General features: G+C 37.2%; 2 protein-coding genes across 3 annotated transcripts in view; both read right to left on the reverse strand.

Moving 5' to 3' along the window:
- Positions 1–565: 565 nt before the first annotated feature.
- SLC13A1 (solute carrier family 13 member 1) lies at positions 566–89,194 on the reverse strand. 2 transcript variants are annotated; one of them, XM_087723675.1, is made up of 16 exons: positions 89,027–89,194; positions 51,343–51,467; positions 45,108–45,236; positions 43,683–43,819; positions 31,877–32,064; positions 31,728–31,779; positions 31,585–31,633; positions 28,873–29,036; positions 20,230–20,349; positions 19,046–19,144; positions 18,294–18,395; positions 12,548–12,651; positions 11,638–11,747; positions 8,838–8,999; positions 7,045–7,182; positions 566–2,355 (listed from the first exon to the last, which is right to left on the reverse strand). In XM_087723675.1, exons 2-16 carry the CDS (start codon positions 51,439–51,441, stop codon positions 2,212–2,214), a joined length of 1,797 nt encoding a protein of 598 aa, XP_087579801.1. In that variant the 5' UTR covers positions 51,442–51,467; positions 89,027–89,194; the 3' UTR covers positions 566–2,211. The 2 variants fall into 2 exon arrangements, with proteins under 2 accessions (XP_087579801.1, XP_087579802.1); XM_087723676.1 differs by having other exon boundaries at positions 568–2,355; positions 28,873–29,033.
- Positions 89,195–98,663: 9,469 nt separating this feature from the next.
- The window catches only part of LOC106548981 (V-type proton ATPase subunit S1), a 60,799-nt gene continuing 47,586 nt past the window's right edge, over positions 98,664–111,876 (reverse strand). The window contains exons 7-10 of the mRNA XM_087723677.1: positions 111,102–111,346; positions 108,954–109,016; positions 104,970–105,219; positions 98,664–100,240 (exon numbers count right to left, since the gene is read on the reverse strand). Coding sequence (XP_087579803.1) covers positions 100,031–100,240; positions 104,970–105,219; positions 108,954–109,016; positions 111,102–111,346 — 768 coding nt within the window. The 3' untranslated portion in view covers positions 98,664–100,030. The remainder of the gene's footprint in view (positions 100,241–104,969; positions 105,220–108,953; positions 109,017–111,101; positions 111,347–111,876) is intronic.

A 111,876-nucleotide genomic window follows, 5' to 3' on the forward strand; every position in this document is an offset into this window, starting at 1 on the left:
TCTTCTTTGTGCCACTCCCTGAGATATTGGAACACTGCTATCATGTCTTCCCTAGTCCTTCTTTTTATTAAACTAGACATACCCAGTTCCTGCAACCATTCTTCATATGTTTTAGCCTCCAATCCCCTAATCATCTTTGTTGCTGTTCTCTGCACTCTTTCTAGAGTCTCAACATCTTTTTTACATCATGGCGACCAAAACTGGATGTAGTATTCTAAGTGTGGTCTTACCAAGCCATTATAAAATATTAACACTTCACATGATCTTGATTTGTTTATGCAGCCTAGCATTGTGTTGGCTTTTTTGGCAGCTGCATACACTGCTGGCCCATATTTAAGTGATTGTCCACTAGGACTCCAAGATCCCTCTCACAGTTACTACTATTGTGGAAGGTGCCACCTATACTATACCTGTGCATTTTGTTCTACACTAATAACTTTATATTTTAAAAGCAGTTACACTATTTATGTTTGTAACACAAATAAATTTGTATTATATGACACTCTTGTGAAGTAATTTCACAGACTATTTTATTTACAGCATTTAATATTGGTGATACATAAATATTCAACATTACATTTAGTTTAAAAGAAAGATATTTTAGTACAAAAGAGCAAAATAAATATATTAAAAAAACGTTATTCCATCTTCTTTTAAAGGAATGTTTAGCTTGCACCCAGACTAAGAAATGGATGAATGCAATATAATTTTCTTTAACAGTTATAAAGATACAATTTGACATTATCATGTTTTTATAAAATTTTTTAAAAAACTACCATTAATTTTGGTAGTAGTCATACATAATAGCAATAGCAATAGCAGTTAGACTTATATACCGCTTCATAAGGCTTTCAGCCCTCTCTAAGCGGTTTACAGAGTCAGCATATCGCCCCCAACAACAATCTGGGTCCTCATTTTACCCACCTCGGAAGGATGGAAGGCTGAGTCAACCCTGAGCCTGGTGGGATTTGAACAGCCGAACTGCAGAACTGCAGTCAGCTGAAGTAGCCTGCAGTGCTGCATTTAACCACTGCGCCACCTCGGCTCTAAGTAGATTTTTAACCAAAATTACAATCAGAGGGCAAGAAATTATTATAATTCTTCCAAGATTATTTGTTTTCATTAAAATGGAACACAGTACATTTGGAAAGTAAGGCAATAAGAATTATTATGACTGGCTAGTAATTGGGTGGAAAATTCACCAGAGACCCCAGAGCTCTAGGCTGGTAAAAAAAAACAAAAAACCCGAAGTTTCTGGAAGAAACACTTGTAATGGCAAACATTTTTTGTGCTATTCTCAAGACAACTGCAGGGACATGTCCATGTAATCATGAGACATCACAATTGACTGAGAATGAGTTTTATTAATGAAAAAGGTGCTTAAATTTTTTAGTTCAAAAAATAAAGCACTAAGAATTGGCTGAGATGTAATTGATTATATCAAATCTATATGATATAGTAAAATTTTCCAATCTTAATTGAAGTATGGAGTTTCATCCTCAGAATAAAGGTTTTTTTTTGATATATCAAATAATGAATATAATGTGGAACAGTTTGAATCTGTCAATACCCTACTATAGCTGTCATGTTACAATCATAGCATGATAGGTGGAATTTCTAAAGCTTTCATTATTTGCTTGGGAATTTTTTCTCCCTTTTAGCCAATAAATGTCGGGGAGGAAAGCTCATGGGGAGTATTAGTTGATAGTATGTCATGTATCATATGAATACATAAAGGGTCAGCATCTTGGAAGACGATGGGACTAGGAGACTTATGGACTAATAAATTAAAAACATTGGGTCCCTAGTATCTAATGTATCTGTTTCTCATACATTAATCTGTCTGTCCATGTACTGTATAGTTCTTCTAGCATTATTATAGCAATCATACTATTTTCTTTTGTGACCCCAAAACAGGAACAAATAATTATTCATGATGAATATGCATAATGTACAAATGCCATTTTCTAACTCTGGCGAACAAAGTCTTAACAGGAAGAATTGACTGATCATTTGTACAGGCTTACTTTCTCTTGCATTATTCAGGTTGTAACATTCTTGTTTTGTGGATTTTCAGCCACCTGGACTAGTACTTAGGACATGCAACTATGAAGGGCAACTTATCCTAGACCGTAGCTGTACTGTGCCATACAGATCTATCAACTAGCACCATCGTTCGGAGAAAAAAAGGAAGCAACCTGCTCTCGTCCATTAATGTACACTGATATTAGTAGCAGAAGGAAAGGGTGCCCAAGCTGGATATGTTTGGAGGTTGAACATCGGCTGTGCCCATGTCATAATGGCAAGCATCACAACAGCAACTCCAATGATGTTTATACCCAGTCCAGCTTTTACCTAAAGAAGGAATATATGTATATAAATATATATTAAGCAAATCAAAAGTTAACAGAAAGACCAACTTTTCTAGAACAAACTTGCAAAAATTAAGAGAAGTGATATAATAATGATTAAAAACTATTATGTATGCATGGATAGCACTAAATTTTGAATCAGAATAGTCAACTGAACAATGTTCATTATTTCCTCCATCAAATTTCTGAACACTTGTTTTCTCATTTTTAGTTTTCATTGCTGGAAGGTGTGATGTGGATCACCAGATGAAAACTGATGTGGTATATTTTAATACTAAAGTAGTTAGGCTCTTCTGACCAGGGAAGTTTCTTGCTGGTACCTTGATAATACTGCATTTCAGACCTTTGAATAAATACCACTGGGCTTTCTGTAGAGGCAGGATATGGGGAGAATGAATGGAGTACTATGGATTTCGCAATGTATACTGTGTGATTGTATAGAAACAAATGATTGTAACAAACTATCACAAGGTTCCAACACACTGAACCTCTCCAGAAAAATCCCTTGGTTTGTCTTTTCAAATATTGTTGAAAAATTCCTTTTAATCCATATAATCTGATTGAAAGTATCAGTCTAAACAACCATAATCATTTCAGTTTTTTCTCTAAACTACACTATTAAGAGCCTTTATTAGGACTTATCTAGTGGCGATTCAGGCAGCAAAATGTACGCATTTTTCTGCTCTTATTGCGTCCGCGGAATCTCACCCAGCCGCCCTGTTTAGGGTGACCCGCTCCCTCCTGAAAGGTGAAGAGGTGGGGGAACCCCTGCAGGGAAGAGCTGAGGAGTTCGTTCAGTTTCTGTCAGATAAAATCACTCAGATTCGGACAGACCTGGACTCCGCTTGGGCAGTACCAGCCAAGATGCCGAGGGCTAGTCTTAATCGGATTTTCTGGGATGAGTTTGAATTTGTCACCCCTGAGGAAGTGGACAAGGCCATGGGAGCGATGAGTGCCTCCACCTGTTTACTGGACCCGTGCCCCTCCTGGCTTGTTTCGACCAGCAGAGAGGTGACATGAGGCTGGCTCCAGATGATTACTAACACATCTTTGCAGGAGGGGTCTTTCCTGCAACCATTAAAGGAAGCGGTGGTAAGACCCCCTCCTCAAGAAGCCTTCCCTGGACCTAGCTATTTTGAAAAACTATCGTCCTGTCTCCAACCTTCCTTTTTTAGGGAAGGTGGTGGAGAAGGTGGTGGCACTTCAACTCCGATGGACCTTGAATGAAACGGATTATCTAGACTCCTTTCAGTCCAGTTTCAGGCCTGGGTACAGCACCGAAACCGCTTTGGTCGCCCTGACCGATGATCTCTGGTGGGCCAGGGATAGAGGATATTCCTCTATCCTGGTGCTTCTTGACCTCTCAGCAGCCTTCGATACCATCGACCATGGTATCCTTCTGCGATGCCTAGGGGAGGTGGGACTGAGAGGCACCGTTTTAGGGTGATTCTCCTCTTACCTCTCTGACAGGTCGCAGTCAGTGTTGGTCAGGGGCAAAGGTCGACCCCTAGGCCCCTCAAATGTGGTGTGCCACAGGGTTCGGTATTGTTCCCCTTCCTATTTAAGTTCTACATGAAGCTGCTGGGTGAGATCATGTGACAGCACGGGGTAAAGTACCACCAATATGCGGACGATACTCAATTGTATCTGTCTGCCCCGTGCCAGCTCAGTGTAGCGGCGGACATGATGTGCTAATGCCTGGAGGCTGTTAGGATCTGGATGGGGGTGAACAAACTTGTGCTCAATCCCAATAAGACTGAGTGTCTTTGGATGCTGCCCCTGAAGGACTGCTTGGACAGTCCATCCTTAACCCTGGGGGGTGAAAATTTATGCCCCTCAGAGAGGGCTCGCAATTTGGGAGTCTCCTGGATTTGCAGCTGAAACTGGAACATCATCTATTGGCTGTGACCAGGGGGGCCTTTGCCCAAGTTCGTCTGGTGCACATGCCCTATTTGGATCGGGAGGCACTTCAAATGGTCACTCACACCCTTGTCACCTCGAGGCTGGATTATTGCAATGCGCTCTACATGGGGCTACCCTTGAAAAGCGTTCGGAGACTGCAGTTAGTTCAGAATGTAGCCATGCGAGTGATATTGGGTGCACCAAGGTACACCCACGTTACACCTGTCCTCCGCGAGATGCACTGGCTACCAATTGGTCTCCGGACACAATTCAAGGTGTTGGTTATCACCTTTAAAGCCCTACATGACTTAGGGCCAGAATACCTTCAAGACCGCCTGCTGCCACATACCTCCCAGAGGCCAGTAAGATCCCACAGATTGGGCCTCCTTCAGATGCTGTCAGCCAGACAGTGTCGGCTGGCGGGCCCTCAGAGGAGAGCCTTCTCTGTGGCTGCTCCGACTCTCTGGAATCAGCTACCCCCGGAGATCCGGACCATACCCACTCTCATGGCCTTCAGGAAAGCTGTAAAAACTTGGCTGTTCTGGCAGGCCTGGGGCTGTTGACCTCATTGTTGAGGTCCAGCCCCGATTAGAATGAATGTATGAGGTGTTATTGTTTTTCAACTGTTTCTTTTGTTGTGTTTCGTTATGTGTTTTTTCTTTTTATTTTTGTAAGCTGCCCGGAGTCCTTCGGGATTGGGCGGCATATAAATGTGTCAAATAAATAAATAAATAAATAAATAAATAAATAAATAAATAAATAAATAAATAAATAAATAAATAAATAAATAAATAAATAGATAGATAAATAAATAGTTCTAGAACAGGGGTATCAATTTCACCGAGGGCCGCATCAGGGCTGTGGTTGACCTCGGGGCCAGCCAGGCATGGCTTACTGGGTGGGTGTGGCTGAATGCATGGATGTGGCCAACTGGGTGGGCATGGCCAGCCTGACACACTCCCCAAGCTGCTGCATGTTTCCTCTTCGCATTGGGTAAACCAGGCCAAAGCTACACTGGCCTGATATTTCTTCCTCACATTGGGCAGATCAGGCCGAAGCTATGTTGGCCTGATCTTTCCTTTTTGCACTGGGTAGACTGAGCCAAAGCCACACTGGCCCAATCTTTCCTCTCCACATTGGGTAGACCAGGATGGTCCCTTGGGCCGGATCCAACCACATCACAGGCCGGATCTAGCCCGCAGACCTTGAGTTTGATACCTAGAACATTAAATTTTCTCAAATAATATCTCTAGATGGTTGTCTGCGGGGAGCCCCCTGCGCGTTGCAGAGGGGGGCCCAGCCTTCGCCCACATGACAAAGCATTCCCTGTCACTAAGGGCAAATGGGAATACCCCCAACAAGCAAAGGACGTGCCGGCAAACCGCCCGCCTGCACCCAAGTCAGCCTGCCTCGGTCCCGGCATGGGCTTTCTGGTCTCTGGCAAGACCAGATTCTTTCCTGCCCTGCTGCATCGTCTCTCCACACCCAGAAGTGGCTGGGTCAACAGTTCCGCCACCCAACTCTTCAAGCCTAGCAAGAAAGCCATAAACTGTTATAATGTGCTACTAAAGAGAAGCTGAACCCTGAACTATGTTTGAGCAGCCTGCCTCCTATTATAAAAGTTCTGTTAGGTGCTTCATGGCACCTATGACCATCTAAGGATGGTGATAATGATGATTTGTTGCACTCCAAAAAACTGGGCAGATTGAGGATCAAATATAAAACTTAAAACAATTAAAACCATACCACACAGAATAACAGGAAAAAAAGAACCAAGGCATCAAACACATCCGACAGGGTCTCCACTAGCACATTGAGCTCAGGTCTAGGACCAAAGCAAGAATCAAAGAGCCCTTGAACCCCTAAGACCAGGAGTCCCCAAACTTGCCAACTTTAAGACTTATAGACTTCAACTCCCAGCCAGGCTGGAGAATTCTGGGAGTTGAAGTCTACAAGTCTTAAAGTTGCCAAGTTTGAAAACCTCTGCCTAAGACAATGGGTGTCATATGTACTTCTGGAGATTGGTGTTCCAGAAGGTAGTGGCAGCAAAACAGAAGGCACACTTCTTTGGTCCCTTAAGATGACAGCATTTAATTGAGGGCACTGGAGCACAACCACTCTTGCCTGAATATACTGGGCAGGCAGAAATGATCAGAGTAGGTGGTCCCACAGATAATATATGAAGGGCTTTCTAGGTGACAACTTGAATTGCAGCTGGAAGCCAACTGATAGCCAGTTCAGTTCACTTGCTAGTGATATCACACAGGAGTAATAAGAACTGCCGGTTATGGCACAGACCAATTCATTTTTGGCCAACTATAGCTGGATGATCTTCGAGGGCAGTTTAACTAGCAGTACATTGCAGTAATTCACCAGTCAACTGCATCAAAAGCTGCTAACAGATGACATAGCACAAGGATGATGCACCATTACATCCAATTTCTGTCAAATCAGTGATAAATGAAAATTTGACCAAAACTGTCCAGATAATCTATGTCTTCCAAGATCTTCTGTAGCTGCCATCTAACCACCTTTTCCACAACCTTCTCCACAATATTGGAATATTGGAAACTGGATGATAATTGTGAAGGATTGAAGGGGGGGGTGGACAGACAGCGATGGCCTCTTGAGAATTAAAGCTTCTTTGATGGCACCACCATCAATACATATAATAGATGTCATTATACTTTCTGATGTATTCTCAATATTATTAACAACAATAACATTAGAAAATAGTTCACAAATTATTCTTTTCTTACTGTTAACTTACCATATCAATAACTTTCAGGTGACCATAAGAAAATACAATGGCATTGGGTGGGTTTGCTACTGGTAGCAAAAATGCAAATGATGTACAGAGGGTTGATGGTATCAAGATATAAAGTGGGTTAACATGGATGGCTTCAGCCTATTAGACAAGAGAAATTCAGGCTTATTAGTTAATATTTGCTCACTTGAAGGACAAATTTGAACTGAAATTAGAATCTTCTAACTGTATTGAACGACAATTCCTATCATCTCCAAAATGAGCCTGATAATGAGGATGATGGAAACTGTAATCCAGCACATCTGGGAAGCACAAATTGCAAGAAAGATTAAAATCCAAGGAATAATATTATTACCTGTACTGTAATTGTTAAAATGAAAATTTAAATGATACATACCACTTAAAATAAAACATTTACCCAACCTTTATAATCATTATTGCTTATATTATTCATATTAATCTTCCATATGGAGAATTACTACTTGGAATGTAAAATCTATAAATGATCTCATAACTTCTTACTTTTTTCTGTGCTTTGTATAATATTACTCAACCTAAAAGGGAGTCTTATAGGTTTCTAGCTATGAAGATTGGTAATTCTCTACTACTCCAGCTGAAGACTCCTTAATCAAAACATCCATGATAGGCCTATAATTTTGTGATATGTATTAACTATTTGCATAATATAGAATGAATAGAATAGAATAACAGAGTTGGAAGGGAGCTTGGAGGTCTTCTAGTCCAACCCCCTGCTTAGGCAGAAAACCCTACACCACTTCAGACAAATGGTTATCCAGTATCTTCTTAAAAACTTCCAGTGTTGGAGCATTTACAACTAATTTCTCCTTAATTATAAGTTGCTTCTCTCCTTGATTATTTTTCACCTATTGCTTCTTGTCCCACCCTCAGGTGCTTTGGAGAATAGCTTGACTCCCTCTTCTTTGTGGCAGCCCCTGAGATATTGGAACACTGCTATCATGTCTCCCCTAGTCCTTCTTTTCATTAAACTAGACATACCCAGTTCCTACAACCATTCTTTATATGTTTTGGCCTCCAGTCCCCTAATCATCTTTGTTGCTATTTGCACTCTTTCTAGAGTCTCAGATGTGCTCTAGAATGCTTCCTTATTCTTATATAAGTACGTTCTTTATTACAAATGTGAAGTAATTTAATAATAACTATAATCATAACAGAGTTTACAGTAAACTCTGGTTGCTCTTAGTTGACCTGAAAATCTAAGCACAGTCAGAGCTACTTAATAATTGGATGCATAATAACATGAAAATCTCAAGGCTACTGACTGTCACAGGAATTAGAATGCTTTATATATTATGACAAAACTATATAAGCTACTAAGGACAGAAGTATCTCTATATGTAGAATATTGTACACCACCCAGAGTGAGTGAGTTGAGCAGCCATATAAATTTGTTTAATAAACAAATATAATGAATAATGCAAAAACTCTTTTAAGATGTGATCTTAATGCATGTCGGTAAATACCATAGAAGCAAAAACTTCAAGCTTCAATTATGCCTTTGCTTAAGAGTCAAATAAACGTTGATTATTTTTCTTTTCAAACTTGTTATAGCTCACAAAACTAATAAAGAAAAATCCTATTATGAATTTTTCACAATACTTTACTATTGTAGTCTTGAATTAAATAATCTTAAATAACTAACCATTCTCTGCCATTAATTCATATTGCAAAGCTCCTATTTTAATTCTAACCTTTTAATGATCTTTAACTGCTATGAGTGTAGATCAGCTGTTTCAAACCTAAATCAGATTACTTACCAGAGGGGCTAAGATAGGCAAAAATATAGTGATTGTAGCAGGATTGCTGGCTACTTCAGTTATTGTTGTCACAATCAATGATGAAATGAGAATTATTGACCATATGGGTAGTGATCCTAACGGGGTTAATTTGCTTCCAATCCAGGCTGAGAGTTTTGACTCCTGGGAAAAACAATAATTGCTTAGTTATCCATAAATGTAATTAAACAATCTGTGTGAATGTAATTTTAACCAAATGGCTTCTTAATCCGAAAGATCAATGTGGAAATGGAAAGAAACAAGACACCCATCCCTACAATATGACGTACTTTTCCTTTTAGCAAAATATATTCATAGCACATAGAATGCTCAGCTCGAGTGAGTGGATATATTTTAGCCACATAAGTAGTGTGTAACATTTTATATAGATAACCGCAGCTGCTTAGATGACAGATATGATAAATTGCATCCATATCTGCCTTCCTTCAGAGATCATTGATGTGTGTAGATGACCCTTAAATATGTTGATGAGTATGAAAATGTTCAGGTGAATATTTGCTTGAGCCACATTTTACAAATAGTAAAATAATAATTGGAAGATTATAGAACAATCCTAATAATATACTTCTATGAATGGGAAAATGTTCAAGATAAGTATGTTTTGGATCATCTCTTAGATTCAAGCAGCTTTGATTTAAGTCCCCTATTTTTTAACCTCAGTCTTGTGTAGTGGAAAGAATGAAAATGAAGCCACATGAAGAATAAAACTGTCTGTATGTTCCAGCATTAATACATACTTAGAATAAATCTAGTTTAACAAATAGTTTTCCAACAATTGCACATAGCTTAAACCTCTAAAATCCTGATGCTTCCCCCCGCCCCACATATAATTCTTACTTTACTCAAAAAGTGAACTCTACCCACCTGGAGGAAGCCTAAAAGGCCATTAACTTGGTTTAAACAAGGTTCAAATTGCCCCTATTAAAAATCAAATTTCCCCCATTAAAAATCAAATTGCCCCCCTGTGGGGCATGGGCCCCACGTTGGAAACCACTGATCTAAATGTTAAAGCATTTCTTTTCTATTGTGGTAGTGTGAACCAGCATTCTCCCTTGAGATTTGAATGGCGCTCTATTTTGATTTTTAAATAAATAAATAATGTAATCAGGACATTGAATTGACAAGGAATTATTTTAATTTTATCAATAGTATCAGAACCTGCTTATCATTCGATTTGGATATAGTTCCAACACAGCCTGCTGAGATCACAATTTTGGTGTATTAGAACAGATGTTAACAACCAATGATAACAGCCTCATGATGTTAAAGAACCTATATAAGCTGTGGTGTGTTTTATTTTTGTATTTATATTGGCACCTAAACCAAGCTCTACAAATTCAAGATACCACACCACAATCAAATTTGTCTTAATTTGAGTTCTACTCAAACTATCATCATGTAACTTTCCATTAGAAAGCTAAATGCATAACAGACACCGACATCATTTCTAAAATGGTGAAACTAAGAAAATGAAGAAGCTTTTCTGCCATATAAATGTAGTATTTAGTAAAAACAATTGTTTGGTGCATTTTTCAAATGTAGTCAGTATATTGTATAGACATATTTTTGACTCTTTCACAGCAGCAGAAAAACTTGGGATAGATCTGTTACATTAAAGAACAGTGACTTTCTGACTATATTAGTATATAGATATATAGTATACCTTCTGCCAACCCAGCAGTTTGAAAGCATGCAAAAATGCAAGTAGAAAAATAGAAACAATCAGCCAATTTTGTTACTACTGGTTCGGGCATGCTCCCATGTGCAGATGTGTCTGGCTGAGTGGGCAGAGCCTCCCACCATCACTACTACCAGTTCACCTGATCCGGGCTGAATCAGCAGCAACCCAAGTCTTTCCATCTTTGGTGGGAAGGTAACAGTGCTCTGTGAGCCTTCAGCATTTAGTCATGCCGGCCACATGACCACTGAGGTGTCTTTGGACAGCACTGGCTCTTCGGCTTTGAAACAGAGATGAGCACCACCCCCTAGAGTAGGGAACGACTAGCCCATATGTGCAAGGGGAACCTTTACCTATACTTTATATAGTATACAGTTAGTATACTATATAAGTGACCATCTGATTTTGTGACCATTTGCAGTTATGATGGTAATGAAAGCGTAAGTCTGTGACCAATTCTTGCAATTACAATCTTTGCATGATTGCAGAGCAAATCTGAAGTAAGATTGTAAGCACAGTAATTGTTTTATTTAGCAACTTCTTTGCTTAATGATCAAGTTGCCTATCTCAGTTATGGTCACTAAACAAGGTCTAGCCTTTATATAAGGAAAAATATGCTCATTTGTGGCACCTCGCTGAAGATTTTACCTACATTGATTGCAGAAACACATTGAGCAACCAAATAAATTCCAACATTGTATTTTATGAATCTGAGGGACTGCACAACATACCCAGACTTTTAATGACTGGAATTGGAAAATCCTGAAATATATTGCCAATAGAATATTCTTATGGGAGACTAGAGGTCAAAGCACAGGCCACAAGATATATATTAAGCATAAGGAACAGATTGCCTTTTTGAGGAAAAGCCTTGTGCATATTTTACTTTAGACAACAGGTGCTTCTTGCTGATTTCAATAAATTTGGTGTGCCTAAATGCAAACAATTTCAGGAATAATGTTTTGCCATTAGATAAGTGACCCCACTAAACAAAATCACTGAAAGATCACTGCCATTCTTTGCACTTCTCTTGTAACTATCTTATATCTTATAAACTGATGAAATGGTAAAAACCTGCATTACCTCACAGCCATCAGCCAGCGCAAACCCACCGCCAACAAGGATGGCAATTTCCCAGGGCATGCATGCTTGAAAATCTTTCCAAGTTATCAGTGGACTGTAGTCAAAAACAACTGAAAAGACAGAAAGGTTTTTTTTTAAAAAAAATATTAGTAACTATAGAAAAACTCACTGCAGGCATCCTTTTATTACTTTTCCATTTGATTCTAAACATAATTTCATCCAGATACATCTTGAAGGGGTTGGTAGGATGGTGATGAAGAATAGTCAAGGCAATGGCTTCAGTGGAGTATTTTCAACCACCATTTTAATTTTTTTAAACATACCCTCATGTACTTCTCTTCCCCCATTGGAGATGATAACAACATATCATGTGGTGTTAACACACCACGGCAAATGTCTACAATCTATATCTCCACCCAGGCTCTTGGCTCAGTTAGAACAAGAGAATATATTGAGTAAACTTCAAATATCTGCATTTGCACTACAAAATGATACATAATTGTCTACAAAGCCCAATGGGGTGGTGCATACCACCTCATACCTTTAGGTATATCTTTAGGACAGAGGTTAATGTATAAATGACACACAAGGATCCTACAGTAGATAGATGATGTATGTCATAGAAATTTGGGTAGTGAGTTTCTTTATTTCGGAGATGTGTTTTCTTCTGATCCACTGAATTTTCACTTTCTTGGAAGCGGAGATCTTGTTAGAAATAAATCTCACAGTTGATTTGCAGTATGCCTATTCAAACAGCTGTAGGTCAGATGAATTTCAGAAGAATCCAGTATATATGTACTGTATGTATGTATGCGTGTATGTATGTATGTATACATGCATGCAAGCATGCATAGGGTTGCATAATTTTCTAAATTAAACAATTGCAGCAAAAATGGGAAATATACTCAACTGTTTTCTCCATTTGAAGTTCTAGACAATCTTTTTGCAGGAATAATGAAGAAGAGGAGCCCAATTAGTAAAGCCACTGTTGAATCTGTAGCAAAGCCTGGATATCTAAGGAAAGAGATATTTACTTGAAAAATAAATATTACAAGTCTAGGAAAAGAATTTGGTGATTATCTTTCAGCAATAATATGCATCAACTCAATTAGGCTTATTTATACTTCAGAATACTTTCAGAAAGTATTTATTTGAAGGTATTGTGTACCATATTGGGTTAATCATCAAATATACTGTCTGGATTGTTTTTTCTCTGAAGAAACAGTGCAGCAGCCTAAAGGAAATCAGATGTAATTTTATAAATTTCAATCTTTTAAGTAAAGCATTTGTACAGTTCATCTTTTGACTTGCCTGAAAATATATATGCCATTTCCACCTACTGGAAATGTCAACAAATTCTGTTAATGTTTGTTAGAAAAATTACAGATGCTTACATGCAGTATGTGAATATATGTAGAAAAATATTACATTGGGAAGAAAAACTGATTGTTTCATAAAATAACTTGTCAAATATCTGAAGTGTGATCTCTGCCTCTTTTTATGGATGGGCAAATCTGACAATATGATTTTCTTGTAGCTGCTTACTTTAACTTAGAAATTTAGTTCATCTTATTTTAATTTTTTTCCCCAAAAAAAGTTTTTACTAAAATTTGATAAACATTTCAGCATATGAATCAAAATTCACTCTTACTTCTTCTAAATGTTTCTAGTACTCGGTGTTTGCAAACAAATTTCTCTTAAATGCCATATCTTCCCAAATATGGTTCTAAATTTATTTATTTTTCTTTAAACCTCAGATCAAAAACATTGTAAACAGATGGTTAAAAATTATGTTCAGCTTACAACGATAGGTAAAAAATGGTAATTTAACTTAAAGTTGACATATTTGCTAAAAGAAACCCAAAGTAAAAAATAGTCTTTATTTACAGCATGTTTCTTTTGTGGTAAGGACAGACTCCTGGATTTTCTTAAACTATAGTTATCATATGATGCTAGGGGCTTAAATCAGCTTTATCACTGGGCATATATTTTGACTTCAATTTGTTTATCAAATGCTGGTAATATTTGTTTTAAAAATATTCATTATTGGCATAAACCACACAACTCCAAATTCAAATCCATTATTGGCACAATCCTCACAATCCATAATAAAATCCACAATTGCATTCCTCTGCTCTGCTCTGCTCTGCTCTGCTCTGCTCTGCTCTGCTCTGCTCTGCTCTGCTCTGCTCTGCTCTGCTCTACTCTACTCTACTCTACTCTACTCTACTCTACTCTACTCTACTCTACCCTTTTGTATATTGATTGGGGCATAAGTCTATTTTTAGCCATAGTTCTTTTTGTTTGTTTGTTTGTTTCATGCATTATAGACAGTTGACTAAGGTTCTAACCCTTTTTTTTTTGATTCATTTATTTATACAATGTATAGGCTTCCTGACTCCCAATGATTTTGAGCAGCTTACAATTAAAAGTTAAAAATAAGTACAACATGCACAAAAAAGAATCACAGATGGTCCCCAAAACAACAATATCCAACAGGAATTCCACCAACAGGCTCAATCTTCATTCTGCTCCAGTAGATCTTTACTATCTACCTGAACCATCCAGCAGTCCAGAGGCAAGCACTGTGAGTCTGTGACAGAAAAGGCATACTTCCTGGGCCCAGAAAACAACATTACTTAAATAGTGAGACCTGTAGCATCCTCACTCAGCCCAACCAAACCAAATGGGTAGAAAAAAATGGAGACAGACAGTCCCTCAAATAAACAGGTCCTATTCCATGAAGACCTTTACAGGTGATAAATGACACTTGTATTGCAGAAGACAATTGGTAACCAAACTACTTAACAGAAGAGTGAGGCGACATATCTAAACATGACTAACACTGCCCATATGACCATCCTTATAGACACGACAAACTTTGTTTTATACCTCACCCTAGTTCCCTGTTTGAAAATAGTAGATAAAGCTGGTGCTGTTGTTACAGTCTTAGACAATTTAGCTATTAATAGCAATAACAATAGCATTTAGACTTATATACTGCTTTACAGTGCTTTATAGCCTTCTCTAAGCAGTTTACAGCATCAGCATATTGTCCCCAACAATTTGGGTCCCCATTTTACCCACCGCGGAAAGATGGAAGGTTGAGTCAACCTTGAGCCTGATGAGATTTGAACTGCCAAATTGCAGGCAGCAGGCAGGCAGCAGAAGTAGCCTGCAGTACTGCACTCTAACCACTGAGCCATCTCAGCTCTTACTTTAGATCAACTTTACTAATCAAGTTTTCAAAATACAGTACTTGTATCACTGCAGATTGAATTTTGATTGCCTAAAATAAAAAAGGGTTATACATAGCTAAAATATTTCTTGATATTCCAATAGACCTTAATATGTTAGCAATATCTAAAACTCCTGTACTATTGCCATGTTATATAGAATTTGGATAATTCAAAACTCACCACATTTTAAATGTTTTATATTAATTTGTGCAAATAATTATTTTGTATAGTGAGTGGAGGCACCTTATATTCGTGAATCAATGACAAAGGGACTTAAATTATACACATATTTCCTATGATCTTAAAATAAGATTACTTTAACAAAAACCCCTTGTTCTTGGTTACTGGACTCCCCTGAGAACACTTTAAAAAGGCTAGCCTAATTTAATTAATTTAGAAGTGCAAGGACACGCCTATATGATTGTTAAAATGGGGACACCAGAGAATTTTGAGAAAGTGAATATATTTTAAAGTTATAAATAAAAAATATAGATCTATCGATATATGAACTATATATTTCTTAAGGTTAGGGAGAAATAATCTTTCTGCTCAATAGATAAAGATAAAGCTAGCAAAGATGTATAATTTGTTTTCTTTCAGTGGGTGTTTTTCATAATGAAAAGATGGAGAAATATTTCGTGTGATTTGTTTACAAAATTATCTGAATGTTATGTAATAGATTATGGTTTGCTTTACTCCTTCCTTCTATATTTGTTTTTTTTAATTATCTTTCTGTCATATTTTTTAATTAGAAAAGCAGTGGGTTTTTAAAAAAAACATTCAGCATTATATCTTCATCTGTCATAAACTGTTAAAACGCATGCAAAAGAATTGTTGTTATTTAGTAAAGCTTTTTAAAAAGGTATTGTAAAAATGGTATTGTCAGTAACTATAAAAAAGCTTGATAGCTTCTGGCAAACATCCCAGAAAAATCATCCCTGACAAAAGAAAATCTGTAGGATTATATGGTCCTACTTTGAGTTGACTCTGAATGCATCCTCTGGATTGAAAAGTTTCACTTTTTTTTTCCTTTGCCAAGTTCTATCTACAAAAGGATTCTTCACAACTAACTAATCAGAGAAAGAAAAAAAATGCCAATTCTTCTTGTCAACAAGAAACAAAGCCACCAAACTCACAGCAGGCACTGAAGATTAAGAAAGTAACTAAGTAGTTTGAGATGTAGCAGCAACAGATTACAGATTACCAGAGTAATCTGTAATTACCCCCCCCCCCGGCCGAAGCAGGAGATTCTACACCATTTCTGACCAATGGCAGTCCAATCTCTTCTTGAAAGCCTCCAGTGATGAAGCTCCAACAACAATGTTTCTACTTCATTGAATTCTTCTGAATTCTCTGTCATATCTGACAGGGATAAAAAAAATCTCATGTAGAAACTTTTAAAATGATAGTTGTAACATTCTCCAGACCTTGACAACTCTCTTAGTAGCCCTATTTTAGCATTACCAGAGCTCTTTAGGAATAAAAACTGCCCAGTTTTCCTTTAAGTATTGTGGCATAAAATATGTAAAACATATTCATGGATAATGAGATATTCTGCAGTGTCTATAAAGAAAAACTAATGATAAACCTCACATGAACTACTCTGTATGGGGTTCTTATAATCGTACATGTTGCCATGGAAATTTCATGGAACTAAATGTAAATAATATTTGAAAATAAAATCTACAAAGATGATTTTATACTCACACATACATACAAAACTTCATATTTAGAAGCATATATAAATCAGCCAAACACCTGAATGGATTCTGAGTATTCACCTGAAATTTCATGCCAGAAGCAGAATATAATGGATATTCAAAATAGTTAAAAAGAAATCATAATTGTGGTGCAAATCTAACAGAGAAAAATAAAACTATAAGAAGGTATGATTATATTCCAGGTAAAGAAATGACTCTACATCATGTTTATCTAACACCTCCAGTGTTTTTTAAAAATAAAATATAGTGATTCTTCAAGTTGATCTAAGCAAACTGGATATCCTACTGTAGATGTAAGACTAAATGGATGAAAACGGACTAAATAGAGACAGTCCCCTAAAGTGTCAGTTATCCAGATGCCTACAATATTTTAGCATATATATAACTGCCAATGACTACTTCAGCTTCAACCAAAATAATACATGAGCAAACAACAGATACAAACTCAAGGTAAACTGTTACAAACTCAATTGCAGAAAATATGACCTCAGCAACAGAGTGGTCAATGCCTGGAATGTTCTACCTGACTCCATTGTTACATCGCCAAGCCCCTAAAACTTTAACCTTAAAATGTCTACCGTGGACCTCACCCTTAAGAGGTCTGTAAAGGGGCATGCATAAGCGCACCAGTGGCTTACCGTCCCTTTCCTACTGTCTCCATTTATTCATACCCATTTGCTGTGTTCATATCAGGGGTGGGTTCCTTCCAGTTCTAACCACTTCTATAGAAGAGGTTTCACAAATCTACTGTGCTGTTTAGAACCGGTTCCAGCTCCTCCCCTGCCCGTCCACACCACACTTGCCCCGCCTGCCGCTCACTGATTGGCTGACTCACCAATCACCCTGCCCGCCTCTAAGACTCCTATCTAAACCTTAAAGTCTTAAAGCTGTCAAGTTTGAACATCTCTGGGTTTTTTTTTCTAAAGGGTTAGGGGTGCAAGGGTCTCGTAACGTGACAGCTTTAAGACTTGCGTGCTTCAAATGCCAGAGTTTCTAAGCCAACATTTTGGTTGCTAAGCAAGAGTGTTGTTAAGTGAGTTTCACCACATTTTACAAGTTGGCCATGCCCACCCAGTCACATGACTGCTAAGCCACTCCCACTCCATCACATGGCTGGCAAGCCACTCCCACAAAGCAGGCCACACCTACAGAAGAGGTTCTAAAAAAATTTGAAACCCACCACTGGTTCATATTTATCTTTATACTTATATCTGTTAGTTTCTTTTACATGTTTGAACAAACAAAGAAACAAACAAACAAACAAACAAACAAACAAACAAACTAACTAACTAACTAACTAACTAACTAAATAAATAAATAAATAAATAAATAAATAAATAAATAAATAAATAAATAAATAAATAAATAAATAAATAAAACTTGATTCATTCAATAATTTTTGGTAGTGGAATAAAAAATAATTTTGCTCCTCCTGGTTCTAGTCTAACACTTAACCACCACATTTCACTTGCTCTCATCTTTGCATATTTTTTTTAGAAAGGTCCATAACATGCACAACTTCTATGAAGCTGGTGGCATTCTGAACACCAGAGGGAAATGTATCTTTTGTTTAAAAGGCACTGATCCTTCTTCTGCACATTCTAATAGATATTTAAAGATTGAATATTTGGTACTATCCAGATTTATCATCATATAAAAATATAGAACTCTCTAAAAATTGTGCTTGTTGACTTACGTTGGAAATAAAGAAGACCAGCCAGGGATGAATCCAGGATCTCTAGTAAACCATAACAGGGCCATCAGAATGAACAGAACTAAGGTGACAATTTCAGGGTAGCTGCAACAAAAACACCATGTATTAACCATCACCCTTTGAACTGATTTGTTTTGATGGTATTGTAATATTTATTTGATGGCATTTGTAATATTTCTTCTGTAGATTAGCCAAATGCATTCTTGGGGCTCACTGGTGGCCAGCAGAGCTGGCAGCAATTCGTTGACAGTGAGGAGGTTGGGGAGGAACATGGGCCAGTCCTGGAGTCGGGAAGGATCTGATGAGGGCTGTGTGTGTCAGAGGCAGAGAGGGGGCCAGGGCCGTATCCTAGTTATCAGCTGCCTTTAGAGTCAGACAGTGAGGCAGATGAATAACTGGAGTGTGTTCCCAGTGTGCACATGCACAGAGTTATCAGATGAAGGGAACAGCTAAAGACAAGGGGTTGACTTGGGAGTAAGGGTACAGGTGGACGATGAATGGCCCCTCCCAGAGGAAATAAAAGAGGAGCAAAGGGGGAGTGGAGTTTGCAGGAGACAATTAGTTCGCTAAATTGGTTCGTGACTTTCCGAGACTCCTTGCCAAGTTCTGAAGATATCAGCGTGGCAGCTCTCCAACCAGATAAGGTCTGTGACCGTAAATTAAATAAAAGAGGTTTATCGGGATGAGGACTCAGCTTCGTGCTGCTGGGAAGCCTAGGTCAGAACATGTATTACCTTATTGGTCCAAGTTTCTTATATTCTTCTTTTATTACTTGTGCTGAAGCTTCTTCTCTAGATGTCTTTGCCTTGCCACACTGGAACATTTCTTTCAAGCTGAAATGAAAAATGAATTGATATAACCTGTTATAATGCCTGTTCACCAGAAGATAGGTTCCACTTCTGATGACTGAACTAAATAACTTCTTGAAAGATCTCATGGGCAGTCCAACATACTGTGCTGCGTGAGATCCAAAGCAAGAAAATGCCACAACTTCATGTACAAAAACTAACCTGCCTGGGAGAGCAATCTTACTTCATCGTGAATAATGGACCGATGCCCTCTATCCTAGCTAAGCAGCAAGGCAGTTATTAAATCACTGGGCAGGATGGTTTCCATTTATAATATTTAGCTCCAATAGGTAAAAGTAAACATTCCCCTTGCACATATATGCTAGTTGATCCCGACTCTAGGGTTGGTACTCATCTCTGTTTCTAAGCCGAGGAGCCAGTGCTGTCCGACGATGTCTCCGTGGTCATGTGGCCAGCCTGACTAAATGCCAAAGGTGCATGGAGTTCTGTTACCTTCCCACCAAAGGTGGTCCCTATTTTTCTATTTGCATTTTTACATGCTTTTGAACTGCTCGGTTGGAAGAAGCTAGGACAAGTAACGGGAGCTCATTCCATTATGCGGTGCTAGGGATTCAAACCGCCGAACTGCTGACCTTTCTGATCAACAAGCTCAGCATCTTAGCCACTGAGCCACCACATCCTTTACTTAGCTCCAATACTTTACTACTATTCCTTGTTTGGTGTAGTATGCTCCCTGAATCAGATGTCAGTCTTCCTAATGGTAGGGCTCGTACTGATTTCTTCACTCTGCTTTGCATTATAATTTTCCATTTGCATATCAAGATAATATAATCCACATTATTTTTTTTCTTGAACCCTCAAGCTATTTCCCTTCACTGAAGCATAATATATCCTCTACATTCAGAATCATAACTAAGCAAAAAGATACATAAGAAACATACATATTTTCCTTTTCTATGCCTTCGTTTTTCTTCCTCCTCTATTGTTCTCTTATATTTATTTTGTACATATGCTCCTTGGGGTTAAGGATTTTTTATTTCTACTCGTTGTAAACACATCCTTACTTGAGATGATAATACTTTGGCCTCTTCTCCCATAAGAGTACTTACTTGAAACCCAGAAAAAGCCACAGAAGCCAAACCCAGGAGAGTATTAAAATAATAACAGTGATTGGGATGCAAAGAAGAAACCAGGATCCAAAATTAATGCATTGGCAACCAGGATATCGTCTGAAAAAATAAAAATGAAATTTGAGTTGGCTTTGAATATGAATAGAAAGATGTTTCTTAAACAAAGATCCACAATGGCTACACAGATGATAAACCTTAAGAGAAAATCTATCCAACTTTCATCTTAATGGATGACTACCCTCCAGGAAGTAAAAATTGAATATTCACTATCAGCAATTTAGAGTTTTGCACCAATTGGCCCATGGTGGAAGGATTTTAGAATGCCCCAGTCATTGAAGTAGAGATGAGTTCTTTTTAAATTGTCTTCTATCAGTTAATTAAAATTCTTCTAGACAACACCATGAAGATGGTGTTTTATCTGTTATCAACATGCTTTATAGTGGATATGATATTCTAATTTTTTTTACAGTAATCATTGTTAGTTGTGTTGATTAATGTATATGAGAGGAGAAATAGAAGAAAAGGCCTTTCAATAGCAATCCATTATCTTCAGGCCTGGCAGTTCCAAATATTGAATTACATGGATCTTTGATAAGTAAGCATAATTGTAGTCAGAGCTTTAACATCTTATTCATGGTTAAGTCTCATATGATTTTCTCAGCACAGTAATTAATACCCCCTGACCTGCAACAATCAGTAGCTTAACAAATGCAGATATATATTTGTTTCATCATCAGAAAAGCTTTGGATGATTTTTATTAAACTCTTTTTGGAACAAAAGATTCAGTCCAGATTTGACAGCTGTAAATTTACAGCTGTAAATTAAGAAAGGTAATACCTTTTTATTGTATTAACTGTTCTATCTAAACTACAGGTAGTCTTTGACTTAAAACAGTTCATTTAGTGACTACTCAAAGTCACAATGGCACTGAAAATATTCACTTATGACAGTTTTCACACAACTGTTGCAGCATCCCCATGGTCACATGATCACAATTCAGATGCAATTATTTTTACTACTGCATACGCGCGCGTCCCTGAGCAAATCAGCAGTAGCAGAAGGTGGAATCCACCCCTGAAACAAAGCCAATGGGAAAGCCAGATTCACTTAACTATATTACTAACTTGATAAGTGCAGTTATTCACTTAATAATTGTGACAAGAAAACTCATAAAATGGGACAAAATTCACTTAACAAATGTTTAACTTAGCAACAGAAATGTTGGGTTCAGTTGTGGTCCTATATTAAGGACTAATTGTATGTTGTTTCCTTGAGACCGTTAAACCAATTAATTTTATCTGATATGGCAAAACACTCTGGCCAGCTAAGGTGAACTGGATGGAGTATCGTTTCAGGAAATGAGATGATAAATTCAGTTGCAATAGAAAAGATCAAATGCATACTAGATGAGAACCAGGGTGATAGAGTGTTTAAAGGTGCTAGACTTGAAGTGGGGAATCTGGAATTCTATCTTCCCTTGGGCTTAAAGTCATCCTGATGCCATTGACTCAGTCAATCTCTCTCAACCTTAAATTAGAAACTTGAAAAATCTTCCAGAAGAAGATTGATTTTCTTGAAGTATTTTGTCAACAATCTTCCAAACGATTTTGACAAAATACTTCAAGAAAATTGCGTGGTCCTATCCATTTTGTAACCAGGAAGCAACACTGGCCATATCAAGATAGATAGATAGATAGATAGATAGATAGATAGATAGATAGATAGATAGATAGATAGATAGATAGATAGATAGATAGATAGATAGATGATGTAGATAGGTATAGGTATAGGTATAGGTATAGGTATAGGTATAGGTATAGGTATAGGTATAGGTATAGGTATAGGTATAGGTACAGATAGATAGATAGATAGATAGATAGATAGATAGATAGAGAGAGAGAGAGAGAGAGAGAGAGAGAGAGAGAGAGAGAGAGAGAGAGAGAGAGAGAGATGATAGATATAGATATAGATACAGATACAGATACAGATGTATATGTATATGTGTGTGTGTGTGTGTGTGTGTGTGTGTATGTATGTATTCATTCAACTTTTGGTTCTAATTACAGGGGCGGGGGGACTCTGAACATCTCTTATTAACTTAGACTGATGGCATTACTCTTTATCAGGAGATTTTCATGCCTTCAGAAGCCTCGGATGCTTTTGGGGAGTTGGAGTATGGCTGTTTGTAGGTATGATGTAATTACCATGTAATCATTCTGATTGGACGTTAAAGTTTTCAGCATAGAACAATGCTTTTCTCTTTTAATAACAATGCATCAAACAACATTGTTCCAAAGTTCCAGAAGCAAACTATTTATCTATTCATTGCTTCAGACCAAACCACCTTCATTTCCCAAGATTATCTGATGAAAACCCAGTTCTCACTAGAAATAAATATTTAGTTTTAATTTTTCTTCTCAAATGATAACAACCAATCATTTATGATCTTCAAGAAGGATCATCTGGATAGATTTTTAGTTTACACTATCTATGGTTAGACAAAAAGTGAACTTTATTTTCTGAAATGATGAAGGTACTCTGAAAGACTTCCAGATAGCATTTGACATATGTTCTGAAATGTGTCTTCATGTCGCAGTCATCACTTACAGAAACTTCTAAAATCCTGCAAGCTGCAACCATTGCTGTGTCAATTTAACAATCTTGCACACAGGATTTCTATTCTCTCAAAGGTGGCCGAATGGTGCTAGAAGATGCTAAAATGACTAATGAGAAAATAGCTCCTAGACTAGAGAGATTTCAGGGCCACATATTGTTGCAAAACCTTAAAGTTCCCAAAACATTGTTTTAAAAACCCCATTCTTCTGTGAGTTAATAATTCTGTGAGAATTATTCTACATGGAGAAAAATGACATTATTAGATTAGCCAAAGTTAAGTATCACTGTGAGCCAGGAATTATGGTATGTTCAACTGGATTATGAATAATTAGCATGGAAGCAGTCCATTCATTCTTACTTGACTTCACAAGAATTAGTAAACAAAGAAGAGTTTGTTTGTAAATGTGGCATTAGGAGTAAATCCACCCACACAAAATAATATTTGTGAAGGCAATTACGTTCTCTGGTTTAAGATGGCTTGTTATCTTGGATTATGGGAAGCATTTCACTATGATGATGACTTAAAAGTGCAATATAACTGCTGAGAGTCATCTGACTGTGGTAGGATAAAAATTAATTAAACCAACAAACCATAAATACTTAGCAGAAGATTTAACAGAATAACAGAGTTGGAATGACCTTGGAGGTCTTCTAGTCTAACTCCCTGCTAAAGCAGGAGACCCTACACCATTCCAGAAAACAAAATGAAATTCAACATAGAGAAAAGTAAAGACTTACGCTTAGGCAAGAAAAACCAAAAGTGCACATATAGACTGGGTGAAACCAGGCTCAATAGTAGTAACTGTGAGAGTGGTCTCGGAGTCTTAGTGGACAACTAGTTAAATATGAGCAAGAGTGTGCAGTGGCATCCAAAAAAGCCAACGTAATCCTAAATTGCATTAACAGAGGGATACAATCAAGATTAAGTGAGGTACTAATACTACTCTTATAAAGCATTGGTAAGACCACACCTAGAATCATGCATCCAGTTTTGGCCACCACACTATAAAAAAGATGTTGTGACTCTAGAAAAAGTGCAGAAAAGAGCAACCAGGGGACTGGAGACTAAAACATATGAAGAATGGTTACAGAAACTGGCATGGTTAGTCTAGTGAAGAGAAGTACCAGGGGTGACATGATAGCTGACACAGAGAGGAAGAGGTAAAGCTATTTTCCAAGGCATGGAAAGGCCAGACCCAGAATAATGGATGGAAACTGATCAAGGAGAAATTCAACCTAGAAATATGGAAAAATTTTATGACAGTGAGAATAATCAACCAATGGAACATCTTGCCTTCGGAGGTTGTGGGAGCTTCATCACTGGTGGCTTTCAAGAAGAGATTGAACTGCTATTTGTCAGAAATGATGTAGAGTCTCCTGCCTAGGCAGGAGGTTGGACTAGATGACCTACAAAATCCCTAGATTAACTCTGCTAATCTAATCTAATCTAAACTGGCTGTCCAGTCTCTTCTTAAAAGCCACTAGTGATGGACCACAACTTCTGAAGGCAAGCCATTCCAAACATCCTCTTTTGTCTCACCTGATAGCAAGGGATATGTGCACATATAGTTTATTACACCAGGATTGTAGCATGAAATTATATGGAAATATGGCTAGTCTGAACCGAATATGCCTCTGAAAATATATATTCTTAAAATGTAAGAAACAGGCCTAAATAGAAAAGGACCAAGCTCAGCTGCCCAACCAAAGCAAAGCCTTCCAATGGATTAGGTAAAGGTAAAGGTTCCCCTCGCACATATGTGCTAGTCGTTCCCAACTCTAGGGGGTGGTGCCTCATTTCCATTTCTAAGCCGAAGAGCCAGCACTGTCTGATGACAATACCGTGGTCATGTGGCCGGCATAACTAAACACCAAAGGTGCATGGAACACTGTTACCTTCCCACCAAGGTGGTCCCTATTTTTCTACTTGCATTTTTATGTTGGCAGAAGCTGGGATAAGTAACGGGAGCTCACTCGGTTATGCAACACTAGGGACTTTCTGATCGACAAGCTCATCATCTTAGCCACTGAGCCACTGCGTCCCCATCCAATGTGGGATGGTTATGCAATCCATCCAATGGATTACATAACCGTTATTACCTACTTAAACAAACTACTTGCTCAGCCAATTTTCACTAATAAATTCCCAGGCTAAAAAAGAGCCTATCTTTGCCCTTAGGGACTTGGACTATTACAGACAGTGATATGAAAGAGAGTTGGAGTCTTGCTTTGAACAACTCCCTCCCTTCTTGACTTTCTTTCATGGCTATTGTCATGCACTGTCATTTTCATTAAGGAAGAGCTATTGATGTATAACTGCAATGACAAAATTGCTCTATCAGGACTAGCCTAGATACAAGACGATCTCTCTGCAACCGGGTTTTTATTATCTTAAGAATGTTCTTAGGAGTTTAGGTTATTTAAGCTTCAAGAGAAGGACATCTTTCTTTCCCCCCCCCCATCTCTCTGCAACCCCCACTCCAATAAGAACAGCAAAACTATATCATACCTAAGTGGAGCTCAGAAGACCAGCTGTATGCTGGAGAGTTATAAGGCCTGAGGATATTAATGCAGTTTAGTAATGATATTTCTTTATCCTGGGCATTCATTTTCCCTCTGCTGTGCAGCTGCTCAATTCATTACCTTTCTACATTCCTTCTTTGCTCACCTGCTTCCAATTCCACAGCTCTCCCATCTTCTGCCTTTGCCCTGAATTAATTTTCCTTAGAACTACCTGTTTACTCAAGCTATTTATTAGAGCCTGCTCTATAGGGTCTGTGCTTTGTTGCAACCCCAAGAATGTGCATGCCATCTTAAATTATGAGTTGAGAAAGCAGTAGCTGTTTCCATTCATTTTTCTGCCCTTCCCTGCCTCCAACAAGGCAAATCTGGATTCCTAATTATTATAGACTGAAAGAGAAAAGAACAGGCAAAAGGAATAAATGAAAAGGAAGGGATTTATTCATTAGTTCCTTGTAACCCTCCCCATTTTTTGAACTTGCTTTTTAAAGCAAGAGTTAGAAGACCACGACATTTGGGGAAACCAGGCCAGAAAAAGCACCCAGTTATTTAATAGCTTTTTATGAACCAATTAATATGATCAAGCATATTTCTCTAATTGGAAACATCTAATGGAACTTTGCTTTTATATGTGATAATGGCAGTGAGAATTTTATATGCTCTAAGGTGGAAGACTTACAAAAACCTACAAGAAAGGATAAGTGGTAATGTTGGTGATCGGTGGAGATGGTGAAATTGGCAGCCTTGAGGAAAGAAAAATACTGGCAAATGTAATTTATATTTGGAAACCATTATTGGACCTTTTGTAAGACACAGAAAGAAGTGGAAAGCTGATTTTGAAACTTGATGCTTAGTATTATATGGGCTTATCAAAATAAGGTAGACAAATGTTAACAAAGTTTAATAAATGTTAAACTGCACCAAAGAAAGTCAGAAGTTTTTTTTTTAATTTTTCTTATTTTTCCCCTCCTTTTTCCTTTTTTGTACTTTTATTCTTTTCTGAGCTGAATGTCTATGGAGATTCTCAGTCATCCAGGTCATGGTTGTCCCAAAGGTGCTTTTTCAAAAGGCAACTGGACTGGTTTTTCACTAGGGAAGACATTTCCCTTCTCATCCAAGAAGCTTCATTGGTTTCAGCAGGATGGCTGGGGCAATGGATGGATTAGCACTCTTTCTAACAATCTGACGACTGCAGAAGGAATATAAATCCTTCCATTCCCCAGTATTCAGTCAGAGTTGAAGATGCTTCTTGGATGAGAAGTGAAACATTTTCAAGAAGAAAAAAATGAAGAACATCCTGTTGCCTTTTGAAAAAGCATCTTTGGGACAATCTTCTCTGAGCCCTCTTCCTTTTCTATTTTTGTTTATCTTTTAACATTGCATTTTTTGAAAATTTGTCTAATGGTCTGTCTCCAATGAAAACAGTAGCATTTTTAACTGCTATAACAATTATCCTAGAACCCCCACAAAGCCAATGTCATAATGCTATATCATATATTAATAAATTTTTGCAGCCTGGTTTACATATGCAACCCAAATTCTATTTTTTGGGGGGGAATTAATATGAGTGGAGTATGCACATAGCATTCCCATTGATCAGGACAAACTCACACAAGGAATTAGAGGGGATACGGATTTTGCTATGGTCCCTTGCTTTGTATTCAACAAGATTTTAAAATGTTTGTGTCTTGGCTTTAGTTGATCACATGTAAGCTTTTCTTTTATTGCTTTGAAGTTCATATATTCTTCTGTGTAAAATTTGGTTTGCAGTGATGCAACTTTGAATGAATTACAAGTGGCAGATAGACAATATTCCTAGCAACTGGAAATCATTTTAGCAGATTAGAAATCCTTGGGATGTAGAGTGAAAGTGGCAGAATGTTCATGATTGTTATCCATATCAAGGAAAAATATTGCAGTTTATGTTCTGTGTGTGTATTCAAATTTTTCACCCCAAAGCTTTACCTATGAATAACATTTCATGAGGCCAAAATCATTTAGGAAATATTTTTGAAACAGCTCCAGCATTTTCAAGGGTATGAATAAAAATAGGGGGGAGGAGGGAAGGAATGGAGTAGCCAATTTGACAAATAATTATTTCAACCAAGATTACAGATTTATTATTCTGTCATTCTGAACTGTGTTTCTGTCATTTTGAACACCTTTACATTTATTATCCTGTGTTTTTATGAATGTCATAAAGTCTTCTATGGGTGCTAGTCCTGCTGATAATATTTTATCTCCTATTTGTATAGAATGTAATCTAAGCAGTTAAACATTAAAAGAACTGGGAGAAAATTATAAAGATGTGATCTTAATATAAAATGAAGTTGAGCATTCCTTCCCACAGATAGCATAAGAAGTATAGAAATTATGCCTTGAGTACTTAGAAACACATAAATAATGACTGTGGTTCATACAAACAGTAATTAATTTTACCATAATTAGACTAAAAAAAATGTGATATGATACAGAACGGTAATCTACAAGAGCAGGGTGAAGCCAATTACTTAAATGGATAATTATTCTGTTGGGAATGTATATGATCTTACATGCAGGTATTTTGAGTTAGTTAACTGTTGTGGCCCAGAAGGAGCCATTGGAGCTGCCACCAGACTCCGACAGCGAGGGTCCTATGAGTCGGCTCTGGAGGAGGTGGAGGACCCTGGGCAGGGTTCCGACTCTGAGCAGGGCACAGAGAGGCTGGTTGGCTACCAAGAGGTGCCTGAGCCTTGGACCAGTGGGGAGGAGACAAGGGAGAGTGATCCGGACGCCAGCAGTGAGTTGTTCCTGGATGCCCGGCATCGAAGAGCTAATAGCATCAGGAACAGTTGCACAGTTACAGGAGGTAATTGCACTCAGCTGGTGATCATTAGGCTCCTCTCCAGACTATAAACGGACTGCTTGTGCACATGCCCCTTTTGCAGAAGTCAACATAGGAATTAATGTTGGAGAACATTATTGTGAGCTTGGCAGGCTGGATTGCTGCCATGGTTTATCTGTGCTGGATTGCTGCCCAAGCTTGTCTGTGCCAGTTTGCTGCCAAGGACCTGTCTGTCTGTTGGCTCGGAGTGTGTTAATTAAATGCCGTAACCTATCTTGGGACAAGGGGGGTCAGAACAGTTAACTATGATGTGGTAAGCACTTGGTATGACTAGAGATGCAAAGAGCAAGAAGGATTAAGGAAGGGCATTTTCCAATAAAAAACAGCTTTGGACAAGTGAAGAGCTCCAATTTTGAATACAGGGCCCAGGCCTTTTGTCTGGTTAGCAGGGATACAAAGTGAAGAAAATACTTCTGCTGACTTCTTCCTTATAAAACAGGACTTTTATAATGTAGGATCTCTCATTATCATGGACATCCAAATGGAGAAAGGTTAAATTACTGGAAAGCACTGCACTGACACAAATTAACTTAAATGGATAGAAGAGTAGAATTTAAATTATTAAAATTTAGGAACAAAACATTCTAATTAATTTTCTTACGTATTGAATTGTTCTGCAAATATTAAATTGGTTGATGTCCCAGTGATGGTAGTCAGTCCTCCAATAGTAGACGAATAGGCAACACACAAGCACATGATTTTACATATCATATGGTCTTTTTTGTTCCGGTATCGTCTTTCAGACTGGCTCAGTTCTGAATTCTGCTTATGTAGAAATCAAATAAATACAATCAACAATTTTCATATTAGCCTATTAAAACCAGCCTTCCTTAGTTAAATCTTTTTTCTGAAAATTCTTCAGAGTTTAGGAAGCTCCAGAATAAATTAACTCTTCCACTTTCCCTAATTCTTTTTTCAATAAGCGGGGTGGGGGGAGAGATAGCTGAGGAATATGCAGAAATCAAGTCCTATCCCTAAGTTTCTAGTTTTCCTTTTGATTACATTTAAACTCTTCATTGTCAATATAAACTCTGAAGATGGTAAATTAGCCAAGAATAAGTAAAAAGTCTTTTATATAGTAGCTTTCACTACAAGCTCATAGGTTTCATTTTCAAATAATAAATCAATAATTCACAATTTTCCCAGTAATTCAAATCTCAATATATTAACTGCTAGATGAAATGGCCGAACTAGAGTGGAAATGCCTCTCTATTTCCTTTGAATGTCATAAAAGATTCATTTTAATAGTAAAGTATTGCCACATATCTACTATCTCCACGCTGAGTGATTAAATTATTTCTAAATTTTTAAAGAAAAAAAAGACAAACAAGTTAAAGCTTGGATGGTGTGTAGGGAAAATTTGTGGCATATCTGCCACTAATCAGTACATATGTCAAAATAGAAACTTTGACTAGAAATAGGATAAATAGAAATTTTAAAGAATTAGACATGGAAATTAGGATACAGTAAATTGCATACTCATCTCACATCCAAACCTTGAATTATACCGTATCTGCCCCTGCTACTGGTTTTGTTTGTATTTATTATTTCTATGATTTGAATGAGCTGATTAGCTCATTGTCTTCATATAAGGATTCATAAATCATGATTTTACAGGTGTTTGAAGTAAATTTTGATGTTATTTCTTGCAAGAATAATAGGTGTTGAGCAAGGATTAAATTAATTAGAATTAGATCAAAGTGAATTGGAATTAGACAACAGAGTGAAATCATGGTATAATAGCAGAACATGAATAGCAGGTATGATGCTACTGGAGGAGGCTGAAATAGGAACTGGAAAAGCCAATTAATAGCTGAAATCCAGAAGTGAAGAGGCGGACGTCAAAAACAACAAAAAATAGAGCAAGTGATTGCATTTCAGGTGTGTTGAACTATATACTATATCAGTTCCAACATGTCTTGCTATTCTACCTGATGTATAGAGGCTGTGAAAATTGTTAAGAACAATAGTTCAATGTGGTGTTTGTGGAGGGCAACATGTTGCATTACCTGCCAGTCTATCTCTGGCTCCTATTCAAGGTGTCGGTTATTAGCTTCAAAGTCTTCTATGGCATGGGTCCAGAGTCAAGGAGTGGGCTTCAAAAATTTTAGCAACTGGTTTTCTACCCGGTTGCTGGGTGGGTGTGGCTATGGTGAGTGTGGCCTAGTCAGCCTCCTGCACCATGGCAGGAGATGCATTTTCACCCTTCCAGGGGTCCAGAGGCTTTTCTCGAGACTCTGGGAGGGCGAAAATGGCTTCCCTGGCCTCTGGAGGCTATAGACATTTCCGGCCGTCTGAAAGTTCCAAGAGGCCCATTTTTTGCCCTCCCTGAGCTTCTACATGGGCCCTGTAGTTGCGTAGCATCCTAAATGGGCTATGTGGAGACTCCTGGGAGGGGAGGGGTGGTGTGGTGTGGGAGGGGTAGGGAAGGGCCAGCCAGGGGTGGGATTTGTAGGTTTGTTGAACTGGACAGATCCTTAGCTAGAGGATCGCACAAACCCATGTGAACCTGCAGCAGCCCACCCCTGGCTCCAGAGTAGCTGAGGAGTTCTCTTTCCCCAATGGGATTAGCCCAACCCACTCATGTTGGTACAAGAGGCCCAATACAGACTCCATCAGCCAAGGAATTGCATCTAGCAGAGTTCAGGAGAAGAGCCTCTTGTACCCTTTGGAACATCATGCTGCAGAAGGTGAGAGCTGCCCCCACTCATCTGGCCTTCAGGATATGTCTTAAAACATGGTTATGCCAATAAGCATTTAGTCCTGAAGGAAAAGCTGGAGTGGCTGATGCAGTAACAAAGAACGCTCCACCCCTTCTATGCTCCAGACCGATAGTTTTTTAGGTTGCCATAATCTTTTGAAAATTTCTTTTGAAATTTTAATCTTTTTATATTTCTAATTGTTTTAACATTTAGGGGTTTTATGTTGTAAATCACTCAGAAACATCAGAAACAGTGAGATGAGCAGCAAATACTGTAATAATGTTGGGAATACTGATATATAGAATGGCAATAACTTAATTAGGAATAAAAAAAATGTCCCAACTCTCTGAGGAAGCTAAAATTTTAAACATGACTTTGAGATATTCTCCTTTGTCTTAATATGCAAATTAATGTGGAATTGGAACACCAAACCACCTGCATGTTTTACCTTATCTGGAAAGTCAGGGTAACATTGTAGATGTCATAATGCTTCATATTAATAATTATATAATATTATTCAATTGACTTTATAACTGAAACCATAACATGTTAATCTGACTGTAATAGCTATTCTAATCTTTAAAACAAGTGGGATAAATTATTTTAAGTACCTTTTCATTTTCAATGTCACACACAGCTTGAGCAGTTCCATTGCTGTATCTGGAAAGAAATGTTTGCAGTAATAATTATTTTAGTGCTAATAAAAAAAGGTAAATCATATAAATGTTTTGCTCTTTCTCTCTATATATATTACCCTTCAACTTTAGTGGATTTCCAATCAGGTGTTTCACACTCACTAATGTTTTCTATGAAAACAAAAACAAAAAGTTCAAATGAAGGGGTTGTTTTTTGCTCAGGCAATCTTTCTCCAAATGAGCTTAAAAATGGGTTGAAATTACTTACCGTCAAGTTCCAAGGCAGGATTACTGGTTCCATTTGCATATGTCATATCCATTGCATCTACTTCGGCTTCTGCATTAATGATTTGCTGAGCCACTGCTTCTACAATTGGCATCACCATAGCAGCAGTAGAAGTGTTGCTAAGCCACATCGATAGAAATGCACAGCTGACCATAAAACCAAGGGTGAGCCTGAAATAATAGTGAAAAGTCCATCTATGTCTCCTATTAACACTCAACTTAATATGAAGGAATTATAATATTAGAAATTTGAGTTAGCACCTCTTGACCTTCTACTAAAGTTTCTAATTCTTTTCTCTATGTAGCTGTAGTATGAACAAATTAACTTAGCACTTTGGCCATTCAAGCAGAATTGGACTCTAAGAAGATAACAGTAGAATGTCATCTCTAATTCATCTATCTCACTTTTGTTTACACTAACTGCCAGTGATTCTTTGATGGTTGAAGCAAAGATTTTCCCAAGTATGACTGGATTTTCAGCAGACCAAAACATGGACTTGCAGACAATGTGTTGATACAAGCTGCAGCTCTTCCTTTACCCATACAGTTTAGTATATGAACCTCTAGATGATGTACAGAAGTGTCCATAAGACTATGGGTCTGTCTCAGAGCAGCACTGTTGCAATGCAATCATCCCATCTCTTTTTATATATGCATCATTGAGAAAGGCAAAATATTGCCATGATGTAACAATTCTCCTTTCTTCATTTTGATGAAAACATCAGATCCTATGTATGCCTCTAACAATAAGAAAATATGTACAAATTGAATCCTGAAGATGAAACTCAAATACTATGGCCACCTAATGAGAAGGAAGGACTCACTGGAGAAGAGCCTAATGCTGGGAAAGATTGAGGGCAAAAGAAGAAGGGGACGACAGATAATGAGGTGGCTGGATGGAGTCACTGAAGCAGTAGGCCTGAGCTTAAATGGACTCCAGAGGATGGTAGAGGACAGGAAGGCCTGGAGAAATGTTGTCCATGGGGTCACAAAGGGGTCGTGATGGGTCGGACATGACTTCGCAACTAACAACAACAAAAAATTGAATTGTCAAAATATTCAGTTTTCAAACTTGGATGTTTTTTTCCTCAAGTGTTCTACACAAGAAATTTTCACACAATGGAATCAATTATTATTATTTTTATATCATGCATATATAATATGTGCATTTCAATTGACTATACTTTCAAAGATATCAACATTAAAACAACCTAGAACCAATTTGTATCTGTAACAGAACTTGTTGATCTCAGTGAAATCATTTAACCATGGGGGAGAAATCAAGCAAGCATGATGAAATGCCATCACTTTCTGGGGGGAAAAGAAGATGAAAAAAGTACTACAAAAATACTGTCCAATAAATTCAAGTCATGTGACTTTTTCAAGTTATGCAAGTTTTCTCAGAGAAAAATAACCAAAGCAACTTTGAATAATATTTGCCAAATTTGAATGAACAGATGCATCTAATGCATTGAACTGAATCAAGGTGACTCTGAATCCATTTGAAGATTCATTGAGTTTTTCCACACCTAATAGCTGAATAGATTTGATTCAGCTGACAGTTCGTGAATGTACAATGTTCTAAATTTATACCATAATGTAAAAGATACCACTAGTCAGTGGTGGGTTGCAGGGGTGCGTCAGGTACAGTCCTCTGGAGGGCCCACCCGCCCGCGCTCCTTACTGGTGCTTTATGCTGTTGGTGCTTCCAAGCATGCGCATGGTGCATATGGCACCTGTGCAATGCTCCGTGGAGCAGCTGGAGCATCATGGAGGCTTGCAGAAGCATCATTTGATGCTAGATTGCATGTGCGCATTGCGTGCATATGCACATGCGCCACACGCGTGCATGTGGGAATCCGGAACTCACCACTGCCACTAGTCTACATTCTGGTAAAGGCAAGATTTACAAATAATAGATTCACTAAATGGGATTCTAACTTTAAATAGTTTTGTTATAAAAATGTATTTGAAACCTGAAAGGTGCACAACTGATTTCGGTAATTATTTTTAACACACTAGAGTTGCATCATCAAAGTTTATGATATTTGATATGCACAAATGGGTGAAGAAGCATGAAATACCCTACATTACTGGAACTTTCCATATTTCAAATTAATTAATTAATTTCAAGGTCCCTAGATTTTTTCCTATTAGGCCATTTCTTAACAATTTTTTTTCTGGTGCATCAAAACAGACAGACTTGTAAAAAGGTCTCACTTTTCTATCTGGAAACAAGGCAGGAGTAGAAATCAAATCTTGGAGTTAGCAACACAAGGAAACAACAGCCAATCACCATCACACCAATCAACCAATAGGAAGGCACCACATAAATATGATGCATAGAATAGCCCAAAGCACACATTCTAGTAGAGAGAAGTTCCCTGATGAGGGGCTCCAGAATGAGTCCGAAAGAAACTAAATCTCTGGTCCCAGTGACTGATCAAGACTGGATCTTTCAGCATTATCCTGGGACATTTATATTTGTCTTCATTTGTGAAAAATCAAATTCATTCCACGTGTACAATTGGGAATTGCTTCATTGTAATGTGATGGTTGTGATGTATGTTTGTACTTATTTTGCTTTTAGAATCTTGCTTTGTATTTTATCTTATTTCAAAAAGGGGGATGGAGGATGGGACAAAAACATTGAATGATCAGTTCAACCACATGATCAAAATCTTGTGTATGTAAAAGGGGAGTAGCATTTATAACATGACTCCTTGACTTTTTTTTAAACACACACATATAGACATGCAGGAGATGATCCCATTTATTTGGTGAAGTTCCCTTGGTACCTAATTGCTATGGTTTCTGTTAGTGTCTTGCACCCCAGTCCAACTAATTCTTTTCTATAAAGATTTTCCAAAGATTTTCTTCTAGTTAGATTGCCTCCAATAAGCTTTTACTGCCAACTCCTGAAGTTTCTTTTCCAACTGAGAAATTACATCCTTGGAACACCTGCTCAGTTACTCACACAGCACAGTTGCTGACAGTACTGTATTTTCATTTGATATAGGAAGCAGAGTCTAGCATAAGAATTTTCAGCAATGTGCCAACATGGAAATGCATCAAATCATACTCTACATGGAAGAGCAGCCACTGACTTGCCATTTCATTGGGATAACCTTGAACAATTTTGTACCATTGCTCCCATGATACAATGCAAATGAAAGGCAATTCTGGGACAAATTCCATTTGTGATATTGCCTCCTTTTTAATGCAATTAATTATTGCCATGTATGAATACTCCTTGTTTTAATTTATGCCAAGCAGCACTAGCCTAAGTAATTGTTAAAGATTGTACAGATCTTTAAAGATGAATATTCAATCATTGTAATGAGTAATGCAGAAAAGGTAGGCTTATTTAAACTTGTGAAAAAAATTTTTAACAGTTTTTCCTAATGTAAATCATAATGTGTTTGGAAAATGCTTGCATGACTCCATGTTACTAAAACAAGAAGAAAGAAATCCCAATACTGTTAGCAGCCAGGATGTAATCAAAGTCTTGCTATAGTAAGATAAAACAAATTTCTCCCCAAATCTTTTTCTAACAATGCAGCAGTAGCAACTTTTGTCATTGTTGTTGTTTTTGTTCCAGCAGCGCTATCTCAAATGATCTCAAATCATGCATTAAGAACAGCCAGATCATCCTAGGCAATTAATTTCACAAAGTTGAATCCACTCAGGCTGCAGGTATTGTGAAGTCAACTGAACCAGTGCCTTTTTACCAAAGTACTTCTGACATTTATTGATCCTCTTCCCCAACCTCTTTACAGCTGATGGTTACACTGGGGTATTCTATTAATAAGGGAAACCTAATGAAAGCCTTTATACCATAGGTTTTGCAACCTCTTCAAAGAGTATATAACTTTCTGAAGACGTCATGGGGTGTGAGAGGATAACAATCAGTATCACCATGAGTTATTAAAAGTAACTAAAGCTAATAGGCTTTTCTTCCTTTTCTTCCAGTTCCCTGGGTGAAAGACTTGGGTAGTGTACATGGTCAATAACCCGCAATAATTCTAACTAAAGAATAAAACACATTGTATAAGCATAAGGCAAAAGAGATTGGATTACCACATTAAATTAATAATGCACGTTTAAAGCAAGGAGGGAAGGAACCAAAAATGTCCTAATGGTGAGAACAATGAAATAGTGGAATGGCTTGCCTTCAGAAGTTGTGTGTGTTCCATCTCTGGAGGCTTTTAAGAAAAAACTGGACAGCCACTTGCCTGAAATGGGTCTCCTACTCAAGCACTGGGTTGGATTAGAAGACCTCTAAGGTCCCTTCCAACTCAGTTATTCTATGTTATTATTATTAAAATATTTTGTCCCAGTCCTTTTACATCATAGCCCCTGAAATACTGTTCAAAGGTGTGTTTGGATCTCATACATACAAAGATTGGGCACTTCTTACATAAATAGGAAATTTGCCACACAGAACATTTTACAGTTTGAGATTAACATACACACTTCTCTAATATGTTAATGTACTAACTTAAACCTGGCCAATTTTTATTTCAAGCATGCAAAACAAAAATAATCCTAAACAAGTAGGGTAAATTAATTATTGGGTTATCTTATTAATAATAATTATTTATAAATTATAAAATGTATAAATTACATTAAAATTAATTTTTGGAAATTGCCTTCAGGGTCACCCCCCCCCCCTATTTTTGACCATTTAGCCTATATCCTATATTTTAAACTACTAATTATTAGTTGAGGAGCTTTTGATTAAAACAAATTGCTGTTGTATACCGTTAGGTTAAAAAAAAAGTATAATATAAAGTCAATTATATTTTAATATCTGTTTTAAACAACTTTAAATAGTGGTGTGTAGGGTTTTTTGCTTTATGAAACAACAGAGCTATGTCACACATTTTAAACCACCAATTGTTTGAGTAGAGGTTCTCAGTTACTGTTAAATTACTGTTAACATTTTGTTAGGTGACTAAGTGTCTTTTCAGCATTTCTGTGACAACCACCAAATATTTCTTAGAAACTTTGCAGGAAGCCTATAACTACTATCAGCTGCTATCCACTGATTCATACCAAAGCTCAGCATTTTATGATTTTGTGAAAATTCCAGTAGTAAAAATGTACAGTATTTGCTTTCTGGGAGCTGCAGCTGGCTTTCTGGTTGATACAGGTGCCATTCCTCTGCTGGCTGATAAAATAATAGATCTCTTTGTTCTTCCATTGTGTGGGCATCAACAGTTATTGGGCCATGCTTAAATTCTGGATAATATCAGTTTATTATGCCTGCTATTTAAAAAATTGGGTTATAACTGCTTTTGCAAAAGATTGTGGATGAATTATGCATGTAATTATAAAAATGCAAATGAACGTTCTGTCTTTTCCCAATCCTTGCTTTTGATCTCTCCTTGATCTAGATCCAGTTAAATCAATATAATGAATCTTATTTTAATTATTCTATTCAATTTTGATGCCGCCCAACTCCAACTGTCGCTGAGTGGCTCACTACAATAAAATAATAACACAGCCAGAAAATTAACCATAAAGAGTATAAAAATTGCTACAAGATAATCAGAAGATGGCAATCCAACAATGAAGCAGACAACACAGAGAGGTCCAATCCACTCTAATCCACGAGTAGGGTAAATATTATCAACATCAAATGTGGAACTGTACGGATCTCTTGGGGGAATCTCATTGGAGAAGGCAGGTGCCACTACTAGAGTGCTTCCTAAATTGCAAAAATTAATCCCACTTTGCTGGATTGTACTAGATGGGCAGAAAGCATAGAAGGTTTGATATATAGATACTGTATATAAATATATTAAATATATCATTACTCTGGATTATATGCATCTGCGAATTGTTTTGTTACTCAAAAGGCCAATAACTTTTTCAGAGGGCAGGAATGGATGATGTGGCATCTTCCTCCTATCACAAATGTGAAATGTGCAATTTTCTGATGCAATTTTGACACATTCTTTTTCTCCTTATGTCCTCCAGAGTTCTTCTGTTCATTTTTATTTATTGCCTACTTCAGAGAGGCAGTAAAAGTGAATCAAGAATTTGCTTACCAGTAGTGCTATAACCATACAAAAGTTACATAGTTTACTTTACAAATACCGGTAGTAGCTTGTTAGGGAGTATGATACTCACTGGTTAAAGACACTGAGCTTGTCACCTGGAACACTGACAGCCTGGGTTCAAGACCTGAATGCCAAGCAAAGGGATGAGCATCCATTATTTGCCCCCAGCTCTGCCTGTTTGAAAGCATGCAAATACAAGTAGATAAATAAGAAAGCACTTCGGTGGGAAGGTAACATTGTACTGTGCCATGGTTTGGCATATAGTCATCCTGGCCACATAACCTCTGAAGTGTCTTCAGGCAATGCTGGCTCCCTTGGCTAAAAAAACAGAGATCACAGGACAGGCGAAACCTTTACTTTTATCCTTAGTAGGTTGTTAGATTTCGGCTTTCGAATATAATAAACTACTAAAGAAAAAAGTAAAGGTTCCAGGAGTCACTGAAGGAGTAAGTGTGAGCTTAAATGGACTCCGGAGGATGGTAGAGGACCTGGAGGCCTGGAGGAACTTTGTCCATGGGGTCATGACACATGGACATGACTTCACAGTTAATAACAACAACAGTTGTTAGATTGAAATCTGGTAAAAACATGTAGTATGTGTGTGTGTGTGTTTTTTTAATTAGTATTTCTTTTTCCTGGGGGATCTACTTTTCCTCTGGGCTTTTCCACTCAAAAAGAGAGAAGAAAATTGGGAAAGGACAATCAGCATAGAGAATGACTGTATGGATTAGAGCAACTAGTAGTCCCTGTTTTACAACAGTTTGTTTAGTGACCATTCAAAATTACACCAGCACTGAAAAAAGTGACTTATGACCATTTTTCACACTTATGATTGTTGCAGTATCCACATGGTCAGATGATCAAAATTCAGACACTTGGCAACTGATTCATATTTGTGATGGATGCAGTGTCCCATGTTCATATGATCAACTTTTGCAACCTTTGCAACAAGCAAAGTCAACGGGGAAGCCAGATTTCACTTAACAACCGTGTTACCAATTTAACAGCGGCAGTGATTCACTTAATAACTGTGGCAAGTAATGACATAGAATGAGGAAAAATTCACTTAACAACTGTCTCACTTAGGAACAAACTTTGGGTTCAATAGTGGCTGGAAGTCAAGGACCACCTGTATTTCATTGGATGTTTTAATGAGCCCGTATAGCAAGGATAGAGAGAGCAACCCCCAACTCCTTAAGAAGTCCCTACAACACAACTGGAAAGTGAAGGTAGAGTTTTTCTTTCGATTTCAAAATAGGAAATAAATGGTATTTTCAATTTTGCTCATGACAAGCAAGTCAACAATTTTAAAATAGAAGCACCCCGAATGTCCTCCAAGCCCACATGCTTCTATATCCTCACCAACTCTGTGGCTCTCTCATTAGTCTGTTAACACCAAAGTGTGCACATTCCTTGACACCCCCACCCCCAAGGTCACTGATTTCTGCTATACTACAAGTAATTCTCTAATCATAAATCCCTAATAAGCAGCTGGCTTTCTTTGTAACATCTCAGTTCACCAAGTATCTAAATCATTTTTTGTTATCAATCCATGCACACATACACATGAGCACATACATCAGTTCACAAATGCACTTCACTGAATATCTGACTGATTACTGGCAGAACAAAGAGCAATAGAACACAATTTCTTGAAAATGGTACATGTTGTTAGTTTTCCCCTCTAAATTGTAAAGTCTGTGTAGTAAGGCTGGCCACCAGGGAACAAAACACACGCATGATCTCCCTTTACAAATGTGTAGAGGTGCTGAATTGGAGAGAATCTGGGGTAGCCGGATAGTTTTAGCAATTAGATGGACCAGGAGCTGAGAGTGGGGAAAAAGTGTTAGAAATATAATTTCAAACCTTTTAGTATTCCTTATGAAATGAGGCAGCAATATTTTTGCATTTGTGAAACTGTGTGTGTATATATATACATACACATACACACACACACACATGCTGCAATTGCTTTTGACAGCTTCAATAGCATTCAAGATGAATATGTCTGACACTCCTATATGCTATTTACAATGCCTTACTCTTCCAAATATGAAAATCTGACATTTTTGCTATTAAAATCACATTATTTAAACAATTCAGGTACATATTGGGTCCCTAGTAGTGTACAACATTGGCAGTATCCATAGTTTTACTTTATGAGTGTTTCAACAAATATTCTGCTTATAACAAGGTCTATCCAGCAGATTTAAATAAACTGCTTAAATGTTTTATTGCTATCAAGTGAAGGTCAATTCCATTAATTGACCTTCACTTGATAGCAGACTTTTTAAGAAACTAAAAAAATGAATAATGAAGGTATAAGCAATATAACTTCCAAAATAACTTCATTATAGCAAAACCAACATTGTAATCTAATAAAAGCCCTATTATTCAAATTATCTAATCAGTGATGTTCACTACATTTTAAAATCCAATTCTTCCATAAATACTTTCTGTCACTTTCTTCATTTCTACTATATATGAACATTGATTCTGTCATTCACAAACTATATTGAACAGAGTATGCTTTTAGTGTCTAACCTATATGCATTCATTAATAAATTTCTAAAGTATTTTTTTTTAAACTTTTGTTAAAGTTGATAATAGGGCCCAGATTGTTGGGGCAATATGCTGATTCTGTAAACCACTTAGAGAGGGCTGTAAAAGCACTATGAAGGGGCATATAAGTCTAAGTGCTATTGCTATTGCTATTCAATAATATTAAAGAATACCACTAAAGGCAATAATACTCCATTAAAACACCCATTGTGAAAACGCAACAGCAATCTGCTGCCAAAAGTTTTGAGTTCATGACAAATTTACAACCAATGACAATGTTACTGTATAATTAAAAAAAACTCTGCCTAACCTAGCAAACTAATTTTATTTAATTGAGTTAAATTAAATACTATCTGAAGGCAAACCTATATTCTATTTCTCTTACAGAAAAGTGTGTAAAATGTTCTTTGATCAAAATGCTGACTTGATAATATATAATGCATGCAAGCAGAGATGGGTTGCTCTCGGTTCGGCCCGGATTGGCCGAACTGGTAGTAGCGGTGACAGGAGGCTCCGCCCACCTGCCCAGATGCTTATGGTCAGAAGCTTCTGCACATGCACAGAAGCTTCACATGTGAATGAGAGCGAGCTCAGGAGCATGCCCGAAATGGTAGTAAAAAATTGGCAACCCATCTCTGCACGCAAGCATGAAGGTATTGAGACTGATTGTTGCAGGACTGAACAAATTCAAAGGCATGAGTCAATTATGATGAATATGTCTTTCCAGTGGAAGGAATTTCAAATATGTTTAATTCCAAAAACCATATTATAAGCATCAGAAAGATCAATTTATTTAGTTTCCCTCTGGGAAAAGTCATTACAGATGATAAGGAAAGATGCATGGGGCAGCTGTAGCTTATTAACTTTCCCCCCCTTTCCTTGGTATAACTTCCCAGACCAAACTAAATCAAAAAGTATAATAAATTTAAACTTTGTGACTTGTTCACTCACTTGTAAGATTGGAGAAGTGTGAGACTTTAGATGCAGCACTAAATCGTCATTACTTTGGAGTTTTATTTTGTGTGTGTGTATGTATGTATGTATGTATGTATGTATGTATGTATGTGTGTATATATATATATATATATATATATATATATATATATATATATATATATATATATATATATATATATATATATATATATATATATATATATATATAGGTATTTAATAGTATGAAGACAGCCAGATTACAAAGGTAATTCTAAGTAAATATATTATTTATTTTTCTATTGTCTATCTGAACTTTTTACTAATTTGAAATCACAAAATCATGAGGCTTAGGTTGCAATTCTAGACATTGGAGCAACCAAGCAAGTTTATATGTGTGTAATAAAAATATTGCTTACTCTCAATTATTCTTGTTTGAAATATACTTTGCATATTTCACATTGCATACTCACATTACTGCAAAGAGAAATAAGACATCATTCTACATGTGACATGACACTTGGGTCTCAGGAAACTGATTACAGTATTATAGTCTAAATGTGTAATTTACATAACTAAGTACTGAAACTACTGAAACGTATCCCCATGTGAATATCTATAGAACTGTAGCTTAAATTTCTCTGAGAAGATAAGTATAAAAGTTGAACTTTTAGTTTATTTCAGTGTTTCTCAACCGTAGCCACTTTAAGAGGGATGGCCATCAACTCCAGTTTTACTACCAGTTTTATCAAGTACTTGGGAGACAAGGAATTGGCAGCACAAGGAAATGGCAGCCAGCAATTTAATAGCCAGCCATCAACAACTCCATCAATGACTAAAAAGCCACACACCAGGCACCATATAACTACAACACACAAAATAACCCAAAGCACACACTCTGCTAGAGAGAAATTCCCTGAGAATGGGATCCAACACAAATCCAAAAGCTCAGGGGACAAACCTCTGGTCTTGGTGACCAACCCAGATTGGATTTTGCTACTGTACATTATCCTGGGCTAAATTTATCCGCCTTCACCCCTGAATATCCCCACCTCCCAACTTAACATGACAGTTGAGAAACATTAGTCTGTTCTATATTGGCATAAGATTTCCTAGTGACCTCTCATACAAATACTATTCAAGGCTAACCCTACTTAACTTTTTAGATCACCCAAAATGGCTACATATGGCCATTTTGGTGTCCAGCAGGAATGCCTATGTGTGCAAAATATCAAGATGGCTGCTATGACTGCAATTGAAGGTCCACCTCTCTTTTTTGCAGGTATTGCTGGTAGGTTTGCTGGTAGGAATGCATCAGCATATCTACTGTCTCTTACTGTGGCTTCCTGTTCACCCACATTGAACATCAGGAGGGGAAACGCTCCTGCTTTAGCTAACATTGCTAATTTGCAATCAAAGAGGTAAGTGACAGCTTACTGTTTCCCCATCGCAGCAGCCACTGGCAATTCAGACTCAGGGAGCCTGCTGTGCTTACAAACTCCTTTTTTGACTTGCTGATGGGATTGACAAGAGACAGTAGGGGCCATCTGACTCCTTGAGAGCAATAAAAAAGAGCACAGCATGGGTTTAATTTCTTCTTTGTAAGAACAGTCGGCAAATTGGGGAAAAGGCAGAATATTCCTCTGAGTCTGAAATTGCTGCTGGAACTACCTAAACTATAAATTGAATAATAGTGATGCAGTGTATGAAAGATCTCGTGGGTTGCCTAATCTCAGCCATTAAGGAGGATGAGTCAGAGTTGTTCACTAGTTCATCTGCTATTTCGTTCCAAGCCATCCACCATTATCGTCAATAACAGAAGCATTTCATGTGCAACTTGTCTTCTCGCCCCAATGATACATATAATTAAATTTCAGCAAAAGGCTGGCCGTAGCAAATCTCTTTAGCAGCCAAATAGAGCAGTAATCCTGGTCTGTAAACAGGCAATGCCTTGCAGCTCAACTTGCCCTGTTGTTTCTTATCCTCTTTGTAACAGTGGAACTGTACTAAAGCAGCACCTGTTGAATTTCTTTCCAGTGTGTGGTTGCTAATGGACAACAAAATATCAAGAAAAGAGGAGGCAACTGTGCTTGCAAAGCAGAGTCATTTCTGAGCCAAATTGAATTTCAATGGTGCCTTCATACATACAGACACAAACAAACACACACACACACACACACACACACACACACACACACACACACACACAGAGTGGGTGCTACATACCATGCAGGGTTAACACCCACCAGCATCACCATTTTCAGGGCAATTCTCTTGTGCAAATTCCATTTTTCAATTGATGTTGCCAGGCAAATTATACCAGTCAAGAGCAGATGAAAATCTTTAAAATAAGCAGATGCCACCTAAAAATCAAAATGACTCTTATTAGCTAAGTGCATGGTTTTAAACTTTTGTATTCAAAACACAAAACACATTGGCTCATCTGGAATAAAGGGAGAGTTTTTAAAACAAAAAAAATGAAGGAGTTTTGGGGGTGAAATGATGCAGGCTAGTGGCTGCAGTGCCCCTCATCTGAGAGAAATATGAGATAAATAAAATAAACGAAGCTAATAAGAATTAGGCAACTGTAGGATAAATTTAGATTATGAGTGTAGGAAGTCATTTTCATTCACTCCTTAGTATCTTAGTTGTCTAAGTGATATCAGTGTCATTCTGTGGCTCATTTCATGAAAAGTGATTTCGTTTTTAGTATCAAAAGCAAGCAAGTGTCATCATAGTGCAGCCTGCTCAGTCATCTTTCTGTGTTCCTGCAGTTTTCCTGGCAATTTTTTTGGAATTGGTTTATCACTGCTTTGAGAGAGAGTAACTGGCTCAAGGTCACCCAGCAGCTTCATGCCTAAAGTGGGATTAGAACTCACCGTTTCCTGGGTTTTAGCCTGGTATTATTAATCAGTGTACCAGACTGGTTTTGTTTTTAAATTTCTGCATCACAATTGTCTCTAATGCAGAAATAAATGCAAGTCAGGATGGTTTCAAGATGTGTTCTAAGTGAACTCAGGGCTTTTTAGTAGGATTATTTCATTGGTTCCATAAATAGCAACCAAATGGAAGCAAAGAATCAGACTTGTGTATCTTTTCTGGCCTAGTGGTGATCTGGATTTTGGCAGTTTAGATCCCATAGCCCTCTTTTTAGCATTTGGCACATTATAAACCAACATCTGATCAAAATAGTACATCGGGGTGAAATGCTACCGGTTCAAGCTGGTTCACTCAAATCGGTAGAAAAAATGTTCACCAGAACTGGTGGTAAAAAAAATGCTTTACAAAGTTAAAAAAAAAAATTCCAAGGATCAGCTGTGCAACAATCAGCTGTGCCACGTGATTGTCGCAATTTTTAAAAACTTTTTAAAGCATTTTTAACTACTGATTCAGGAAAACCAGTAGTAAAAAATGCTAAAAAGTAATTTTTTTTTACTTTAAAAACTAAAAAACCAAAGTTTTTTTACTTTAAAAAGTAAAAAAAAGTTTGGCGCACATGTGCACAAAGTGTGCAAAGTGTGCAAAGCGCACAAGCCACCTGGGAGCACATTTCAGAGCATTTTACCCCTGGAGCATTGTAATCTTTGAAATATAAATTGACTGACTGGTGGAGTAACAGTAGAGAAAAAGAAACAAACAGAAGAGATATACCTTTTTTGAAGGCAATATTCCAAACAGTGGAAACATTAAAGCAGGAATTAATGCAGAAACAGCCAGAGGCAAAGCTTCTGTAAGCCAGAAGACACCAACCACAAACAATGTGTAGGCACATTCTGCTTCCTAGAAAAAATAATTTAAAACAATTTAGATTTACGTTAAACAATAATTGTAGTCAAATGACAAAATCCAAAGAACCAAAGAGAAAATACAATTCCAAATACATAGTTGTACACCAAAGTTTAGACACCTTGTCAAACTGAAAGGTTTCAGTAAACAGAAGCTGACCCAACCTCTACTTACAAAAGTTAACCATCACAACCTTCTGCCAATTCGAATCTATGTTGAACTTTTGCATTATTTTACTGAAAGGGAATAACATTTATTTGGACTAAAATCAAGTGATTTCATGGCAACATTCTATTTTGCTAACTGAAATGCACTTATCTGAGCAATTAGTTGGATAACCATATAGAAGTGATTTAAAAAAAAATATTGTGCTAATGGCAGTTTTCAGTCTGCAGGCCAACTATCCTTGTTTTGGTTTCAGTTATATAAGATTTGTATTCTGAGGATGTGCCTCCATGGAGTTCTTTCTTTTGCTTAAGCTTTGTCCTCAAAACAAACAAGAAAAAACGAATGCCCTAGGACACAAGCCTTTTTGAATTCATTCTCCTATACTTCTGCTGAAGCCTGCATCTTTGGGCTGAGATCTACCATATATGATTGGTGATCCAGATATGAATAAAACAGTCTCCTAAATGGGATTGAGAATATGTTTCTTCGTGTTTGTTCAGTTCACCCTTCTAAAAGCTTCTGGGAGGAAATATATAGGACAGTCTCCATGGAGCTATGCAGAGGTGGTATTCAGCCAGTTCTGACAGGTTCTAGAGAACCGGTAGCAGAAATTTTGAGTAGTTCAGAGAACCGGCAAATAGGCTGGCCCCACCCCCGCCACCTCCCAGCTGATCTTTTTCTGTTGCCCAGGTTAGTGGGGTGGGGAGGGAATGGAGATTTTTCAGTATCCTTCCCCTGCCATGCCCACCAAGTTATGCCCACAAAGCCACGTCCACAGAACCGGTGAATCCTACCACTGGAGCTATGTGATATACTGTATGTCTCACGGGGGCCCTAAGATCCATTCTTAATGATGGAACATTTTTGACTGCCTTTCCACATCCTTAGCGCTCAGTAACAGATTGTGTTCCAGAGTGGTAATTAAAAACAGGAAACCACTACTTGTTACCAGCTTTCAGTAAAAATTGTAAAGAAATCTTCAAGAAACCAAAGACAAAATCTATACATATTAAAGCTTCTGCGGCCAGTTTTTTTTTCCTCCCCATCACATGAAGGATGCCTTAAACTATCCTTCTGCACATACGCTAGAGAAGAAAGATTAGCCGGAAAGATTAGTCATTTAAATAACAGATTGAGCATAGTTTCTTCTCTCTGCCTGAAACTAAATTATCCATCTCTTAGGCACAGCTACATTTCAGTAAGATGGTAAACAAGAGAAATTTATTCATCTCTATTTTATTGCATGCAATTTGTTGAAAAGGCAGTAATAAAATCTCATTTTTCTAACACTTTCATTTTCACAGAGTAATATTCTAAAAAGAAAATACAACCATAAATATAACCATTATGGACCTAGAGTGTGCAGTGGGAGGTTACCTGTCTTTTGTGCCTAGTCATACATATTTACCACATATTTCCCAAACAATGATTTATTTTTTAAGATGCCATCCAAAATTTTACTGCATAACTACTGACGATTTAGAATCACTAAGAATCAGAACTCTGGTATCTACCATTAACATACTTAAACATTATCAACATTTCTTTTTCCTGCCTGGAATTTTTCAGCTCACACCTGGCAAATTTATGAAAACTAATTTAATTTTGCATGTTTGAATTAATATATAAACATAGCTATTTTTGAATTTTGCATGGCATAAGCATTTAGAATGCTAACTTACCTACGTGAAAAAATTGCTCACAAAAACATAAATTTGTAAAAATAATGTAAAAATTCTCATATTGGTCAAAGATATTTGAAAATATTATGTTAGACAGATAATACGTATATACACAAACAAAGCTACTTAAAGTAATAGGCATCAAAATACATGAATAGTTTTACTGCGAACTTTAAAAAAAATTCAAGGGAAATAATCTGAACTTGATAGAATTATACAAGCTGAAAAACTAAGACTGATAACTCCTAGGTCACAGCTCAATATGTTGTAAGATTCTTTACTGCTATCTGTACAATTCATAGTATTATTACACATTTCCCATGTTTCCTAACTTAAAATACCCAAAGTGTGTCCTTCCAACTATATTATGGCTATATAAATGATACCAGCATCCATAAATATACAACGAGACTCTGCTTCACACACATCAGTTCCATATATCAACATAAATTTCTCTGACAGATATGTTGCTCTATATATCCATCACATCCATCTATATGGGTATTCCTTGACTTATAATGACTCCATTTAGGGACTATTTGAAGTTAGAACAACACTGAAGAAAGTGAATTATGACTGTTTCTCACACTTATGACCATTACAGCTGAGCCAAGGTGGCGCAGTGGTTAAATGCAGCACTGCAGGCTACTGCTAGATCAGCAGTTCAGCGGTTCAAATCCCACCGGCTCAGGGTTGACTCAGCCTTCCATCCGTCCGAGGTGGGTAAAATGAGGACCCAGATTGTTGGGGGCAATATGCTGACTCTCTGTAAACCGCTTAGAGAGGGCTGAAAGCCCTATGAAGCGGTATATAAGTCTACTGTTATTGCTATTGCTATTGCTATCCCTAGGGTAATGTGGTCAAAATTTAGCAACTGTTTCATATTTAGGATGGTTTCTGGGATCATGTGATCACCTTTTGCAACCTTCTGACAAGAACTAAATGGGAGGCAACTAGACTTCCTTGTTTCTTTCTTTGAAGACATTTCACTTCTCATCTAAGAAGCTTCTTTAGCTCTGACAGGATAGTGAGGGAATGGAAGGATTTATATTCCTTGCCAACAGTTTTTCCACTTTTCCGCTCTGTGCACAGTCACTCATGCCCTTATCCTTTCTTGCCTGGACTACTGGAACGCTCTTTACATGGGGCTGCCCTTGAAGAGCACCCGGAGGCTCCAGCTGGTCCAGAATGCAGCCACGCGTGTTATCATGGGGGTACCTAGGTGATCCCATGTTACACCCCTTTTAGGCACTGGTTGCCGGTTGTCTTCCTGGTGCGATTCAAGGTACTAATTATGACCTTTAAAGCGCTCCATGGCTTAGACCCAGGGTACCTGCGAGACCATCTACTGCCATCAGTAGCCTCCCACAGTTCTGTGCGATCCCACAGAGTTGGCCTCCTCAGGGTGCCATTGGCCAAACAGTGTCGGCTAGCGACCCCCCAGGGGAAGAGCCTTCTCTGTGGGAGCGCCTTTCCTCTGGAATGAGCTGCCCCCGGAGCTTCGCATAATCTGCGATCTCCGGTCCTTGTGACATGCCCTAAAAAGTTGGCTTTTCCAGAAAGCCAGCCTGGCCTGAACAAAATAAAATAAATGATTGCTTTAATTGTTAATTTTAATCTAATTGTTAAAATGTTATTGTTAATATTAATTGGGTATGTTTTTGGATACTCTATCTAATTTCCTTTTTAACTTTTGTAATATGTGTTTTTTTTAAATGTTGTACGCTGCCTTGAGTCCATTGGGAGAAGGGCAGCATATAACTCCAACAAACAAACAAACAAACAACAAAAAACACTTTTGGGACAATCATGACCTGAAGGAATGAGAATCTCTACAGACTCAAAGGGGAACCCAGATTCACTTAACAAGCAGGTTACTAATTTAACAGTTGCAGTTATTTACTTAACAACTGTGGCAGGAAAGATTGTAAAATGGCACAAAACTCATTTGACAACTGTCTCACTTGTGGACTCAATTGTGGTTTGTAAGTCAAGGACTACCTGTATATCCAAACAGATATATCTACCGTATATGCCTAAAGGATTGTGTATTGGATGGTATATATTGATGCATGGCAAACTTATAATATAAAAGATGCTAGAGAAGAAAAACTTTGCATGAATGTGATAGATTCACCTTTCAATCTTCAGAGTCTATTTTTATTTGTTCTCAAAATAACTTCTCTGAAAATGCTGTTATGACTAATTATGATGGGGAGAAAATCTGCATTAAGGGAGATTTAAGTACTCCTTTAATACTTAAAGGAACTGTGGAGTACTGTGAAAATATATAGACATAAAATGTTGGGGGAAAGTGGATAGCTAATAAAACTGCCACAGTCAACTGACCAGGATGACAGTTGACAGCTTCTCAAAAATCAAATTTAGTTGTAGATTTTCATGGAGTCAAAAATGTACTCATTAACATTTTTAATGTCTGACCAGTGCCTTGATTACATTGCCAGATAAAAATCCACCCTTGTCCAGTGAACAAGCTGCTGATATCTGCTAGTTTAATCTTCTGCCATCAGAAGGTGTTAAATAGAAAATGTTGCATTCATATGCAATCTCTGTACTGTTTTCCTAATGCCTATGCTGCATTATTGGCAACTGCATCCTCTATTGGTACCATGGTCTTCATGTATCAGTCACAGATGCACATTAAACTTACCATAGAAGAGATTTATCAATTAATGTTGAAAGCATTTAATGCATTAAAAAAAAAAATCAATACCTGCTGAATTCCACCTCCCAGCAACCTCCATACAATGGCCCATAGAAGTGGCACTTTGTTTTGAAATCAAACTAAGTGGAAGGCAATTTAAGATATCAAAAAGAGGGAAAGGCTGATGAGTAAACACTCCAGAGAAGAGGCATGTAGGAGAAGCATGAAGAAAATTTTAGTTTAGCTTAGTTTATTGTCATTGCACATCGTACAATGAAATTAAATGCCATCCTCTGTGTATATTATAACTATAAAAATAAAAACACAAACACACATCCTTCACATGCTATATAATTGAAATTGAAAACTCAATATTGCATTAATATTGTACTATACCATAAAATTTAATATAGTTACTGCTCTGGATAGAAGCTGTTTTTCAGCCTATTTGTCCTTGTTTTTTATTATTCTGTACCGTCTGCCAGATGGTAATAGTTCAAAAAAAGGGTGCCAGGATGAGATGTATCTTTAAGAATGTTTTGAACTTTCTTAAGGCAGCGGGAGCTATAAAGCTCTTCCAAAGAGGGAAGAGGGCAACCAATGATTCTCTGGGCAATGACATTAACCCTCTGGAGCACTGTTTCAAAGGAAAATAAAACATAGTCCAAGAAAGAACGCTTGAAGTTTGCATATACCCCCAAGGAAGGTCATTTTGGGCTTACCTGATACTTTTTATGAGTACAAATATTACAAACTAGAATGTAACAAATTCAGATTAATGAAAATGTCTTCTTTGGGGGGAAAAGGGTTCGAATGGCATTTCTCTGTCATACTTTAAAAATCTGCCATGTCTGAATGTGGAAACTAGGAATCAGGGTAGGGGATATATGATAGCAATTGTAAAAATGCTTTTTATCTTTTTATCTATTTCATTCTATTAAGACAGCCTTACTGAATTTTATATTTTCAAAATGAGGGATCCGTTCTGTAAGTTTTTCCCCCCAGTCCTGTTGCCTTAACCGTAATTTGAAAATTCCATAGTAATTTCTATCTACAACTAAGCATACTTTAGGTTTGTGACAAGGCTCAGACAGTAAGTCAAGATTTACTTTAACCATGCTTTACTAATTAAACCACAATTGAGTAGGTTTCTACAAAAACCTGCCATAAGCCAAGATTTACAAATCATATCGGCTTGAAATGCCAACATACTAAAACATAAAGATATATGTAATAGACAGTCTCTAGGATTTTTGTGGGGAGCTGAGATTTCAAAAGAGATGAACTATTTTGACCGATGACTTTTCAGTTTATACATCAAAATCACATTAAGAATTTTTTTTTTAAAAAAAGAGCCTTGATCATTTTCAAGTCCCATACATTATAATGTTGTATGGAATTTCACTCTGAGATCAATAGAGCATAAAATATCGGAAGTCAGTGATATGGCCAGGTGAAATAATTCAACTTCAATATACAGCCCAGCTTTTCCCAATCAATGCATCTCACTATGCGGGCCATGCCAGGTGCAGTCAAGCATATCTAAACAGCTCCAAGCTGAAAAAGCCCTGCCTTTCTCACTTACTTTTGTTCCGATGATGAGAGGCAGTGGAAGCAGTAGAAGGGGAGTAAAAACTATGAGAAAGAACCGACGATAGACCAAAAGTTCTCTGATCGTCTTCATTCTCCTGAGTTGGCGACTTAGCTTTTCTGTAGAAAAATAATAAAAAAAGAAAATTGATTGACCTTTAAATAGATGTATCTGATTAATATTTCTCTAAACTGTCACCTTTAGTCATTGCAACAGAGCTTTGGCCCAGCCAAGTTAAAAAACAAATCTTGTTCTTTATTGTTACAGTGTTTACATTAACATGTGAGATAAGAAGTGCATTCTCCAGGGAAGAGTCTGCCTTTGTTCTTTCTCTTTTAAGATAAAAATGTTCCTTGCTGTACTGTACTATTGTAATCGGGACTTTCTCTGAGAAGCTCCTTCACTCAAAACTTTAACCAACTTTGAAGAGTGATTGTTCTGAAGCAGATCTCACTGTCGACCTCACCCTATTCTTAAGAGGTCTGTAAGGGGCGTGCATAAACGCACCAATGTGCCTTGAGTCCCTGCCCTTACGTTTCTTTTTATTCGTATCCATTTCATGTATCCAAAATCATGTTTATACATACATATGTTGTCTAATACATGCTTGAAGAAATAAATAAATAAATAAAATAAAAATATAAGGTTTTACTTGCAACCCTTTAAACCTACAGTACTTTGGTTAGCCTCATAAACTGAGATTAAAACAGTGATAAACATAAAAATAAATGCTTAGAACAATTGTTTCATATTTATGGATTGGTGGTGCCAGATATCTATTGATACTACATGAACTGAGAGACAATTTAAGTATGTGCAGTGGTGGGATCCTACCGGTTTAACAATGGGTTTGGTGATTGCGCGCTTTCCAGCTGATCATCGGAACTACTGGTTCGCCTCAACTGGTCTGAACCAGTAAAATCCCACCCCTGAGTATATGGTTTTTGGATGAGAGGTAAGTTCTTACCAGTTCGGACAGGTTCAGCTGAGTAGGTAGTAACTGGGCTGGCCACGCCCCCAAACTGGTTCTATCAGCGGCACCATAGGTGCCACCATCTTGTTTTTTGCTTCTGTGCATGCACAGAAGCCATTTTTTTACTACTGTGCATGTGCATATAGTGCGCATCAAGCGTGTGCATGCACAGAGCATGTCCCTAAGCAAACCGACAGTAACAGAAGCCAGAACCCTGGTTCTATAGCAACTTATGGAATTTGTAAGGGCGAGGGGAAGGGTTTAGACGAAGAGTGTGGCCAAATTACCTAAAGCCAACTTTCTAAATGCTTTGCAAGGCCAGTAGGCCAGATGTCACTTGTGAATTATGTAGAGCAAATGTAGAGACGTTATTCTCCACAGACCTTTGAAGCATATATTCAGCTGTACGGAAACAAATTATGATGATTTATAGGATCTAAGTGGATTCTATTCACTGAACCATATTTGTACTTAGTAAATCTCAGTTGCCTGATTCACCAAAGCAATAAAGTGGGGAGGAATGCCATTTTTTTTGTAGTTGACACTTTAAAAATATAGCAGGATGTTTTTGGGGGTTAACCATGACAAAGTGACATCATGAAATCACTATAATAATTGAGCCAGAATTTTGGTCTTTACATTTTTTCTTGAGGGTGGGGTGGGAGTGCTTGATGGTAAATGTGTAGTAAAATTAAACCTAATTGAGGCTTGATGCACTTATTTTACAATTTTAATTTTTAAAAATCTAGATGACTTTTAAATGTAGGTTACTTTTCTGTATTGCTGCTACAATCATGTACTTATCTGAACTTTTATATGCCAGATCTAATGGTCCTATCCTTTACAAAAATAACAAAAAAAGAAACCACCCCACACCTGTCCTACAGGAAATGTATATATTTGTTTGATTTCTCAACTACTCTTCCAGGGGAATCCAGAACAATTTGCAGGAAAATATTTTTTAAAAGCTTTAAGGAAAATCATTGCAATAAAAAGTTTTTTTAAAAAAAACAATACATGCAGAAAATATGTCAAAGTAATTTGTTAAAAAATAGGAACACAAAATATTGTAATAGATAAATCATCTTCTGGCTCCCTGAAATGTTTATGTGAACAGAACAAAACAAACAGAACAGAACAAAACAAATCAAAACAAAGCAAAAAAGAAAAAATGACAGAGTTGGAAGGGACCTGGAAATCTTCTAGTCCAATCCCTTGCTCAAGCAAAAGATCCTATACCATTTCAGATAAATGTGTGTCCAATCTCTTGTTAAAAACCTCCAATGATGGAGGCATGCCGTTCTACTGATTGATTGTTCGGTCAGGAAATTTATCCTTATTTTTAGTTTGTTTCTCTCCTTGAGCTGTTCCCATCCATTTCTTCTTATCCTGCATTCAGGTGCTTTGGAGAATAGGTTGACACTTTGTGCCAGTCCCTCAAATATTGGATCATTGCTATCATGAACTACAGGGTAGCATGTGGGCCTACCACCACAATAGTGGGGTTTACCCCTTAAAGGTAAAGGTTCCCTCGCATATATGTACTAGTTGTTCCCAACTCTAGGGGGTGGTGTTCATCTCTGTTTCAAAGCTGAAGAGCCAGCATTGTCTGAAGATGCCTCCATGGTTATGTGACTGGCATGACTAAATGCCAATGGTGCATGAAACATTGTTACCTTCCCACCAAAGGTGATTCCTATTTTTCTACTTGCATTTTTACATGCTTTCGAACTGCCAGGTTGGCAGAAGCTGGGACAAGTAATAGTAGTTCACTCCATAATGCTGCACTAGAGATTTGAACCACTGAACTGCCGAGCTTTCTGATAAACAAGCTCAGCATCTTAGCCACTGAACCACCGCGTCCCAATACCCCTTAGGTAAAGCCAAAAATAAACAAATAGCATTATAGATCAGTCACTGTGCACATTTACTACAATGCTGTCACCTATCTTTTGGATGAATCTTTCAGGATCATGTTAGTTCATGATATAAAATATCCGAGAATATAGAATGATGCGAGATGATGGATGGTAGATAAGTGATGTTACTTAATTATGAAACCTTTGTTTAGCAAAGTAAGAAAATATCAACTAGGCTTGTCTAATGCTCAGAAAGTACAGATTGGGTCACTCCCCATTGTACAGGGTTAATAATGATTGTTACATAGGAAGGAGGAATGTAAGATTTATTGTCAGGTTTCACGTATTAAGAAATATGTTATTTCTTTTATCTAGAGCATATTAAATAAGCCATCATGTCTGTTTCACACCTGGAGATAAGCCTAAATTATGTTTTATGTACCCAAATTGCATGTGCTTGCTTGTTTGTATATATTTGCATTGCTCTGAAATTAAAATGACTTCCACAATCAAAGCAACTCAGTGCAATATGTGAAGGAGCAGATAAGAGCATGTAAGATTCTTCTTGTTCAAAAATATTCAGTAGCCACCAAGTTGAATTGAAAATGTAATATACACAGCCAATCTGTTTTTTTGCCTGAAGAATGTGGCATGCTTTGAAATATTTTCATAGTTCTACTTGTAAATGATCAAGGTTTTAGTTACAGAACAAGATATTTGATAGGGCTATTAAATTCAAATTAAATCTCAAATAGAAAGCAAGCACTATTGTGCTAGGATAGATCGGATGTGGTAGCAGACAGTTGGTTTAACTTTTACGAGTATTGATTTCCAGGATTACAAAAACATGATCACTATAAGTATAATTATAAATGTTATTTTATGGTTGTCTTCTTTCTATAATCTATCTACCCTGTCTACTCATCAAAATATTTAAAAGCTCTTAATGCCAAATCTTTCCTTCTTTTTGCATATACAATAATTTTGCTGTAGTTATCATGTACAAAGTTCCATCATTCTTTTCCAACTTTGCCATTGAATTCCAAAACAAAAACCTCAATTGTATATTAATCTTTGAAATCCCTAAATCAATATAAGTATTTGAATCCAAAATTTTATATTTTTATTTACACATGCAACACACATGATAAAGTCCCTGCTTGTTTTTCACATTTGAAACAGAAATTTAAAGTGCCTTTATGCATGCTAGTCAATTTCTTTGATGACATACATAACGATTCTCTTTAAGATGGTAATATAATGTGAATTTTAATATTTCATCCGTATATTTTCTTTTTCATATGTATATTATAACAAAAAATTAGCGCCCTTGTTCTTTTGTTTCAAATTTCAATAAAAGTTTATACATCGTATTGTCTGAAACTAAAATTCTAGGCAAGATATTCATTTTTACCACAAAAATTCTCCTCAGCAATGACAATTATAATTTCCCCTATCTTGATGCATCTTTTTATATTTCATTCCATCTCAATATAGTTATTGAGCCCCCCAGAGCTAACCTATTGGAGACATTGGCAGCATATACATTTGATTAATTATTCTGAAATAACATGCAGTACAATTCATATGTATTACAGTGATATCCAGATATTTCACTTTTTTGAAATTTTAAAACCAATTGTATTCATCAATTCTGTTTGATCTGTTATTTTCACATTTTTCCTCAATAGCTTCCTCTTCTGTTTACTCATCCTGATACCTGCTAATGCACCAAATTCTTCTAATTGGCTCATTAATATTTTAATTCCCTTTACAAAATTTTCTAGATCCAATAACAAGCCATTTGTAAAAGCCTTTAACTAACAAGATTCTTCTTTTACTCTTTACACTCACAATCCTCTCATCTTGACTTATATCTCTAGTACTTCAAGGACCAAAATAAATAAGAGAATAGTGTAGACATCCCTGTTTTTTTCCTTCTTGTATTATAAGGTTTTGTTAAATCTCCATTAACAATTAGTTGTGTTTTCTGTAAATCGATCTCACACATTTTATATTCAGGTAGTCCTCAACTGACAACGGTTCATTTCGTGACGGTTTGAAGTTACAATGGCACTGAAAAAGTGACTTACGACCATTTTTCACACTTACGACCATTGTAGCATCCTCCTGTTCATGTGATTGAAATTCAGATGCTTGTCAACTGACTCATATTTATGACAATTGCCATGTCCCAAGGTCATGTGATTACCTTTTGTGGCCTTGTGACAAGCAATGTAAACAGGGAAGCCAGATTCACTTAGCAACTGTGTTACTAACTTAACAATTGTGTTGCTTCTCTCAGCAACCGTGGCAAGAAAGTTTGTAAAAACTACTTAACAACTGTTTCACTTAACAACATAAAATTTGGGTTCAACTGTGATCACAAGTCAAGTATTAGCCATAGTCCTCTCCAAAATTTGTATCTTTCAAATGAGCAAAGAAGCTCAATTCAAATTACCAAAGGCCTTCTCTGCATCTAAGAAGATCAAAATCAATGTAGCTTGTTTTTCATTATGTTTTTCCAAATATTCAAAAATATTTCTAACATTGTCCTTTATCTTTTAGGTAAAAACCCATGCTCATCCTCATGAATAAATTCTTGCAAAATTATATCCAGTCTATCAACTAAATTGATTCAGAAATTCGATTTTGCATCAATATCCTGGGGTATGTATATTTGCCTTCATTCATGAATGAGAACAACTCAATGGTCACTAATCAGTAATGATATAGGCCTATAGTTTCTTCTATAAGTGAAATCTTACCCCTTTTGGGGTACAAATGCTTGGTATCTTTTGGGTACAAATGTTTGGCAACTCTCTAGCATCATATCTGTGCTACTGAAAAATCATTCAGATTATGCAATTTAGCGTAACTTGTCAGCATTTCTTGAGTGGAACTCTTTATCAGCTAAGTTCTAAAACACCGACAGTATGGTGTTCATTTTTTCTACCAGGCCAATAAAACCATCTAGTTGTTCAATATAATGATAATTTTCAACATATGTAATTTCCCTCCAACTGGTACTCTCCAGAATTATTGAACTTCAATTGATAATCTCTAATCTATGTTGAAATAGTATGAGAACAGTAATGTTCTGCAAGGTAAGGCTTGGGGCTATGAAAATTGGGCTCACATCCCATTTGTTTTTTTAACTTTTTTTGAGGCCTCATGGGGATGCTCTTGCCTTGATTGCAAATTATTACCCATCCATACCTCAAAAAAATACTTCTATTTGGGAGGCTAAGAGAATTTATACTATATTCTAGGTAGGATTCACAGATTTTTTAAAAATACAAAATAATTCAGTATTGGTCCATTCATTTAAAGCTTATTTACTTCTGGCTTTAATTCAAGTTAATTCAGCAGTGTGCACAATTCAATGTCAGTTTATTCGCATGGTTTCCTCAGCTTTTCAGACTATTTTCCTCTTATGAGTCAGATGCACTTCACCTGGCAATCGTACCTTGCAGAATCAGCTTTGTTTCAGACATCACACTTTGGATCATCCTGCCAGTTAATCTAGATTGTTTTAATTGTGCTGTAACTGTGCAACCTCACTGACCCTGGTGCTGTCTGCTCTTTGCCAACCATGTCAGCTGATGTAATTTCCTCTCATATTGATGAACTCCATACACCGGGCAGAAAAAGTACAGCAGTGCATACAAATCAGAGGGGGGCAGTTAATTAATCCTATTAATTGCTATTTCAACCTGGGTAACTATTTGCTTGCACTGCAGTAATGTCCCAGAGAGATCAAAGGTTGATAAAATTAATAGCTTAATCGGGTTAACTATTAAGGACAAATCCCAATATTGCATTATATAAATAACTACCCACTTGGATTTCACTGAATCTTCATGTGAAGCTGTATTTTATTTTTATTTTTGTTTGGAGGCACATTTTAATAGATCAGCAGTCTCTGAAGACTCATTAATCCTTTATAGAATCAACTTCTTTCAGAGATGAGATTAAAAGCTTGTCCTCTTGAGGATCTGTCTGAATTTGGCAATTTAGGGCTCCCAATCAACGTATTTGGCTCATTCTGTAGATTCTAGCCATGTGATCACATATAATACAATTTTCTTGGTAATAGCTTCTCAACTGTGAGATTTCTATCCAGCTAATAATATCCCAGTAAGATAAATTGTTAATGGAACTCATAGAAATAGGCAATGCACGCATTGTTGGAAAGGGCTACATAGATGTACTGCTATCACAATACAGTTGGATACAAGAAGGCATCATGATTCTTCATTTTAAGGATTGTCCAATACTTCCGTTGGCTCATCATTCTTTTCCTGGCACTCATCCTCAAGGGTTAAGTGGGTTCTTTGTTTTGTTGTCTTCTAATTAATGCATGAGTTGCTTCAGGCTTTCAAATCAAGACCTTATTATGGCCTTTGGGCCAGAGAGCGTTGTGTTACTACAGTGGAACTTTCCTACAACTTCATTCAGGATTCTGGATTCTGACTTAAAGAGAAAGCTTGGTTTGTTATTATGAGTATGACTCATAGTAGATTTTGAAAACCTGGACATTTCCTTTCCTTTCCTTCTTTCATTCAGGGATACGAGATGAAACATATCCTCTTGGGGATCTTTCTGAAGGCATCCCAAACTGATGGCTCAGAATTCAGATGTACTATGAAGGCAATCTTGCCCAATGGTCTGAAAAGGGGTTAACTTTAAAGAAGTTTGCAGAAATCATCACATATTTTTTGTTACTAGAAATAACAGATAAACATTTGTATTAAATAAACCCAGGGCTCATAAGATTATGGGCTGGTTACTAAAATTAGATTCCTGTTACACTGAAGATATCAATTTAATTTATTGTCAAAATAAATTGGCAATGAAAGGATATTCCGTATACCTTTTGAGACCTTAGATAAAGATGTCCAGGTTTTTCTTTTTTACTTTCCAATTGAGTTGTTTTAGTAGCTGTCTCAGTGAATGAACTCAACAATTTATTTCATAACAAGTCTCTCTACCTAATTTGGATTTAACAGTATTCATCTGGGCTGTCAAAATGTAAAGGAAAATGAATGGATTCCTTTTCATTATGTCTTCCTTCTCGGAGATGCAGAGTGGATTCTTTGTTATAAGATTAAAATTTGTGATCATAGAATATAAAAACACAGCATATGGTGGGGAAATGTTAAGCATGAACATTTTTAGCAATTATTTCTTAAAATAAATATAGTAGTATTCTTTGTGACTAATTTCTAATCAACAATATACTCTGTTTCCCTGAAAATAAGACCGCCCCAGATAATAAGCCCATTTGGGCTTTTGAGCACATGTGCTAAAATAAGCCCTCCCCAAAAAATAAGCCCTCCCCAAAAATATTGCAACACAGCAGCAGCCATATGGTGACATTGCTCACACCTCCTGCACCTCAAAAATAATAAGACCTCCCAAAAATAAGGCCAGCGCTTATTTCGGGGATCAAAAAAAATAAGATCCTGTCTTATTTTCGGGGAAACACGGTACTGAGCACCAACTAGACAATTCCTCTCTCCACATTTAAATATTATTTTTATGTACCACTTGTCTTTATTCTCCTTTTGCTTGCTTCTTTTTCAAGAAAAAAGAATAATATTTTTTTTTAAATCAAAGGAAAACATATTCTGACATCATGGAAAGGGTGACATGCCTTAGGGAAAACTATAAGTAAGTACAGAAAGGAACCATTTTTCTATGCAAATAAAAGTACTTATGTATATATAATAAGGATTCCTGGAGTTTGCTTGATGTGGTAGAATAATTATATGGCTTGTATATAAAGAATTCTCTGCCAACAAAGTAGATTAACACATCCTGTTCCAGAATTGTTTACAGAATGTATAATTGAAAAAACTGTTAAATATTTCTTCTACCAATTAACACCATCTATGTTTGACATCGAACCATTTTATGACTATTGCCTCAGCAATACTATGTTTTCCCCAAAATAAGACCCAGTGTTATAATTTTGAGGGCTCCAAAATAAGCACCAAAGCATATTTTGGGGAGATGCCTTATTTTTTCCACGTATGCGAGGTCCACTTCTTCTGCTTCTTCACAGCTACAACAGGGCAGGAGGCTGCACAGCATGGCAGTGCCGCTACCATGCAGTGCAACTGCCACACATGCTCCGCACTGGTTTACCTCAGGGTCCCCTCAACCAGGCCATTCACACCCCGACACCTGCCTCACCTCACGTCATGTTGATGACACCGCAAGCACTCAGAAAAAATAGACAGGTGGCCAGCTGCGCAGGTTCTCAAATAAGGCTTATTTTGTGGGAAGGGCTTATATTAGGCCCATACGTAAAATCATGCTAGGGCTTCTTTTCAGGGAAAGCATTATTATGCTAATATTATTATTATTATTATTATTAATAATATTTAATAATAATATTATTATTTCTAGTTGTTCAATATAATGATAATTTTCAACATATGTAATTTTCCCCCAACTCCAGAATTATTGAACTTCAATTGGTAATCTCTAATCTATGTTGAAATAGTATGAGAACAGTAATGTTCTCCGAGGTAAGGCTTGGGGCTATGAAAACTGGGCTCAAATCCCATTTGGTTTTTTTTTACTTTTTTGAGGCCTCATGGGGATGCTCTTGCCTTGATTGCAAATTATTACCTCAATACCATACCTCAAAAAGATACTTCTATTTGGGAGGCTAAGAGAATTTATACTATATTCTAGGTAGGATTCACAGATTTTTTAAAAATACAAAATAATTCAATATTGGTCCATTCATTTAAAGCTTATTTACTTCTGGCTTTAATTCAAGTTAATTCAGCAGTGTGCACAATTCAATGTCAGTTTATTCGCATGGTTTCCTCAGCTTTTCAGACAATTTTCCTCTTATGAGTCAGATGCACTTCACCTGGCAATCGTACCTTGCAGAATCAGCTTTGTTTCAGACATCACACTTTGGATCATCCTGCCAGTTAATCTAGATTGTTTTAATTGTGCTGTAAATGTGCAACCTCACTGACCCTGGTGCTGGTACCAAACCAGACTTCGCTCTTCAAACGTGCTTGATTTTGCCCACAAACTATTTACTACATGTTCTCACAGTGAAATGTTACAGACTTGTTTGGTAAATTCACCATCTTTAGCATAAGAGATGTTGTTTCAACATACTTGCTCATAATGTTCACTCAGAGTCTTTAATCATGAAAAAAAATACCCTGTAGTAAGATGGGTGGCCAATAAATTTAATAAACAAGCAAACAATGAATTAAATAAATTAATATATTTCAACAAGTCAATAAATTGCTTAATGTGGAGCCCGTGCTGCTCTCTGAGCTTGATTGTTTTCTTGCAGATGTTTCATTACCCAACTAGGTAACATAATCAGTGCAGGGGTGGGTTTCGACCGGTTCGCACCAGTCCCTGCGATCCGGTTGGTTGCCGAACCTGGAAGTAAGTAACTTCCGGGAACGGCGAAGCGCCCCCCCCGCGCCCGCGCGCGCCCGCACACCCGCGCCCGCTCCTTACCCAGTTTTTACGAATTCTGCGCTTCTACGCATGCGCAGAACGCATACAGCGCCTGCGCAATCCTCCAGGAGCAGCTGGAGCATCACGCAGACGCTAGTACGCATGCGTGCGCTGTGTGCATGCACGCGCACACCGCGTGCATGTGCGAGGACGCCGCGTGCGTGCGCGAGGACGCCGCCGGCCTCGTTCCAACCAAACCGGTTGGAACGGGGCGAGAAACCCACCCCTGAATCAGTGCTAGAAAAGGGTGAGATTTGCTGTCTGTTTATATATGGTAGCTTGCTCTGTCAGTGTTGGTGGGAATGTTCCTGGTAGTTAATTAAGTCATTGTTAACTATTTAATTGTTTGAGTTGGTGGTCCCTTGATAGGGGGTATTAATCTTGGTGTTAATCTCTGCTCATTTGGGCATTGTGGTTGCTGGCAAGAAGGTGTTGTGGTCTTTTAGATTTTTAATTCTCTCTTTTGAATGGTATGTAGATGGTGTTTATCTATATATGTCTGTTGATAGCTGATTTGTCTTGAGTGCTAGGCTGCATTTGGTTAAATATGGTTAAGTCTGTCCATGTGTTAAAGAATTTTCATCATGTGTTCTGACTGCTAGTTGGTTTTCATGGATGTGATCTGCTAGTCTTCTGCCTGTTTGTCCTATATAGTGGCTGTTACAGTCCCTACACTGTATGGTTATACTTTTTCTGTTTTCCTCTGGGGTACCTGGACCACAACACCTCCTTACCAACAATAGGTAAAAGATAAATGTTCTCCTCTCACATATGTGCTAGTAGTTCCTGACTCTAGGGGGCAGTGCTCATTTCTGTTTCAAAGCCAAAGAGCCAGCGCTGTCCGAAGATGTCTCTGTGGTCATGTGGCTGACATGACTAAACGCCGAAGTAGCACTGAACACTGTTATCTTCCCACTAAAGGTGGTTCCTATTTTTCTACTTGCATTTTTTACCTACTTTCGAACTGATAGGTTGTCAGAAGCTGGGACAAGTAATGGGAGCTCACTCCGTTACGTGGTGCTAGGGATTCGAACCGCCAAACTGCTGATCTTTCTGATCGACAAGCTCCAGCATCTTAGCCACTGAGCTACCACATCCCTATTACAACAATAACATCCAGATAAAATGAGAGAGATTTCCTATTTCTCGGAAGAAATTTTGATGATATTATTTTGCCAAATTTAAGCACATAATCCTACTGCCTTGCAAAGAGAAAACCATTTTTTTAAAATATAAATTAAAATAGGTGGTTTTTGAAACCTTGTCTTGGTATTGTTTATATTCCTGCCTTATGTATGAATGCGATGTCAGTAACTTTGGGTCAATAACTCGATCTCAGCCCAACCTACTTCACAGGGTTGTTGTAGGAAAAACAGAAGGAAAAAAAGTATTAGATAAGTTCTGTGCCCTGAATTATTTATAAAAATAAAGGTGGGATTTTTAAAAAAGCAAACAAGTAAAGATTGGTATATGCGTATTTTGACAATTTTACTGTGGTCATTAATGAGATAATTTAATAATCATCAAAAATTGATACTTAGCATGTTTAGAAATATGTTGAATTTTAAGTATAGTAGTATTGGTTTTCAGAGCTTATTTTTTTAGCTGCCATTGTTGTTCTCTCCATTTCCTTTTAAAATGTTCCAAGTTTCAGTCCCAACCATGCCAGATTTTGATCTGCCTTTCCTTCACTATCAAGCATAAAGTGGATTGGTTTGCTTTTCCAGCAAAGCTTGAATTTTAATTATGTCTTTCTTAAATTCTGATTAGTTTTTGCTTTCTTCAGGAGCATTTTTAATATAAACTTCCATAAGTACAGCTTGCATACATTCAGACTGGTTAGATGAGTTTTATTTTCAATAGTCCTCTATATATAATATGTGAAAGATGTGATGTATGGTCATTCATTTCCTTGCTTTCTAATCAAGTTTCCCAATTCAGCCTGGATCCAGTCAGTCATCTTGTATAAGATCTAATTACAGGGACTGCCTAAGTATTTATTGATTTAACAATATTTCCAACATTTAGTTTAGATTTTAATTTTTAGGACTGCTTCATATACATTTATCTAGTAGTCATTATAACTTGATTGATCAATAATCAGAAACTTTCATTAGTTCTAAGCATTTATATCATACTTCACGTGCCAGGTGTCTCACAACATTTCCATTCATTAGGGATAGGCTATCTTTGTTTATAATCATGGCTCTTTTAAATGCCAAACTAGCCCATTTATCCAGTCTGAATTTCATTCCTATGTCTTCACTAAATATATGGAGAATGTCCAACAGAGATTCACTGACAGCTTTTGATTTCCTGTGTAGTTTTAGATAATCATCAAAACGGTTCATTTTGAAACTTTGTTTTGTGCCTTGGAATCCAAAATCATTGCCCATATAATGAGTTTCTTTGTGATACACATTGTTTTAGTTTTACTTTTATTAAGTCTCCCTCCTTTACCATAATGTTTGTTTTCTATAAAGCCATTAACATTTCCAGGAATCTTCTAATATTTCAATTTATTATAAAACTTTCCATGCATTTTCAAAGTCTAGGAACTAGAGGCATATATGGAGTCAGTCAAACACCTTTTATAGGCTATTAAGGCTATAAAAGGTTTGGGTTTTTTTTCTTTTTAAGGATAATTTTGTGAATCAGTAGCTAGTTTTCTATGCTACATGAATCTTTGCAAATCTCTTTTTGTTCCACTAAGAAAATTGTATTCTTGTTTGAAAAAGCAGACCATAGATTTGCTGTGATTCTAGTAAACAGTCTGAATGTTATAGTGAGGCAAGTTATTTTCAGGTGTTAGTTCCTCTCCCTTGATTTTCTGTACTACAAGATTTCTACCAAATGCCATCAACTATTCATTGTTGTTTGCAAAAGGTCTTTCAGGTATGTTGTTATTCTGCAGTATAGGCTTCTTAGGTGTTTAACCCACAAGCCATGTAGATCATCTTTTTTCTAGTTATTTCACAATCTTTCTGATCTGCATTTCTGTGTTTATCACATCTTCCATTTTCTTTCATTATCCTGTCCCCTCCCCTTGTGCATAGATGACATAGGTAGTATATCATTTTATAAGGTTAAGCTCATGTGTTTCATTTTTGACAGAGGCTTGCTTTATACTCTTCAGATTGCTCAAATCTGCCTCTTTAAAAAAAAACTTCTGTTCCAAATGAATTTTCCACTCTGACTTTTCGTTAATAAATGCCTTTGGCATCCTTATTTTCCTTATTCTGTTGTTTCATGAGCAGTTCTGTATATTGTTTCGTTTCTTTAATAGATTCTGTTGGAATTGCTTGGAGTGCTGTGTTGATATGCAGAAGTCAACTCAAGTCTTTTGTTTCTATGTGTTTTAGTTGTAGTAATTGTATTCTTTCTGCTTCTTTCATTTGATTTTTTAGAATTTTCTCAGTCAGTTCTATTTGCTGATTAGTTAGTTGCAAAGCTACTATTTCCCAACCTGTCTGCTGTTCTTGTAGATCCAAATTACATATTTCTATATTTGTGCAATTCCATTTATTTTTAATTGTCCAAAATTAAAATTATCTATAACTATAGCTTGTTCAAAGAGCAAAAATTATTAATTGCTTTCTGCTCAATTACTTCCAACTCAGTGTCAAAAAAATTCTTGCTTTCCAGAACCTATTATGAATGCTGATTCATTAACCATTTTACAGTAAAGGTTGAATCTGAGAATTTGTTCCCAAATTTGTAAAACATTTACTTTTCAAATCCCCTGTTTTAGATGTCAAAATTGGTAGTAACATTCCATGGTTTTTTTTTCCAGTTTTGTTATTTTTTTCATGTCTGTTTATCTTCCTGTCGCTTTGCAATTTGTTGTTCAGCATAGGAACAATGCAAGGACCCAAATGTTCACTCTTGGCACTACTACACACAAGCTTACAACATGAATTTTATTTCCCTTTTGTTTTAGTCATGGCATATTTGTTACATGTGAGATCATTTACAAATACCTACACTGATAATGTAAAAGAATCCCTTAGTTTCTATATCAGCAGTTCGTTTATAGTCTAATCCAGTGTTTTCCAAAATGGTGAATATTAACCTCCAACGATCAATGGGACTATCATTTATTATTCTAAAATGTTATTCATAGTACTATTAGTTAAAGTGGTATTTATTATTTCTATTTAAAAAGGGAATTGATTACCCATCTGAAAGGGATTGATCATGAAGGGCTCAATGAGCTGAAAAATTTGAAGACACCTGGTCTAATTTAAGCTTATATTAGGCTCCAAAAACCAAATATCAGAGGTGGTATTCAGCAGGTTCTGAGCAGTTCAGGAGAATCAGTAGTGGAAATTTTGAGTAGATCAGAGAACCAGTAAATACCACTTCTGACTGGCCTTGCCCCATCTATTCTCTGCCTCCCAAGTCCCAGCTGATTGGGAGGGAATGGGGATTTTACAATATGCTTCCCCTGCCATGCCCACAGAACTGATAGTAAAAAAAATTGAATCCCACCACAACATTATGATTCTTCCAGCATGTTTCTTTATTGTTACACACCTGTAGACAGAATCTTGCCAAACTGAAGCAGATTATTCCCTACATTAAACATATATTCTGGAAACCATTAGGGAGGGGCTGCCTTCACCCTCTTACTGTCACAAACTCCTTTTGTTTTGTTTTTTAGTGGTGGCGCTTCTAAGCTCCATTTTCGCTGACAGAGGGACCACAGGTTGGTCCTTTGCTATTTCCAGGGCTGCCCCATGGGGCAGTTTTAAGCAGACTGCAGGCCACATCTGGTCTACAGGGCCTTGAGTTTGACACCCTTGAACTATGTGAACTGAACTACTTCTTACTCTTCCAGAAAACAGCTCCTTCTACATGGAAATAAAGACTACATTCCATCACATATTACTTTTGCACAGTGCTTGCAGAGTGCAGGATTTCTCACCCACTTTCATCACAATTCCACTCTTTCTCTCATCATTTGTGATCAAACAAATTTAAAAGGATCAACAGCTCATATATTGGTCAATTCAGATGTAGAATGGAGCAAAAGAGGAGATAGACAGGAAAGAATGTAGTATATAGCAGTAGACTTATATACCGCTTCATAGGCCTTTCAGGCCTCTCTAAGCGGTTTACAGAGAGTCAGCATATTGCCCCCAACAATCTGGGTCCTCATTTTACCCACCTCAGAAGGATGGAAGGCTGAGTCAACCCTGAGCCGGTGAGATTTGAACCGCTGACCTGCTGATCTAGCAGTAGCCTGCAGTGCTGCATTTAACCACTGCGCCACCTTGGCTCTTATATATATCCTTAATCAGATTCAGAAAACTGTACTTGTTTGAACATGTATGTTTGATAGAATAGTTTCCAGTTCTTCATTTAATTGGTTTCACTCAGATACCAAACTATTCTCTTTAAGTAATAGTTAATTGGGAAGGTAGCAGTCAACTTGGTGAATAAGAGCAATAATCTTCAGAGCTCAGTATACTGTCCACTGACAGTGATCAGGCAAACATTAGTGTGAAATGAACATGAGGTCGTGATAACAATATCTAATCAGTAACTGGAAATATAAATGTATTAATCTATTATCTTCAACATTACAGATTGCATGACTGGTTGCTTTGGCTAAATGCCAATGCTGACTATTCCCTTCATGTATTTTTGTAATCTTTCTTCAAAGAAGTTAATTATTGAAGTTAATTATTATCACATTAGTCGCTAGCAGTAAGGTTAATTATATGTTTCAGAGAGCTAGAGTTTCTCCTGGGAGTAATAGTAGCCATTCCAAAAGCAGATCTTATGGATGGAAAAACATGGCTATCCATGCTTCAAATCCCCTTATATTATTTAAAATAAAAGCTTGGTGCACATTCCTCTAAATTAGGCCTTCCATTTATGGTTTGCTGAGTTGCAAAAAAAAAAATCAGTTGGTCACTAACAGCAACAAAGAAATAGTTTTATCTACCTCTTACTGCTATCTAGTGATTATTTTGATTTTTACAGTCCATGTCTGTAGCCCTAATCCAGGGGTCAGCAACCCATGCTCTGGAGCCGCATGTGGCTCTTTCATCCTTCTGCTGCAGCTCCCTGTCACCGGTCGGCTCCACAATTGATAAGGCTTTCGGTTAGGACAGGTAGAGGAAAAAGGATGCCATGCTAGGAGGAGATTCTATAGTGAGGGAACCAGACTTCCAGTCAGCTCCAGAATTGAACAGGTGGCTTCCGGTTAGGACCTTTATGGCTCTTTGAGTGTTAAAGGTTGCCGACCCCTGCCCCAATCTGAATACACAAATGCTCTACTCCTGGTTGCAAAATGTGTAGGAGGGCTACTTTACCACTTAGTGGAAGATACATGCATTCAGAATATACTCAGGTTTGTGCTAAACTAACAGGACATTTCCAAACCACTATAGTGACTTGAATAGAAGACTAGTTTTTATCCCCTTAGTTTACCTTTATACTGGAAAGGTTTGACTTTTACTGGAAGTTTTCAAGAAGTGACTAGACAGCTATGTTTCTGAAATCGTATAGGGCAGGGGTGTCAAACCTGTGGCCCATGGGCCAGATGCATCAAGCGCCACTCCTGGTTTAGCAAAGGGGGAGGGAGTTGCAATGCATCACATGATGACAACATGATGCCACAAGTTCAACACTCCTGGTATGGGGCCTTCTACCATGGGTAGGTGATTGGAGCAGAAGACCTTCAAGTTTCCTTCTATGGTCTTTGTTCTTTTGGTGAGTTGTATTAAATTCCAACTTAAAGCCAATGGGATTTTTTGGGAGGGGATGTATTTCAGGATGAAGGAACAACATTGGTGCTTCACAGATGTGTTGCAAGTCAAGTCCATTTTTGGAAGATCAGTTGATGTAAACGGCTTGCTTGCTTCAGCGCTCTTTCAAGTTTACATCTATAGCTCATGCAAATCCCTAAACATAAACTTCTTAGATTTTTTCCCCCATGATTAGATAACAACTAAATCATATCAAAGCTGAGAGGGGGCTACATAATCTCACTGTACAAATCATCTTGACTAAATCTAAGAAGGTTAACAGATAGTCCTCACTTAATGATAGCTCTTTTTAGTGACCATTTAAACTTACAATGACACTGAAAAAGTAATGTTACAATCTGTCCTTGCACTTACAATTGTCTCAGCATCCCCCCCCCCCGCCACCATTAGATTTCAGCACTTTGTAACCAGCAGGAATTCACAACTGTCAGGGTCCTGCAGTCATGCATTCACCATTTGTATATTTCACAGCCAGATTACGTGATGTCTCACTTAACAACCATGGCAGAAGCTGTAAGCCTGTCACAGTCATGTGATGTCTTGCTTCATTATCACGTTGTTTAGCAATGGATTTGGCCATCCCAATTATGGTTGTTAGGTGAAGACTATTTGCATGATATGTTCTTTCAGTCAAAGGACCAGATATAATATGAAATGGTCTGTTCTGAAGATCCTTTTCCAAAACAGCTTAAAAGTATCCTAATTCCCAACCTAATTGCGAATTGCCAATGGCCATGCTAGCCTGCCAGGTACCCTATGTCAGAAGAATGAGCCTGTTTCATTTCCAAATTCTGCCGTTCTTTGTTAATCAAATTGGAGGGAAAAATAATTCTTACAGACAGAAAGCTTAGTATTTCTTCTGAGACTTTTTTTTAATAGGAAAGATATTATTCCAGAAAGCTGTTTGATTTAAAACAGATATGAACAGTGACAAAGAGGTAAATTATATAACTCACTTAGGATTTATAAAAGCAGATACTTTTAGCAAGTAAATGTAAAAATATAATGAAGGCAGAAAGACAGACTTAGGAGAATAATACAGTTTAGAGAAATCATAATTAAGCAGTTAACAATACTGTATGAAATCTCTTCAACAACCATTCATTTTAGATTCAAAACAAAAAGATCAGCCCAAGTTTAAATGGGAGCAACTATTCATTTTATTTATTTATTTGTTGTCCATCTTACCTCAAGGTAATTTTTTACCTTGAGCAGTAATTTTTAAATAATCTTACTGCTATTGCTGTAGTATTTTTAACCAATATTTCACTTTACTTATCTGAATCTACTCAACAAAACTAGTTTCAGCTTCTCATAAATTCAAAAAAGCTGCTTTTATTAGCAATTAAGTTTCCTTAAAGCTTATAGAAAAGGGCAAGTCAGATCATGTTTAAACATGTAATGGACCACTTAACAGCAAGTATGTCATTATGATCACCCTTTTTTAGATTTTTGCCAGGATTACAGTCTGCTAAACTATTCCCTTGATACACATAGAAGCTTGGGTGGAGGTTTTTACTGTTCTGGAGCTTAGCTCATGGTTTGTTTAATTGAACAGATCACAATTGGGCAGCCAACCTTTCAAAAGTCAAAGCTGAACTTTTTAGGTTGAAGAGTAAGGGTTGAAAGCTGGACTTAGATAACAGTGCTGTGTGAATGTGTAGGGCCAGTTTAGACATGTGGATCAGGGGTGGGTTGCTGCCGGCATTACTGCTTCATACGCTCTTTGTGTGTGTGCCCACCACACATTGCTTGCGCATGCACAGTTGCCTGTTAATTGTTCTGTACATGTGCAGAACATTATAAAATGAATAAAAACATGCCAGCAATGGCATGGGTGACTGGAGAACGGGTTCAGGGGCATGGCCAGCCAGCTGGCCCTACCAGTTCAGCAATCCAGTCCCAATGTCCATTACTGGTTCACCCGAACCAGTGCAAATCAGTAGTAATTCACCTCTGATGTGGATGGGGTTAGGATTTTCTGTGGATGCCTTTTCTTGGGCTCAAGGGGATATTTTTGGTGTTTTTGTCTGACCATAAGCCACTAAATAAAGGTAAATAGGTAAAGTACACCTATTAAAATAAAATCACACAAAACCCCAGGAAAAACCCCCCAAAACCCACACCTATTACAATGAAATCACACAAAATCCTAGGAACCATTTGTACAAACTACAATTCTATGTCATTCTATGAAGATCTGGGAATTGTGAAGCTGTTATTGTAAATGCAGTAAGCACAAAACCATTCAAGCAAATGATAGTCCTGTTCATTCCATCCCAATTAACTGAACATTTCAAATAGGTAGGGAAACAAAAATCTGACGTTGCAGTGTTCCACACAACTATTTTAAATAATAATTTTCAGAAAACAAAGACCTGCACATAAGAACAAATCAGCTTAAACTAAACCATAAAGAAACATTAATGAAAGATATCTGGAATAAATATAACCAGATTCATTGGAAACTATGCAGAACTTTCAAGAGAGATGGTCACTAAACTAAGACTTAATCATAGGTGCTTATCATCATTCTAATATATCTTGGGTATATTTCACAAGCACTTTGAAAGGCTAAGTGAAGTTGTATGGAAACGGGTAGGTTTTTTTTAACCTGAATTATTTTTTGACCCAAATTATATTTTGATCTCAATAATGTAAACTCTCCTAATCTGGGTGTCTTCAAGATGTAGGAACAAAAACTCTCAAAATTCTCAGCATAGTTTGTGCTGATTGGTGAATTCTAGAAGATGCAATGTAGGTAGCCTTTAACTTGCAACCACAATTAGGACTAGAATCTCAGTCTTTGAGTGAAGCGGTTGTTAAGCACGGCATCCACATGATTGGTTTGTTCAACAACCACAATCCCAGCATTTTGGGTTGCAGTCATTCAGCATCTGCCAGGCCATTAAGCAGATAGAGTGAAAGAACTGCCTACTGAATTCAGCTCCCCTCTAAGGGATTTCCTCCAAAAGGCTGCAGGGATAGACCTCAGGTCTTCAGGAGTCAACCTTCATTTTTGCAGCTTGCACCATTTCTCCCCTCCCTTTGGCAGTGTTGTAGCCCACCAGTGGCCAGCAGAGCTGGCAGCAGATTTGGACAGGAGGTTGGGGAGGAACATGGGCCAGTCCTGGAGTCTGGGGAAGGCTCTGATGAGGGCTGTGTGTCAGAGGCAGAGAGTGGGACAGAGCCATATGTCAGTTATCAGCTGCCTTCAGAGTCAGACATCAGCGAGGCAGATGAACAGCTGGAACCTGTTCCCAGTGTGCACATGCACAGAGTTGTCAGATGAAGGGAACAGCTAAAGATCAGGGGTCGACTTGGGAATAAAGCTACAAGTGGATGATGAATGGTCCTTCCCAGAGGAAATAAAAGAGGAGCGAAAGGGGAGTGGAGTTTGCAGGAGACAATTAATTTGCTTAATTGGTTAATGACTCTCTGAGACTCCTTGCCAAGTTTTGCAGATATCAGCCCGTCAGGTCTCCAAGCCAGATAAGGTCTGTGACTGAAAATCCTCCCTTGAAAGACTTTGCTGGATGTGAATGAGCAGAATTCACAGTAAATTAATAAAAGGGGTTTTTGTCGGGACAAGGAGTTTACGTCGTGCTCTTGGGAAGCCTTGGTCAGAACAGGCAAGCAGTCTGTTTGCTCTCAAAGAACTGCCTGGGGTGGGGGTGGGGTAATTCAAGAGCTTAGATTCCTTCCCAGCATAATCCTCCAGGAGGGAATCATAGCTCTGTGGCAATGGGAGCAGTTTGCAACTTTCTTTCATAGCTTCTCCACTGACTACCTGGAAAAGCCAACAAAGATTACAATGGCAATCACATGACTGCAAGGAGCTTGGCAACCAGTCATAAGTGTGAACAGGTTGCTAAGTACCTATACCTGTATGTTATGTGATAATGATCTAGGTTCTAGATCATTATCATATAACATACAGGTGTAGTGCAACATTTTCCGATGACCGGAGGTTCTTTACAGGACATAAAGCACCCATTCCGTGGCCATCAAATTCCGGACCATCATTAAACATATGCTAGTAAATCAAGGACTACCTACAGGACTACTACAAGGACTACCTACTATTCCTTCAAAGAAGCTTCAGGTTTGGGAAATGTGGGTTAAATTTATCAGTTAGGAATGAAAGTGAATTGGCAATCAACCATAATGATGCAAAATCCTACCTTCTTATTGACAGAGAAAAGATATCAAACATTCTTAATAGATATGGTGAAGTAAATAAATATTGGTCTGCATTTTCCTCAGGCAACCAAGTGGGTGCATTTTATACTAGAGAAACTTTTTGGACCATCTTTAAAGGCTCTTAAGCATAGCTTATTACAATAATGTTGTCTGGATGTAAGGAGGACATTTAAAGCTCCTTATTAAAAGCAAGCCATCTATCACTAGTAATTTACAGCATCTTCTAGAATTATCCAGCCATCATTGTGCCCAATTAACACTAATGAGGACAGGTTGCAGCAATAGCTGTGAAACACTACGCTATGAAGACAAGTCCCTTCATGGGGAAATGATGCATATATAAACTCTTTAGGCTTTTTGCTAAGAAATTAAGAATATTATGGGCTAATCTTTAAAAACAACTTGATTTTTTTGTAACCCTATTCTAAATCTTTCAGTTTCAGACTTTTTAGGAATATTTAAATTTTTAAAAAATTCAGAAATCTTTTGTTGAAACTCGATTCTTTGGTTTCATCCAGAAAATGGAGTTCTATTCAGGGCTTTCTTTTGACAGTTTTCACAGATTTGTTGTTCAATTGCAGTCCTTTTTACTGGCGTTATTACTCTATGTGTTTAGTCAACACTCTATACCAGTGTTTCTCAACCTTGGCAACCTGAAGATGTCCGGACTTCAACTCCCAGAATTCCCCAGCCAGCATTCGCTGGGTGGGGAATTCTGGGAGTTGAAGTCCAGACATCTTCAAGTTACCAAGGTTGAGAAACACTGCTCTATACAATCTTTTACATATTTACCACTTTTTCACACCATTTGGAAAGTACAACTGGGTTTATTTTTATAACTCAGAACACGTTAAATTACAGTTGGTGAAATAATGTTCTCCAGGTATGTTTACTTCATATTTACAGAAACCACAGCTAGGATAGTCACTGGTGAGGGAACCTGTGAGTTTGAAAGTATGGGACTTTGCCGGTGTGGGGGATGTGTGTGATGCCATCCTGATGTTGGTCGGAGTAGGGTCGTCCTTGCTGTAAATTGGCCGCGGATGCCACGAGGTGGATGGTCAGTTCCTTTGTCCTTCGCCACCAGTGTTAGATTGGCGCACAATGAAGAGAGGCTAGACTCTGGATACTTTCATCAACTTTTATTTCCCTAGCTGCTGCAATACGAACTGCGGCAGGCTGCCATAGTTCTCTATTTAAGGAGCTCCAGTAGACCACCCACCTACTGACAGCACTTTAAATTTCCCACCGCTTGGTGAACCAATCAGTGGTGAACATGCAAATCTGTGTGACATCCTGTTTAAATGTTTTATTCATTTTCATTTTCAATTTTGTACATTCACTTATATACTGGATATTTACAATAATAATAATAAGAAAAGAAAAACCCCAACCTAAACACAACTCATAAACCCAACCTATCACTTTCATACACCCTTTCTTCTCCCCCTCCAACTTTCCTTTCTCCCTCCAACGATCACCCCTCCTACTTCCCTTTCCCCTCCTGCCTTCCTTTCTCGCCTTCCTCACCCTCCTTCCCCTCTCATCCTTACATTCCCCTCTTCCTCCCTCCTTACTTCTCCCTCTTCCTTTCCTCCACTTCTCACTATGGTGCATTTCTCTATTCCTTTTACGCTAAGAAGAAAAAAGAAAAGAAAAAAAAGAGAAAAATACAAAGAAAAGATAAGGATCAACAGTATACAAGTGTATTCTTCTTATTCTATATATTGAAACTATATCTCCACCCACCCACCCACCCCCAATGAACCCCCCTCCCTAACCCCCTCCGACTTCCCAGGTCCCACACCTGGCACAGTTCAGTACCATTCATCTTCAAAATATCTTATTAACAATAATAATGAAAATAACATAAAAAGAACACTCCAAAAAAGAAAAAAGAAAAAACGAAAAAGTAAATAAAATTTTTTTTTTAAATTCTTTTGCATTATGCTCAGCCTCCCATCATTCTTAAAATTTAAACAGTGTGAATCATTCCATTTATATTTTGTCCTCGTCCCTTACTTCTTTGATATTTACCCCCATCTTCCTGTAGACTCTCCAGATAGCCTTTCTTAACCTTATATTCAAATATTAGTTTATACAAAAATCAATTTATCTTCAAATACAGAGCAGTCTAATCATGCTTTCGCTACTCATCTTCCTACCCTTCGTTTCACGTCTCTATTCCTCCCAAGCCCAAATTGCATATACCAGTTCGTTCAATCCCAAGATCCCTTCATCAATATCCCGTTCCACCTTCCTTTCTGCCCCACTCCTCTCAGCTCCATTCATCCCAAACCGCAATTCAAATAAATCTTAGTCCCCGCTTTCCTCACAGAAAACACTTCATGCGCAGTTTGGATTGAGATTCAAATAAGTCTTGTAAAAGTCCCGTATAATATCTGTCTAGAATAAGCAATGCTTCTTTCCATTCCTCATCAGTACACAGCTTTACCATTTCATACCAAACAGAAATCCTAAAGTTTTAATCAGTCCAAAAGCTTAAAAAGTATTTTAAAGACATCGCTGGATCTATATTCTTTACTTTTCTGCCCTTTCGGAAAGAGAAGGCTACCCTCTCCCTTATCACCACGTGTCCCGCTGCTTTGAGAATATGACGAAATCCTCAGTTTCCGCTCTTCTGCCTCTCCAGTAGGGGGGGAACAACTCCCTCCTTCTTGTAACCAAGTGACTTGCTGCTTGTCTTTCCTTCACCTTGTCCTTCCGCATTTCCGAGTGAGTCAAGAAGCCCCGCCTTCAGAGTTTTATAATAAAAGTCCCGAGCTTCCGAAACAGAATTAATATGAAATCTTTGATTTTCAAATGTAACTGTGATTCCAACTGGAGCTTCCCATTTATACTGTATTTGACGATTTCTAAGTTCTTGGGTTAAGAAAGTATAGCCTCTCCTTGCTTGCAGCATCTGGAGCGGGATCTCTTTAAAGACAAACAAATCATGGCCATCGATTCGTAGCCTGTTATTGTAAAACTTTTGAGTGATCACATTTCTGGATTCTCTTGTGAAAAAGTATATAATTATGTCTCTTGGAAGCTGTCGTTGCTCTGCTACACGCAAATTCTGGCGATAGATTTTTCGAATATTCCAATCAAAATTGAGTCCCGGACCTCCCACCGCTTGGCTGAAAGCTTCTACAAACGTCTGTTTCAAGTTCTCTCCTTTCTTTTCAGGCAGTCCTCTGACTCTTATTGCAGACACCTTTCTGTTATAATTTATCATTGTAAGTTGTGTTTGAGTATTTCTAATCTCTTGTTGTAATGCTTGGATATTAGAAGTCAAATTAAAATTAGCCTCCTCCAAAGTTTCCAGTTTAGACTCCATTTCTTCGATATAATCTGTCAAAGTAGACGTAACTTCAAACATATCTGCCTTTATTTGGGCAATTTTAATCTGTATTTTATCGCATAAATCCAGCACAAATTCTTTAATTTCTTGTTTAAAGTCATTAATTATTTGAAAGAAAAGCTCCTGTGTCAATGAATCTCCAGTAGGTGGTGTAGGAGACAAAGGCAGCGATTTACTAACAAGTTCTTTAAGCACATGCGGGGGGGATTTTTTTGCCTGCTTAGATCTGGGAGGCATTATAGATAAAAGCTGAGAATAAACAGATAAACAGTGTCTTCACCTGGTCAGTTCTCAATAAATTATTTGTAGATTTTGCTTGTTAATGAGTAGCAGTCTCCGGGAAGATAAAGCCGGTTAATTGCGTCATCAATCACCAACACAGTAAAAACGCCATTTTGTATCCCAATTGCACAAAGAAGTTTCAAAGGAAAAACTAGGCTGGTATTTAGATAGTTATAAAAAAAAAAAACATCACAGGAGTGAGACCCGCTCGTTTGCCTTAAGTTGCTTTAAACAATTTATCATTGTCCTGAGTGGGGGGGTCGTCTGTCTAGGGCTGCAAAAAGGCAGCTGCGAGGAACTGGCTGGAGATAAGAGCTCAGTTATGCTGGATCTCTTCTCCGTTCGCAGCCCAAAAAAAAAGAAAGGGGGCTGTGAACTACGAATAAATCCTAGCACCTGAGCTTCTGCCTGCCCCTTTCTGCCAGAAAGGGGTGATATCTATTGATCTTAATTAGATATACAGACCAGAACTCTGAAAGGGGCTCCGTTGAGCTCCTTCGGCGACAGGCTCCTCCCACAGGAACAAATCTGTGTGACATCCATAGGTACATGTTCTGTTCCCCCTTCACGGCTCGTTAACAAACGCAGGAAGGCAACTTAAAAGGAAGTCTTTCTTTATCAGTTCTCAGTTCAAACTGGCTTCGAGCCCAGAAATAACATAAATACAAGTCTCCGACAAGAATGCAAAACAAAAACTCTTGCAAGCACTGCACTTCTTCCACAGTCTCCACAGATAGGTTTACATGAAACACCAAAGCACTTATCCAAGTGTAACAAGCATAAATCACGATTAATAATCAAGCAATGTTGTACCAAACAAGGAACACATGAAGGAACGTTGACTCCAGCGACTAGGGCGTGGCAGCATCCGTCCTTTTATCTCCAAACGTGCCTCCCACAAGCCCCAGCTGCATACTGAATCTTGTATCCCGAAAAAACCCACAGCAGAACTGCTGAGTCACAACAGACTTGCACTTCTACAGCCTTCTAGAAAACCCCTGTTTTAATGCAAAAGAAATTTTGAGATGAAAATACAAAGAACCATTAACTATCCTCCATGCGTTTACAGAATGAAATTAAGATTAAGTATTAAAATTAAGATTAAGTATGAGATTAAGTATGTAGTATCTAATGATATCAAATGTTAAGGACATTGCTATTTTCTGTTAGGAACTTTAGGAGAAAGATTTCTCCTAAAGAGTTTTCTTTATAAATTATATGTTGATTTGTCAGCCTTGCTTTTCACCAATTGTCCTCAGGCAACCTGTCATTAAGTTCTCACAGTAATAGATTCGAGTTATTGGTGATGACAAAGGAGCAAGGAAAGGTATCAGAAGAATTATTATCCATCCTGGAGGCATTTTTAAGGGTTAAGGTTTTAAGATTTAAACAAACTTTGTTTTCACTGTTTAAAAAAACATCTAAAATCAACAAAATAAGACTGTCATTAAAGACATAATTAGTACAGACAAATGGAGTTTGAATCTATGTAATTTCCTGGATGTGGAGCAGCAAAAAAAGAATAGATGGCTTTCATTTTCGTGATCTAATTATTAGTCCTGGTATTTCTTTATAATCTAAACACTAGCCATAGCTGATCCTAACCTACCTTTTTTGAAGTCAGCTTGCATGCACTGGGTGCTACAAGCTAATTGTGCTCTATTTAATTATCTAGAAATGGCTAGTGAACTCAATTATAATTCACTTGTCAATAAACTACACAGGACCAAACATCTGTTGTAGACTTCACCCATTTCATAGTTTTGAATTTCTATTCCAAATTTCATTATTTCAAAAGTAGTGCATTTTATAAGTAATAATTGTCATATGTTCTTTGTAATTTTTTTTTTTACAAAATTTATCATATTTTGTCTCCTGGTGACTGCCTGGACAAGTCTCTACACTTTTCTTCACGCCTAAAGTAGATCTGGAACCAGCCAGATGTCTTAAGCACTACATCAAACTACATTAAACAGATTAATCCATACAAAATGCTAAGTCCTAAAGTAATTTTCATGGTTTTAGCTTCACATTGTATGAATTGGATTTCTTGTTATATACATCACAGTGGCATAGCACTAATTTATGAACAAACTACAGCTTGTTCAATAAAGCATAATTTAACCATTGGCACAATGTAAGAATCCAACCAAAGGCATATCCATATTTCATCTTTAAGCTAATTCTGCCTTGGCTTGACTCTATAACAGGTTCCATATTGGATAGTTCCCTTGGCACCTGCCAATCACTTTCTTTCCTGTGGGTAGGTCTTCGTGCACACAGAAAGTTGTGTACACACATTTACGGGCACACAAACAGACATTATAAACTGAATTTATATATAGCAAGTTTAAGCAGCAAAATGCAGATAGGGTACATGAAGGCACAACAAACCAACTTTAAAATAAAAAAAATCCTTCTTTACTAGCCTGTTAATTGCTACTCTTTTTTCAGAGCTTTTTTTTAACTGGAATAGCCTAATATAATAATGACTATGGAATTTGCTTCATAAATAAAAGATTAATGATTCAAAAACCTGGCAGAGACATTTTTCAAATATATTATTCTTATTCTTAGCCTATTCTTTCTTTAAAAAAAAAGAGGCCAGCATTATAAAATTTCATCATTTTCCCAGTCACTTGAGGCAGAAATGACTCAGCTCCTAGATAGCTGGCATATTATCTTGCTTCGGCACAAGCGTTGTTCCAGAGACTTCCTGAGAGCAATTCCATCCATACGTTCACTGATGATAAAGTTAAATTTTAATTTTTCTTGTCCTTCACCTCATTATGATATGTCTTCCATTGTGATTGTGGACCTGAAGGGTTTAACTAAATAGAGATGAATAGTCTTTAGCTGATTAATTTATGTTCCCCTTCATTTGATAAGAAAATATTGGGATGCAGTAAAATAGGGATATCCAACCTTAATAACTTTAAGACTTGTGCACTTCAATTCCCAGAATTCCCCAGCCAGCCATCAATTCCCAGAATTCCCCAGCCAGCCTATTGGCCATGATTATGATCTTTTCTTTTCTAATGCTTTCTCTACTCGTAAATATGAAGGGCTTTGTTTGCTCCTTTTTCTTCTTGTTTTTAGTCGATAGGTCTTCTAAAAATCTCAACATCATTGTTTTTTCCAATATTGGCCTGGTTTGGATGACAGATTACCTCAATATACTGCTCACTGATAGAATCTTTAACAGAATTTAACAGAATAACAGAGTTGAAAGAGACCTTGGAGGTCTTCTAGTCCAACCCCCTGCTCAAGCAGGAGACCCTATATCATTTCAGACAAATGATTGTCCAGTCCTTTTTTAAAAAGCCTCCAGTGATGGAGCACCCAGAACTTTTGAAGACAAGCCACTTCACTTTTCTATTGTTCTCACCAAATCCTTATTTTGGTTATCTGGAAAATACAAATTTATGTCAGATGAGGCTTCCTGTATAGTCAGCTACATTATAGCCTCTGCTAGGGGCTTTTTGTTTCCTGTTTTGTTTTGCAATTGGCAGCTTTTCCCTAAGCCTTTAAACAGAAATTGAATATTTGTCTTTCATACTCAGCCTGATAAGCTGATTGTTGCTGCCTCCTAACCCTCAGAATCCTCCTTTTTATAGATACAGTATAATAAAGTACAGCAGTCTGAAGCTATGCAGACCAAACATACTTTTTGTTTGTTTGTTTGTTTGTTTCTCCCCAGATTCTAATTCTCAAAGCAGCAGCAAAAGAAGCTAACAATATTAGATCTGCTTTTCGTGGCTATGCCAATGCATATTTCATAGCTGTATTGCAGGATGCCTGGAATGAGGATGGAATAATTTACTTAAAAAAACCAATCTTCTCAAACCTGGCTTGATTAAAGACTTCACTAGGCCGAAAAGAGCACAGACTGGTTTATAATCACTGCAGGTATAATCTAACCTAGCTCACCAGTATTGATATCCAAATAAAATATTTAAACCTGTAATGGTTAGAGGTGGAAGGAAGAAGGGTTGTCTTGCTGGACCCACAAAGAGATTTGATTTCCTCCTCTTTGAGCACTGCTATCAAGTTATTCTGAAGTGCAGTAGATTTTCCTCTGTTCTCTAATGCAACACTTCTCACACATTTTAAATCTGGCAAATTTAAAATGCATGGAATTCAACTCCCAGAATTCTCCAGAGAGCATGCTGCCTGGGGAAATCTGGGAGTTGAAGTCCACATATCTTAAAGTGGTCAAGGTTTAAAAACAGTGCTCTAATGGAAAAACTATTTCACTGAAAAATAGAACAGGCTATTGCTAACTACAGGGCTCTTGATTTTAACATGTGTAGGAAGTTAGCACCCACCTCTCTCCTAGAAAAATGACATATTCTAGGAAATATTAAAAAGGCAGAATATTATATTTCCCTGGATGAGAAATGGAGAAACGTGGGTTTTTTTAATGCAGAAAGCAGATTCACTCTTAATAGCCCCCACCCTCCTCAATAGCCCATAGCAGATGTCCGCACTTAAGAGATAAAGAGATAGCTAGGTCTAGTCATAGGCAAATGCCCTCCCCCAAGATCCAACAAAGGTAGGATTAGCCCTTTACTCATCTAGCAACAGAACTCACCACATGGCAACTGGGAAGATTACATCACCCAACAAGGCTCAACCAAGATTGGGACTCCAAAAAGCAACCTACAAAGTTACCCCTGCATGGCCCCATGGGAGTCTAACAACCAATCAGAATACAAGCTCAAATTCAAAAGCCCAAAGAGAGCATAAACCCAGGCACCCTCAGCATCTCTTCCCTTTTTCTTTGCCCAAAATCTTCAAGACCTGTGATCCTGTTTATCAATAAACCTTCTTTCCAAGCAACTTCCATGAATCCAGTGTCTTTTTCCCCACTTGGAACTGAACCCAGATGGACATTTCTTCCAATACATACATGACTTTCCAGCCTGAGCTCCAATAGTTCATTCTGAGATAGGAATTTAAGTTTTGCTGAATCCTAAGAAAGCTTTTGGGTCTGATTATATAATTCTGCTATTATATAATAGTTGCTATATATAAATGTTTATTCTGGCAGCTTCAAACTAATAGAACAACCTATTTATCTATGATTTCGTTTGTTACCTGTAACTAAGGTGAGGAAGTCAGCTCTGCCAATTATAGGTCTATTAGCTTGCTTTCAATAATTTCCAGCTATTTGAGTAGGAAACTATAATTTGGAGAAGTGCTTACCAGGTGCTAGATTATAGGTAACCTTCAGGAAGGATAGAGCTACATTAGAATACTGTACTGAGCCACCTAGTTGAACAATATGCTAGTGTAGAAAGTTAGCACCCACCCCTCTCCTAGAAAATGAAATATTTTAGGAAATTTTAAAAGGGAAGAATATTTCCCCCTAAAAGGGAGGCAGAAATTCAGCCCCCACCCCTTTCAACTTTGTCAATGGGCCATTAAGGCCTGAGCCAGTCTATTCTACATAACAAAGATCTACCTACTTCAGGCAGAGCCAGAGCAGGAATTGCCCATTTTACCACATGACACCTGGGAAGATTACATCAAACAGCAAGGCTCAACCAAGCCTGGAACACAAATGCAACCTACAAAGTTACCCCTGCATGGCTACATTGGGAGTCTGACAACCAATCAGAATACAAGCTCAAATTCAAAAGCCCAGAGAGGGCATAAACCCAGGCACTCTCAGTATCTCTTCCCTTTTTCTTCAATATCTTCAAGGTATGTGATCCCCCTTTTCCCCAATACCTCCAACCATGTGGTCCTGTCCACCATCAATAAACCTTTCCAAGCAACTTCCATGAATCCAGTGTCTTTCCCCCCACTTGGAACTGAACCCAGGAGGATATTTCATCCAACAATTGCATCTGGTAAAGGCCTATATGTAGCCTTTTCTGGATTTGAAATCTGCCTTTAATTCTGTTCCCAGGAGAAGTTGAACAATATTCTATGGACCAGAGATCTTTATTACTGATTATATTCATTATAGAGGTTATTTGACCAACCCTTTATTTCCAAATCCATCCTTGCTCCAAGTTTATTTCAACTTTATCTTAATGACTATAGTGTGGAAGTTTTGATTTTCAAGCTATCTGGCATTGATTAAATGTATCATTGACACATTTTTAAAAAGTTTGGTAGTTTAGAAACTGAAGCAATGTCTTCTACTCTTCCTTTTTCTTTTTGAGACCAGAGAATTTGTGTAGGGTAGATTTCATTTAAAAGGAAATGAATAATCCCCTTTGGTATACATAGAAGTGACAAGTTAACATGAATATATGCACTTTTGGGTATTCAGAATTGAAGTTTGTGGTAACTCCTCAGTTTTTGTTTTTCTGTAAGGCTTCAGAATTTTAGATCTCCAATGGAAAAACTCCCCCCCCTCACTCCATATTTAGAGCATATAATTATGTATCAGTTGTTTTGCATTTCAATTTATTTTGCAATTTTGTAAAATGCAGAGCAACACCTTTTCTTTTTAATTGCTAGGTAAAGTAGTCTACAAGAGTTTGGTTTCTAGATTTATATATATGGTATTTGTCAGGATTGTTTCATTAGCTCTTGATATATTTTTAGTGAAAAAACAATTAGTTAAAAATGTGTGCTTTTTGGGCAGACAGGAAAACAGTCAAAAAACACTAAATATTCATACTGTTGCTGTTGTTGTTAGTTGCAAAGTCATGTCCAACCCATCGCAACCCCATGGACAACATTCGTCCAGGGCTTCCTGTCTTCTACCATCCTTTCGAGTCCATTTAAGCTCACGCCTACTGCTTCAGTGACTTCATCCAGCCACCTCATTCTCTGCTGTTCCTTTCTTCTTTTGCCTTCAATCTTTCCCAGCATTAGGCTCTTCTCCAGTGAGCCCTTTCTTCTCATTAGGTGGCCAAAGTATTTTGAGTTTCATCTTGAGGATCTGGCCTTCTAAAGAGCAGTCAGGGTTGATCTCCTCTAGGACTGACCGGTTGATCGCTTTGCAGTCCAAGGGATTCATGGGAGTTTTCTCCAGCATTATAGTTCAAAGTCCTCAATTCTTTGGCACTCAGCCTTTCTTATGGTCCAACTTTCACAGCCATACATTGCAACTGGGAAAACCATAGCCTTGACTATACACACTTTTGTTGGCAGGGTGATGTCTTTGCTTTTTAGTATGCGGTCTAGATTTTCCATAGCTTTCCTCCCCAACTGAGTGTAGTGATACTCAATATTCAGGTACCCTGGCATTTATACTTTCCGGGATCTGTTAGACTGTCATTAACTAGAAACACAGATTTTATTATTCTTAAACTTTTGTAAGGCTAGAATCAATGCCTTTGTATTGGTCTAACTAGGTAGATGCTTCATTTGAGTATCCCTTAAAATAAGTATTTTCACGTATGCAGAGAAGATGCTGCTGAATATTTGATTTATGACTGTCATTTTGGGATTATGTTTGATTTTTACCTTGGGCCTTGGTTCCTTGCTCTATCTTGTTCAATTTTCCTGTCTTGAATAACTTGGGTCTATGAACTCAGTTCATAGTTCCTATTATGTTAGAATCATTTAGTCAAAATGCAAAAATATCAGTTATACAGATATTCTCAGATCCTTGTTTACATGCCTATCAGCATGGCAGCATCAGAGAGAATGTCTTACTCCATTTTATCATTTTGTTTGCTTGCATATTTATTTTCCTTCACTCCAGTACACATTCTATCTCAAGCCCAACAGAGAGAAATCCATCTAAACATGGCAACATAACTAAACCCAAAGTAAATGTGAGAGAAGTCGTCTTTTGTCTGAACAATCTTGCCAAACAGGTTTTCTCAGATGTGTCTAAGCTTAATGGGTGTTACAAGGAAATTGCCAAAGGTATAATATATGTATTTTCTTTTCCAGGTTATTTGCTAAAATATCTCTTTTATGTATCTTTGAATGAAGCTGAACAGGTTCCACTCATGCTTAAGAGTTTTAAGCTCTTTAAGAACACTTGTCAAACTTTCTGAAAGACATATGTCTCTGTAGGTTTTTAAATCAACCCTATTTCTTAAAAAATCATTCACTAAGGCAAACGCTCTTTTAATAAATTGCACAATTTAAAACTGATAAAATTGTTGCAAAAGATGCACATATTTAGCATGGTTTTTACTTCATCAAGTAAACTATTAAGCACTTGTAAATTAAGTCTTATCAAACATTTGCTTTACAGGTTTATCAAATCTTTTTAAGTCTTCCTATCCATAAGCAGGGGTTTAGCTATTCATTTTAGGCAGCTGAAGAGTATTCAGCATGACCGGCGCTCTTATTTCCTTCTCAATTTTCATTTAGTTAAAAGTTCATGTCTCATATTTAAGAGATAGTTATAAACTCACAGCCATAATATCAAAGAAACAAAGATTTTACAATCTTAACACCGCTCACTGTATGAGTCACCCTGGCTTTGAGTTCCAGATACCAGAGTCTGAGATAAAATAAGAAATGTCACTTGCTTTTCTTCTAATTAGATACTCAGTTCCCCTTCTCTAATTTATTTTTTTTCACTCTATTGGCTCCATTCACTCCATTGGCCTCTATTGGCCTCCATTGAAATTTCCCCCCTTGGAAGGATGGAAGGCTGAGTCAACCTTGAGCCTGGTGAGATTCGAACTGCCAATTGCAGGCAGCTGGCAATCAGCAGAAGTAGCCTGCAGTACTGCACTCTAACAACTTAGCCACCATGGGTCATACTCCCTGTCTTTTCTCTTTTCTGGAAAATCCATCTAACTTGCTTCTAGTACCAGCATGAGAAAAAGCAGTGACACTATAATTTGGTAGATCTGAATCAAGACTGGGCATTTGTTAATTAAATGATAGAAAAAAGACTATTGGAGAAGTCTTGTATTTCTATCAAAGGAAGATATGATGGTGGCAATAAAGAAACATCTCTCCCCATTATCTTGTCACCACAGATATTCTGCTGTGAAGAGACTTTTCTTGCTCTTCCTGGTTGTAACAGAGCAGGAGCCATTCAAAACCACTAACATCCATACCAAGATAATTGATAGCAAGGGACCTGTTGGATTCAAATTTCCATAATTTGCATTTATTATGACAGCTATTCTGGATGGGGCTAATAAAAGCTATAATCGATACATAGATTATAAATATTGCTAAAGGCTGAGATAAATCAGCTTACTTCTTGAAATAATTTGCTTTGCATTGTACCTCTCTTTAGTCTTGTGGGATAGAAATTCTCATTTAAGAAAAGTTTATGCCATTAGATATTATGATTCAATGTGTCTCTTAACACTTAATATTTTCTGACATGTTCTTTAAGGAAAATAATTAAATTCAACTAAGAGCAAGATTCCTCTGCCTGAAATAATAATACCGCTTTAACTGATATGACTTTTTACATTATAGATTTGCTCTGATGGATTATTTCAAACTCCTTTGGTGATATTTGTTGCTGAATATGACAGATCAACATCATCTCCAGTTCTGCAATCTACTTATAGTAATAGTCTTCATGTATCTGAAAACCAAATTATTTTTCTGAATCATCTATCATCATAGGATGTTGCCAGACATCACCTTTTGATTATAACTCACTTGGATTTTGACAGATAACCTGAACTTCAAGAAAATAGAACTAAGCATTCTTGTGGCCTTTTGATATTTTCTGATTGATATTTTAATGAATACTTTCCATAATTTGACCCTTTCCTCACTCTTTAAAGGAGCATGACAATCATTTGCAAAGTATCTCTGAAATCCTAAGAGGAGAATAAAGAAAATGCATAATACTTTTTAACAACAGACAGCTTGATCATTCTTTATTTCACCTAATAGGGCATAAATTAACACATAAATTCACACAAAAGTCCTCAGAAAATATTTTGGGAAGTGACGTAGGTAGTAATGTAAATTAAAAGGTTAATTTCTATAAAAGTTAGAAGAACAGCATTAATTTTAATGCATTTAAGTGGCAGCACCACCAGCAGTATCTTTTCAGGCTTGCATTGAAGCCCAAAAAAATTAAGCCACTTTTATTAACAGAGGATCCACATTCATGTAAGATCTGAAGGACATCATAAAGGTTATTTCCACAACACAGACTAGACGAGGAAAAAATACTTTGCTCATTCTCTCTAGCAGAAAAACACAATTTCCTGTGCTGAAGATGAGCGGGCTTGTTTATTAGTGATTATTGATATTAATGAATCTGTAATCTGGTTTTAAGGATCACAGTATCTTTTGAACCTCCTTGACATCTGCTGTCTTGAGTTATCCAAAACAAAAACATAGTGTAATTTAAAAATAAATATATAAATGAATGAAGAAGTGTCTATGCTATACCATGAGCGATCTTCTACAAATATGCCTTTTCTGATTTAGATTTAGAGCAATAAAAGTATGTCCTAGTTCAGTGATGGCTAACCTTTTCTGGACCGAGTGCCCAAAGTGTATGTGTATGTGTGTGCAAATGCATGTGCACATGCCAAACCCCCCAAAATGCAATGTGTGCATGCACACACACATGCGCCCAAACATGCACAAGGCTCCCCCTGCACGCATCCCACCCCTACACATGTGTACCAGAGACACAAAGACTAGCTGGCTGGTGGGAGGTGAGCACGCGTGCCAGAAGAGCTGAACTGGGGCAACAGCTTGCGTGCCATCAGAGAGAACACTGCATGCCACCTCTGGCTCGCATGCTGTTGCTTCACCATCACGGTCCTAGTTCACTAAGAAAACTAAGAAATTTAGTGGGAGAGAAGTGGAACCATCTCATACTTCATCTTCGAGAAAAATCTTGGTGGGCTCACTAGCAATCTTCTCCCAATTATTGTTTTATATGCCACAGGCTAGGTGTCAGATGGGGACACTTTTACAAAGTTAACTGTCTTGCATAGAGCAGAGGAGCGATACTATAATGAAGATGTCTTAGACAGGGATAGAACAGCCATTGCAATACTGCAGGCTACTTCAGCTGACTGCTAGCTGCAGTTCGGCAGTTCAAATCTACAGCCTCAAAGTTGTCTCAGCCTTTTAACCTTCCGGGGTGGTGGTGGTGGTGGTAAAATGAGGACCCAGATTGTTGGAGGCAATATGTTGATTCTGTAAACAGCTTAGAGAGGGCTGTAAAAGCACTATGTCATATAATGTCATATAATATCAACAAAACTTTAACCAACAGGCCAGCAGAAAACTACTGTTGACTTCATTACCTCCTATATCTGTATATACTGTATCTTCCTTTATATCATATATCATATTTATCTTTTAAAGGAAAGTTTGTTTCTGTATTTTCTGTTTCCGTTACATCCCAGATCAACACATCCTCCTGCAACGTTGTTTAGCACTAGTGTCTTTTTCTCTTAAAAAAAAGAAGTAGTAGTTAAACAAATTTCTTGAGGAATGGCTGTGCTCCCTTGAGCTTTTCAGTCTTATTCAGGTGAAACTTGAAAAATTAGAATATCGTGCAAAAGTTCATTTACTTCAGTAATGCAACTTAAAAGATGAAACTAATACATGAGATAAGATCATTACATACAAAGCAAGATAGTTCAAGCCGTGATTTGTCATAATTGTGATGATTATGGCTTACAGCTCATTAAAAACCCCAAATCCACCATCTCAGAAAATTAAAATATTACATGCAATCGATAAAACAAGGATTGTACATAGAACAATATCGGACTTCTGAAAAGTATAAGCATGCATATGTACTCAATACTTGGTTTGGGCCCCTTTTGCAGCAATCACTGCCACAATGTATGCCATAATCATCACAATTATGACTAATCACAGCTTGAACTATATTGATTTGCATGTAATGAGTCTTATCTCATATATTAGTTTCACCTTTTAAGTTGCATTACTGAAATAAATGAACTTTTGCACGATATTCTAATTTTTCGAGTTTCACCTATAAAGGAAGTTGCAGTATAACTGGAGTTCATCAGAATGTTGCAGCAGAGAATGTAATTTTATAGTTTGCCAACACAGCTGTTCCCCAGAAATTAGATTAGCCCAAAGTAAACTGTGCCATGATAATTTCATCAAATAAAGTTAAACTTTTATAGAATCGCATGAGGAAAAATATAAATTGTGGTGCCTCCATTTGAACTTAGCTTAAAGAGACTCTAAGTTAGTCTCTTTACTTGCCTAACACATGCCATGGTATTTCTTTGATTTATGATTGAGAATATTCTGTGGGATTTCATAAGCAATGCCAAAGAAGAAAATGCCCTTTTTAAATAGTATCCATCCAGATTTCTAAATTAGAAATACCAAACATGAAATTCATCTATTTCCACTTTAAGAAGCATTAAGGGTATAAGACAAAATTTCACTATTACTCAAAAACCTACTTTTTTCTTACTCCACCCAGATTACTTTTGTCCAGAACTTGATCGCAAGTTTTTAAACAAATCAAGGGGAATGTAACCCTTTCTCTAGGATAAGCATATTCTTCATGCTCAGGCTGAAAGGGCACTGATAAAAGTTTGTATTTCCCAGAGAGATCTCACAGAAGATATTGAATACATTTATATTAAACAGCTGCACTGTCCTTATATTAGCTGAAGCTGGCACTTTTCTTGGTTCCCATGTTGCCCATTACAATTATTTTGCTGAAAGTATATGAAGAAAACCCAACTCTTTTATAAAACTAATAAAAGACTAGGACCAAGAAAGATATTGAAAACCAGATTGTTAAAGCTACTTGAGAGAGAGAAAAAAATGTTCAGGAACATACCAGCAACTGGAGAAGAGTAAGTCCAATTTACAATAGGTCAGAACAATGTGTTCAATCAGATCATCCTGGCAAATGAGCAGGAAAACCCAGATGGGAGCTGAATTTATTATGGGAACAGCTTCAGCTAATAGTAGATCAAAGGACAGGTATTCCAGTTTCGTCAATCTTTAAGGTAATGATCCATCACGTAGGAAGAGAAATTAAAGGAAGAGATACTCCTAGTGTATATTGAGAGGCGTGGCAATGACAAAAGAGGTGAGAGGAAACCACCTCTTATTAAGTCTCTCTTCTTTCCTGCTTCAAAATAATCAGTTATCCAAACAAGGAACTCTTCAACCCTTGCTTCAAATTTCATGACATGCTTTTCAATGTAGCACAATTGAAACCACAATTTTTGGACTAGGTTTGAAAATAAATTTGAATGCTTTGTTAAACTCTTCAGGAGTAATTTGATCATAAAGGTCCCTCGGTGATAAAGTTACTTTGACACAGTTGGTCTTTCTGAACAGACACAAAGCTCCAATAATCCCAATATGTCAGTGCAGGGCAGCATTACCCAAGAACTGCTGTTGTCTAAAATGGAGCCTTTCTTTTCCTCAGCTGGAGCCAATGATTTCCATTGCATTGTCCAGTAACCAATTGCTGCCTTTATCTAGCTCTCTCTCTCTCTCGCTTCCTGAAACATTTGGAATAGATTAAATATTAGTGAGAACTACAGAACTCTCCAACTCTATAATGGCCAGACTGACAAGTTCATTTCATTGAGTCCTATGATCCCCATAACGGTTCCCATGTGGTTAAGGTATCTATGTAAAATAATAGCCATTTTTAGATGAACTTAAGTAGATTTTTTTTCTGAAATAAATCCCAACAAATCATTTCCTTTCACCTACATATGTCATCATATGTAGACATGATCACTGTGTATCTAGTCACAGATAAATGTGTGCACTGCTGTAATTCTTCACAATTACAAAAAATATTTGAAGCCTTTTCCTCCATTTTATCTTCTGTCAATAATTCCTACTTTTCTCATATCCTATTGCACATTCTTTGTTCTTTAGTTACTGTTATTCATGGCATTACATCTACATTTTAGTATTTAAACGGTGACCCTTTTTTATTTCTCCCTAGTTACAATGCTAGCTATAGTTTGATAGAACTTATCTCTTAAGTTACTTCAGCTGTTTTGAAACTTTCACAATTCTCTTGATGTCTAATGCCTTCCACTCCTTCACATTTATTTATTTATTTTTAAACTCCTTTCTGTCTTTATAGTTTATTGTGTAAGCATATTAGATTTAAAACAATAATTGTTCAGACATTAGCTCTAGAAGTATTGATCAATTATGTAATATATACGTAAATGTATTGCAAAACATTTTAGCATTTTGTAAGTTGACAAGAACCAGGAAAGTAGAAGAAATGCTAGTGGCATTCTATACGGAATAAATAATATATTATCTGGAAAATTTAATGTTCAGTGACAGAATTGCCCAGTTGTATCATCACAGACTGTGCATTTTCCTTTCTTCTCATTCCCTATTACCTTATCATACCCAAGAAATACTGGACATAACTGTGTCTTGGCAAAAGGTGAATAGTGATAGTAAGGGCTGAAGTACAAACCTTTTTTCTTTACTTTTGATACCATAAATTTATTACCCTTTCCATTTCTGAGTTCAGTCTTAGTACAACATGTCCTAATCAAGGTGACACCATCAAAGTCGAAAAAGGAAATATGTGTCAACCATAGTCAATGGTTTCCTGAACTGCAGTGGATGTTAGACTTGATGACTCCAAAGCATTAGCCAGTCTTATATATCCATATATGTATGTATCTATGTGTGTAGTGTGTGTGTGAGAGAGAGAGAGTGAGTGTGTGTATAAATGTATATTTATATATCCTTTGTAATAAACATCTGGGAGGCACAGCTGCAATCCCCTGCATCTTATAAAGTCAGTTGCTTTTACACCAAACTTTGTAAGATTTAGAAACTAAACAATCTTTTTTTAAAATTAAGTAAACCCCACCCTCATCTTAAAGAGTACTGAGGCAGAAAATGGCACACTTTCACACAATAATTCTCCCCCTCCAATTATGTTACATTATGTTAAACATAGCATAAAAAATAATCCAAGTTTTGTTTAAGTGTTTGAGATAATAAACTATTGTTTTTGTTGTTGCTAGTGTTGAATGTATACTTTTGTTTCATTTTGTTTGTTTGTTTTTCTGTTTTCTGTTTAATTTTTTATGATAAAACAATAAATAATATTTTTAAAAAAGAAAAAAAACATCAGGTTCTAGAAGTTAAAGATTCAGGTCCACTGAATCTATATTTCTCTGACTTTGTTTCCCCACTGTGTTAAAAAACATAGTTACTCAATTACATTTTAAGGTTTGTGTTTGTCTTAAGCACTACAATGATTTTTCATAGAATGATGCTTTCAGTTTTCAACAATTTTAACATTTTTTTATGTTTGTAATTTTCCCTTAGTTTGTTTCCTGACATTTATTTATCTCCTGGCATTCTTGGGTTCCTAAGATTTCTTTTTATTGTTCACAGTAGGTTTTCTGTTTTATTTATACAGCTTGTTTGTTCCAGGTTTTGATGATTAAAAACATTTTTCTGTATTTATATTATACAACAGGTGATCACAGAATAAATTGATTGTCCTCTTTCATTCTTCTATAACATTAAATATTTACAATTTAGGAATAAGAAGAGGCATTGAGCGGCCTATCCAAATTTGGTGCAAAATACATGAACCCGCAGTGGATTTTTTTGATGTTGTATATTACTAATTGTGAGGACACACAGAGACATAGAATTAAAAATCACATTGAAAAATTCCAACTTTATATGTGCTTATTTGGGAATTATCTCATAGAATGCAGTAAAAAATAATGCTAAGTAAACGGTTTATATATCATTTATTGTAATGAGAGATTTAATTTGTTCCATGGATTCTATTGGCATTTATTTTAAAGGGGTTAGATAATCATCGAATTAATTGGATTAATGATTATCAGGGTCTGGAAATTTCCATCTCCTCCTATAATCCAAGGATCAAAGAGTTTTATCCAATTATGAGTGGTTGCTCAGATTAGCTCAAATTATGCATGGTGGTGCCTACTACCATATTTTGGGGTATCCAACTGAAAGTTGAGTTCTGAATATTTAATCCTGTAGATAAGTAAAGGCAGCTAACTCCATCTCTTGCAGCAAAGATGAGACAGAAAAAATTCACTGTTTCAGCAATGGTTTTACTGCCTCCCTAGTCAGATTGGAGAGGAAACCATATCCTTCATTGAGACCAGTCCTTAAAAGAGATGGAGAGGTCAATACTTGTTCTTTAATTTTCCAGGTGCCCGTTTTTATTGCACCTTTTTCTTTGATCAAAATGTACTTCAAAGGTCAGGGGAAAGAGATCCTGATGAATCCGTTAGACCAAAAAATATTATCTGACTGCCACCTGCTGATGGAAAGGAGGAGGGTGACTTTAAACTCTCCATCCCTCGAAAGTGTTTTCCTTCTTGATTGCTGCTTGTCTTTCAAAAAATGTAAGTGGAGGGATGATGCTATTTATAGTCGGCAAAGTCTATTTGGGATAATCTGATAGAATGGTCAACTCTGGAATAAAATGGAGGAACAAAGACAGGGTGAACAATGCTATGAAGAGAATAATTTATGGTACATGTTAACTAATAACTAGCTATTCCTTAATGGGCTGCCCAATTTTCAAATGTCATCTCACAATATGGATTCTCCATCCAATTCCCAGTCCAAACAGATCTAAAGGCCAGAAAATCAAAACAAAAAAACCTTCAAAGAGTCTGTCCAGGATGATATTGATATGTTAAGTCTTTGAAGTGATTGGCTCAACACAGATTGGGCTCCCAGTCAGGGGAAAAAAAACATTTTAACAATTTATAAAAGAGCCAAGGTGGTGCAGTGGTTAGAGTGCAGTATTGCAGGCTACTTCTGCTGACTGCTGCTGCCTGCAATTTGGCAATTCCAATCTCACCAGGCTCAAGGTTGACTCAGTCTTCCATCCCTCCGAGGTGGGTAAAATGAGGACCCAGATTGTTGGAGGCAATATGCTGGCTCTGTAAACCTCTTAGAGAGGGCTGTCACAGCACTGTGAAGCAGTATATAAGTCTAAGTGCTATTGCTGGATGGCTCAAAATCTCAAGAATTCTTTCTAGACATCATTTCAAACAACTGGACTCTATAGTAAGTTATGGGAAGTTTCATGAAGTTTCCTTTGAAAGGAGATGGCGTTATTTGTGCAGTTATTTGTGCAGTTATTTGTGCAGTGATGGGTTCCTACCAGTTCAGATTGGTGCAGCCGAACTGGTAGTGGTTTTGGCGGCCTGGGTCGCTGGAACCATCAGTGACCCAGGCCTGCCACGCCCCTGAACTGGTTTGTGGGTGGCGCCGCGGTGGCCCAATCTTGTTTTTTGCTTTTGCGCATGCACAGAATTTTTAAGCACATGAGTGAACCAGCAGTACTGACTGCCTGAACTCACCCGTGGAACACCAGCCATTGAAGACTTTGAACTATTTTTTAATTGCAAACTGTACTCTGCAAAAGGAGCTGATTATTTAGGTTCTTATTTAAAAACTAAAAAGGGGGCACTGGAGAGAAACTTACTTTTTTCATGGAACGGATCTGTCTATCACTAGGAAGTCTACTTTTCAAAGGACATATCCAAAAGGATGGAATGTTTAGATCACTGAAGGAGTAATGACTTACTGTGAACATGTCCTGTTGTTTCTTTTATATCTGCTTGTACATTTGTATTAGTTTTATAGTTTTGATATAGTCAAATGACTAATTCAATAACAATTTTATTGTATTATTCTTTAATGATGCTACGGACGCATATTGTAATAAAAATATATGAAAAATAATTTGTCCAGAACTCTTAAACTCTAGCAAGGTTGACTGGTATTCTAGATAATCAAATCCTTTAATTCTCCATTTCTCACGAACGTCCTTCCATGCTACTGCAACCCCTATTGATTTTTCTGTGGCTTGTGTCTGGGGAAGAGAAAATCTTGTGGGATGTTGGAATACCTGATTTTTCTTCAGGCAGTTTGTTGTATTTTTTTTTTTAAAGCTGTGTAAGTCTTAAGGTTCATTTGCTTCCCACTTTAAAATTCACCCAGAAAAGTGTCAGATCTTTAATGAGTAAGCCAGATTTTTCCATCTTCTTTTTATTTTGCCCTGTCCAAGTTGGTTTGGCAGGAAAGACTTGCGTGGGAGAAAAGTAATTACCAGTACCAGGCCAGGTGAAATATGCAGAGGAGGTAAACCTGCCCATCCCTGCTTAAACATAGTTTCACTCAGTCTATTTCTGGCACCATGAACCAGATATTTAGGGAAAGATAACCTATAGTATCTTCACATTACCAAGCCCAACAGCTACAATTATTCAAGCTGTGATACTATAAACATTGTGCTTCAGCTATATATGATCTCTGTAACCAATGACATGATCAGAAATAAAACATGATATTCTTTACTAAATGAGCATGCTAAACCATTATATTACACGTACAAGTCAATGATGTTTATAAGTTTTCTCCAAGCTAAAACATAATGACATGCCATACAGTCCAGGATCCATTAACAAGAGAAGACTGTCAATAATGCTTGGTTACTCCCTAAAACTCTCCAAGGATTCTTAGGGAATAGAAGATCAAAAACAGAGCAAGACAATATCAATTATATTTCTCCTGACATAATTTTCTAATAAACTTGTAATTGGTCCTAAATACCCAGGTCTCTTATTATTCAGCATTACTAGATTATACTATTGTATAATAATTATACTAGTATCCAGTAGCCTTCAGCTTACCTATGTTAGTCTCAGCACTTCAAAAAATTCCAGTAAAATGCAACAATGCTTTACCCTTTGTCTCATTTACATTCAACTGTTAGTTATCCTGGATATTTTTTGTTATATATTACCTCCTGTAATAGCAAGGATGCAATGTATGCCAGACCAAAAGCTATTTTGACCCTGGTTGCTGAGTAAGCATTTTCTTTTTCTCAACATTTCTGCAGATGTCTGTGGATTCTGCTTTGTAAGCAAACCTGTATTGTTTGATCCATATAATCCAGTACTCTTAAATATCCCTGCTGCCCCTTGGAGTCCTATCCAAGCCTTTGTCAATAATCCTGTGGAAAGGGAACTAGGGATAACAAACAAATTACAAGAAAGTATTTATTTTACTTCATGACAGAAGTAAAGAGGAAGTCAAGGGTAGACTTCATTTCATTCATTCTGATATTGAAATTTCTTTCTTTCTTTCTTTCTTTCTTTCTTTCTTTCTTTCTTTCTTTCTTTCTTTCTTTCTTTCTTTCTTTCTTTCTTTCTTGTGGGTTGAGGGAGCTCTTGCTTGTGTGTGTTTCCATTGAAATACCTGACCCCTGCTTGGAGCCATCTTGCCATTTCTTCTCCTATTTGTGTCTTCACTATTATTAAAGGTTTTTAAAATCTATTTTATCTATACTTTAAAGATTTTTCATATTATTTTTATAAGTAACTCAGGGTGGCGAACATAACTCCTTCCTCCTCCTATTTTCTCCACAAGAAAAAGTAGGGCTGAGAGTTAGTGATTGGTCAGCCAGCTGGTTTTCATGCCTAAGGCAGACTAGAACTCACAGTTTCCTGGTTTCTAGCCTGCTGCCTTAAGCACTGCACCAAACTGGCTATTTGCCCTACTTCTAGATCATCCTCTAATACAATTGCCTTAGAGAAAGTTTCACCTAAAATTCTTGTTTTAGGGCAACCTACAAATAACAACAAAAAAGGGTTTATCATAAATGGGATAATGACACCTGGGATCCTCTTTGAAAACCTGAGACACCAACATGTCCCAGTGCCCAGTATGCATAGCCCAGTGTGATTATTTCTTCTCATAACTATTGTTGTTGTTAGTTGCAAAGTCATGTCCGACCCATCATGACCTCATGGACAACTCTTCATCCAGGCCTTCCTGTCCTCTGCCATCCTCTGGAGTCCATTTAAATTCACACCTACTGCCTTGGGTACTCCATCCAGTCACTTCATTCTCTGTCGTCCCCTTCTTCTTTTGCCCTCAATCGTTCCCTGCATTAGGCTCTTCTCCAGTGAGCCCTTCCTTCTCATTAGGTGGCCAAAGTATTTGAGAATGGATGATAGCTGTATGTAAATCTAATATCTAGCTTTAGACACTAGCTTTACATATACATAGAGTCTTACAACCAATCAGAATACAAGCTCAAATTCAAAAGCACAGAGAGGAAACCCAGGCACTCTCAGCATCTCTTCCCTTTTTTCTTCACACAAGATCTTCAAGGCATGTGGTCCTGTCCACCATTAAAACCATCTTTCCAAGCAGCCACCATGTTTCCAGTGTCTTTCTCCCCACTTGGAACTAAACCCAGAAGGATATTTCTTCCAACAATAAATTGCCAGTTCTCATGGCCATATTATATCTCTGGGAGATGAACATGTGGTCTGATTTTGGAGAGTCTGTCTCCGCCTGTTTTAAAAACAAGTGAGTCCTTATTTCTCATTAGGTGGCCAAAGTATTTGAGAATGCATGATAGGTATATGTAAAGCTAGTGACTAGTAACTATATCTTGCTAGGAAGAACATCTATGCTCATGGTGTGTGGGAAGAATGGTAAAATAAAGTGACCACAGATAAGCAAAATCTAAGACTATAATGGAATGTGGAAATGATCTTGGGAATCAGAAAGAAGAGCTGCACACTAGTCAACAATCACATAAAATGTGTCTTGGCCCACAGAAGGAAAAGGCGTATGCAGTGTCTCAGGAGGGACCCTCTCAGATTATCTGGAAAGTAAAAGTAAAGGTATGCAGAAATTCTTTCAGACTTGCAAGATTCTGTTGCTGTAACGTTACAATAGTGTTGGTGCTCATGGTTCATGCTTCTTGCCTGGACTTCAAGGGCTGACAAAGACCAAAAGTAGGCAGAGTGGTAGAGAACTCTTTATGTTACTTTATTTCCCTCTTGTGGTCAGAATTTCACAATAGGTATGTATTTGGTATGTCATTGATTTGTACCACCAACACTATAAGAGGATGGTCCCCTTATGACAACTTTCAATTTTGTTCTCTTATTGGGAAGAAATTGAAAGTGTCTTATTAGCAGAGCCAGAGGCTGCCACATTAATTTCTGAGATATGCTATCTCCTGGGTCCCCTTCAGTTTACTCTGTAAGAATTGTGAACATTCCTCTGCTTCAAAACGTTGCTTGAAGGGCTTCTACTCAGGAAATAAATAGATACCACAGTGTCAAAATAGATTATATTTTTTCTGCAAAATAAAATAGTATGCTGGCTGCATAAACGTGTCAGTATGCCTAACTAATAAAGTAATCCAATGCACCTTTAATTGTAAATTGGAATATTAATTGACAGCAGATAAGTAAAGAAACACAAGGCTATTCAGACTAAGTAAAAGTAAAACCATCCAGCATTCCCCCCATCCCACTCTCAAGTCTGATTAAACAGAAGCAGGAAAATAAATTTTCTTCAAATGTGTATGCAGAGGAAACAGATACAACATAGAGAGTTTATATAGTTTATGGGTAAAAAAATGTCTTCAGTCTAAGAAGGGATTTTCTGACTAAAAGAAGGACACAAAAAGACATTTTATAGAGGCAACACAAAGTTAGACCCTGGATAGCCAAGATACCTATGTGAAGAAATTGTCTAAGTTGTTTAGTGTTCAGTGGACATCTAGGACATGGCCTGGTATATCTAGGCATCTTTTAAGCTGAACTGTTTATTAGTAAGAGGTCCATAAAACAGGTGTTGGGAAGGACTTTACATCTTATCTTGGTCAACGCATTGCTCACTGCTAAAGCATTCTGGATAGAACCTCCAGTGAAGTGGAGTGTATCATTGTATGAAGCAATCTACTCCAGTGGTTGACTGCTCTTACTGCAGCTTTCATTCATTAAGCATATTTTTTGGAAAAAAAATAAGTGTCACCATTATTACAGGGCGGGGCATAACCTTTTCCTAGGGGGTCACAGCAACACTTGTAATAACAACACAAATAATTCATACACCATTCGAAAGCCCATCAAAAACTGAGTTTATTGACACGATTTAATAGTCAGTATGACCACCATTAGCCCTTCGAACAGCATTCAAACGAGGTGGATAAGAACACAACAAATCTTCAAACAGTTCCATTCGATTTTCCAGATTTTTCAACACAGTTTCCAAATTCATTCTCAAAGTTTCAACCGAATATCGATTTTGACCTTGCTCCTGAATCATCAGAGCTTCCACTTCATCCTTAATTATGGCCCCAATGTTCTCTGCCGGATTGAGATCTGGCGAATTTCCCGGCCAGACGTCATTGCCCCAAAATTCGACATTGTTTTCGCGAGCCTCTCGAAAGGCAATGCATTTTATTCTGTCAATGATCCTTTGTTCTTCCGAATCGAATTTTCCAGCCATTCTTAAAGCAAATTTAACATTTAATAGCTCATTCAATTCAGTTTTTTATGGGCTTTAAAATGAGGTGTCGCGGAAGTTGTAAACTGCTGTCGATCTTGCTGTGACCCCCTAGGAAAAGGTTATGCCCCGCCCTGTACTTTTTTATAAATAACTCAAGGTGGCAAACATATCTAACACTTGTCTTCTATTTCCCCCCACAACAACAGGCCTGTGAGATAGGTTAGGTTGAGACAAAGTAACTGGCCAAAGTCATCTAATCAGCTTTCATGCCTAAAGTGGGGCTGGAATTCACTGTCCTTGATTTACTTATGCTGGCCCTTCATTAATGCCTTTGTCGCTGGAATCCTGAAGAAAATTCTGAAACAGTAATGTATGTTTGTTTGTTTTTGGCTTCCCACTCCAAATCTCCCTGTTCTGAAGTAAAAGTGTTCTAAGTATATATCCTGCTCCTTTGAGTTTATCTTAACATTTTAACATTGTTTTAAATTATCATGCCATTTTCTTTTTTTGAAGGAATAAGAAAGAGAGTGGATGAACAATTAAAGTAAAATTGAGGTGCAAGCTTAAGGAAGTTGGTAAATATGATCATGTGCCTTTCTGAAAAAGACTAATATATCTGGGCTGAAACAAATCTGGTCCATTACTAGATGGAAATAAGGGAAGTTTTCTTTAAACTGCCATCTAGTAGTCATCATTTTAAACCCCATTCATAATAGCCCCACGTCTGAATAAAAAGTGGGAAAATGGAAAAAAAAAGTTAAGTGACAGTTGCTCAATTATCTCCCCCTCCCCCAGCAGTACAAAATGTGCAATTTCAGTATGACTGTGCCTCAAATTCATTTCATTATTTGGGCTGCAAAACATTCCAATAAGATGATTAGAAAAAGCAACCTTAGACTCTGCAGTTAGAAATACATTTGCATAACAGGAGCTTTAATACCCAGGTTTTTTTTTAATGGAAATTGGCAGTATTTTCTCTGCTTCATCTGATCACAACATTAGACATGAATGATATATTTAAGAAGATATAAGAAAGCATTTTTTAAAATATATACAGTATATATCCTACTTTTCTGTTAAAATGTACTTAGGATGAATTTTTAATCTCAATGTATGTTTTCTTAATAAGACCTTACTCAAATCATTTCTTAAATACCTGTATAATAGGTATTTAAAATTCCATTTATAACACTGACACTAGAGACTGATCTCCTTAATAATTGGCAACAACTGTGAATAATCTCAGATTTCCCTTAGAATTTTAATTTTAGTAATTATTAAGAAGAGAATGAAGAGTGGCAGAAGTATTAATGTATTGTCTCCTATATTTAAAAAAAACATTTTTCAAAGCAACTCATATTTTTAATTCTTTGCATATGATTCCTCCCATAGCAAGTGTAAGTTATCCGATACACTTAGAAGCCCTGGACTTATTAAACTCAGCTAAACTCAATGGCTTTAGATGGCACAGCCAATGGCAACAATTTTCCAAACTACAATTCCATAGTTACTCTGTTTGAGGGACTGAAAGAGTTGGACCTTTGGGGTCATCAAATCTACTGTTGGTAGTAAGATTCATAATCATGTGGATTCCATAGGTAAGGATCAACAATAAAATTAGGGAGGTGACCAGACCCATCCAAATTACAGATGTAAAAAATGATGTGCAGTCGCTCGCGTAGGAAAAGACATTGTTTTCAATATTGAAAGCTTGAATCTGCAAAAGAAAAAGGGAAATGAGTCATCCAAATATCTGGTTCAACATGTTGCATTTCTATTTAATGGAGATCCCAAAGCAACTGGGGAAAAATATAAATTGAAATACAGAACTGGAAGTTTTTAAAAGTGAAAGATTAAAATGAATTTGTATTGAGAAGAAGGTGCTTTTGCTGTCCTTCCAAATGCAACCTGAACAGCTTTCCTTCACATGTAAGATAGGTGAGTCTTTGATAGTAGGAAATGATCAAAAGGGCCATCTCTACAGATCTTCATTTACAACCAGATTCATAGAAGGGGAGAGAATCCCTCTCTTGGACTCTAGGTTCTTTAAGCTTTTCAGGGATGACACCAACATATTTAATTGTATTTAGTAAAATACTTAACCAGCACAGCTCTTTCCTTCCTTGTATCTTGCACTGGTTAACAGCTGAAGATAACCCCAAAATGATGACATTAAATGACTGGATCTCTGATGCAAGAACATAAGTCATAGCAATTCCCAACATAAAACAATTTTCATTTGTCAAGATGTGATATAACTAATTGAAACATGCCCGGATAATTGTTATCATGCAGATGCATCTGAAGTCAATCATGTTTCCCAGCAATAGAATTTTTGAAATTGGATTATAAACCCACATGGTTTCTGGCTCAAGGGAAGGTTGCTTTAGTACAGGTCATTTAGGCAGTGAATGTGTTTGGGTGTGTACAGTATATGTGAAGGACACATCCCAGATGTAAGGAAGCAGAGATCACTTTAAAAAAAAATCATGAAGCCAGTCTGATCTGGCATTCTAATGAGAATGGAGAAAATGGATGGTAGTCCTAATTTGAAAAACATAATAATAATGCTTATTGAATAGAAATGGAATCAGTCATTGAATTCCAACTCTGGAACAGAAGATGAAGCAAAGGTGATTTACTTTGGTGTTTCTGTTGCATCTGTACAGCATAAGCCATTAATGCTTTTCTAGATATATGCTCTCCTTGCGGCAGAGAAAATGGAATATTCAAAGGCTCACCTTGAGCAATTTTCATCGTAACTTGCAGATCAGAATTGCCACAATGTGGATTCCAGATAGCAAGAAGATGATCTTGGCAATTGCTCATTCCATTCATGTGGATTATTTTTATCTTGAAGATCTTAAGTATGTGGATAGTCAGGTAGAGACATGAGAATTCCTTTGCTTATTCCTTACCATTCTTGCCTGATGAAATCAGCAGGTAGGATTGTCTCGATGGTAATAATTGATGTTTCTTTGAGTGATTATTGTCTTACACTGGAACTAGATGGGGGAGAGTAATCCTAATAATTCTCTGGGTGTCTTGGAGCTTTTGATACCCCTGATATATTCCTAGGTTACCTGCTAGAGTTGGCCTTGGTGTAACAGTTTTGCAGTAGTTTCCGCTCTTTCTACTGGAGTGTGTCCAGAAACAAGTGCTAGAGAGGCTATTATTCAACATGTAGGTCATTATTTTGTTGTGTCCCATAGGATTTTATTTTATCACCTGTGTTGCTTATGTGTATTTTGGGAAGGCAATTTGGACCTATGACAAAATGGCATTAAGCATTCCCATCATAATTCTTGTTTCTGTTTTCATTCATACAGAAATAAGACAGGATCCTTATTTTGGGTCAACAACCTTATTGCCCTCATGTGGCTTGTTTTGTTCTTGCTGCTGCATTGGAATCAAGTAGGATGACAAGTTTTGGAGAAGGAGTCTATCTATGTATTTTAGGCATGGAGAGAATGTAAACTGGAAACCATTGGTTAGCTTCTCAAACATTTTGCAAAAATTACAAAGAGAAACTGAAAGAAACTGTCTCTGTTTCAAGCACATATGCACACACCACAAAGAAAGAAAAAGAGGAAGACTATCTTTCATTAGAGAAAGAATATAATTTCAATGAAAAAAAAAAGAAAGATCATCTGTATTCTTTTAGTTCCCACAGACCCATGAATGGGAATGAAATAAAACATACTAGATGCTGTGCTTAGAGTTAAAAGTGCATGAAACATATTAAAGGCTTTGATGTTAGTAAGCACTTTATCTAAAGAGGACTGGATGAGCTACATTTACAGATATTGTTGCACTATTAATCTTGCCAACAATTGTAAGAACAACAACAAAAACTGTTTGGTTTGTTTTTGACTCTTACTCAGAATGGAAGCTTCATTACTTTAACATCTCTGGTTAGGCTTTAACAATACCTGCTTTGATGTCTGCCCTAAGCTACCTTTTTTCTCAAGCTTTGCCATCACTTTGAGATGAGAATACGGTAGTTATATTCTTACAAGAAGGTAACGATGAAACTCCCTGCAGTTTATTGATGAGCAAACTTAGAAAAAACATAAACCCACTTTCTTTCCTTATATCTTTTGATCAAAATCTTTAGACAAGGTTTCCGGGTCTAATATTCATCGTAGTCTGTCTCTATTATTCTGAAGCTAAATCGTGATTTTTAAAATGCTTTCATATTATTTGTTTACTGATGCCTTATGAGATAGTTGAAATCTTTTGATACATATGAGTTTAACAATCTCTATATTGTTTGTGCTGCTCGTGTTTCTTTTTCCACCAAAATGGCTACTTTAAGACAATCCTAGCAGGTCTCAAGGATCCCAGTGGGCTTTTAATATATTGCAATTTTTAATTGATAAAGATACTTGAAATTTGTCTGACATAAGCACATTCTCTTCATTTGAATTCCTCTCCCTACCTCATCTTAATTTAATTCCTACATTAGTCACCTCATGTTTCTGAAGAAGTGAATTGTAGTTTATGAAAGGTTATGCTCTTCAGTTATATTTATTCTGAAAACAACCTATCAACTTTGATTATTGGCTCTCATAGAGTAACACAGCTCTCCTCCTACAATGTCTACAGCTGGGAAAGAAAAAATGTCCTCAAGTCAAACTCAATCTTATGAAGATTTAATGGACTTTAATGCCTTCTTTTAGCATTTCCCCCATGATTTTACCTAGCCTAATTATCTTCCATCCACTATGAAAAAAGTAACAGAAATGGATGCAACATGGACTTTTAGTATGCAGTATGGGCCCCTAAGTGTGTGTGTGTGTGTGTGTGTGTGTGTGTGTGTGTGTGTGTGAGAGAGAGAGAGAGAGAGAGAGAGAGAGAGAGAGAGAGAGAGAGAGAGAGAGAGAGAGAGAGAGAGAGAGAGAGAGAGAGAGAGAGAGAGAGAGAGAGAGAGAGAGAGAGAGAGAGCGCTTCTGTGTGCAGTTTTGACCAAGTGTGCTGGGAAGGAGTGAGATCTGTTCCAGTAAAACTTAATGTTCCCTTCTGTCACTTGCAATTAAATGGGAAAAAGATGTAGTTGCATCCTATGTATCACACAAATAACTAGTCTGGCATTAACTGGAGCTTGAAGATAGACATTCCAACTAGAGTTACAGTTGTACATTATGATGATGGGAAAGTACGCTTTTATTGTATGTATTTCATATTTTTTTTTTTTACAAATGCTACTCATCATAATATTTCAATTATTGCAAGCTGGAGTATATGGGACTCCAAGTGCCCTTTGAAGTCCTATATAACCGTGATGGTTGAAAACAGACTTTACAGTTTCCATCTGAGTTGAGATGGGGGACAGACCAAATTTACACATTGTGCTGGTACTGCCAACACAGCAAGCTGGATGCCTGACACAGTCCAGTGATATGCAAACTCAGGCAGAACGTTTAGAAGCAGAGAGTCCTTTTCACTGTATCTCAAGATGGCAACTGAAACATGATCAAAGAGCAAGGTCAAGACCAGGAATACAGTAAACAAGGGACAAATCCAAAGGAAATGACTAGAGGCACGGTGAAGTGGAATTCAGAGTTCATAGAAAGATAAACACCACAGAGCTGATGCTTGGAACATTTCTTTCAGCATGTTCTCTCAGGGAATGTGGACAATCAATAAACCAACTTGAACTTCTACACAATACAGAGATGTGGAATGCCTATGGAAATTCTCAAAGATCCAGGTCATGGTTGTCCCAAAAATCCTTTTTTTAAAGGCAACTGGACTTTTGGGGGTGGGGGAGGTTTGAAGACATTTCGCTTCTCATCCAAGAAGCTTTGTCTTTAAAAAAAACCCAGAAAGTCCAGTTCCTCTTAAAAAGCACCTTTGGGACATAGTTGTGGAAGTTTATTCTTCAGCATTGGCTCTTCTATTGGTTTACTTTTTGCAAATCTCTCCATTCTATAAAGTTCTGCTCTCTAGTTTGGCTAGATCAATTTGTAATGCTGTGATTAGGTGCAGGCAAGGGGCCCTGGGAATTTTCTGGGACTGCCTCAACTGGAGTGGACTAATTAGTTCCACTACTACCTGAAAAATCCACACCAAAATTCTTGTCTCTAGATGTCCTTGCCTCTCCATCCTCCTCATCAACCAGGCTGTGACAATAAATCTCCAAATATAACAGCTTAAAAATGAAAGCCTTCCAAATTCCAGCCTCCAAAATACTCAGCCCTGCTCTCCTTGTGTCCCTTACTTCTTCAATTACCGTGATAATTACAGCCTTGGATATAAAATAAATTCTTATCCTTGCCTTACTGGATAAGTCACCATAAGCCAAAAATGAGGAAGGCATTGAAAATTGTTTAGTTTATAAAATTTTCACTTATGCCTGAAGAAAACATATAAATGGTATTAATTTTCAGTTCTTTGGTATTCAAGTTAGAGCTATTGTTTCTTAAATAATGATAGGTACTCACTTGGAAATCAGAAATATCAATTTTCCATTGTTTAGCTTTATCATTGGCTGGAATTAGTAATACATCATAGTGGCTGTCCGTGCCCACCAAGGGACAATGAAATGAATACTCTGCAGGACCATAGATAGTAGAGACATTAAATTTAGCAGGTTCATCTTCAGCATCCCTATTATCTTGCAGAATATGAATAAAATCTAAAGTGAACCATTTCTTTGAAGAGCTAGTGTAGAACATGTTCGTCATCAAGAATCTAGAGAAGAACAAAACATGGCAAAGAGTCATTCTGAGATCATCATAGAAGAAGAATCAAAAGCATCAGAAAGTGAGATTACATACAGATACACTTGACACATTTGGAGGTGAAAACCCAACATTCTTCTCAACTGGGCAACCACAGTTATACCTCATGGATGAAAGGTAGGGCATTATATTCATAGAAGGGATCAAATGACACACACATATACAGAGAGAGACAGGGATATGTGATGAGAGAAATAATAACCAGATCAACTTTTAGTCTTATTATTTAAACTCTATGTCCGACAGCTAATTGATGTTTCATTGTTTTGTTTTGTTTTACTTTTTAAGGTTTGTCCATGTAAAACTGCTTACTTCATAGTAAAACGTGTGGATGAAAAAAGGTCTCAAAATGTCTATTAGCACCACTGATTTTGTTTGACGTTGACAAATAGATTCCAAGGATTTTTTGTTCTTTTAAATATACACTCATAAAAATTATAGACAATTGGATTTGGCTAATTTTTTCAATGAGGTAGAGGGCACTCCACAAAAGAGGTATGCTTATTATCTTTTTTGGGGGGAGGTTTTTATTATCTAGAAAAGGGGACTTCTAGAAGAACATTGCTACATTCATTGAAAGATAAAAATATGTACACCTGAGTGTGGCAGCAGTATATCTCTGAATATGTTCCCACACATCAAAAATTGGATCACAAAAACAGTGTAGGAAATTAACTTCTTTCATAGACTTAAGGGGACCTTGGAGATTAATTAATAAAGGGCTTTGCTAGGCTATTGTAGTCTGTCCAGGAATACCAAAATGTTGGCACTGGTTTTCATTTTCTCATTTTTCGGTTTTTGTCTTCCTAGCTTATGTTCAATATAATAGCCAGTCAACTTCAGCTTCTTCCTTTGTCTTCATTAGTGATTGGGATAACAGAAACAGACAAGATTCAAGAATTATTCCCCAGCATTTCCAGTTCAAAAATGAAGAAGACAGTTGGAAGAAGTCTCCAGTTGGGTCTAAGGCTACTAAATCTGAGCTGTAAAAGTTTAGTTGATTACTAGATGACAGCTGTTTAGAGCAGTGTTTTTTCCCGCTTAGATACAGTAAACCTATTTCCTAAATTGAAATCCTGAAAGTTCTTGTTATTTAGAGAAATAGCATTAGAATGAACCTCTAAAGTAGTTTGTGCTGCTTTAGGAAAAGCATCTTATATTCCTATAAGTATGAATTTCCTTTCACAATTCAACTGTTGCAACATTTCCCCTCTTCTAAGCTTTAGGAATATTTGTCTGATGGAGTTGGAAGCCCATGTAATAATCTAAGAAATAATTTAAATAAGGGAAAGATTGTATAAGTGTGTCTAATCAGAAGGATTTCTGCAATAGCTGCAAGATAAACATGGGGTTTCCATCAATATTAATGTTGTAGCTTGGCCTGCTTGCAGCTCACAATTTTTATTGTAACTTAACATTTTCTTATGAAGTTTTTTAAAAAAAATCATACTTCTTGAATTCGATATTACTTGCAAGTGTTTCATTAGCTGGTCTGCCAGAGGCTGTTCTACTGGAAAATATCACGGTTGCATTTTAACATTGCTAAATGTTGTGGTCTCTTGGCTGCCTTGTTAATAATAGTACCCTGAACCATGTGGCAAAAGATTTAAGTTTTCTTAATTTAAATTCATTGTCTGTGTTATTCTATTTATTCATTCCCAAGATAGTCTTTATTATTTGTTGTAAATTGCTTTTCAGTCATTCCAGTTTGACCTCAATAGCGAACTGTATTTTCCCTACAGTGCTGTCCAATTGATTTGTTAAGCCATTAGTTTAGGCAGGATTGAAGACTCAGAATGTGTTCGGCCAACTTCAGGTGAAGGAATTCATTCCTCAGAAGGACCATTTTAAAAAAATGAATAAATATTATCTAGTCCTAGGTCCTAGCTGCACTACTATAGACATAGTCACAATTAGCACTTAAACTTTGTTCATGTCACTTTGATTCTAAAACAGGGCTGTCAAACACAATTTCATTGAGGGCCGCATCAGGGTTGTGCTTGACCTCGGGGTTGTCTCTAGGATGGGCATGGCCAGCTTGACGTCACTCCTGTTGAAGGTAGCTGTGGTGGCCTGAAAACTCTGCCAGCAAAAACAGACTCCTGAGCTCTGTTTTTGGTTGCCACGGCCTCCTGCAACTCTCTGCCTGTGGCCCACCCGAGCTTCATTTTCACAGGCAGAGCATTGCAGGAGGCCATGGCAGCCAAAAATGGAGCCCAGGAGCCCATTTTTGCTGTCAGAAGCACCGCGGACCAGTCCTTCACTTTTTCCAGGGGCATTTTTAAGAACCCTACAGGCCGGATCTGGCCCTGGGCCTTGAGTTTGACACCCCTGTTCTAAAGTGATGTAATCTTGGTATTCACTGACCTTGTTTTTTCTTCTTGCAACCACTACTTTACTGAACCAGTAACTTTACCAGTTCTTTGATACAAGGGAGAAGGGTTTGCTGGGTTTTGCCTTGATTGGGGTTGCTGTGATTTATACACTTGTTTCTGTTTGACTATCTGAGCTGGTAGACCACCAAACAACAGGTAAATAAATGAGAACCTAGATCATAGATAGGAACACTCTAAGATGACATCATCTAGCCATGCAACAATACAGATTTGTCAGTAAAGACATATCTAATAATACATCACTACCTAATGGGAAATAATATGAAAAAGTGTAAATGAGGCATGCAGAGCTGTAGGATTGAGAAGCAAGTCAATAGATTTAAATGGCAAAATCTGAAAATGTTGGCTAGACTTGAAGCATAATATTCCCCTTTATTTCAAGAGAAAATGGAGCAATAATATTTTTAGGCAGCGAAAGGAGACAGAAAGAAGCCTAGCAAAAACTAGCAAAACATGCAGGATTATTTTGGAAGTTGACGTTTAGACACCTTAAAGTTGCTTAGATTGAGCAATACTACTCTAAATTATCCGTAGCTGATATTTAATTATTTTCTTTTCTCTCTCTTTTTTTTTTTTGAGGGGAGAAGATCAGTTCACATTGTAATTGCTTCGAAAATAAATGAGAGAGACAGTAAAAAGGCCATGCATATGCCCATCTGGATTTTGTTGCTTTACTGTTCTAATAATATACATTCATTCATAATGCATCTATTGAGATGTGAAATCGTCTCAGTGATGCATAATATATGATTCAAAGAAAGCAGATAGAAGCTAACTGCCTGGGCTGAGAAAGAAAATTGTTCCTCTAATAGGCGAAAGATGCCTACTGCTGACCTAGCAAAACTTCAAAACTTTTTTTTCTTTGAACTGGCGACCTATCATCCCATGTCCCCTAAACATTGCAGAAAATCATTTTGCTTTCAAAAGTAGTCTACTGTTTCCCTCAGCGTGGAGGTGGGGGGGGGGGTCCTTATTAAGAAAAACCTGAAATATATTATTTGCAACATTTTACAATGCACCTCATGCATATGAGCTGTGTTGTAAGAAATTGCAAATAAGGTTTATTATATATGAGCTGTGGTGGTGCAGTGGTTTGAATACAGAATTCAGCAGTTCGAATCTTACCAGGCTCAAGGTTGACTTAGCCTTCCATCCTTCCGAGATGGGTAAAATGAGAACCCAGATTATTGGGTGCAATATGCTGATTTTGTAAACCACTTAGAGAGGGCTGCAAAGCACTGTAAAGTGGTATATAAGTCTAAGTGCTATTGCTATCCTTCCAAACTACCTTATTTCCAGGGTCTTGATGTCAATCTTCTCATTTTCCAGGTTGGTATATTTTAATGATAACCTAATTGGGGGGGGGGGAGAGAAAAAAAATGAAATGTTAACATATTATTTTCAAATAAAATCTGGATAAATGAGCCAGTAGGTATAGGGAAATAACACATAGGAAAGTATTTTAATAATAGTATATATAGTGAATACCATGTTTTCCCAAAAAATAAGAGTGGGTCTTATTTTCTTTTGACCCCCAAAATAAGTGCTTGGCCTTATTTTTAGGGAGGTCTTAATATTTTTGAGGTGCAGGAGGAGTGGTCACCTCATGGCTGCTGCTGTGTTGCAATATTTTTGGGGCCAGGCTTATTTTAGCCCATGCACTCAAAAGCCAGAGTGGCCTTATTATCCGAGGAGGTCTTATTTTCAGGGAAACTGGGTATATACTATATATTGATAGTAAATACAAGGAAATAATACATAGAAGTCTCCAGATAGGAGAATCTCTTCTTTTCTTGGCAAACGAAAGTGGAAAAGCTATCAATTGCACTGGACTCTACAGCAACACTTAAGAATTCACTTGAATGTAAGTCTGCCAAACTATAGAATGAGAGTAAAGAATAAAAATTATAGCATGGGCAGGGGGGAGTGTACATGGAGAAGTGTTTCGGAAATGAAAGAAAGAAATACCGTATATAAGAAGTCCCAGTTGTACCGTTTGTATTTTAACTTGTATAGAAGTAAAAAAAAAAAGCATTTCCCATAATTAGGCATTTTCTAGTCATCAGGTCTTCACTACCAACAGATCAGCTGACTTTGTACAAGTCTGAGAATGGCAGGCTGGGGAAGATTGATATAAATTAAAAGAGTAGCTATGTTCTTCAGTCATGGGCATCAAGGAATAAAATGCATTTTTGAGTTAACATGAGAAATAGGAAATGGGCCATACCAGGGGTGGGGTGCCGCCGGCATTACTGCCGGTTTGGTGCGCATTATCTTGGTTGTGTCATTTTGGATTAAAAGGTCACCTGAAATGGCTGATTCTGTGGTTTTGGCAGCAAGCTCTAGCACAAATAATGGCCATCACAAAAACTGTATACATTACATGGGTACATAGTGATTGTAAGCAAGAATCCTATTTTGGGGTCATGGACACTTATAATGATCCACCTATGAAATTCTACCTAAAATGTGTCAGGCTTTGGAATCAATCCAAGAACTCTTGGACTCTAACCACAAATTGATGGGTAAGTTATCAGTAAAAATATTTTTTGCTTGTCATTTAAGAGACAGTGCAATCATGGAATTTCCTAAACTATGTAGGAAAATGCTTATGCAGTCCATGAATTCTAGACACACTCCTCTTGAAGTGCACAGCACAGAACAAGCGAGTTATTTAGGCACATTCTATACAATTAACACTCTTATGTCTTGAGGGCAACTTTAAGATCTGTGGACTTTAACTCCCAGAATTCCCCAACCAACAAGTTCACAGGTCTTAAAGTTGCCAAGATTGCACATCCCTGGTTTAGTGGCTTTGTTTTCCTGTCTTAATATAGAGAAATTGCCATTTTAGGGGCCTTAGTCCAATTTCCCAACTATAAAAAAGGAATGTTGTTCCATAAGCCTGTGCACATCTACTCAAAATTGTTTTCCAGATGCAATAGTTCAGTAGAAAACATGCATAGATACAGAAGCTTTCACGTTTCTCCAAAACATTGAAAGCAATACTGCCCAGCTGCTGCTCCATTTCAAGCATGTATGTGACATCATGATGCACAGGTAAAAAGGATTTTAGCTTGTGTCATACAACTTTTGCCAAGCTCTTCTCTCTTGACTGCAACTGTAGATGCTGCTGGAGACAATGGCCTCAGGTAAATGTCTATGGGACTGTACCCATATTCATTTACAAAATAAAGTGAATGTAAAAATGGACAAAGCCTGGGATTTTCCTAAGAATAATTTGTTTTAAAATGCAAAAAGCACAAAACGAACTGCACGGTTTCATAATTATCTTAATGCAGTCAATCTTAATCTGAACTATTACCAATTTGTAGTATTTTAGCTCTATTATCTGTGATTTAAAGAGCGATAACCTGCTTGCCTAATTTACTATTAAAGAGGATCAGTGCTGAAATAATATTTTAATCTTGCTCACGTTGCATTGGTGTCTGAACAAACAGATGATGTCGTATCCACATTAGGAAACAGAAATGTCGAATTTGTCAGATTCATGTGAATGGTGGTATTGACTGTAAGTGTGAAATTAGTTGCATAGAAAAGGATGCATGTGGTGTTGGTCCCATTGGTTACATTCAGAGGAGGATATAAGTCAATTACTTCACTTTCAACAGACATTAATTGTCGCTTACTATGCCACATTATATCATGTCTCACAGGTTCCTGGAAGAGAAAACATGAAAAACGTGATTTATTTCAGCAGAAAACAAAACCCAGAGATCAAATGTCACCCTTAGCCTTATTATCTACACACAGCAATCCAGAAATGTTAAGAATGGACAAGTGTGTTAGTGAACGTTGCTTGCTGAGGCTCCCTATTAATCGGAATGAATTATGACATTATCATGGAAATAATACAAATTATAATGCAACTGAAGTCAATTCTCCTGGATGCTCAGATGCCAGCAAGCTCTCCTTGGCCACCAGGCACTCCTAAGAAGTTCTTCTCCTGTAATCACAGACAGCAAAATGTGCCTGTATTTTGATTCTGAACATTGGCTTCTTCGGCAGACTTATATCTTTGGCTTTTACAGAAAATAAAAGTTTGGATTAATGGGCTGTCAGAGATGTTGGGAAAAATCACCACCATTGACACACTCTACTTTTCTTTGCCCAAGCTTGAAACAGAAGAAAGGGGCTTAGGTGAATATGCATCCTGCATCAAGTTGGATTAGCTTTTCTATTTCACAGTA

Source organism: Thamnophis sirtalis, unplaced genomic scaffold (assembly GCF_051295495.1).
Source record: "Thamnophis sirtalis isolate CommonGarterSnake01/CBP01778 unplaced genomic scaffold, rThaSir2_p1.2 scaffold_9, whole genome shotgun sequence".
NCBI lineage: Eukaryota > Metazoa > Chordata > Lepidosauria > Squamata > Natricidae > Thamnophis > Thamnophis sirtalis.

Bases quoted from the DNA above. Each gene is read 5' to 3' on its own strand.
- SLC13A1 (XM_087723675.1), bottom strand. From the start codon at position 51,441: ATGAAGACGATCAGAGAACTTTTGGTCTATCGTCGGTTCTTTCTCATA. The intron at 31,634-31,727 runs GTAATATATATA...ATTTCTTTCCAG, and splicing joins AAATCCACTAAAGTTGAAGG to ATACAGCAATGGAACTGCTC. The intron at 7,183-8,837 runs GTAAGTAATCTG...CTTGTCTAATAG, and splicing joins TGCCTATCTTAGCCCCTCTG to GCTGAAGCCATCCATGTTAA.